This window comes from Electrophorus electricus, chromosome 25, assembly GCF_013358815.1.
Source record: "Electrophorus electricus isolate fEleEle1 chromosome 25, fEleEle1.pri, whole genome shotgun sequence".
NCBI classification, from domain to species: domain Eukaryota; kingdom Metazoa; phylum Chordata; class Actinopteri; order Gymnotiformes; family Gymnotidae; genus Electrophorus; species Electrophorus electricus.
Window position 1 is genome coordinate 6,539,778 of NC_049559.1, and position 144,179 is coordinate 6,683,956.

The following is a 144,179-nucleotide window of genomic DNA, read 5'->3' on the forward strand; positions in this document are numbered from 1 at the left end:
CATTTGAATCGTGTAATAATCATTTTCACTGAATGATGATTATCACTAAATGATAAAACACATTGAAATATAAATCTTTTCAGAGATTAGCATCCAATACCATCATATGCTTTTCAAACAGTAGCAATTGAAAAAGTTTAGAATGCTTAGTGCAATCACCACCAAACTTCACACTTCATAACATCTTCTTGGAGCTCTGCATTAATTCTGCTTGGTGTGAGTCATTCATTCTGACTAAACAGAGCAGGTGCAGGGCATGCACTACTTGGCAGGCATATTATCATATTGTCAGTACAAGCTATTAGAGCTGCAAAGTTCTTAGCTTTTCTATATCATAGTAAAAAACTCAGAAAGTCACCAGCTTTTCATATTAAATGCAACATACCGGTTTGTAAAATTTAAAACGCTTTAACATGTTGCAAAGAGGTTGTTTTGCTAAACCTGCGCAAATCTGACATCCAGATATTTTGAGCACATCAGAATTTTTTTTTACTAAGGTTGGGTCAATCTACAACAGACTTCAGATACTTCTTCACAACAACTTACAGAAGCCCTCCATTAAGTCTGGTTGGTATTAGCCAACATGGTTGGTATTAGTCTTCAAAGGCAGACTGAAGAACCATCTATTCGTGGAATATTTAAATGACAACTGACCCTGCTCTAACAATCTCTAGTACTTAGTGTTTATTACACTTATCATTGTCTAAGATAGACCTTATGTATTTTGTACTTCTAGGCATCAGCAGTGATCCCTGTATTTCTACAGCATTCTAGATCATTGGCACTGGACTCTAACCTGCTGTACTGGCTAGGATGTATTCTATGAGTAAATGACAAAGCACGTTTGTAAGTCGCTCTGGATAAGAGCGTCTGCTAAATGCCGTAAATGTAAACATGATTCAGTGTAACAGTTACTGGAATTTAATGGCAGTGCAAAGCTGTCACTATTTCTCACATGCTCTAACACATAACAGTAGAGCAGCAAAGGGCATTTCTTAGCTTTTTATACCATCACCAAAAACTCACAAAACATCACCAGCTTTTCATATTAGATTCAAAGTGTAAGTGTGTAGATTTAAAGATATCTCGGCATGCTAAGCTTTGTCTCTACGAACAGAAAAGTCAACAAGATAATCTGACCATGAATAAATCAGTATCATTTAGATGTTAAATGTAACCACTTTCAAACACCTATCCTTTCGTTCACTTAGTCCAGTTACGACTAAACTTTACACACTTGTCCACAAGATCAATTTGAAGTAATTAACTAATTCTGCTTTATATAAGTCAATTTGATTCATAGTCAAAATAAACAATAGAACAATAGGGGGTGATGGCAGAACACAGCAAATACATTACTCAAGAAATTAAGTACACAACACAGCGATATAGTCACACTAGTCAGGACATCATGATAAATATTCTGGTGGTAAGCTGATTGGTTATATTGTCATATTATCACTACATCAGTGAACTCAAAGGCAGACAGTGAAGAGGTTGTAGCTCAGAATAAGGGGTAGAGAACTTTATGCCTGCCCCTGCAGTCTGGGTCCAGCCAGTCAAAAGCATGTGAAAGGGGAAAGTCATGCAGCGAGGCTCAACAGCAGAGCCCAGTTGGCCCCTGCAAGAGAGAAAGACAGCATGTATCTGTGTTCCATGCTACAGTGGTGCTTGAAAACAATACTCCACATGTCTTGCAAGTGGCCACCTGGCACAGTGGCTGTACCGTTGCCATCACTTCGATGTAGCTATGTTTGGCACTGGAGGAGAAAGCATTATAGTTGTCTGTGGATCTGCCTCCACAATTACATGATGACTTGACCACGGTGCCCCAGCAATGTTTTGTGCAGGGGCTTGCAGTGTTGCCGCTCAGGCAGCTGCTCCTGGAGAAGCAGAGGATAAAGAGTATGGCCTTCATTTTCTGTGGGGCGAGCACAGTTTGGAGATGCGAAACACACAGCATCAGAGCCTGTTGGTGAATCTCCAGGGTCCGGGCATGCTTTCGGGTCAGAGACACCACGGCTTGTCATGGGTGAAGCTGCCAACAATGGAGGAAAATGCCAGTGCCAGTGCTAGTTGGTGGATCCACAAGAGCCATAGACAGTAACGATGGCGGAGAAGCATCAGTGTTGGTGAGTAATGAGGAGGTTTGCATGACACTGGAAGCAGAAGAGCAGAACAGAAGAGCATAAAGAGTGGCTGTGGGAGCTTCCGCACTGTCATTGTGACATCTTTGCAGTTGTGGAGAAAGACTCCAACATTGGCAATGCTGCACCGATCTGGCTCCATCCCCACTGGCTTCCAATGACTTACAAAGAAGCCGAGGAGCAGAAAATGAATGAGATGGCAGCAGGACTCTTCAAGCAGTCAAACAGCCCCTGGGCAGCACCGGAGGTCTTGGCAAAGAAAAAGGATAACAGCTGGTTCTTCCGTGTGGGCTACTGGCAGTTCGGTGCTGTTACTAATCCCGCCTCGTATCCCGCCTCGGATCAGCGTGCTGGCTCTGCGTGCTTCAACTCACTGGATCTACAGCGTGGATATTGGCAAGTGTCACTCAGTTCAGATGCCAAAGTGAAGACAGTGTTCATACCAGTGGCAGTTCATAGTGATGGCTTTGGGGTTTTAAAATGCCCCATCCATGTTTGAGTGCCCGACGGAGCAGGTGATCAACCACTGTCCCAAAGGATCACTGAATAGTCTACCTAAATGACATACTGCTCCACTTGCCCAGCTTTGATGATGCACTTGCATACCTGGAGCAGGATTTCCAGGCTATTAATCTGAAAACCTCCAACTACATTCCAAAAAATGTAACCTCCAGTGCCGCATGAGCTTCTGGGACATCTTGCGATCGGGGCTGGAGTGGAAATGGATGCAGTGAAGGTGGACACGATGGGGCAGTGGCCCACCCTGCAGAATGTGGGTAAGAAGAACTTCCGCCATTTGGCCTCGTGCTATCAGTGCATCATGCACGAGTTGGCCAATATAGCCACTCCGCTAGACCAACTCATGGTGAAGGGCGCTGTGTTCCAGTGGGACGAAGAGGCTGAGTGCATGCTTGCTCCTCAGCTGTGTGCAGTGCCGGTGCTGGCATTCCCCAGGGTTGGCAATGAGCCAGTTTTCACTTGCCAGTCTATCGGTGATAAAGGCATCGGTGCTCTCCTCGCACAGGTACAGGATAAGACTGGGAAGGTCAATACTGCAGCTGGTGTGACAAGGAGATAGTGGGGTTACGCCATTTCGGGCCATACCTCCGTGGCATCCCCTTCACCCTGTGAACTGAGCATGCTTCACTGACTTATGCAATTTGTAAAATTGAAAAAGTGAAATGGCAGATATATATTCCTTGTGACAAGAGTACTTAAATATGTGTTCAATAAGTTTTTCAAATTCATAATATGAACATTATGATATGGCATGTGATGTGTCCTTTTATACTATATATATATATATATATATATATATATATATATATATATATATATATATATATATATATATATATCAGCATGGTGCTGTAGGACAAAGTTAGGCACTTATGCCTACAACCACCATTATTAGCGAAAGCATATCCAGCTTTTAAGGGAAGGCTACAAAAGAGAAAGACACACTTAAACGTTTCAGATCATCAAACAAATTTAAATATTAGACCAAGATAACACACATAAACACAAAATGCAGTTTTTAAATGAAGGTTTTTATTATTAAGAGGAAAAAAATCCATGGCCCTGTGTAAAAAAGTGATTAAACACCCCCCATTAAACACTTTTTCACACCACTGTATGTATGTAGATGTGTAGATGTGTATGTGCATATGTATATATTTCCATGCACACAAACATATACCTATACATACCTATACATGCCTGGGGAATGAAAACTGTTTAGACCCTCTGGGTGTAGTGTTCCTTTGGAGCTCACAGGAGCAAAAAGAACAAAAAACACAGCAGACGCCATCAATGAATACCAAGAAGGAAAGACCACACAGGTGTGTGCAGCTTGGCAGATTAGCAGGGCTATGTAGGAGAGTGGATGATGATCAGCCTCACCCTCGTCTTACTTTATGATGGTACGACTTGTGAGTCCCACACTGGCAGAACTTGTGTTCTTTTGTGTTCTGATGTGTGCTTGGTGCAGTGTGCTCCATGAGTAAACTAGAAAGGACCAGGAATGTTGTTTGTTGAATGTTGATTATTGATTTGTTGTTTCAATTCTGTACACCAGTATACTGGGTTTTAAATGACAATGCCAATGACTGAGGATATTGTGCAGAATATCTGATATAACTTTAGGGAATTTAATTATATTTTGGATGGACCAAATATAATTTGCATATATCCTCAAAGTTTTCATTCAAAACTATGCAAATTTATTCCTTAATTATTTGTTGGATTTTGCATATACTTTTTTTAAAAAGCAAAAAAACAAAAAGCACTGTTTGGTTTTTGGAGGTGTTGCTTAATATATATATATATACATATATAAATGGCAGTAAGGGCCAGCTTATTGACAAGTTAAAAAAAACAAAAAAACTAAAACTAAAACTAATATTAGCTGGGCACCTCTGCCTTGTTTTCCACAGGTACATTCAGCCCACAGGTACACTCATTCAGTGCTGCACCCAAGAAGATGCTCTGGGTATTGCAGCAGTTCCACTGCATCTGAGCACTTCAAGTGCTTCTGCTAGCACCTCGAGTGCTACTGCAATATATCTTTTTTTTTTTTTTTACCACACAGTATTCTTTTTTTGTCAGTCATGGGGCACAAAGAATAAGATGCAGTGTGCTATTCATTGAATAAATAAGTATCATACAATGACTGAAGAAAACTGAATCCATTTTACTAGGATTCAATCGAACAGTTTGATTGAAAATGCACTGTCAAAGTTAGAGGTCAGTCTGGTCTAGGAAAGTAGATTTACTTTGTTGTTTTCTCATTTTTGCCAATGTGACACATTCCCAAGTAATAGCTTTCCTGAGCAGTAACTGCCAACCATGCAGTTCCCTTTGCTATTAATGAATCATTTGCATTATGCTTTGCCAAACAATCAAGTACAGTGTAAACTGGAACTTATTAAGATATGTTTTCACATGGGTTATAGAACTGAGTTGGCTTCAACTGCATCTATAGCCTTATGCAGGATTTCTTCAGTTAGCCCCTGATGGGTTACATAACACATAAGAAACTGCACACATCACAAAATGCTAACCAGCTACCTCTGCCAGCTTTCTAATTAGCCAACTACAGAGACATTGAGAAATAATGTGTGTGTGTGTCTGTCTGTCTCTCTGTCTGTCTATCTTTGTGAGAGAGAGAGAGAGAGAGAGAGAGAGAGAGAGAGAGAGAGAGAGAGAGACAGACTGACAGATGGACAAACAGAAGATGTACAAGACATATGAACTGAACAACCTCATTTGCTTGCAAATCATATGTGATGCAAATCTAAGGTTGACCAGTGTAGAAAATCACAATCTGCAAACTTCTTCCACAAGCGATTAGAATGCTTTTCTACAGTATTCTATTACTAGTAGTAGTGTTGTCCTTTTGTACAGATTCGGTCCATGTTCTAAAACTTCTGAAAGGCTATTGCTGGTCTCCTCTCCTCCAGTAGAGTGTTGTTCAGAGGGAATTGTATTCTGACTTATGACTAGAATATATTTATCACTTGTTTTGTTGTTAGCCGTGCTACTTAGGAGTCAGTGAAAGTGTAATTTAATCTCTCTAAAGACAGAACTCTTTCCAAAAAGCCTAATTTACATATTAATCCTACTGGAGAATGCAACTTTTTTTTCTACCTAAATGAATAATTCAGTCTTTGTTGTAATTAATATTATATTCAGGCCCAATATACTTCCAGAAGCGTAAAGATATGTTTCTTAGAAAACTGGAGCTCGCCATTATTTGTGGAAGGCACACTTGCCTCAAAACCCAGTTTTCTTGTACTGTTCATCCTCCATTTTCTGAAAGATTTTTTGAGTACAGACTTTGGAGGCCACATGAATCTGTTATCAGATATTTTTGCTTCAATAAATGCAGTCATGGCTTTTGCTTTCATTTGCATTATGGACACAACCTGGACACAGCCATAACAACCTTGTCTGGTGTCGCCTATTCTGTTATTAAACTCCAGCATTATTAAACCAGATTAGTTTCTTCCACCATATTGTTGCAATAAACAAACAAAATAAAAACTTGCACAAGTGAAGAAACTGTATATTCTTCAGCCATGTTTAAATGTGCTTTGCAGGAGATGTCCTGCTCGAGTGTTCCCTCATCAACAGATATGATTGTCTTTACCTTAAGCACTTTGGGTTGATATGACGTTAGGCAGTTAGGGTTTGACATCATGAATCTCTTTGCCTTCAGACAAAACATTAAAAAAAAAACACTGCTGTTTTTGTTACCAACTCACTGTGTGTTGAACAGTTGATGGTTTCACAACTGTAAATACACAACATGCTGCCTTGGAAACATTTGTATTATAGTGCTGTTTTTAACATTTATTTTACATGAGAGACTCACTGAGCACACAAACCATTAGGGGCAGCACTTCAGGCCTTGAAAACAACTCTCCAAGTAAATGTGAAAGCACAGTCATTTATTTCACCTGTTATGTCCACTTCAGGCAGTGCAGACAGAAGTGTATATAGACACAGGGGTTTTGGCCCCAGTGCAGATTCCTTGCTCTGTACATTTCTGAACTTTCCTTGTGTTTGGTGTGATTGAGGAGTGTGGTGATTACGAAAGAGATACATAAGAGGAATTAAAAAACGAACCTGTTTTGTTGGTTTTTATGATTTCCTATTCCACTAAGGTATAAAAAACTTGGAATGATTTTGGAATTCAAAGCTGTGCAGCTAAAGCAAACAATGGATAAATTAAAATATTTATTAAAATAAAATAAGATGTTGCTGATCTAAAGTACATCATGGAGTCCACACCGAATTTGAATTTGAATTTGAAGTCATCTTCAGCTCAGAAACAAATAAAACACAAAATACACACAAATTCACAAGTTGCTGTAGAAAACAGATTATTGTTTCACTGTGACTTGTCATACACCCAGTGACCGATCAATTATGCTGTAGGATCAATGATGTGACATCCCTGGAGGGCAAAGAATTCCCATCCCTTGCAGATTAAGCAAAGGCAACAAAAATGTTCCCATGGAGAAGCACAATGTTCCCATGGAGAAGCACATTGTTTCCATGGAGAAGTGCAAGCAGCTCAAGGCAGTAAAACAGCCATAAAACTATTTTCCTGGACAGGATCCCACTGAGGGAACTTTCCCTACCGCGTTGTGTTATAAACTTGCTTGATCTGGAGGTCTGGTACAAACTGTTATTTGAACTCTGCAGAGTTAAAAGTGAAAAACACTTGCAGAAGAAATGCAATTTCTTTAACAACACTGACATGGAAATTTCACAGGGCATTCATAACATTCTCTGATATGAATCATTCATGTAATATGTTCAATGAATTGTGAAATTCTGCATGAGACAATGAGATGACTTTCAAAGTTATATATAACTTTATATATACACTGCCCGGCCAAAAAAAAGGTCACATACTCTAATATTTCGTTGGACCGCCTTTAGCTTTGATTATGGTATGCATTCGCTGTGGCATCGTTTACACAAGCTTCTGTAATGTCACAACATTTATTTCTGTCCAGAGTTGCATTAATTTTCCTCCTCCAAGATCTTGTATTGATGATGGGAGATTTGGACCACTATGCAAAGTCTTCTCCAGCACATCCCAACGATTCTCAATGGGGTTCAGGTCTGGACTCTGCGGCGGCCAATCCATGTGTGAAAATGATGTCTCTTGCTCCCTGAACCACCCTTTCACAATTTGAGCCCAATGAATCATGGCATTGTCATCTTGGAATATGCCCGTGCCATCAGGGAAGAAAAAATCCATTGATGGAGTTACTTGGTTGCTCAGTATATTCAGGTAGTCAGCTGACCTCATTCTTTGGGCACATAACATTGCTGAACCTAGACCTGACCAACTGCAGCAACCCCATCATAACACTGCCCCCACAGGCTTGTACGGTAGGTATGATGAGTTCATCACTTCAGCCGCTTCTCTTCTTACACTGATGCGCCCATCACTCTGGAACAGGGTAAATCTGAACTCATCAGACCACATGACCTTCTTCCATTGCTCCAGAGTCCAATCTTTATGCTCCCTAGAAAACTGAAACTGTTTTTTGCCGGTTTGCCTCACTGACAAGTGGTTTTCTTAAGGCTACACAGCTGTTTAGTCCCAATCCCTTGAGTTCCCATTGCATTGTGTGTGTGGAAACCCTCTTACTTTCATTATTAAACATAGTCCTGAGTTCTGCTGTTGTTTTTCTGCGAATTGATTTCACCACACGTTTAAGTGATCGCAGATCACAATTATTCAAGATTTTTTTTATGACCACATTCCTTCCTCGAAGATGATGTTTCCCCACTGTCCTTCCACTTTTTAATAATGTGTTGGACAGTTCTTAACCTGTTTTAAGTAGTTTCAGCAATCTCCTTAGATGTTTTCTCTGCTTGATGCATGCCAATAATTCGCCCCTTCTGAAACAGATTAACATCTTTTCCATGACCACAGGTTGTTTAACAAATTAGAAGCTATTCACTGCATCAGTTAGAGTTCAACAACTTGTTGCCATCTGAAACATGATCACCCATGCAGTAATTATCCAATGGGAGGCTCTTACTTATTTGCTTAGTTACATCCAGGTGGTGACCTTTTTTTGGCCAGGCAGTGTATAATATATTACACCTATTACATTCTAACATAAAATGAAGCTTATTGTCCAGTTATAAAAGAACAGGCTCACAGATGGGTGTTTGCCAACAGAGCAATGCTGCTGAAAGGAGAACCTGTCAATGTGGAGAAACAGATGTGACCATGCCAACAGTTAAGAGTAATAATTCACTCAGACTTCCTACAATACATCTATGCAATAGTAAAATGGGAGCGGATTCAAGAATGCACAAAAATGTTCTGAGTGTTAGTGGGTTAAGAGATTAGAGTGCCAGAGCCACCTGGGCAATTTAGAACATAAACAAAGTATAATGGGATATACGCATGAAGCCTAATGAGAAACAGCACACAAAGCCTTACAGGATGTATCACACAAAGCAGTGGTGAGATTTAAAGAGCTTTGGAGGCTTTTTAGCACATACAAAGAGTAGTGAAAATTCAGGGATGCCTTGTACACTTAATATCTATTTAGTTGAAATAACCAATGAAATTCAAATTTTGAAAGAGTATATTAATTCTTCAGATGTCTTTCTTTTTTTATGTAAAAATGGCAAGCCCTCGAGTACCAACAATTAATTAGACACAATATCAGGCATCCACAGCTGACTTTGCAGTCAAAACATCACCTTCTCTTTTATTCCTGCAGATGTCTTTGTTTGTGGTGTCACATTAGTCTTCTGTTAGTAAACCTGAATTTCCCCTCACAAGCCTTTGCTGATATTGACGTTTATATTATTCTACATTAACACATAAGCATCCAGGAAAGTTCAGATTGTCTTGAGGCAGCAACACACCTGCAGCATCTGACAGAGGCTGAAGCTGATTGGCTGTGGTTCCCACACGTCCCCTGATCCTGACTCCATCAATTGCCCTCCAGTCACACCACATGGTTCAACCAATTCAGATCAGCTCCTCAGCTCTGCCTTCCCTGATTACTGATCATTGTCACCTGTTCTCTATCACCAGTCTGCCCAGTTAAATCTATTTCATAACACTTATTGTTTGTGAAGTATTGCCATGGATTATCCCTGCATACCGAGTAGTTTCTGTTTGTCTCGCTGGCTACTGATCCAGTCTACTCCCTGTGTGGTTAGTTTGCCTGCTGGGATCGCTCTCTGGTTTTCATGTATGGATTGTTCTCTGGTTTAGAAACATTCTATTTCTGCCCAGCTCTGTGCTGCTTGTTTTCTGTGGGGATATGCATTTTTAAAGAATAAACTGGTTAATTTGAACTTCATGTACGACCTCCGCTTTCTGCCTAACCTTGCATGTGAAATTACATAGCTGTGTGAAGATGTATGCAGATTTTACAGCCAAAAACAGATTTTCAGGTAAGAAAGTACATATTTTTGGACCAAATCTATATTTTGATTAACATTTAATACTGTTGAAGTTGGAATTATGTAACTTGTATAATAAAGAGCAGTCTCTGAGGTAAAATGAGTAATTTAATCTACGATCACTTCAAACCACCGTTCTGCTACAGTAGGCTAAACAATTGCTGACAGGGATGAGGTTGGTTGTTACACCTTTTTGGGGGGGGGAAGTGTTACTAACCGCATAATAAACTCAATACTTTCTCTATCCTCCTTTTGTCAGCATGCCAAGATGGTGGGTGAGAAACTGATGGGGGTCTGCATGCATCCATACTTGTATCCGCATCGGATGAGGTGAGGCAGGGCAGGACTCTCCCTGTGGCTCTCAGCTACGCTGTAAATGATGGTCCCCCTTGATGTAAACCTAAACTTAAATAACGGATGACTGGCTGACTTTTTAGATTTCTGTCGTTTTGCTACACATAGGAAGAAATGTCTGAATAAGCTTTTCATTGCTGCTGGAGACCTGTCGGGATCATATGATAAAGTAACCAACTCTTATGTGTGTGTATTCAGGTGTTTGGGAATGCATAGTAAACTGATTCAGATGCATATTTTGTAGTGTGGTCTCAATTTTTAATCTTTACTCGGTAGTGTGGCAAATGATGAACTCCTTGTATTTGGCATCAGTTAATGAGTTCTATGTTTTTATAGTATGAGAATTTGGTTCTAACACAAATATTCTGCAAGTTATAGGTGCTGAAACAAAGTATTATAACCATCCTCAGTATCCATTATATAGAAATTAATTATTTAAATTAAGATCATTTAAGCTCATCACTTTGGATGACATTCATTTTATTTTACTATTATAAATGATTTCCTTCATACTGAGTTTAGATGGTGATGGTATACTACATGGCAGAACCTTCAATACTTTTTTCATCACTGTAAATTGTTTTTGGCTACTGGCAGTGCCAATATACTGCAGTACATAATTCTGGTTTAAAAACAAATACATACACAAGAAACTTCCACTTCCAACGTGTAATCCAATTTTCTGTGACCACCAAAATCTTGAAGATAAGTGTTTTGAATATTCAGCGTGATATAGGCTACAGGCTGTTTTGGGGCTCTCACGGTCAGCCTCTCATTTTTCCTGCCGGTCTGTTACAGTATCAGCCTCTGTGACCCTCCACCCTCCTGCTTTCCTCCTGGCAAGTGCAAGGCATCATACTCTGTCACAGCTCCATCAATGGCCCCTGGCTTAATTGCCACTCCTCCACTTTGATCAGTTATCCCTCACACCCACCCACTGCACATCCAACCTGGTAGTGATGAGGCACTGTAATCACAGACTGAACTCACTGTTCCTCTACAATAAATGCTGATTTAGTCACTGTTTGGAGCGTAGGTTAGTGTTCCGAGATCTGTTGTGAGGGCCGAGTACAACTATGGACAATGACGTGCTGCTTTTTGTTTGCATTTTACTCCACTCCCTAGTCAAACAGGCTCTAGCTGCTAACTTCTCCCTCACAATCTCTCTACCAGCTCACAGCTACAATACACAAACATGTTTTCCACTGTCATTCTGTTCTGGAGTGGCATAAGCACCTTCTCTTTGGCAGAAACCTGCAAATCTGATCTATCATACATAAAAGCATATCATCATGAAAGAAATATTCCTTTTATCTGATGTCTGCTTTCCAGATAACTGACTTTTGGTCTTTCAGTACTGCTCTTTAAAGCTATTCTGACTATATATGTGCATTGTAGATTTACGGAGAAGGGGAATAGAAGAGACAAAAAGGGAAAAGACAAGTCTCTATTATACATGACTTTTGTCAAGGATGCTATACTAGTATGCCTGTGTGACAATCACTGTCAGTGGTGCGCACACACCCCACAAAGATTCAGATTCAGCTCACACTCTCTTAAATTTCAACCACCAACAGTCCTCTCAGAAGAAAGGCATGCGACCCATACCTGCTTTATATTCATTTAATTAGTTTGTGGAAATTAATTAGATTATGGGAAGCAGGTATAAATGTGGCAAGAAAGGTACCGACACTCAAACCATATCCATCTGACCTAATGTTATGCTTGTGAAATGTATATACTTCTGGCTCTTCCATTGCCTTGAGTCAGCAAATGCCATAACTTCAAATAACGTACAATCTGGCATTTGTGGAGACATTAACAGCACAATCCAGACAACGAAATGCACACACCTTCACCTTCTGCAATCTTCTTTGTTTGCAGAGGTGATGAAGGACCTCTGCCTGAAACACCCTGTTTCTCTGGAAACATTGCTGCTTCACTATAAATATGCGGTGCAGTTCTATGATATTTATTATATATTGTCACAAAGAATATTTAATCACACATTCACAAGCATGCATCACATATTCTACTGTGGTAATTTGAGTTTAAATCGACAGTGTTTCACAGACTATCAGCAGTAAAAACATCCCGCTCCAGTTAGGTGCACATTTCTATTATTACTGCACAGTCCCGTCACAATCCAAACACGGTTCCAAAACTCTGTAAGTTTTGCACAATCCTGCACAATCAGCATAGTCTCATAAACCAGCCAGCAGCTATTTCCCAGTCTCTCAGATATTGCATCTCACAGTTAAATAAATACACACACCAAAATAAATAAATACAATAAAAAAAAAATCCCACAATTATTCTAAATATAATTTTACAGTCTAAGAGGATACACAGGATTCCTTAGACCTAGCTAATTAAATGTATTTTTATCAAAGCAGGCACAAACAACATTTTTAAATGATTTCAACTGCACCTTGGCACACTGTATCTTCTGGTGTCTTCCAGCAGCTGGTACTCAGAGTGCAGGACAGTGAGTGAGTCTGGCTGTGCACCTATTTTCTGTGCTCCTATTTTCTGTGCTCCTTTGAGCAACGTGCATTCATGGCTGGCCTTGAGAAACCTGGATTCTTTTTTCCTATTCCTTTCATTGTACTCTTTGCTATGGACATAATCTGAGATTTTAACTTAATAGAAAAGCTGATATACCTGGCTTGCATCCCATAATTCATGAAACTCTAAAAAACCAGAATCTGATAAAACAGAACCAGAAATAGAACCTGATAAAAAAAAAATTACTGTGAAAAAGTCTGTGAAAAAAGGACAAGAACCTTTAAAATGTAATTTTAGCACAAAACGCTCCACTTTGACACGCAGCCTCAGCACGAGAAAAAATCCCCTACAGACCAAAATGACTTTCACTTATTAACCATGACCTCAGCCAAAAGATCCAAGAGAGAGCTGGTCTCAGGGCCTGAAGGATGAGATCCACATCCATGTAGGCAGACGTGAAGGTGGAGTCCATCAGCATTTAACCTCACATGCAGGGACGAATGCTAATAAAGACAGTTACAGCAGGAATGCAGCTAAAGATGAAGGTTTTAATGCATTTGAGTTCTCTGGTGTACTCATGTACTGTAGAACTTGAGTCTGATGCTGTGTAATGGAGAACTCTCACTCCTTTAAAGATGTCTTTATGTCTTTATTCACAAAAGTGTCATGATGTTTTGGCCTGCATGACCTTCATCAGATGAAAGAAAAGAAGATTGAGTCTTGCTTTTTGCCTTTTAAAGAGCCCAGAGAGCTGACAACACCTTGCCCACACAGGTAACAGCTACTTGTGATCACATGATGAGAAAGACAACACTTTATGCTGTCTAACAAAGTTCTTGATCCTAGGTAGTACGGATACAGTAGTATATCTGTAACATTTGCTCGAGTACCGAAGGGCGTGGAGCAGGACGCACAGACTTCCTCGACAAGGATGAACATTTAATTGAAACATAAAGACTACGGCACTCACGTGATTTACAAACAATAAACACCACATGGTTAACACGGAACAAATACGATAAACACGGTAACATTTAACACCGACAAAAGAACATTCAACACTAACATTAACACCTGACATCAACAATAACCGACAACACTGCACACGACAAGAGTTTAAATACACAGAAGACTAACACAATACAGGTGTGTGCAGGTGTGGCTACGAAACAGGATCCTCCCACTGCACGTGGCGGGCCAACCACGTAACTCGCGGGAGGCGTACGTTCCGTGACAATATCCTAATTGCTTATGCTTAAAATGTATAGAAAATGGCTATTATGTCCCACAAACTTTGCTTTTGTGACCTGGACTTTTGTGATATTTTGAAATTTACCTATTTCCCGTGAGTGAATTTGTATCTTTTTATTCACATAAAGTCAGCAAAAAACAACAAACAACTGTTCCAAGCTGCTTTCTCCTTTCTAGTGAACTTCTTGGAGAATTCAAGATCTTCTTTGTCTGTGGTCCAGTGAAGTCATTGGTTTTGACTTTTGTTTCAGACAGCTTAGGGAAAAAGTCTTGAGAGTATGAGGGTACTTGAAGGCTACCCACTCCCTAGCTAGAGCTGTGAGAAACATAAGGCCCAATTTGATGTGTAGTGGTGACATCAACACCTTCTAAGAGTACACCAGTGGCTCCCATTTGATGTTGTTCCTCCCCACAGAACTTGGTCTGCTGTTGCTAATCCTGCCTGTGGCAGTGCACCTCGGTGTCCCTGCTGTACCGGAGGCAAAGATAGAAAGGATACCTGGTAATTTGCCTTGGAGACCCATCAGGAATGCTACCATTTTGAAGTCTCAGATGACCTCCCATCCATAGGCTTCACACATCTTAGCACATGCTTCCATAGAGTATTTTTTTTTGCTGGTCTTAAGCAAAATGCCTCTGTTGTATGCTTGCAGTCTTTTATACCATCTCAGAAAATGTAGACGTGGCAAAAAATCTGGGATTAAGGAGCTTGTTATATTACATATATTACGTTTTCTATTACTGGAAAGCTCTAAAAATCTCTTCAAACTTCTAAAAGTTACTCAAAGGTTACTCTATGTTCTGAAAAATAGGTACATTTCAATATATCCTAATACTGAACACAAAGCAAGGTTTATGTGAATAATATCTACTTTCTATACTTTTGGGGCATAAGCAATTAGGAAAGAACACTTACCACCCAGGATCAAAAATAAAATAAATAAGTGTGATTTGTGGAAAGGGTGGAAGGTTAGAATCAGGACCCGCCCACGCAACTGCTCAGAGTCTCTACTTAGGAGACATACTGAGTTTTAGCAAAAAAGACTAATGGTCAGTACATTACTAACAGGAAAATCAGCAGAAACCATTTTAGAGGAACACAGTAAAACAGTAGATTTAAAACCAGATTTAAACAGTAGATTTAAACCCATTGGGGACAGTTTACCAAGCAGGTGTATATAAATATTAATACTATGAATATCACAGTGGATATTAGGACTATAGCAATTTCTTTCAATGCCAAAACAGGGAAATTCAAACAAAGAATGTCCTCTATAAATGGAGTGATCTGCAACTTAACTAGAATGAATCAGAGTGATCTTTAAGAATCTTTAAGAATCTTTAAAAGTGTGAAGCTCTTTTGAGGTTTCACCCACAAAGAGCAACCCACATGTACTGCGAATTATATATATATATATATATATATATATATATATATATATATATATATATATATATATTCAGGTATTTGTAGAACTTCATTAATCATGGCAAGGATCAAATGTTGAAGTTCTAAATGGATTTGGCCTAGGGGAAGTTATTGTTACACAGTAACTTCTTTCAAAAGGTATGTTCCAGTATGTGTGCCATGAATTTTACTTTGCTGAGCCCATGGTTGGGTGACATTTTAAGGAGTGAATCATAGTCATAAATGCTGACATCATGCCCTGCTCACATTCCATGCAATCCTCTCATACCCTGTTAGAAAATTGTAATGGTCTGTGAAACCTACTGCTACAGTTTCATTCATATATGAGTAGGTGTATCCATGCACACCGTGCAAAATAGTGTCAAAGGGAATATAGATATAGAGGATGTGGCTATTGTCTTTGACAGTTGTAGTAGGTGTGCTAAGGACAATGGTGCATTAATTAAAAGTCACATCTGTGTCTATGTGAGGTGGTTGAGCTATAACATAAAGTATCTCAGTACTTAAACTACTAATAGTCATAGCCATTTACTATCATTTACATTTACATTTACTATAATTATACATGAATTTTCCATGGCCAACTGTAATGAATATTTCCAACATGCAATTTTTTAGAGCCTCATGATGGAATAAAGAGATGATCAAATATTCATGCTGGGTCGAGATGTTCACATGTGCTGAGTTTATATGTGGTCACCAAGGTTCCTCACAGGTAGTTTCTCTTCATGACTTTTCACCACCTAATTTATGTGGAACTTACATTCTTTGCCGAGCCCTGCAGAAACTACCGTACAAGATGACAAAAAACTTGGGACATTCCGCAGTTGCAAAGACACCAGTCTTTGCATGCCAGTGAATGTAGAGCTGTCCATGTTATAACATCATTCACTCCATATAACCCAGTGATCATTGAAGCACCTTGGTTTAGTCAGTTATGCACATCTAACAGTGCTAAACTGGTCACTCAGTCAGAACAATCATTGATTAATTGTTTCACTCTTATGTAAGGCCACCTGGTCAGACAAGTGACAATGAAGATGTCTACCTGAATCCTGTCATCTTTTCTGAATGTGTGTGTATGTATGTGAGAGTGTGTGTGTGTGTGTGTGTGTGTGTGTGTGTGTGTGTTTGTGTGTGTGTATTTGTCCTGGATCTAGCGTAATGTTGCTTCATTTAAATTTCTTAACATGAGTTCCTTTTTGTAGTGTATTAAATTCACTAGTGTAGTTGACATTAAAAGCCGTATCAGTGGCATTTTTGATATCTGCTTCAGGCACAAATGTTGTAAGGCTTGCCACAGTTCTCCATGTGAAGCGCCGAATTTCCTCCACAGATATAAATTCTGAATATCTGAGTGTATGACGCATCAGTTCAAAATGACATTTTAAATGATCTGAAATTCCATTTGACAGTGTCTGTAATATTGTAAAATGCTGGGGTAAAGCTGCATGTCTAATTTTAATAAGCTGGGTACATTTGCTATTCTAGATCTAATTAAATGGTAGGACAGCACCAAGTGAGTGTGTGTCTTCTTCCTGTCGCAGTGCACCAGGCACCCAGCCTAAGAGACACACACACACACACACACACACACACACACACACACACACACACACACACACACACACACACACCACACTTCCCCATTCCCAAAGCCCCTAATTATTGATTACCTTCAACTGTCCCTTGTTTGCCTTTTTCTTTCTGCCTATTTAAACCCACAGTCATGCTCGGCCAGAGCTGTGCATCGGTCTTTGCTACTGTGCTCACCTGAGTTTTACTGCTGCGCTGCTGCATCCTAAAATGCCATGAGTTATACTGCCAGTTTCCTTTCAGCTTTTCGCCAGCTCACCGCTGGTGGTGTGCTTCCTTTTGCTAGCTGAGAACAAAGATACTCTAAGCTTCCACTTGCGTCTCATTCCCTCCCTGCTCCCATTACACATCCGAACATCAAATATTAGAAGTTTATCTGAATCCTTTCTTCTTTGAGCGTCTGTGTGTCTGAATGACATAAGCTATTTCATTTTAATTTTCTTAATATTTGTGTTTGATGATTTTTTAGTTAATTAGTTGTTTTGTTTGGTTGGATGTTTTATATTTATTTGTATTTAGCTGTGGACCTACTACCCTAAACATTTTTTTATTCTTTAGCACACTTCTTCTGACAGTTACCAGATGAGGTGGATCAAGCCCATGTGTTTCTTGTATGGATGCTGATTTGTAATGGCAAAACCTGAGTGTATTAGCATCATCTGCTAAATTCTAGTTATACTGCTATAATAGAGTTGCTATTGCTAATGTCTGTCATACTGTGCAATAATGTGAAATGTCTCTTCATTTGTTGAACTGAGCTACAAGGGTATGTTGATCATTCAGTATAGCGACTGAATAAAAACAGATTGCACTACATGGCCAATTTCATATATCTCCATTTTCCACACCCTACAGCTACAGCATTTTCCATTTCAACATTTGGATTTATGAGTGTGTGACAGGGTCAGAAACACCGTGGAAACAGTCTGGTCACACTCGAGTCAGCGCCCAGCCAAGAACACACATGCACTCCAGCACCAAACACGCCTGCTACTCACTTCCCTGTGCCCAGTTACCCACATCTTGATTAATTGCTCACACCTGTTGCTCATCACCTCTTTCCTATTTAACCACACAGGCCTCTTCCACCAGTGCGCTGCAGTGAATAGAATAAATAAATAAAATTGTAGTTCTTTGTCTTTCTCTGTTGTTTGAATGCTTTTTTTTTTTTTTGCTTTGCTTCTCAATAATTCTGCTTGATTCTTTCACTTCACTCCTTGCGTCACAATTCTATCTATATGAACAATGTATTGAATTTCTCTTTTCTCTCTACAAGTCACATATTGTAATTGGAGAGCATAAGGGATTTCCTTTATACATGGACTAGGTCTCCTAATAGGTTTAGGTCTAGGCTTGAGAGCAGCTGAGTCTATAAGAGTATGGCATTGTTTCTTCAAAAATGTTTACGTTTGGATGTGATGGCTTTCATTTCAAGCCACACTTTAACAGTACTGGAACAACTACAGTGAGCTTAAAGGATTATGTTAAAAGTCGTTCCATACCCTGAGTTCCCAAACCTGAGGAACATTAAAGAGGCGCTGGCTGTCTTTCATGCCCCGTGTCTTTGACGTCCTGTGACACAAAGCAGCCACACAAGCTGGAAAGAGCTTTGGAGTAAAAGGTGTGCGGTAGCTCACATCGAGAAAGGCTCTTAACAGAAGCAGTGTGGCCTGCGTAATTCACGTCAGCATGGGAACCGTTCAATGTGTTCCAGTCACTCCTGCTTATTGTTGGCTAATCAGCGCCACTAATAGCACACAGAGACATTGCCGTGTCACTTGTTTGTGCCAGATGTGTAATTCCATGGCATTTATACCGAAGGCACAAAGAAAAGGAGTGAATAAGTCCTTTCTGGTCATTATGTGCTGACTGTGGCAATCATATTGATCTCCCTGAAGGGAAATGGTTTCTGTTGTTTGAGCATGTGGAGGAAAATGGAGATGTGCCAGATGACAAAGCAGTGGAAACAGCAAAATGCATAATTCATGCACTATTCTTCTAGGCTAGCAGTGAAACTTGGTGACTTGCGCTAGCTGACAGCGTAGTTAGCAAGTAGTCCCACTGGATAACACCATCCAAATTTCATAAATGCTGATACAGTTGAACTGGTTTTCTAGGATCTCTTGCTTTGTTTGTGAAACGTTTTTGGGTAAACAAACACGCTGCACACTTTCATGCTGCTCTGGCCTGTGCTCTTATTCTTTGGCTTTACTTGAGGTTTTAAGCAAATAAATAAATAAACGCTATCTATTTAAATTGCAAAAAAGTGGTGCATCTCAAGCAAAGGTAGTTTGCGCACTGCCACTTCCAACTTTTTCTCAGCAACACTGGCCCAGCCTTTTGGCTACATTGCTTTAATTGTTGATGTCATATTTGTCCCCTTAACTCTGCACAATAATCGCACTCCCTTGTTTGTTACTGTTGCTGTAGCAACATACCATTAATCAGATGTGAGATGCTGGGAGCCTCCATATAACATTTTCTTTTGTACTTGTTTAGAGTTCCTGTGATGCGCTAGTGAGTAACAAAGAGGAGGTATTAATAATCTTGTTCACATCGTGATAGCTTACTGAATTTTCTCGGTAAGGAGAGAGAAAAATGTGTTCCTTTTTGTTTTAACTAATGTAATTTAAACATGCTCTTGGGCATAAATGAAGCATCTATGACCCATACGAATAGCCACTGAGAGGGTGTGAAAAGATATTAATGTATATAGCCTGTCCTGGGCAGTGAGGGTTGTTAGATTTTGTCAATCTTGTTTTAAAGGATTATTCTGAAAGTTTTCAAATCAGAGTCAAAGTTCACTCTCAGAGTCTTGCTAATGAGGTGATTTGCATGTCTGAGCTCAATCAAAAATTCAGTTTTGAAGAGGAGCAAAAATGAACAGCATTCCAGACTTCCTAGTAAAGGCCAAATGAATCCGAGCCTGTGTCACGATTACAGTGACTTCTAAAAGGCACATGCCAGCCTAACAGTCAGTGGTTAGATTTTAACTTTAGTTGTGATTATACTGTAGGTTTGCCTCTACACTGACACAGTGCAAAGAACCTGTGTGCTAATCCCCATTCAAGGGGGGTAACTAAAGTCTACTGTCATTCATATATTTAGCAATAAGAAGGCATGTGTTGTCCGGAGTGGGTTTAAAGTGTTAATGGTGCAGCAGAAATGACACTCACTACTGTGGAATCAGACCACCCATTTATAGATTTTTTGTTTGGATGGTTGTTTTTTTGTGGTAAATCTTATTCTTTTTCTCTTTTTCAGCACAGAATTCTTTTTTTTTTTTTCCCCTACCTGTTTCATGCAGTAGCAAGAAAGATACACAACATAGCTGTAATTTTCGTTACCGCAGCTATTACTTTACTGTCCAGTCAATCCTCGTGGTCATTAATAATAGATATAAGAGTGAATTAAGATGTATAGCACTTTTCAAGGAACCCAAGGTCACGTTACAATTAACACACACAGCTTAGACCTACAGTCACATGCCCATGAGAAGCAGCAGCCAGTTGCACACAGCATACTCTCACAGAAACCTCAGCCCCTTGGGGTACTGAATCAGGTGCAGGGAGGGGAGAGAGGACAGCATCCAGGACAGAGCGCCCTCCACTATTGGGCATACAGACACACAATCATTCACACACATTCAGACAACTTTATTAGACATGCTGACAGACAAATCATACAGAACATTGAAACTCTACCCAGATAGGGGCTCAAACCCAAGCGGCAAACATGTTAACCACCAAGCCACTATGCTGCCAGAGGGCATGTAATGATAATGGTAGGCTTTGCTGCGCACTAGGCATTAAACCTTTTACTAATGAGTCATTCAAATAAATCCAATACTTTGGACCTCAAAATATTAGCATAAAGTAAATGTCTTCACTGTGACTGCTAAATCTAAGCGTGCTTCCCACAGTGCAGTGGCTTATTGGAGCCCAAACATCAGAACCATCCTAAATATTAACTGGGCCTGTCCACTGATAGCTAAGTGATGGAAGCCATTGCAGATGACAAGACACCAATATTTTCGATGTCAAAATAAAACTTTCCTGTACCCTGGTGAATGTAAAGGTGTCGGGACTGAGGCTTGCGTCAGCCTGTGTCGGCGTCGTCAATTGCTTTGCGTTTCCCGCTCAGCTCTGCAGACCCACTGGATGATTGATCCATTTCCTCTGCTGTGAGGGTGAGATGAGCTGAGAGCTCTCTCAGCACATCTGACAGCTAGCTGAGGAGTCCCACAGGATCCCAGTCCAGTGACATGTTCAAGTAACTTTACCAATATGCTGCAGCATGCCGATTACAGGGCCGAGCGGGCTAAAACTGCTGACACATCAACACCTTTGTTCGCCCAGGGCAGCTCTGATATAAGACTATTGCTACCAGCTGGACTGGACAGCAGGACAGGTGATGTTATGGTTGAGTGCAAAGTTTACATCCTCTTACTGGATGTAGGAGTAAGACAAAGAAATTTATTGTAATGGATTCAACATTTAATGAAAGTTCAGATTTCACAAATATCCCTTTGGGTCCTTAAAAGTAAGAAATATGATCAAAATGTATACTGCAGGAAAATGATAGTGTCATAAAATCATATCATTTCAAAAGTTTGCATCTCTCTTTTATGATATACTGTAATATTTTCTATGTTCACCCATTGCCTTTGAATTCTCTTCGAGCCTCTTGGGTCTTCACAGGTGTCATTTCAGTTCTTTCTTGCTGGCATGTTTGCTCTAATTCCATCAGCTCTGTAGGCTGTCTTGAACTGCTTTCTTCAAATCCATCCACAGATGTATTACATTCAAACCTAGAGACTGAAGGCCATGGCAAAGTGTCCACCTTCTTTTTAACCCTTCTTTTTTGTTGACTTTGCTTTATGCTTTGGGTCATTTTCATGTTGAGGGATCCATACAAGCTTCCTTTGTAGCTTTTGGTCGGATGGTAGGAGGCTTTACTGGAAAAACTGATGATACTGGCCGGTATTCATTCTTCCTCCAGTTCCTGTTGCAGACATACACCCCCAAAACATCAGTGCTCTGTCATCATATTTACTGTAGGAATGTTTTCTCTTCTAAGGCACGTACCTGTGTGAATTATGACCAAAAAGTTCAGACCACATAATATTGTTCCAAAATTAATCTGGGTTGTTAATGTTTTCTTTAGCATGATGCCTTGTGTCTAGAAGAAAGCAATGATTATCTGTAACATGCCTTCTTCCCAAACATTTCAGTGTACACTTGTGTACACTGTACTTCACTGTGGAGATGTTGACTTTTATTTTATTTACATCTAAGGACTTTTCACATCCCCTGATGTTTGGTTTTGGATTCTTATGGAGCTCTCAAACAACTTTCCTGGTAGTTCAGTTTTCCTGACACTTCCTGGTGGAAATCCCTTCTTTGTAGCCCTCAGCAAACTGCTCCTGAAGACCTACTCACCTGCAAATTTAAACTGCTACTATTTGCTTATATTTATTTAATGTTATTTTAAAAATTAATGGTCTAATAAAAGTAAATGTTTGGATTATTTACAGATAATGTAAGGTGAATGCAAACCTTTGCACTCATCTGTATATACAGGTTATATTTACTGACTTCATACAGAGGTCCTAATCTCATTCAAAGGAGTGTAACTACAATACAAGTCAATATATTGTACTCTCTAAAGAAAACTGAATTTAGCATTCTCTTGTGAACTTTCCATCTAAATAATATGGACTACACCTAGGTGCCAGCAGGTAGTTAAATTTCTAATGTATTTAGTTTGATTAAACTCCTTTTACTGAAAGTCATTTTTGGCGATACCTAACCACTGTCAGAACAAGGCAATAAGTGGGTAGAGAGAAATTGAGAAATATATTTTGCTTACGCTCACTGTAATTTTGAAAATAAAGAAAATCAAAGGTCCTCTGAAGACTGGCTGCATGCATTTATTATACTGATGTGAACCATGAGACAATATGCCATGGAGAAAAACTTCCATACTGTCATTGTTTGAAAATTTGACCATTACTGACCTCTAGTGGCCTCACAGCGTCAACAGCATAGCTGGCAATTACAGTAAAGGATACTGAAGGAGTGGAATTTGGTACTGGTTCAGTTCAGTAATGCGTAGGGCTGGCATTTCAAATACTAAACATATTTCTTTGTAATGTTGATATTTAAATATAACTTCAGTATTCTGAACAACAGGGATTATCAACTATGGTAAATTTGACGTGAACTATAATACATTTAATCAAACAAGGGACTTTACAGGTGTTAATGTTAATATATATATAAAATATAAAAGATATTAAATATAAATGGGATGTTTCAGATAGAGGATTGGTTTTTATAAATTTATTATTTAGACTATAACTAATAATCTGTTAACAAAACTTGGAAACATTTGGAAACAATTGGGATTTAAATACAAAAATCACTTGCCTACTCACAATAAAAAGGTGTAAAATTCATTAGCCCAATTCCTAAAGTGCGGGGAAAGCCTGTCATGGGACATGGAGCAGGGTCTGTCATCTGTTTGTCAGATAAATGAGGGACTGCAGGATGGAATGGACATTTATGGATGTGTGTATGTTTCACAAGGGAGCATTAAACAAGGAATTGTCCGATAAAGAACCCTTGTTCTGAGCCTGCAGCAGCAAGTGCACTGCCAATACCAAGATAACAAGAAAAAATAAATAATGAAGAGGTTTTTGACAACCCTAAAGAGCAAGTAAAAAAGAAATCACCCATGTAAGTTCAAATGTTTTGCATCTCAGCACTTTATTTGTAGATAAACATTTGACATTAATATCATCTGTAAAGTTAGGTTTTTTTTTTCTTGTTCTTGGTTTTCTTGTTATCGTAGGAAATGTGGAAGAGAGTAAACTCTTAAGATCTTTAGAGGGGAGGTCAGTTTTGGGAAAATGACGAGAACAGACCAGTATGGAAGTGGAATCTCTTGCTCCTGCTTCTACAATTGCATTCCCACTTCTGTAGTACAAAACTCTAGTTGATTAAAGACCAAGGAAATGAAGTTGTTGTTCATCTATTTCTTTTATTTATTTTCTCGAATTATTCTTCAATATTTATAATTGCATGTATTAATAGCCTAATGATTAGTTATTTAAAGGTGATTTATCAATTTTGCGAAAGCCTGAACTGGCTGCAAGGGTTCATTGAGCCAGAACAAACATTTGCACCCAGACACGATTGGTATTTTATCCCTTTGAAGTGCAATGTTTGCAATGTTTGCACTTTAAATCATCCAACTCAATGTTTATATTGCAATGATATACAATTGTTTGATAGTGCATTTGATCGTATTAAACTGGTTGAGTGAGAGAAAGAAAGAAGAAATAAATTGTCTTGCTGCTTGAGTGCAAAGAGTAATTATACTGTATACGCTCCATCATATTTAGTCCTGCTGGGTTTGAAATTTTTGTCTCAGGTAAAATGAAAACTGCGTAGACTCAGTTCTCTTCATTTAGGAAGCAATGATTCAGAATAAGCACACAACATGTCACTCATGCACGTTCTACATAAGACCCACATATGCACATCTCCTATGTAGGACATGCACATGCACATCTTCACTGTAGAACTTGCCCACACAAAGGACATAAACACCTTCTACATAGCACCTTTACTTTGGAAGAAATTGGGCACAATATATAAAGAACTCAAGACTTTTAAACTGTAAAAGCTTGTGGCATTAGTGTGTTTATGGAGATGCATGTGGCATTAGTGGTGTTTATGGAGATGCATGTGGCATTAGTGGTGTTTATAGAGATGCAATGCTGTGTATGCACCACACAATATTGGCATCCACATTATATTGGATATGGCCTTCAAAAATGTGTACACATTTAGCTTTGAATTCAAGCAGTTACAATAGAAGACATAAAGCCAAGAATAGAAGGCAGCATCTGCCACATACATTAATATTGCAGCTCTACTCTGCCATAATGTTCTCCCAACCTCACAACCTTGTGGCTTGGGCCAGGCCCAGCCCTGTGGAAGCTGAATCAGCAGGGTATTTTCTGATCACTGTCTGCAACCCACCCTTCCTCACTAACCTCTGCAACGGCAGATGCAAAGAGAAAGCATTGCGAAAGTGGTATGAGATTTTGGTGACTTCACGCTGAAAAAAAAGGCCGGAAAGTTGGATGGTACAAGTTGGTTCAGGCATATTGCCCAAGAAAAGGACACCATACCCAATGCAGACAGACAGGTTAGCGACAATCTGATGTCAGTCTGGTGTTAAAATATTAATGTGTCTTTTTATTTTCTTCAGGCAGACCACAGGACAAGGATGCTAATGATTTTCAGTCCACTAGATGGCAGCAGAGCACCAAGAAGAGTGGATGAATATTATAACTCAATTGAGGCTTGAACGTGACTCACTCCTCAGGAAGACCATAGAGGAGACGCCTAATAGTTTACAAAAACGTTTTAACCCACCCAAAATTTTGAACACGTAGACTATCTTGTCTTAAATATAAAGCATTTTCCATATTTTTTAATTTCTTTATATTGTGCCAGAAGCCTTTCCATATGGGATATTGTAGGCCTGTGTATGTTCTAGAGGTCTACAGAGAGGGTCATTTTGCTGATGCATGGAAACTAACACAAACTATTCTAGAAATTGAAACTACCAGCTTCTTTCTTTTACTTTTCATAAACATTTGGCAACCAACCATAACTGTCTAGATGTGCTGCCACTGCAGAATACAGTATGTGCTTGGCTACATAGACAAAACAACAAATCTCCCTCCAGTTACTTACAGACTGCACTACTACTCTCTATCTTCAAGATTTATATGGACGCTTCTGTAGACACCCTTGATTCAACACTTCTTTTACAATAAATTTTGTGTTTATATGTTTTTAGCAGATGTTTCTCCCCAGCCTTCTAGGGAGTGGGCAAAAACTTTGATCTCAATAAAGTAAGAAAGGAAATGCAAAGGTCACTCCCTCTGTGGTAATTCATAGGGACAGTCCAGCTGTGGTAATTCATAGGGACAGTCCATCTTTGGTAAATTCTATATTTGTCCCACAGTTGTTCCATCTATTCCCATAGGTGATCATTTGGGTTGAACTATGGTGGTTGGGCAGACCACGATATTCAACCCAGATCAGTGTCCATAGAACCTGTACCCAATTCTCAACAATCTTGCCACAACATCTCAGGGCAAAATCTTATTTGGAATGAATGTAATTTAGACATACTTTTTCTACCATGAAGGGATGCAATATCCTCTAGCATGTAAATGTCATGTAAATGTAAATGTTTTAAAAATTGGTGCTAGCATGTGCCCCTGATATCATTATACCACTGTTTAGTGATAACACAGGGCTTACACAGACTTATGTGATTTATCTGTACCCATGTACTCTCATCAGCATGAAACAGCAAGGCCCAGATGTCATAGGTCCAGGCACTGATTTCTCCATGCCCTCAGTGTGCTTGGTTCTTGTTCCTTAGCCCACAGAAGTCACAGTGTGTGAATCCTTTTATGGGTTATCGGTGCTGTCATTTAACTAGCTGTACACCATCTGCTGATCCACATGATTCAGTTTAGCATTAGTTCCCTTTTCCTCTGTGAACTTTTTTCAACCACATGCCCGATCGGGGCAGGATGGATTTTGTTTTTCAAAAAACTCCAGACCCATGAGGGCAAGACAATATTAAGCAGGACTCTGTCAAGCCTAAAACGTGCAGGAGATTTATGGTCCTGGAAAAACTTGAATCAGCAGGCCTAACACCAATCATACATTCGTGTTTAAAGGCACTTGAATTTTTTTTATTTGTACATTCTTCCTAGGAAACATTTCTTAGCAGGCCGAAGTTTCTTTGGCCATTACCCTCCCTTTCGTCCTACTGGAGTAGATTTAATGTTTAGAATCTGTTAGGGATCCCAGGTGACACCTGGATTCATCTGCTGCAACTATTTCCAACCCATTCCTAAATCCTGCCTGGTAAAAGAGCAAAGGAAATGAGTTATTTCATATCAGCAGTCTGTGTTTAAGGCCCAGAACTGCTGAGTCAGATGTCATAAGCTTCACCCTCTTTCTCGTCTATAATGACACTTCTGCAGCTATGTGTCATACAGTGTAATTTTCATTTCAAAACATTTATATATTCTATTACTCAGTATGTTCCTGACTCGTTCATGCCCAGAATGAACCAAAGGATTTTTGACCTGTTGGATACCAGCAGGTGTCCGGCATGACACTTTCTGTAACGTGTATGCTTGTGAAAAGACTCAAGCAGAAGACAAAAAGGACATCTTGTAATATGCTAGGAAAGCGTTTATACGTGGTTATCATAAATACAACCACATCTCATCTCTCAGGGTTGGAGGAATTTCCCTTTCATCTGTCTTCTGTTTCTGTGTCATAGGCATATGAACATGTGTGGTTTGACTACAGTCATTACTTTTTAAAGCATAGGCTATTTCTGCACACATTTTTTGTGACAGTCTGTCCTTTCGAAGCCTAGTTGAAGGCTGGAATGCAAAGGTTTAATGTGGCTTGTCATAGGCAGCTGCCACACCCATGCAATATTTAGGAGAAGTTTTTCCTTGGCTGAACTTACCAGAAGCTTTATTCTGAGTTCTCAATTTTCCTCGGTTCTCTGCCTTGTTGCTTTTGCATAGATAGCTGAGCACGGATTACATGGAATACTAAAAATGAAAATAAATTGTCACGAATGGCCACCGTCCTGGCATCCCTGTATCCGTGGTGTCCCTGTCATGTCTCGGCTCATTTCTCTCGCACCGTTTCTCTTTGGACTATCCCAGTGACTCTGACTTTTGATTTGTCCTTAATAAATCTCACTTTTCTCCACCCTTGTGTCCGCCTCCTTACTGCTCAACATTACATTCATTTTTACTAAGTGTTAAGGTTTTACTATTGATTTGTCTTTTCAACATCATAGTAGAACTCTACTTTTTCAAACTTCTTTCTCATATTTAAAATCTGAGAAATTTCCTGCATACCTTAGTATGCAGTATCCACGTTTTAAGTATGCAGCATTGTCGTTGTGGTGATGTCTACATAGAAGGAATTGTGCTCGGGTGGGGTCAGCCACAGCGCAGCGGTGGGAGTGTCGTCTGTGTTCGGATGCTTTTATTATATTAAGTTGCAATTTTTTTATGAGAACTTTAATTTAGAATATATCTGCAAAAAAAAAAAAAAAAAAAAAAAAAGAATGTGGAAATGTTTCAGAAACTAATTTAAAATCTCCAAGGATTGAAGATTGGCAAAAGTCAAAAAAGAGATATTCAGGTGAAGGGCGTTATAATTTAAATGACATTTACTCATGTGTATAATGGAGCCAAATCTGAACAGCTTGTTTTATCCCATGTTTTCTGACATAGGCAGTGGACAAGAAATTGACTGGGTTGTCGTATTTCAGTTTTTGGATTGGTATGCAGTCCAGATATAAAAATGTATGTGCACAAGCACTGAAAACTCATTTTACATAATATGTCTCCTTTAAATGCGGCAGCAGGTCATTTCAGACAAGACCCAGCAGAACAGTCATGGATCCTGATTGGCGACATCACGACTAATATGAAACATTTTGTAACGGAAGCTTTTTATTGAATACACAAATCACTGGTTCACTTTTAATATGTTTACCTAACAAGAGACAGACACAGCAGAAACGATGACACAACTGCAGCCTAACTGTAATTTGTGAAGATAAAAAAATTTAAAACAATAAAAAATGCCACAAAGCCAGGTTTGTGACTTCTTTCTGTGGTAGAATGTCTAAAGGCATATGAACTGTGAATTTTCCATTTTCTAAAGGACATTTCTGGGTTTTTGAAGGCCTAAACAGTTTAATTATGTTCCATGGTTGACGAGAAGGACGGATGGACTCAGACAATATCGATGCATGAAACGACCTGCCTGATCAATATAAAAAAAAAAGGGTGGACAGTGTGTGGAACGGATCCCTTCATATGCACACGGCTATTTGCAGACACACGTGTATGCTCTGGCCTACAGCTTCCTACTCTTTTACTGCAAATGGTGAACTGAATAAACCATTTACCTTCACATAGTTAAAATATAGGCTAAGTGCTAGAAACATTTCCAAGTATGAATTTGTTTAGTGTTCACATTCTTTACAAATTTCTCTACAGCAACTACATGGAATAAATGTAGAATGTTTTATGGGTTTTCTAAAAGAGCCCTTCACAGTAGGAGAAAATGAGTTTTTATGTAACAGCACATGCTTACATACAGATAGATAGATAGATAGATAGATAGATAGATAGATAGATAGATAGATAGATAGATAGATAGATAGATAGATAGATAGATAGATAGATACATACATACATACTTACATGCATACATGCATATATGCTTGCTTACTTAGTTATTAATCCTGAAGGACATTTCAAATATAGGTTTTTAATGTTTTGGTCCCAGAAATAATCTTTTCCTGTAGTGTTCATCTTGCAACTCACCAGAGGTCAGCTTTCAGCAGGACCAAGCCTGAGCACTCATCCGTTAGGGCAGTGACACCCAGATCTGGTCCTGCTGATCTACTGTTATGTAGAGTTTAGTTCCCACCCTAATCTAGAATACCTGGTCCAGTTAAACAAGTCCTTCAGTAGTTTCTTAATATTAGAGCCAGGTGTATCAGATGAGGGTTGGAACTAAACTCATCAGGACTGAATTTGGCTGCCCGTGTGTCAGGGACTTATTCAAACATCATTGAAGGATTGCAACAGGCCTTTTGGCACATCCAAGTGCATTTTATTTGCAAGCTGCAAAAATAGCCTGTATCAAACTTTTTTCTACTTGGACTGTTTTGTGGGCATGTTACAGCACTATTAAACATTTCCATGTTATATTGGGAATGCAGGGTCCAGTTCCAGGGATAACTGGGAACCTCAAGTTTTCTAACCTTCTGAAACTAACCTAAATCATTTCCTTCCTTAGAATCACAGGCCTTATGTGTATTGCTAAAAAGCAACTCCCTTTTGAAGTAAAGGTCATCCAATGAAATGTAAAAGAAGCACTTTTTTCCTATGTATATTGTCCAAAATGAAAATAGCATTCATGTTGAATCTGGAAAAAGCTCTATAAAATGATGTATACACATAATCTTACTGTCACGGAACACTCGCCTCCCGCGAGTTACGTGGTTGGCCCGCCAGGTGCAGTGGGAGGACCCTGTTTCGTAGCCACACCTGCACACACCTGTATTGTGTTAGTCTTCTGTGTATTTAAACTCTTGTCGTGTGCAGTGTTGTCGGTTATTGTTGATGTCAGGTGTTAATGTTAGTGTTAAATGTTCTTTTGTCGGTGTTAAATGTTACCGTGTTTATCGTATTTGTTCTGTGTTAACCGTGTGGTGTTTATTGTTTGTAAGTCATGTGAGTGCCGTTGCCTTTATGTTTCAATTAAATGTTTGTCCTTGTCGAGGAAGTCTGTGCGTCCTGCTCCACACCCTTCAGTACTCGGGCAATCGATACACTTACACTATGAAAAATATATACAGTATAAATCTAGAATGTAATAAATATAATGTCCAGTATAAGTTACTTACATTTGTCATAACTCTGGCTTTGAAAACATCTTTATGGATTCTATTTACATTGTGGTTATACATTAACATAAGTTACACATTAAAATAATTGTAATTATTTACAGGTGCACACGTTTGCCAGAGCGCAAGACTAATTGCACCTTAAAGTAACAATGGCATATGTCTAGAGAAATGTGGGATATATGGGAGAAAATGTAGCTATGTAGACAGCTATCTGTGATAAAAACGTACCCTATCAGTGGACGGCAGAGCTGCAGAGTGGATGTCTACAATCACCTCTCTGTTAATCTGAGCCCTACTATGACCAACAGCCTATACACTTACTTTAAGGTCTGTGACCTCACACACCCTTATTGGATAAAGCTTCATTACCCTGTTGTAAACGAGAGAATACAGTTATGACATGCTGCCATTTTGATTTTATCACTCTCAATTAAATAATCTCTTTCTATTTTCAGCCAACACTATTGGAGCATTTGCATGAGTATGAAAAGGCCGCAAGAAAGGGCAGGACAAAAACAGCCTACCTGCTTTTCTAAATGCACAGGTAGTATCTCACCTTCTAACTCAGGTACATTTACTGAAACCCAACACAAATAGTTGGTAGGCTGAATTCCAACTGCTCCTGTTTTGCTGTTGTGTCTAGTGGGTCTGGAGAGAAGAACGTGGTCCCATGGAAGGTGGACCGGGAGGAGGTAGCACTATCCCCCTTAACCCAACACATGACATGCCAGATCCAAGACATGACGCACATCTATTCAGATCAGTTCAGAACTTGGCCTACTCTTGCCTGTTCCTGTCATTTAGTCATAAGAGACAATTAAATATGAATGTCTGAGGCCTTTCAGGCTTGGAAATGTAGGTACCACGCTCTATGAGCGCTCTAACAGAAACAAATTTTATACGCTTACATATGTGGGGAGTAAATTAGCCTTTACTCTGCCCTGGAGCTGCAGGTCTCTTGTGCATGACAGGTGAGTGAGGCCTGCTCCCAGCACCAGATGGCAGGTGCTAACCTTCTTTCTCAGTCCTTTTACCCTTCCGTCTCTGTAAAAGAGCATGGAGTGTAAAAATTTTAACTCGTTAAAATGAATCTTATTCTCCGCAAAATAGTAAAAGCCCCCTATGAGGTTCTTGTTAAAATGCTTTTTCTTACCATTATTTAAAACCCACAGATTCAAAACACAAATGATACTGTACCTGAAAGTCAACATATTTATATGAGGTGTCCTAGTGTCAGTTATTGTCTTGTAATCACTATTAGAGATATACGGGTCCCTATTCTCTATCCCCAACACTGCTCAAACTGAAAGGATAATTTCTTGTCCAAGTAGCACATGGCAGGGGTTAAATCCTTATTTACATGGACATCACTTCCATCACCACATATGAGAACACTACAAGGGTGCTTCACTAACAGAAGAAGAGCTTCAGGTCATTCTGAGAAATAGTCAACTTGTATTTTAATTTGCAGATGTCAGGAGTGAACCAGAAGCTCTGATGTGTTGTTGCTCAGTAGGATTTCACAATTTCACAGTTTGTGGGTTGTTTCACAGTTATTTATTTATTATTCACAGTTTGTGGGTTGGTGGGCACTGTAGATACCAAAATGTATGTGTACAAGCACTGAAAAAATTCATTTTACATAATATGTCTCCTTTAAATGCGGCAGCAGGTCACTTTAGACAAGACCCAGCAGAACAGTCATGGATCCTGATTGGCCACATCACGACTAATATGAGACATTTTGTTACTGAAGCTTTTTATTGAAATTTTCATACACGTTATGTTCACTGTGTCTCACATATACACTTTTGATACACAACATTTATACACATTTTTGACATCTGTCTTTTTTTTAAACAAAAAGTAAACCAAAAAGAGGGCAAGATCATAATTGTACAGTGATCATCTGTGGAGATTGGTTTACAGACACTTGTTAAAACAGGATGCAAGTTTATTTGTATAGCACTTTTCATGCAAGTGTTTTGCACTAATAAATCAATAAAAAAAATCAATATACATGATACAGCCTATTGTATGATTAATTGCAATTTCGGGAGCACCAAGAAAACGTTTATTATCTCTACATCACGAGAAAAAATAGTTACGTAATTTTCAGAGCAGCAGTTTCCTTTCGTTTCACCAATGCAGCATGAAGAATCGAAACTCGCCGTATTTGAAAAAACTCTATCCTCTCTAGCTGTTCGGCTCCTTTCAACTCTATTGACTGGAAGACTAGCGGGCGCCCTCTGCTGTTTATATCGGGAATAGGACCAGGCTCTTCATAAATCCACCCTAGATCGGACAGGCTCCCCATAAACCAGCTCGGCTGCCTCTGTCACACCCACATCTCCAGATGTTGTGAAATAAGTAGATCAGTTTGTTAGCTTAAAGCTTCGGGATCATCAAAACGTTTGTTGCGTTTTAACAACGGGGCATTTGGAATCGCTTCCGCGGTTTCAAACAGGGAAGTGAATTTATTAATGCAATTTTATCCGGATGCGCCGTTTACTAGCGTAGGTCGGTAAGTGCCATTAATATTTTCCTGTATCTTAAAAACAGCTATCTCGCTGTTGTTATAGCCTGCTACCAAAATTGTGCGACATCCGCCGTTTTTAGTTGTAGATGAGCTGTACGATGCGATCGATTTTAATTGCTATGAGCTTGCTTGTAGGCCTAACTGGTAATGCAGTGATTTTAAATGGCTACTAGCTTACTATTTCCTTATCGGAATATGGATAATGTGTTTTTGTTTTACTGTAAGATTGCAAAAGTAACGATCGAATAGAATAAATACATTTGTTTTCTTTTTGTTATTTTTAGCCTCTCACCGTCTTCCATCATTTAATAATTCGCAAGTCTTTAACACAGCTTAGTAAACAAAACTGATCTATCTGAAGCTTTCAAAATCTTTTTGCTGTCTACATTAGAGAATAATACCACATTCTTCATTTCCCATTTTTCCCAGTAAGCGAGTTGTTTTCCCGACTGATAAGTCTTCAGAATTTCACCCTTGAACCAAGATTAGGTCGATCTCCTGTTGAAGAGAACAATGAGATACTACATTAAAATGGTAAGTGTGTGTCTAGATTTCTTCACAAAATGTATTAAACAAATACGTTTTCAAATATGCAGTGCTTTCTATTATGCTTAGGTTTGAGAGAGCAAAGGCTGCTGCTTATTGCGTCCACAATGGCAGACCGAGGAAATTTGCTGGAGGTACGTTGTTGAGGCAAATTTTAGATGCCTGTCAACTGAGCCAGCTTCCTGTAGGTTAAAAGTGTGTTAGTACTGTTCATCTTTATGTACAGGATGCTTAGTTTGTCTGCAACAGCTGTTTTATTTGCCTAGGAAGAACAAGCCTTAAGTTACAAAATAAAAATAATTTAAAAAAAGCATAATTATGAATTCTAGGCAGCTAAAAGGAATGTTTTTCTGTGAGTAGTAGAAGTTGGGTGTAAGCAGCTCTTCTTGTGGTAAGACTAGTGAGAAAAACTGGTGATTTTGGAAGGGCTAGAGATATGACAGCTTGTCACAAATACTTTGTTTAATATTTTTAAAAGTGTGTAATGAAAGTAACATTTTTTGGTTGTTATCTTTCAGAATGATGGAGGGGACCTATTGCATACATCTGAACTTCCTGCAGAGATTAAGGACTGGGACAAGAACCACGTGAGAGACTGGATTCTCGGATTAAAAGATGTGGATGATGAATATGCACAGATTCTGTATGATGAGAACATTAATGGGCCTAGTCTTCAACTATTGGAGAAGTCTGATCTCAGAGAAGTAGGCATTTTGCTAGGTCCGGCAAAACTAATCATTCATATGAGGGATGAACTTATTAAACTGAAAGATCATCAGCTACATACACCAGGGAGCTGCTCTGGTAGTTCATGCAAACCATACCCTTTTAATCAGTTTCATGCTGCCTACAGATACAAAGAGAACAACACACTTGATGTAACAGAAACGGGAGCTTTAGACCTCATAGAACCATGCCACGAGTACAAAGCATTTATCAATTTTGAAGGTGTGACAGCCGAGGAAAAGCTGAATAAATATGCCGTGGAAGTCATCAGATTTGCTGCGGCCTGTATGAACAGCCGTACTAATGGCACTGTGCATTTTGGAGTTGGAGATGCCCCAGATTTTACACATGGGCAAATTTTGGGTACCTCTGTTGAAGATAAAGAAGCGTTTGTTAAGAAACAAGCCAATGCAATTGAGGGTCATTTTGAACATAAATTTATTGATGTAGCAAAAAAATGTATTAAACCCCCCAGGTTTATTGAGGTCCTTAAAGCCGATATGACATTTTCAGGAAAATTTGTCATAGAGGTAGATATTGAGCCTTTGTTCTTGATTTGTAAAAACAAATCCTTTCACATTTACAATGCAGACAAAAGGAAATTAAAAAAAACTAAAGGCAAAGAACTCAAGTCTGATGAGAAGGACAGTAGAAAGTTTTTTTACATCAGAGACAGTAGCAGCAGCAAGAATCTGCTTGTCCAAAACCCTTCCACAGCATCCTTGGAGGACTACAACAAATATATTGATAATATGAACATGACGCACCTGGACCAGATGAGAAAAGTCGCTGAGGAGAAGCACCTTGTTACAGTCAGAAATAGTGTGCAGGGTTCTAAGCTCTGTGAGATGTTAACAGGAGGCTCCCAATCATTGGACAAGTCTCATTTTGAGCGATATGTACTGGTCACCAACAAATCACATACAGTTCAAAGAGAATCATTGGCTTTCCTTCTAGACATGAACCTCACGGCTGTTTTGGATTTTGATCCAGAATCGAGTGAGACTGGCTTGAATAAGATGTTTGAGGAGAGAAACACTAATGTTCATCTGCCAAAGGAGTATAAAATTACAGGACCAGTTGAGGACATTGCCAGCAGGCTAAAGCTGACCAGAACGACAAGCTGGGTTTTCTGTAATGGGGGAGTTAAGGAAGAAAAACCTTCGGATGTGGACAATTGGCTAACAGAGAAAGGTTCCTCTATTCGTGATGTAGTGGCCTTTCTTTGCCGAAAAGATGTACTGCCACACAAGAAATTCCTCATTATATTCATGTTGTTAAGTGATGTTACTGACAAAAATGATCCCCTGCTTGAGACCTTCAGTATGTTTTTGCAGGAACTGAATGGAACAGAGCAAATCTTATGCATCTGTGAAAATAAAAGATCATACGCTTATTGGAACGACTTAATTGAGACACGGTACGCAGTTGACATTTCAAAAAGAACTATCTATGAGCTCAGTTTTGCTGAGATTAATGGTACTGTTCTAAGTCTCTGGTCAGAAAATCGCAAATCAAGCAGATTTCTGCCTGCATGTGGGGGTATGGTTCTTTTATCAAAGAAAATGGAAGGCACCATGGATACACTGAGTATTCTGTGTGTAAACCAGTGTGAAGGAGGCAATGAGGACAAGATGCAACTTGAAGAAAGTTTTTACAAGGGAGGGAAAGTGTCCTGGTGGAACTTCTACTTCTCAGAGCAGCCAGGATCAACGCCATTTATCAAACGAGACAAATTTGACTACATTACCGACACTATTATTCCAGACCTGTGCTCCCTCAGACAAGCTTGTGTTTGCTTTAACATACTCCATATCCCTGGCTGTGGGGGAACAACCCTAGCCATGCATGTCTTGTGGACATTGAAAGAGAAATTTCGTTGTGCAGTACTGAAGGACAACATTGTCAATTATGCTGATGTTGCCAAACAGGTAGTTGGCTTGTTGACATATGAAACATCTGAACAGCAAGCGCAGCTTCCTGTTTTGCTTATGGTAGATGACCTTCAAGATATTGATGCAGTAAATGATCTCCAGCAACACATCGAAAAAGCATGTCTGAAGCAAAATATTTCCTACAAGTCTCCACAGGTCATCCTTATGAATTGCATGAGGGCTGAGTCAGGACTGCAGACTGAATCAACCGATGACACAGTTTTCATTGGGAACAAGCTATCCGAGGTGGAGCGAAAACTTTTCGAGAAAAAGCTAGAAGAAATTGAACGGTTCTACAAGAATGCTGAAACATTCTATGGCTTTATGATCCTTAAGAAAGACTTTTCAGCAGAATACATACAGGGTGTTGTGAAAAATACGCTGAAGGGCTTCAACTTTAAAGATAGACATGCTCAACTCTTTGCAGTCCTTGTTCTCTTGGGCTGCTACTGCAAGACTGCAAAGTTGTCAGTCTCTGTATGTGAAGAATTTCTTAGCTTGGCAATAAGGCCACATTCTGGATCATGCAAAGTTGAAGATGAATTTGGGAAGCTTTCTACCCTTTTGACACGTTGCACAGCAGAGTGTAGTGTGGTGTACGATGCTGTGAGAGTGATCCACCCAAGTATGGCAGAACATTGTTTGGCAGAGCTTTCAACTACTTTTCATGTGTTCAAAGCGCATATCACGGACTTCCTGCTCACAACTGATGTGTTTTACACTTGCATTCAGGGGAAGGAAAAACTTATGCAGGATGTTCGCAATATGTTGGTGAGAAGGCATCACTCAGCAGAGAACCCTGCTGCAGACACCCAGTTTTCGCCACTTATCCAAGCAATTGCAAAAGAAAGCCCAGGATTTGAGGAAAATGTCTTGCTTAATGCTGCAAAGCGCTTTGATAAAGATGCAGTAATATTCCAGCTTCTGTCCAGGTACCATTACCTCAAGAAGAAAGACTTTAGAGAAGCAAAAGATTGGGCAAAGAAGGCAAGGGATCTCCAGGGGAATAACTCTTACATTTGTGATACAACTGCACAGGTGATTAAGCATGAGCTAAAAGAAGCCCTCAGCAATGACAAAGGCAATCCAATAAAAGCAGACAAATTAAAAGAATACCTCAAAATGGCTGTATCTGCAACAGAAGCTTTCAGAGACATTCAAGAAATTGCCAGAAAAGAAGTTCAAGTTAGATTTCTAGGGAAAAAAGATTTTAGCCACTACAATACTGCTGGTTGTGTTGGTGAGCTTCAAGTTGCAGTTATGGTGTTGGACATTCTAGAGAGGATCCCGGTTTTTTCTGGAGATGAGCTTCATCGCAGTATTCTTACTCAGGTCCTCTCAGGAAAGATTAAAATACAGGATCTGGCAGCAAATGATCCAAAAATAAACAAGAACACCTCCTATTACCATTTTCTACAGGAGTCTGCGGGAGTTACCGATCTTCTTAACAACCTTAAAGACAACATGAAGAAGCACTTTGATTTTCTTGACAGTTTTTTTGTCAACTTGGGCTCATTTTATTCCACAAAAGATAACCGAGAGTTTAGGACAAGGCAGGAGATCTTCCGCTGCTTTCAACAGTATGTTAATGTCTGTTTGACAGATTCAAGAGAGCTGATGAAAAATAAAGCGCTGACCAACATGTACAAAGTTGAGAAAGCACGGATGTTTTTAGAGAAGAAGAATGCTGACTCCTACAGTGGACTGCTGCAATATCTTTCTAAAGATGTTTCTGCAGCAAGCATTGGCCCAATAATCGAAAAAGTTATTGGTAATTACAATTTGATTTTGAACACCACTGGGCCACAAGATGAGAGGCGCTGCAAAGACACTGTCAATTTCATCTATGCAAATATTGTCCTGAATAAAATTAAGCCTGAGTCAAATGCCTTTCCCTACATGAGCCTTCTTCAACAGCTCTGTGAGATGCTTAGACGTACCATACCTCTCAATGAAAGCTTGGCATTGCATTTCCTTTCAGTTGTGATGTTATGGCCAGAAACCATCCCTATTTATTCAGGTGGGATTATGAGTGATAAGTTGGGCAGTTATGTATCCCAATTGAGAAATTCTTTCTCAAATGAGATGAAACCAATATGTAATGGCAAGAGGGCAAGCATTCATTTTTACTTGGGGAGGAAACCAGGTTACGACCGCCTGATTTCTCAGAAGGAAGTTGATGCATGTGCAGGCTCTGCAGAGACGATTGCAACTCAGTGGCAAAATGAGAAAATATGGAAGAATGAGAAAATCAAAAGCATCCTGCGCAGTGTTACTGGAAGAATTTCTAGAAATGGCATCGTGGCAGACACAGCAAATGAGAATGTGAAAGTTCATGTATCTCCGTTATTTAAAAGTAAATTATGTGGCAAGTTAGATGCCAGAGTGTCATTTTTCATTGGGTTCACCATGAATGGCCCAGTTGCACTTGGCATACAGCCTGTGTCATAGCATGTTTGATTGACAGAAGAGTTGAGCATCTTGATATGGATTTCAAATGGCCCTTGATGGTTAACTAATACATTCTTACTAAATCAAGGATTGAAATATGATTTCACATCTGAATTAGAAATTATTCTGAGATATGTATATTTTTTATTTGTACTGTTTTGTGAATGACAAATATTTACTAGTTGGTAGTTGTTCATTTTTACTTGGAGAAGAAAACATCTTATGATATAGAGATTATGTAACTAAAATGATTTTGTGGAACATGAATTTGATTTTTTTATGTGATACATTTTATGTACTGTTCTTTGACTTGGCTTTTTCATGTCACATTCGTACTTGTGTTTTAATGCTAATTTGACCTATCGGACGTGTTAAATGCAATGAGAGCTACTGCTGCATAATCAGCTGTTGTATAATAGCTGCTACTGTTATTACTGATGATGATAATTTTTGTTGTTCTTGTTTAAAAGCCTGTTTTAACCTGAACACACTTGCAGAGAGTTGTGTATGCCCAGATTGCTGTGGGGGAACCACCTTAAGCCATGCGTGTCTTGTGGACATTGAAAGACAAATTCAGTACTGAAGGACTAAGTTGCCAGTTATGCTTGTTGACATATGAAACATCTGAACAGCAAACGTGACTTATGCTAGATGACTTTCAAGACATTGATGCAGATCTCCAGCAACACATCGAAAAAGAATGTCTATTTGTTGTTGTTGTTCTTGTTTAAAAATGTTGTTTAAAAGCTTGTTTTAACCTTGAATACACTTGCAGAGAGTTCCGAATGCCAAGATAAATGTTTTATTAATACAATGATATTCCATATGTACTGCACTGAATTTTCTATTTTTGAGTTTTGTCTTATTTTATAGTTATCTATTATACTTCTTTTTTATCTACTTCTTTTAAAAATCTTTTTTTTAAATATTCTTCTGTCTAATCAGTCTGCTATTTCTGTCTGTAGTTAATTACTCAAACATTAAAGTTTCCTTATCTTCCTTGTATATGTGCCCTGTCCAAAGAACCACTATTGGGATTTTCTTATGAGAAAAGAATGGCATAAATGAACATGCCAAGTAACACGGGTCAAATGCTTATTTATTTCCTACTGTGTCTGTGTCTGCTTGGCATTAAGAAAAATATTTCTGTAATGCATTATGAAAAATAATTTGTCAGATATAAAATCCACTATTTAAAATTTTGGAACTAAAAGTTTAAATGATGCCTGATTTGATCTCTTCGATAAGAACATTACATATCTGATTGAAAGAAATTCAGTTTGGATGTATTATTTGCAATAGTTCTGTTTTGAAAACAAATAAATATCCTGATCAAAACATGTAAACATATAAACAATTTGATTAACACTGGGTGATCAGTATTGACATGGCTAAAATAACAATTAATTTCTTTGCCATTGTTAAATGTGTAACATATTCCTAGCCAAAGTTAGTTTTGGCCTTTACACTTTTATTAATTTTATTTCCAACCTTAAATGTGAAAATATTTTTATTTTAAAAATTGACCTTAAAGAAGTAGTGTGGTCAGTGTAAGGCTACTCTGCTCCACTAAACTGTATGAAGGCCACTGTTTCAGTGGGAAAAGTGAAATTTTCCCAGGGTGACAGCCCATTTGGTTAGGTGTGTAGTTCCTAAATCCCACCACTAGAGTGTGGCCAAGGTCTTTTGTGCAGGAGTGTTTCATCACTCAAACTAGGGTCTTACAAAATAAGTTTATCCTCTAATCTCTGTTTTAACCTTGTTATTGCTGTCTATGCAAAGAGGGATGATTTTGGATGGACTTGAAAGTCTTGCGCCAGAGTTAATGAAAAGACCACTTTTTTTGTGTGTGTAATTTAGTGAAGAATTAAACATTAGCATTTTTTCCCCTCAAAGATATGTTATAATATGTTTTTGCTTTTATCCATCTGTTCAATCATACCATGCTGCTACCAAGCTATTTCTTTTTAAAGTAGGGAAAAAGAAAAGACACACTGTATAGGCCTGAGATACACAGTGTGTTAGACAGTGCAAATATAAAAGGATGCCCTGTTGAACTCACTCCTCTTCTTGCCTTGCAATCCATTTTTGAATTCTAACCTTTGTGCATGGCTCAGCACACAATGTGCAGATTGTGATTGTGTTTTAATTGAAATGGGAAAATAAAAGATGGTTTCCTCTCAGAATGAGGTAGATTTATGGAGGCTGTCCCACCCACTGGCCCCATGATCCCTCTGATCTGCTTTTCCTTCCTCACCCCGTAACCCTTGGGGTCATTAGGGACCCTAATATGGTCACACTGGCCAGCAGCCGAGCCCATGCTGCTTGATTTTGAGTGAAATTACTATATTTAACACCAACTGAAGCCTGCCAAGTCTGACACACATCTGTTTGAAATTGTTATTTATTATTATTTTATGTTCAAGCCGCCCCACCACCCCCGATGCTGTACAGCATGGTGTTTCTGTTTTCTGCATGTCCCTTTGTGAAATAATAATGAGGCATTTTGAGATTATCCAGGATTATGAAGTTTAGACAAAAAGGACAACAGTGTGAGAGGAATTTGGCAATTTTTAAATTATTATTCTGAGCATATTTGCCTTAACACGTATTAGAGGCACAATAGGTTTGCACATTTATGATCCGAAAGACACATAAGACCTGATAATCTGACCCTTCCCTAAGTAGAAAGGTCATAACTAGCATAGGAACAACTCTGACTTCACAGTCATTTCAGTTATTAATCTTTAATATTGACATCATGAAATATGTGTATTCAGTATCTGAACTATCTGAAATATTTTATTATAAACAATACACCTAAGAAGTTAAAGTTTCATTGCGTATTTCCACCATATCATTCTTTTGTTAAATTTCTGCTCTCTGATGTGCTCAATGCACACTATATGTTAAATGAGCCCTTGGCCATGAGAATAAGGAGAAATGTTCCATTTCTTTTGGATGTAGGTATTCTATGCATCCTTGTCCTGCTCTGTTGGATCAAGTTTAAAGGTAGATTCCTGTTACATCTAACTCTCTTCTTTCAAAGGTTTCTCCCCTCTATGCTTCCCCAGAGACTTTGTTCAAACAATGTTCTTCATGGAGGAAACCCCAGTAAACTGTTTTCTAGATCCTAGCACTAATGAATGTCAACTTGGGGGCTGGATCGATAGACAGGAATCATCCAGTCTATGGACTTAGTTCACGAGCTGACAAGGAAACTGATTGAATTAGATGGACTGCATTATTGGAGGGTGATGTAATGGTCAGAAAATTTAAGGCAACCTTTTGTTGCAGAAGTTCTATTGAAGTTGATATCTCTATTTTGTTCTCACCGACGTGGCATGCTGAATTTGCGATGTGTCTGGCCAATGTGTCTGGCCAACGTTGGGAATTCAGTGTACTACTACCACACACCTGTACAGAGAGATAGCACCATCATTAAATTTTACTTTTAATTGCACACATATACCCAATGTACCTTATCAGGATCACATTTCCCCAAGAATAACTAATCCCTGCCTCCAATTTTGCGTGACAGCAGAGATGTTTTTTCCACATTACAGAAGAGGGTGCTGTGGCAGACTGGTAAGGCCATATGTCTACCTGTCCTGGTTTTCTCCAGAGTTGCTGTATGTTGCAAAGGCCAGCACAAGAGCGACTTCCCACTAGAAATTAATATGATGGGCTCAGGTTTGGGCCTAGAAAATCAAGTATGTGGCGCTTATGAGCAAATTAAGAGGACCTGGGTGAGCAATAGTAATTGTGTAGGTCCCCATTTGCTGTCCGAGAGAAGGAGCCTAGTATCAACATGATACAATGTTAAAGTGGGCAAAAGAGTGTGGGCTGAAACCTCAGCCTGAAAAAAAGCCAAATTATTTCATTTAGATTTCTGTCAAACTGTTTCTCTGTGTTAAACAAACAAACATCAAAATGAAAAAAAAAAACCTTTAATCTGGACATGAATATACATAGTCCATAGCATAAAACCCAAAATAATTTTCAGAAGAGTGGTGTTCTGTAGTATTGAATGTTAAGTAGTTGGAAATATTGATTCACTGCATGATGTCTATATAAATGTTCTTAGTTACTACTTGAAAATACTTTTTTTTTTTTTTACATTACAGTGTTACTTTTTACTTTACATTGTTTTAGTATTTTAAATACCTAAAGCTCAGTGTAACATGAGTACAATGATGTGACGTAAGAGGCTAGATGTAGGTCAGACTTTTTTCCACAGTTCTGGACTTGTGCCGTTGTAATTCTGCATGACAATTCTACGTACGAATCTACATATTTTTCATTTGCTATGTAATCCTGTAAACATTTGTTGAGCCCACCATAAGATCTGCTAATTCAAGTAGTGCATAGCTTGAGATTTTCTGCACATGACTTTCAGGTCACGTTTATTTATGAACACTGAGTGCTGTGCTGTGTGCTTTAGAAAACCAGTGTCTTTTAAGTCTCTTAAGCAGATGGTGGGGCAGTAGGAGGCAGATGCTGCTCTGCATAGGACCAGATCATGAATATTTACTGGTTGATTATTCAATAACACTAATAGTTTTAGACTCAAGAGACAGACCATATCCAGCCATAGAAGTATGTGTTTTGTTATAAAGAGCCCATGGTTTACATTATGTTGTTGATACTGCACATGATGATCTCAATTTTCAGACAAATTATTGAACTTGTTTATTGAAGTTCCTCCTTGATTATGATTAAAGGTTGTAATTATTTTGAATCACTGTTACAGTGGGAGGAATTCTTGGTTGATTTTTAAATATTACCTAAAGCAGACCAAAATATAATCCAGAATATATGTACTGAAAGTGATCCCATTCATATGCAGCTGTTGGGTTACACATTTGACAGTATACATAGTGTCCTGTGTAGAGGTACACTATTGACCTAAACCATGAACATTGTATAAAACCAAAGGAAGGTTTTGATTGTCTTTGTAGGGGTTATGTTAGACTGAGTTTTCCACCCTGAGTAGAAACTACACTAGAAAGGTACTTGGCAGATGGAACAGAGGCCAGGGTTACTTGTAAATGGATTTTAACTTTCTCTATGATCCCTTAGTGTCTGTGCATTTAGGTTCCTGGGTTAGATATGAGTAGAAACAGCTTCAAGACACCACAGGCTATGAGAATCGAATCTGCCTTTAGAAGGAAATCTCAGGGAGATGACAGCATTTAAAACAAGCACGCTGGACTTCAGAGGTTAGTTAATTTTTAATCATATTATGGATTCTCCCTCTGAGCTAATGTCTTTTGGGAAGTCTATATTTTGGATTTTAGATAATCTTTCATAACAGGCAGATGTGATGCAACATGGTCTAATACTGTGAACCAAGGGAGTTTTTATTGGCGGTATTTCTACATCTGTTGTAGAAAAAAAACATGAACAAAAACTAACATTTTCATTCCTGAGAACTTTTCAGGGGGGCTGGCCATCAATGCACAAATGCACAATGTACAAACATTAAGGGCAAATATTTATTAGCAACCTTGCTTAGAAAAAACCCCCAATATGAATTATGATTAATCTCATTTCATTTTCTCTGGTTTGTCCATATCAGGTATAGGGTGAGTAGAGAAGCCCAGGAGCTTCTGTCCTCAGTTGCTTCCTGGGATAGCCCCCTCATGTAATCCTTCCAGCGGGTCCTGGCTCTTCCCTGATGCCTCCTACTTGGCCATGCCTAGTGTACCTCCAGTGGAAGGTTGCCAGGGGACATCCTTATCAGATGCCTGAACCAACTCTACTGGCTCCTCTCAGTGTGGAGGAGCAGCAGTTCTGAACTCGCCCTGGATAGGTAGGCAGTTCATCCAGTCATGGAGAGTAAGCCCACGCCCCACTGAAGAAAGCTTATTTCAGCTGGTGGTATCCACAGTCTAATTCTTTCAGTCATTTCCCAGAGTTCATCCCCATGTGTGAGGGTTGTAATGTAGATCGACTGGTAAACTGAAAGCTTCGCCTTATAGTTCAGCTCTCTCTTCACAAATACAGTTTAGCACAGTCTGCAAATTACTGCAACCATTGCACCTAATCTGCAGTTGATCTCACAGTCCTTCCCATCGCTTCCCATTACATGACCCTGAGATACCCTAACTCCTCCACACGGGGGAGGCTCTCCTCTGAAGGGAGCGTACCATCCTTTTACAGGCGATTCAGTCCTGGAGGTGCTGATATGCACACTTCACACACTCAGCTGCTAACTGCTCAAGTGTGCGCTGAAGGCCTCCGTATGAAGCAGCCATTAGGATGACGTCGTTCGCAAATGGCAGCCATGCAACCTCCCAGTCCCCCTACTAGAGGCTCTTCTGTCCTTCCCTACACCTTGCTATCCTGTCCATGAAAATCACAAACAGGAGCGGAGACAAAGCAAACGCTCAGTGGATTATGATTCATTACCAGGCCTATATCTGGGTCGTAGTACAATCAAAATAACCTAGCCTTGGCCACACTGTGAGTTATTGTAAAGAATAAAGTGGAAAATTAATAGTTCAGTTCTGTATAGTGTGGAAACCTAAACATGATCTTTTTATTTTCTGGTGGCAAAGTTTTGTCTCCTGTTTCTAAAGTGTAATTAAACTGGGGAAAATGCATTCTGGTAATGTGTTTTAAGCACACCCACCATATGTAATACCCAGTAATGTGTAATTCAGCGAGTCAAATGTTCATGTTACTGGTTTTAAAAAATGAAGAAGAAAGAAGTAGTCATAGCAAAATATTCTGATGTGGATGAAAGGTCAACCAAGCCAAGTGCAGTGATATGGTACTGTTGCAATACTAATCGTTTTTCTTTTCCTAGCACTGAAGTCTCAGTCAGTCAAAGAAATGAAACGAAAACAAACAAACAAACAAACAAAAATAACAACTGGATGATCGTGGCATGCTACTCGTCACTAGTATCTCAGCTCTTATCATGGCTGAGTCTCAGACAAAAAAGCTTTTGGATTGTGTTCTCTATAACACTCTTCTTATTTCATGCACATATTCTTATATTGAAATGTTCAGATACTTACACCCATATGACTCCATGTGGCCAGCTTAACAGAAGAGGTAGTTATTACCTGCTATGACAATATCCGTTATAGGTGACTGATCAAAGTGAAGGCTGAGTATTCACCCCTACTACAATGTCACCCTTCATCCTTCATGCTGGGGTGTTCTGTGAGCCAAAGCACCATGCCTTACCCAGAGCTTGCTGGGAAAGGTGGCTGGGTATCCCAGATCCTGACCTAGGTCAAGTCCTTCTGATCGCAAATGCCTGCGCTATAATCAAAAAGTCCCTTTTGATGGAGAGTCTTAACTGGGCTAATCAAGAGGGAAGCCTGGTCAAGTGAATCACTTTATTATGATGACCTGGACTCATGGATCATAGGTCATAGTGAAACACACTATTAATGCCTGGAAGTAGCACTTGACACCCTTGAGTGCTTTCTTCACTTGCTAAGAGATATTTATTAATATATAAGAGAAAATGGTAATCACTACCAAAGCAGTTTTAATCCAAACAAAGTTTTTCTTATACAGCTAAGACAAATGGGTCATAACATCTTTGAGAACTGCTGCTGTATAAGCAGGACACATGATGTACTCAAGACTCAGTAGCCTTCATTATTAGTAATTCAATATTTCTGCAAAATTAACTGGATTATTTAACTGGATACATTTTTTAGCAGTTAAATGATTAAACGATACATCATATATGGTGATAGAAATCTGAACTTAGTTTCATAAAACTAAGTTCATCAATTGTTGGTAAAATGCAAGGATCACCACAATCTAGCAACAAGCATCACTTAACTTATAACTCTTTAAAACAAACCAAACTACAGCATCAACTGACAGCATCACTGACAGCTAATTTAAAGACGTAAAATACACATTTGAAGTGCAGCTTCCCTAACATTACTTTTCTCTACTTTGCACAATAGGATTCTCTTTTATCATTAAAACATCACTCCCTAGTTTACCCTTAGATCTAAGTCTTCTGGTAGCATTCGGGAACTCACAAAGCCTCCTTTGAAAAGGTTTGGGGCTTGTGTAGCTCTTAGATGTTCAGATGATTCCTTTAAAAACAATGACCCATTGTTCACCTCCAGCTGGGTTTTGCAGACTTATTTAGGGATCTCATTCTCAAAACATCATTATCGGGGTGGGGGCAAGGCAAGATTCTGGACAACAGGAGCACAGAGCTGGAATGCTGGCTACTGTCAGTGTCTGGATTTTTCAAGTAAATTTGCACATCTGTTTTTTAATCTGGCAGGTACATAGAAGCTTTATTGATCAAGGGTTTCCAGAAAGTTCCCTTGCATTCATTTTATGTAGATTTGACCATTTTAAAAGAATTTACGAGCATGGAAATTCAAATACTATATATTTGCATGCTGAACAGTTGAGACAATAGGCGTCACTGTTTTCTTACAACCCTGGAGCTGCTTGATTAGATTTCTGGGTGTCCGGCCCTATGGCCAGACTGGTGCTTCCCTCAGCTGTCTGCTGTCCCCCAGAGAGTGGACAGCTGCATGCGTTCTGCCCCCAGGGACATCCTCCTATGTTAACTACAGATGTAAATGTCTTTGCTGCAACTTCACACGTTTGTGACCTCCATGGCACTTGTTGACCTAGTCATCTCTGTACACGTTGTCAAGTTGTAAAGTTAAGATCCGTTCCCTGTGACATTTGTGTAAAAGTTCTTGTCATTTGCTATTATTCAGTCAGTTTTGTTGTTAGTTCTTCTAATATGTCTTACCCTGAGGCTATTTTTCTCGGAGAAAATGTGGAATTCCAGTGGCCCAAGTGATCAGCAGACTCTGAATAAAAGGAATCTTCAGTAAACAGGGTTGTCAGAATAACACCCACCCCCCGGATATCTCTTTCCTTCACCCCCTTCAAGTGTGTTATGTAGTTCCTGCAGGCATTCCCTTAGGTCAATGCTGCCACTATTCCTTCTGAACAGTCTGCTTGCTAACTTTAGAAAATGCTTGCTGTGCATTTTGCTTCTGATCGACCTTTTTCTTTGATATTTCAGAGGGTTTATGGCATCAACAATGCACTTATTATTTTTGTTTGTTTCTTTGCAATGAGGACCTATGCTTTGCTTATTTCTGTGCCACTAATCACTAATTTAACCTGTAACACCAGGCAACATCAATCAATGCATGAAGGCTAACACTTCACTATCATTTCTTTCTTAAAAATATTTTTTTCAACCATTATCCTGAGATAGATTACAGGAACTGTATGCGCAATTGTAAATAAATGACTGAGTAAAGTCCTTGATATTACTAACTGTACATTGTAGTATACATATAAAGAAGATACTAGGCATACCTTCAAAACGGACCTTAAGATTTGTTTCAAAAGTTGTGTTGACCTGCTGCAGTCTTATATACTGTTACGCTACTTACATTTGTTATTATCTAAATTAATTTCCTTACTGAAATATAATATTTTTAGATCAAAATTGGCAAAATGAATATGAAAATGAGTTCATATTGAAATGAAGATCTCTTCCCTTTAATCTTAAAATTTTCATTTTTTTAAAAATTCATCAGGGGATACTTATAAGACAATAGAATGACACCTGCTTTCATTTTGCCAACTAGAAATGCACCATATGGTTCCAAGAGAGAGAGAGAGAGATAAAATATTGAAACTATCCTAGAACAGATGCTTCCAAGTTTCAAGATACTGTATTAAAAATGTACAAAAACTATACAAGCATGTTAAATGGGACACTGGAATACAAAAAAAAACCCTCCTTTAATTCAAACATTCAAAAATCAGTTTGTGTTATCATCTTGTCCTTGGTGTAATTTGTCTTCCCACGCCACCATAGGGTCAAAGACACTCCTTTTTGTAAGCTCATGGGGGTGGTGAACCTGTTAATTAGGGTGTGATCTTTGCTAAGAGCATGTACAGTACTTGCATATTCCTTTAAAGACATCGTAGAGGGAAACGAAGGCCAGCAGCCCTCTGTCAGAGACTCCCTGCTGTCCATTTCAATCAAACAGCCTGACAGGCTGTATCCAAAGATCTACACTTCCTGGAGGGCACTTGGAGAATATATGAGAACATTAAAGAAACTCATCATCTCCTTGGGGTCTAATAAGGATTGTTTTCCAGCAGGTCCTCTTTTAATTAACATAATTTAATGAGCATTGTATATAGTAACTATTAACTAATGAAACTGAAATTAAAACGCAACACAAATATGTATATCTCTATTATGGTAACTACATATGAGATAACATACAACTGGACTGGATTTTAATGCTTGTGTTTTTATTGACTTTTAATTAATAGTTATTACTACTTTCTTTGCAAGGCACTTAGTGAACCATGTTCAATGCACTGCTGAGGAAAGGAAATTCAGATTATTCTAAGATGGCCTGAGACCATTACCCTGATCTTTTTTAAATGCTTCAAAACATATGGCTTCTTGACATGGATATATGCCATCTTGAGGCCTTTAAAGTTCTCAGTCTGATGGTATTTCATATATTATTTCTTGAAATGTAAGCTATTTAAATGCAAGCCTTAGGTAATACTAACCTCAGCTAAATGCCATAAATGTAAATGTACTAAACTGAAATTCCTTAAATCCCTCATATATGTCATATATATATATATATATATATATATATATATATATATATATATATATATATATATATATATATATATATATCAGTGCTTTTTTTTCTTATTAAAAATATATGTACATATTTTGCTCCCCTTAAGACATAAGTGGATGTTGTCACATGTATAATACTATTCCTTTGATGTATACAAAAAGGTAGAAAGATCACCAAGCACAACATATTACATTTCTTCCTAGGTTTTTCCCATCTATAATTCATTGATCCTTAAGCCATCATGTTTAAGAATTTGTTTTCCTCAGCAAGGGCAGTCAACATAGAGCTCATATCACCAATAGCCATGTTGCTGATTCCTGCTGGCACTGAGGTCAGTGTGACAGAGTTCCGTGGGGTGGTGAGCCGTGAGGAATTCTGGGAAAGGCTCTGCAAGAGACCGGGGCTCAATGTGCCAGACATCAGGCTGGAATGGTCTCCATCGTCCAACATGGCATCAAAATCAATTTGAGTATGCTCAACAGTCTGAGAAGTGTCCACTGTGCTGCTGACCTGGTTGACCCCGGGAGATGCCATTGCATGCACTGTGTTACAAGGAGCTTGACTGGCACAGGGTGACATGGGTGAGTTATAGTTTACATTGCTATCCAACATGTGGCTCTCTACCAAATTGCATGCAGTGCTATTGTTTCGATTAGCGAGGTCGGCAGTCCCTGCTGGTCTCTTAGGGCTAGCCTCTGAGGTGTTAAAGCCAGAGCCAGCGCTGGACAGCATGTAGCCACTTTGCTGGGGCATACCTGAACCTGAGTGGTACCTGCTTGGAGGTTTGGGTTCAGTCGGAGGCCTGGGCTGAAACGGAGCTCTGCCCCCATTTTGAAGGGTGATTTGGGGTGATGGGGCATAATTCTGCTGGTTGAAGTTATCCAGGTGTGCATAGGCTGACCTGTAATTTGGCATGTCTTGATTTTGCAGAGCCATACTGTTGCATATTTGGCCTTGGCAGGTGCTCCCTGATGAGGGATTAGGGTTCACTTCCTGCCGACATCCCTGCTGTGCCTTCGGTTGCTCGCTGAGGTTTTGACATGGGTTGACGTAGGACTGTTTGTACTGCTGAATGGAGTTCATCCTCTGAGCATTCCTCTGGGGGTAACCTTGGTGTAGAAGATTCACATTCTGGCTCATCGGTGAGGTCTGTAGATTCGTGTCAAAGCACTGATAAGGCCCAACGAGCTGTTTCTGCTGGATGAGTGCCAGGTTGGCTCTGAGCAGCTGCTGCTTTGGGAGTCTTGCTGTGTTGTCCACAGTACCTGAGCTGACTTCATTCCACTGGACAGGCATGTGGCTCTTGTTCATGCTGGCGGAGGCTAAGAATGGCTGTTGGGGACCTGGGCTGATGTGGCAGGGGGCCGTCGCTTGCTCCGTGTGGCTCAGGTCGGCATCGGCCAAGGCCATGCGCCGTTGCCCGTAAAAGTGCCTCTGCTGCTCGGAGGTTGCTCCGCTCTGGAAGTCCTGCGCCAGAGTGCTGCCATAGGCCATTCCCGCATTCGGGTCAGAGTGCTGGGACCTGAGGTACTGCACCACGTCATCTGGAAGGACCATGTCATCCTCCGCCTGGTCAGCGCCATCGATGGCCAAGTTTTCCATGACGACGTTCTCCGAGATGCTAGGCGGCCTTTGGCTGAATGGATGGCGATGCAACCCACCGTCGGACCAGGTACCGTTCGGCAAGTTAACACTGCGGCGGTCGCCAGCAGGCAGCCGGGAGGGGTTCATGCTGCTCGTGCTGTTGAAGCGCTGGACTCGAGGCATGGAGAACGGATCCAGAGTCGCATGGCGGACGGGGTCACTGGCTCTCCTTGGCAGGTTACTCGGGACTTCATGAGGCATAATACCAGGCGTGCCGTAGGTCGTGTCACTGCAGCGCCGTGAGTTGCCCATGGCTCGGACTTGGAACAAATGTGCCGAGCTCTCCTGGCAGTCGTTGTACAGTGCCATTCTAGTCCTCAGGCTCATGCGGTCCATGTTGGGAAGGGGCGTGGGTGGGGCGCCCCCTGTGGCCGCTGCATATTTTGCTTTCAGGCGGTAGTGCTGGGCCGGGGTGAGGCTGAGCAGGCTGGGGAGGGCAGCCCCACCGCACTGGCTGGCCTCGCTGGACCGGCGAGACAGGTCGGCAGAGATGGGGTCATACGAGTCGGCCGAGCTCACATTGTTGTGACGCCCGCCGAATGGCGAGGCCTCGCTGGAGCGCCGGCTGGAGTAGCAGGGCGAGATTCCCGAGGACCTGCGGCTGAGTGTGTAGGCTGAACTCAGCGTGCTGCTGGTGCTGTCTCTGCGCTCGCACAGCTGGTGCAGCACCGTCACTTCACACAAGGGCAAGTCCACTAAACGCTGGCTGGGCAGGCTGCCACCCAGGGAGCCTGCACACGAACTCTCTAGCAGAGACCCTGAGGGGGAGAAGTAGCAGCATTAGCCTTGAAACTACAAGTCACATAGCAAACAACAGAAGCTGTCTGCTTCCATACTCACCGACAGCCGGTATTGGAGGCAGCTTGGTGTTTTGGACTTGAGGAGTTGCGTTGCTCCATGGGCAGGAGTCTCTCATAGTCTTTAATTTCTCCTTCTTGATGTGCTCGAGCTGCAGAAGGCCTCCCCTGTTCTTACGAAGCTGAAGGCCGACACCTGCTGAGGTCCCTGGAGAACCAGTGGAATCCACCACAGGGGGGTCATCCAGAGCACTCAGGTCCCCCAAACTGCCTCCACTGTGCATGGCCATCTCTACTCCACTGTCATTGTTGGTGGTGCTACCAAGTGGTGATGGCTCGCTGCTACATGAGGACTGCCCACAAGGGCTGGACTGATACATCTAGGAAAGACAAGAAATAATTTGATATTTTTAACAGTCTAATATTTGATGCACAATAAATAAGTCTATTAAGAGTAAAAATATATGGCCACATCTCTATTTTGCTTTCCAGCTGAAAAGTATCCAGTGATTTGAGTTTTGAACAAATCCAAACTAAAAAGCTCTTCTTGATCACAGTATGATTGCTGATGCTTTTTGTTCAGTCGACACACTGTGGCCCCAGCCTCTGAATATTCATTATATAATGGCTTTTATTACTGTGCTACAGATGAAACTGATCCCTTGGCAACAGAGGAACAGAACAGAATATGGTGGAATAAGATGTGTGTCTCTATGTTAGAGACAAAAACAGCTAATGAAGTGAGAAGGACTACACACACAGAGACAAAAATTCAGTGTCAAGCCTCGCTATGCAGCCTAACTGCTTGTTAAATGTAAAACTAAAACATGCAAAAAAACCCCAAAAAGATCATTTTTTTAAATGACTATAACATGATTTTAACCATTTAAAAATGTAATTTGGCCTTAAAATTGTCTTCTTTGTGTTATCATAAAGCTAATGAACCATGACAAATAAACTGTGGTACTGAGATGCTCTGATGTCTGGCATGCAGGAAAAGGCAGGATATAGAATGTGCTCACCTGTGTAAAGCCTGTCCATTAGATTTAAAGCATGTGAGACATTTAAGAGTCATTCAATAAGTGTTAAATTAGCAAAACACCACTGAGGAAATGAAATGGTATTAGTATATTAAAACAGTCTAACAATGAAATCAGACTTAAGTAAGCATACTTCTAAATCTTCTTGCAAGTATTTGTTAATACTGAGCAGAGACTGAATTAGTGCTCTTACCGCTGTGTTCTCAGTCTTAATAGTCTTGACTTGCAGGCGGTCCTCCTCTCCTCTGGGGGTGGTGTTGGCTTCGGCTGACCCCTCGGTTCCTCTCCCAGCGTGCATTGTGCCAGCCTCGTTCTCCCCACTCCCTTTAGGAGGCTGAGGTTTGGCAGGAATATCGGCACGCTGCTTCTTTGTGACGTGTGCGTCTGGCCCATGAACTGTTTTCACGTGCTTCCTGAGAGAGCTCGGGTCTGTGTAGCGTTTCGTGCAACCTGGGATCTTACACACATATGGTTTCTGCAAGAAGGTGGAATTAAAATCACTGTACAGTGAAAGAAGCATCCTTTTTTTTTTCCATGTATGCAGTTCTCATGCAGGTTTTCCGATTCTGTAACTAAATTAGACTGCACGCAATATGAGCTAAATTTAACCTTTACGTAGCACATTCATTCTATTAGCAAAGGTTATTTGACCTCTTCCCGAGATAAAAACGGGAGGGTGTGACGCTGCAAATGTGAGTGACACTACCTCGTTGGAGTGTGTACGGTTCTGGTGCTTGGCCCGATCCGAGGCGTTTGAGAAGGCCTTGTTGCAGCCCTCGTGCTCACACACATACGGCTTTTCTCCCGTGTGGGACCTCAGGTGGGTCTTCAGGTTCTCCAGGCGAGAGTAGGCCTTGGAGCAACCTTCAAACTGGCAGAGAACAGGCAGAGGACCAGCTATTGAAGCAGGATGCCATCACACATGCGCGCACACACACCGCCGGCAGCACTAACACTAGAGCAGCTGTTACAGGTATTTCACCACCTGCTTGATGTATGTCATCAAGGCTTGTTTTTGACTGGTCCTCTTTGGCCATTCAGTTCTTTACTTCATGTTGTATACAGTTACTGCTAGTTTTAACTGATGCTATACACTCAGTTAAAAACAGACCAGTCTAAAAAAGCTGTCATTTAAGTCAACGAAACCTGTTGCTCTCACTACTTGTCTGAGGTATAGTCCGAGGGCACTGGTATGGCTGCATGTTTTAATAAGCACCTGTTCTCTTCAACACACTTTAATTATGCCTTTGTGTTGTCAATCAGCACTCGGAACTCCTCTTTGGAGGCCTGCTTCTAGAAGAATCTCTGGCTACTCACTTAGAGGTGAGGAAGGTTTTACATCCTTGTACGTTTAAACAAATTTAAGATGATTTAAGCCAATGCCACATTCCCTCAATGTTAGATTTAAAAAAAAACTGAGAGCAGGGCCTGGGAATGAGTTGAAACCAGTAGGTGGGATCTAAAATTACACTGGAGAGACTGAGAGTTCTGGGCTAGCTTTCACCTGTGCTGTATCACAGAGCTCCATTTGGAAGACTATAAATAGAAAAGTGTATTAGCTTGCAGTGGGAACATGAGCATGTGTGTGCATGTGTGCATTGGGAGGCACAGCTGAAGGGGCAGGCAGGTTGAAGCCTGCTGAGTAGTGGTATGTTACTCACCGTGCATTTGTGGGGCTTCTCCCCCGTGTGTCGACGCATGTGTACCACAAGCATGTACTGGGCCTTGAAGGGCTTCTGCTCGCGTGAACATTCCACCCACCGGCACACGAACTCCTTCTTCTCCCCATGGATGTGGTCATTGTTGATGTGCTGTAAGGAGAGCAGGGCCCCGTCAGGCCACTGGCCCTCAGCACCCCGAGTGCCGTTTCAAACACGGGACTCGTAGCCGACGGCATGAAACAAAAGCCCCATCCGTCAAAGGAACGCGCGACGATCAATTCATCACATCTGAGCGATAAGGTCTGAGGGGGAAGGTGCTACTTTGTGCTTGCATCAGAGAGGTGGAATCTCTTTTGATAGCACATACGCTTATGAAGGACATTCTGCAAACATGAAGGCACAGAAATTCCATAACAAAATCCATCAGTATCAAATACCGACTTCCCTTGGACACGATTCAAGCAAATGCCGACCTTTGAAAGCATCCTGAAGTTTCGAAGTGATCTGATACATAATGACGTTTCGTGTCAGTTGGATGTCTCGGAGGAGAGCACAGTAAGCTACTGCTCATTCCTGCTGTGTATTCCCTTTGATTTTTTTCTTTCCACTTCCCTTAAAAGTTAAAGAGCTTAATTAAACTGATCCTGAAACCGCGTTTTATGGTGTGTGGGATAAGAAATGCAGGATACAAGGATAACGAAGGTATGTCTTCTCTCAGAGTTGGGAAGTGATCTTCTCCTCTCTGGGTTTTTTTAAGGAGGAGAGTGTGCATGTGCCTAGGAATGCACTTCCAATTTGAATCCTATGCTCCTCTTACCAGAATGAAACCATAATTTGGAGCTATGGGGGAATGACCGCTCAGAGCAAATAAAACCAAACTCCTATGCCATTATTTAACTTTCTCAAGGTGTGTAATTTAGTTTGCATGGAAAAAACACAGATCGAGGCCCTAGGACCTTAGGGCTGTGGAAGGAGATGGTGTAGGCCGTGTTGCTCTGCTCTCTAAACACAATATTTCAAACCCCCCCCTCCTATGCCAATAATTATAACCTTTCCACTTGCTCTGCCTTCCTCTTAATCATCTGATCCGCTTTCTTAGAAATCTAATTATTGCAGGACAATGGCCTGGGCCATTCCAAACAACTGCTCATCTGCAACCACTTGAGACACAATGTGGTTGCACTTTTGCCATTATAACAGCCAGGATGGGTTGTCTAGAAGTCCTATTGCTTACATTACTGATAAAATAAGGCACTTTTTAGAGAAGTAGAGAGACAATGGATTGGTTCAGGCTTGTGCCATACAGGCAGAATTGAATGGGAGCAGAGTCGGAGGCCATAATCTAAGTAGGCTGCTCCATGGCCTGGACTTTCTTGGATCAGAGGCCCGGGCTCCGAGAGGCCAGGCCTGGATGGTGCTGGATTAGCCCTAGGTGCTGGTGTCACAGCGCGAGGCTCAAGCTGTTAATCACCGAGGGGGCCGCTCTCGAATGTCACGGAATGAGAGAGCTACGCCAGAGCTGCTAGAATGACGACGGATTTACTGCCGGGCCTTTGGTGAGGTCAAAGGTCAGAGGCCATACGGAGACACAGGCCACAAGTGTGTGCGAGAAAGCTAGTGTGTGCCCTGTGTGAGCTGAGAAGGCTCCAGTACGACTGCTTGCACCTCCGCGGGTATTGATGTGCTCATTAGCTTCGCACGTGTCAGCAACAGGAAGAGATCAGTTACAACACTGCCTGAATGGGACTTTCACATGCCATTGTATAATGAGGGGAGGCTTTCCAGCATCAGATGTATGGGGTGTTATGTTCCTCATTACTTACTATTGTTTCTTCTCGTAATTTTTTTGTAATACAGTCCACTAGTCCTGAGCCGAATAAATAATACTTCTGCTGATATGAACACAAATCAGATTCTTGCTTTGGGGGAAACTGATCTCCACTCGATCTCATACAAGAGCCCATGTTGTTACGGTCACTCTAGCAATACTCACGTGCACTAGCTCCTGTGCAGTAGTGTCACTCACATGCACTACTGTAGCTCATGTGCAGTAGTGTCACTCGCATGAACTACCTCCTGTGCACTAGCTCCTGTGCACTAGTGTCACTCACGTGCACTAGCTGTTCCTGTGTGTCGAACTCCTTGGTGCAGCCCTCCCAATGGCAGTTGGTCTCATACACGGCCTCGGGCTCCTGCTTGCACTCGTCCTTATCCAACTCTTCTCTCAGCTCCACGTGATCCTGCAGAAAAGAGTTGAATCAGGTTCTGGGAGAACAAGTCTACTGCTGTGCAGAGTGTTTATACAGTCACACACTGATCCAAGACCTGTTGTGTAGTCCATAACCTGACTGCAGAAGCATTAGGGATAACCCTAATGCCAAACTCATTCTTTTTAAACTGTGGGTCTGAACTCCACCATATGCAGGTGTTGATTAAGCACTCTACAAATCCCTAGCCTGTTCCCAGCACTGTTTTCTAACCCGCTGTTCTCTCGGGGTCTGGGAATGTTCAGAATGCTTTTGAGCTCTAATGATTCCTGCATTAAACCTAAATGGTCCAAACCTCCTCTAATGTGGCGAGCAAATGGAATGCTTTACAGCCACATCCGATATCCCCCCCACCCCCTCCACATGCTCATTTCGTTTGATAGCAATTCAAGAAAGCACAGGCTTATTTAGCAGGCGAATGACAGAAAGCAGCGGGATGTACAGCCACGTGGGACCACGCAAAGCAGGGAAGTGATGCCAGGCCACTGGGTGGCAGCTGGACGCGACCGAGAGCTCGTCCTCTGCACTCAGTCCTGCCTGCGCAGTCAGCACACGCGCTCGTCAACTCCCGACCGCCTGCTGATCATCCGCCGCACCGACGCGCCGCGTCACAGCACCACGCTATCGCTGCGCATGTCGGGAGCCCCAGATTTATCAAAAGAAAACAAAGAAGAGAGAGGAGGCGTGAGAGAACTGTGAGTGAGGTGGAGTTTAAAGAGGAGGTGAGAGTTATCGGCAAACAGGAAGCAACACCGAGAGAGAGAGAGCGAGAGAGAGAGAGAGAGAGAGAGAGAGAGAGAGAGAGAGAGAGAGAGAGAGTGTGTAAGAGAGACTTTTTAGAGGACAGTAATGTTTAATTGATTTGTCACAAGCACCAACACTTCCTGGCGTAGTTTACAAGGTTTGAGGGAGGAAATAGCTTATCACAGGTGGAAGTAATTCTCCCTCTGATCACTACTAGAAGAGATATCTGGGAACCCTGGCTAATACAAGCCATAGAAAGCAGCTTGTGAATTTTATTCCAGTACTGTGGTAAAAGCAGTGTTGCCTAAGATACATAAACCTGCAGAGTAACTTTTGGCCCTTGACAAATGTTCAGTACCTGGGAGCAAGGAGAAATAGGGCGCGGTCCGTCCGCTTCCATCTTCACCTTTGACCTCTTGGTGATCATTGGGTTGACGGTGCTGCTGACAGCAGAGTCTCCTCCAGCATTCTGAGAGAGCGACGGATGAGAGGACAGCAAACGGTGAAGGGAAGCAACGAAAGAGGCAGGAAGCATAGTGGGAGGTGGACGGCGCGGCGCTGGCAGTGGCGAGCTCGCCACGGCTGAGGCGCCGGGCTCCAGATCCCTTCACTCACGAGGCGACCCGCCGCACAGACTAAACAGTTTAGACTGGCCCCGTGCGCCTCCGTCACATGGGAGCATGAAAAAGAGAGAAGTTCTAACTGGCAGAGTGCGGCTTCGGGCTTTGATCAGTGGATTAGTCCCTAACACAACGCGCCAGGCTCGCTGAACCCAGAGCTGAGCTGCAGAGACTCAGGGAAAATCAAAGTTTGCAGTCAGGGGCACTTTCCAAATCCCACCCAGCCACTGAAGAACTGCGGAGAGCAATGCTTTCAATAACTCAATAACTCTGACATGGCCCTGCTGAAAAGCAGGGGAAATGTGTTTCTCATCACTGTTAAAGTGCGTGCATGTGTGTGTGTGTGTGTGTGTGTGTGTGTGTGTGTGTGTGTGTGTGTGTGTGTGTGTGCGCGTTTTGGGGTTGTGAAATAGAAAAGGAATGAAAATGGATTTAGTGGGTGTCTGGATATGATGAGAGTGGGTCAGAGATTTGGAGGAAGTTTACATTCTGGGCGGCCATAATGTTTACATGGAAGTGATAGAGGAGGTGGAAGCAACACTTAGATTCTTGGATGATGAACATTACACAGCCCTGGGGGTGGGTCTTAGCCCTCAGATTTCTTTATGGAAAAAACACGTATGAATAAGCAATTCTAAAATTAGTGAACATATGTTACGAATGCCTGAAATCCAAGGAGAAGGAAGGGTTTTTGAAGAAGGTTTTTTTTGGAAAGCTGCCCTAAACTTTCCTGATGCGTTCAACAGTTCTGGTAGTGGCTCGTGCGTGGCTTGCCTCACCTGGCAGACCTCGGTGTTGGGGTTGCTGCTGGTGCTGTGGGTCGCTAGACAGAGCTGCGGCTGGCGGGTGCCGAAGGAGGCCGTGGGCTGGAGCAGGTGGGGCGCGTGGCCCAGCGCGCTGAGTCCTCTCTGCTGCGAAAGCAGCTGCTGGTAAGCCACGGGATGGGAAAAGGTGAAGGATGGACTGAGAGGTGGTAGAGAGGGTTTGGAGTTAGTGCTTCTGATCTGATCTCTGCTTACGCAAGATTTATGAATGACACGTGTGACACTTAGGTCACACGTCTCACGCAGGTAAGGTATGCATAGCTCTGATCCTGAAGGACTTCAGTCCAGCGCATTTTGTTGATTCTACCGCTTTCACACAACTCTAACATGTGCCTGGATTTCACGAAACAGCTGGATTCCAGTCGCTCCAGGAGAAGAGCCGGGCACTCCTGCCTCCTCCAGGCCTGCCTGTACCTGATGGCCCCGACGGACAGGTGGCCATATGAGCTGCTGGCATTGGAACTGGAGCGGGAGTTGTTGATGTAGGCCACCAGGGAGTTGGGCGAAGTGCGGATCATGGTCTGCAGGTCAATGCTGGCGTCCGACATGGGCGAGATGGAGAGCGCCCGCTTGCGGCTGAGCCTGGGTGTCAGCCTGGGACTGGGGAAACGTGACACTAGAGAGGACGCACACACACACACACGTGAACTCTCAGTGGGGGGAGATTTGTTTCACCTACTTTTATCTCCAGGATCGCTCCCACACTCCTGCAAGCTCGGCGTCCTGCTATGAATAATTAATCAGCCCAATCGTTTACAGTAATTACAGTGATACCATCTCACCAGTCCTAAATGAAGGCAATTTAACAACTTCGATTTCAGAGCACAATTAGAGAGTAAAGGCACTGAAAAGGGTCACAAACTACCCCTTCCTGGTGGGCTGATTGTTTTAGAGAAGAAAACATTATCAAACTGATTTGGTATGTTTTCCAGTGGTCTTTTTGTGCTATTATTAATAGCAATATCTCTTTGAATCTTGCAAGGCTGTTTAGTTTTTTCAACTTCAGCTCGGCTCTGAGCCTAAATAGATCGACTCTTATTTTCACGCTTGACTCAATGCACGTACTACTTTTGCACTTACAAAATGTCCAACATCAGACTTTGGTCCTGTTTGAATCCACTATGCTCTGTGTGTATGTGTGTGTGTGTATGTGTGTGTGTGAGTGTGTGTGTGTGTGTGTGTATGTGTGTGTGTGTGTGTGTGTGTGTGTGTGTGTGTGTGCAGGGAGAGAATGGCTACAAGCAGAAGCAGGAGGCTGTTCCATACTTCAGGAAGCTCGAGACGATTCAGCAGCAACACAGGCCCATCACTCATTCACCAAGACAAACATCCAGAGACTTCCAGCCTCTGCTGCTGATGGCTTGATTACTGCCATCCACTTTCTCTTTATTGTAGAGACTCAACCCCTGTACTTTGCAACATGGAATCCAAGTGTCCGTTCTATTATTTAAAATCATTTTCATGTAACATAGACACACATGAGACAGTGTCAGTGACTTCCAAACAACAACAACAACAACAAAACTGCATCAAAGCTACCCAACTGTGGAGAACTGTATGGAATATTTATGAAAGAGCTGTCAAAGACCAAAAATGAACCTCTGGAAGCCTCCTTGGCACAGCTTCTAAATAAAGGTGTCACGTATAATTAGTGCTGTTGTCGCTTCACATCACGTGCACGGGACTTTGCCTTTCTGCCACAGAAGGCGGAGCTCAATATCATCCAAATTAGGGCATCTTTACCAACACACTCATCCATTCCTGCTCACCTCTCTGCTGCCACGTGGGTGTGTGTGCTGGCCACAAAATGCCACCCATTTCCTCCGCCAAAGGTGGGGGGGGGGGGGGCAGAAGCCCGGCTGGCCCGCCCAAGGTCACGGAAGGGCCGTAGGCTCGGCCGTGGCCTGCTCTTTAGAGGCAACGTGGCTCTAATTTAGGGTTGACTGGATCCCTGCGAAAGCACAAAAGCAGATGTGCGGAGCCGCGAGCCTTTGGGGCTGCCCGGCGCGGCCCGAGGGGAACCCCGCGGGGCCTTGATGGTAGTGGGGAGGGTGGTGTGGGGATGCCGATGCTGGAGAAGGGACCGGGTGGAGGGCGGCTCTAATTGGGTAGCCGGCCTGATGTATGGCTTTAAAATTACAGGCGCACTCTGCGTGTTTACAAAAGCGGAGGCAATTACTGCAGGCATCTGCAGTGCTGCTTTTACCCGGACGCCTTTGTGGAGGTTCAGAATAATGTAATCAGTGGGTGTTAATCGTCTGTCCGGCCCCTCGGCTTCCAGCTGATGCCCAGTGTTCTGGCCCTGGCACGGAGTTATTTACTCACCCCTGCTGCCCTTTACCTTCATCCATTACAGCAGGCTTTCGGGCGTCTGCCCCGCCGCCCGTTGGCAGGCTGTAACGAAGAGCTGCAGGCTGCAAGTATCCGGGGGTCAGAGGCAGAAGGAAAAGCCTGTCGCCACAGTGGATAATGCTATTGCTATTTTATGTTTTCGGGGTTTGTAGCTCGGGCGATTCTAGCTGGGCTAGCCCTCGTGGTTCCTAGTCACTGAACTGGAGTTGAGTGGCATCCATGCCCAGCAGAAGAGCTCAGTGCTGCCTGAGCTTTTGCCAGTGAGGCCAGTGTTACACCACTGGCTGCAGGACTGGTTATTCCTGGGAAGTCCAAATAATGGGATGTCTGAGGACTTAATTAGCCAAGCACTGCTTTTCAGCATTCTGAATCTCATTCCAGTCAAGTTTGTGTCTTTATAAGTAGAGTATGTAAATGCAAACATAAATGAGCGTGCACATGTGTGTGCAAGTTTGTGTGTGTGTGTGTGTGTGTGTGTGAGCGCCAGCGTTGGTGTGCCACTGTGCTGACGAGACCTCCATCCTTTACACTTGATGTCCCCCTCTGCAGCTGGACACAAGGCATTTGCTTTGGCAGGTGCTTATGGGAGCTTGAGCGCTTCCCCACTGGCTTCGCCACACAAACAAGTCCACCATGACCCTGCTTCTCTCATTTCCATCTCCCCGAGCGCTCCCCTTCAAAGCGCCTGAACCAGACATGGCACGCGAGAGCTGCTTCCTCCGCTTCGGGCCAGAGCAGGGCCACGGTTCGTGATGGGCCTTGATTTATTTATTTATGCGTGCATCCATCCATGCATGAGGACTTTGGGGCCAGTGCTTCCAGAGCCAGGTATTCAAAGGCACGGAGTGAGATCACCCGTGACACAGCACGCAGGATAGATCTACTGTAAGTACACATCAAGGGCCCGTGGAGCACCGTGGCTAAACAGAAGTGGCCCTGTACAGGGCCAGCACGGTTGGAAATGGGGCTGTCACTCTTAGTACTACCCATGCTATTGCTTTGCGTGCCGTCCTGCCAGACACTGTGATTAACATGTTAAGTGCATGTCATTGGCATGTACACACAATTGGCATGGACAAGCTTTTGGCACTGGAGCGTTTAAGCAAGATGGCGTCCTCTTGGCCGACACTACCTCCTATCATTGTTTACAGACGTTTTTATTTAGTTTTTTTACATGCAGCAGCCATGGTATATTTGAGGGTTGCAACCAATGGAAAGAGCTTGCAATGTATGCACTAGCTAGGTCTCAACTAGTAATAAATAAATGATGTAACCAGTGTGTATTTTATGCTTTAATTAATAAAGGATTTTGCTGGTAATTGTTTGAACATTCTGTTCACTTAGAAGGTAGGATAGACAAAAATGTGAAAGAAAAATAAAACATGCTACCTGGCTACATGCTTAAAGTGTTATTTCGGTCTCAGATGGTTGGTTTTGCACCCTAAATCTAGTCTTGGTTTGGATTTTGGTCACAAGGAGTGGGGTTCCTGACAACTGTGGTCTTAGCTACACATGACACAGAGCGGGTCTGTCTTCCTGGCGTGAAACAAAGAATGGTGCTGAAATAGCAATGCTGACATAAAGAAAACATCGACTTGAAAGGAAAATCAGAGCCGTTTTGTCTAGTTTACTCTGAGACCTACTTCTAATCCACTCATCTTAGCATGCCAGTTAATGTTCCATTTGAGCCCGACTGTGCGTTAATGTGGCAGGCTGTCTGAGAATTTTACACTGCTGCACATGTTGGCCCTAATGACAGCGTGCAGATTTTTCCGTGCGCACGCTTCTCACTTGTACAAAAACACTCACCATTTACAGGAAAGCCCAAGCACAAACCCTCTCCTATCCTGGCCGATACTCAAACAAGGATCATCAAAAGTGAGAGAAGTGCTCTGAGTTCACCGAGTCCTCGCTCTTGTGGTGGGTCCGTTGAATTTATTAGTACATAAATTGATTTTTAAATATGCATATGAATTTCACCGGTCTCCTGTTCCAAGACAAACGGCGGGTTGCGCTATGCATATTTATCAGTCCCACTAAAGGGGCTCCATTATTCTGGGGTCTGCCCGCCGAGACGTTAGTTGGCGTGCTCGCTCAATGAGGGCCCTGTGTCTGTGGACCAGAGGAGAGAGCCCCGGACCAGCGAATGCCGGGAGCGAGACCACATCAATCCGGCCAGCAGTGGAGGCCAAAGACGCGGGCGCGAGGAGTAGAAAGCACTGCGCTGTACTGGTGCTTGTGGGTGTTTGTACAAACCAGCCCCACTCCGCAGATCGGGCCATGCGGCCCGGCGTAGTCACACCCAAAGGCCCAGGCTTCATGCTGTCGCATTACACCATTCCAAGTGAATGCAACATTGTTCTGAGGTCAGAGCCTCCAGGCATCTTCTTGACAATGCTGCCCCGTCTAGCGGCGTGCCAAAAAGCAGTCGGGATCTTAAAAGATCAGGCATTCTCACAGCTACAGAACATGACTAATTGGATCATGTTACAAAGCACCAGGAGGGTGCAGTGTACCTGCCATAACAGTGCTTCAGAAACAAAGAGCAGAGATGAAAACCATGCCATAGCCTGCAGTACCCCCTCTGCAAAATAGCCCTCTCATGCTCACGCACTCCATTTAAGGATATGGTGGATGTGTAAGGATGTTACTTATAATAACATAGCACACCTGTTGCACAGTCTCAATTAGAGGTCCCAAAAGGAACAGCTCATAAATTGAGCAGAGTGTGTTCATGTTTATAGACGGTTTTCACCACAAGTCATGTTTTATACACATGTAAGAAAACATGCACTTCCTTTTGAAGTGGCAACCTTGTGGAGCATCCTGTAACTCAAATCATAACTCACATTTTTAGACTTCTTTTGTATCAACATTACATCCTCCCTTCCCAGAGTAGAGTGCAAGCAGCCACTAGCATCCAGGTCATTTTATTATGAGATATGGGATATGATTTCAGTATTTTTGAACTCATCTAAATCTGAACCAATGCCCTATAAAACAGAATTTGAATTTTAAAACTATTAAGACAAGGAAGTTGGTCAAAGTATGTTAAATTCTTTAACTGATGCAGTTTTTTTTTTTTTTCGGTAAAACATGGAACATGTTTAATATAAAATTTAAGTGCAAAACACCTTTCTAATTTAAATAGAAATTACTTTTGGAACTGGATAATTCTTGCTTTGACTCTTGCATGATGGTGGATTTGTGACATGCTGTGAACAGACTAATGGTAAAGGTCACAGGCGTAAGGCCTACTCACTGTCCACGGGGCTGATGTAGTCAGGCAGATGAGCAGCAACTGTGGCAGCTGCCCCTGTTTGCATCAGCAGCTCTCCGTAGGGGCTGCGGTGACTGGCCATCAGGTGATAGTAGTCGGCCGGGCTGGTCCCGGGCGGCGGGGCGGGGAGGCCGAACAGCCCTCGTTCTTTCAGCTGCTCGTGGGTCACTGTACACAGCGATGCAAGACAGGACCCAGGAGTGTTAGTGTATCTCCTAAACCTCAGGCATCTGAGCAGCTTAAGTAGAGAAGACAGCCAGGACAAAAGAGCACGCTTAACCCATTTAGGCCCATGTGTAGGCCCTCTCCTTCGCTACACAAATGTCCCCACAAATGTACAACGCTCTCCACTACACATATAAGAGGAACCCCTTAAGCACCTCTGTAACATTGATGTAAGATGTGTTAACAGCTGCACATAGTAAACCACAATCTAAAGGTGTCAGGGCCAATCAGCTTAAGAGATGAATCTGGTTTTCTTTCTGGCTGGGTCGGATAACCTTTTGTGCCTCCCCTGTTTCCTCTCGCCCGTCCTGTGCGCTGAAGGGACACGTCTGTGCTGTTCAGAGAGCAGCGGCTCTCGCCCCTTCTTTTCACTCGCAGTCGTGGGGCCATTTATGCCACGTTTGGTCCATCAAGGACAATTAGGCTGCAGCGCGGCAAAAGAGAACAGGCGTGTGTTTGTGTTGGACCTGTGGCGGGACAAGGCCGTTTATTTTTTCCATGCTTGCCGGGGTCACGGGGCGCCGCCTCTTTGCCGGGGTGAAGGGGGGTGTGGCCGAGTCTGCCCTGCTGGAGCCCTCGGGGATGGCAGTCTGTTCAGCCAGTCAGCGGCACGTCCCGTTGGGCCTCTCAACAGTCTGATCCACACGTCTCAATCCAGTACATGGCTGGCGATATTTGAGGGCCTGCTACTGTGAAGAGGCTAACAAGATTTCTGGCTTTCTTGGCCTCTTGGGAATGTGCTGAATATGGCTTGAGATAACAGAAAAGACTACGAGCGAAAACCATGATGACATTTCACATTTCCACTTGTCAGAAATCTGATTTATTGCGACTGAATCTTTCAAAGGAGAGCATTCTGAGCTTTTGTATTCTTTACAGGAAAAAAGAAGGTGAGAGGCAACTGCTTTTTCTGCTCACTCAAGCTTAATTCTCACCATTTTCTTTGCGTTCTCATCATTTAATCAGTGATGCGATCTTTTCCGCATTTCTTATTTAAGTGTAAAGGCGCAGAGCTATTACTGCCAGCAGACTGTAGAAAGTGATTTATCTTTAATTCAGGCCTGCTCGTCCCAACCTGTTATTCTAGCACGGCTGGGAGAATGGGGCTATCAGGAAGGGAGTTAAATTTGGGGAAATTCTTTTTTGGTTGTGTTTTCTTTGCCCATTTCCATGGTTTCATTCTCTTTTCCACATGCCATATAAGAGCAGGTTTTCAGAATGTTTTAAGTTTCAAAGCGTATTTGACATAGGATTAATTGCCACAACAGAAGAGATAAGCCTTTATGTAAACCTCCACACGGCAGAGTGGTGTCACACTCTTTATAGTGTCTGTGTGTGAAAGGGAGGAAGTATTTGTGCCGAGTGCTCCGTAACCACAGCTTGCTGCCTCAGTCTCGTTCCCTGATGCGTGGTCATGCAGTGTAAACTCAAACGCCATTAAGTCTCCACACTTAGGGGCAGCGCACCATAACTTCACCATGATGGGTCGAGTTTATAGTGTTGGCTGTTTTCAAACCATGAGTGCTTTCAGTTAAACAGTGTATGTGTGTGTGGGTGTGTGTTTGTGTGTGTGTGTGTGTGTATCTGTTTGGTTGGGGGGTGTGGCTCACCATCAGGTGGGCTCAGGCCTCGCGCGGCAGAAAGGACAGACAGCGTGGGGCTGGTGTGGACGGAGCGCAGGTAGTGCTCCATGTGGGGGCTCACGTAAGGGTGCGATGGGCTGAACTGGGACTCGGCTGCAGCTGCAGCATGGGGGGACAGCCGGTACAGAGGGATATCTGAGATGACTGGGCTTCCAGCTAATCCAGCAGGCCTGCAAAGGGAAGCAGTCAGAGTCAGGATCAGAGTCACTATATGCTTGGACAACTACGAGACAGGTTCATTTTGCCTGTGCAATATGTGGAGAGTCCCTTTGCCAATAGTTTAGTAAATGCTTCAAGATAAACCTGAGGCAGAGTAATAACCAAAGAACAGTATTTCTTTAAACTTTATTTAGCTCATGTAAAACCCTGCACTGTAAAACTGCTGATAGACCCCTTACCTCCCTTACCAATTATCTATCATTTTACATTTTAAGTATAATGACAAAGGACTTTCCATCAGCTAAGTCCATACACATTGAGATCTGAGCACTGCTTTTAAATGAATCAGTCATGAATAGATGTGGAACTGGACATTTTTTTTTTTACTTCACCCACACTAGCTATTATACCCTACGACAGGTTCCTCCTTTTCCATGCCTTGGGCAGTGAGCATGTTGAGACTGAGATAAATGTAATGCATTGGTGTAAGTGGCGATGTCTGGGTGCAATGTATTTCTTACACAGACACACATGTCTACAGAGGTGTGTTGAGGCTGTTTATTAAGTCCACACCTTCTCACTGCCAACCTTTGCCCATCTTTGCTTGTAGAACGGGGCGGAAGTTCACTGATAACCTGAGAGCTGAGGCAGGAGTATAAGTGTGTCATCCCCTGGCAGGTAACTGGGCCTTCTGCCCACCCATGGAAGGCCATGCAGGAAGCAGAGTGTAACTGTAACACTTCCTGAAGGTAGCTCTATTCCCGTGTCTGATCTTTTCTCACGCATGGTCTTTTGAAGAGCGGTATCTACACATCTGACAGACTATGCTAGTCTAATTAGACTTTGGTAGTGTTTATGGTTGGGATAACACCTGGAGGAATGACAAAACAAACATCCTCCCTGGAGGTCAGAGGGTCTAGCATGACCCCATGACCAGGGCTGCATGTTTTCATTTCTGATTTGTGTGGCTGATTATGCCTGAACATATTAACTGCCATTCTATACCCTCTCAGGACAGGCCTGGACCGAGATCTCATCTGAAACTGCACAAGTTGAAGTCGACTGGCATGCAGTGCAATCAGATCTTGTGTGGACATAAATCTGGCCACAGTCTGCAAGCAACAACATTAATTTGCCACCCTCCCTTCAGGACATGTTTCCCATTAATGTCCTAATCCTAGTGCTAAATAACATAGCCTGTGCGTACCACTGATACGGCAGGTGTACTCTCCTCACCAACACCTGTATGTTGCAAATTCTACTTAAAGCAAACTTGGAAAAACAAGAACAAAAATTAAGAGTTTCTCTTGCTACATGACCTGAGATTAGATCTGGCCTGTGAGTTGCCATGACTGAAGTCCCAGTCCTGTAATGCAGGTCTGACTGTTTTCACATAACTGCAACTATAAGGCCCCGCTCAACAATCAATATAAGTAGCAGGCCTTTCTTGAGTATGGCAATAACAGTAGCTTTGCCATCAACAATATACCCACTAAAACATGAAACACGTGTTTACTGTACCCTTTTCAGTAAACTCAGCACTTTAGAGTAAACTCGGCACCAGGCTTGCGACAGTGTCAGCCTGGCCTGAGTGGGACTTTTGCAGCAGACATGTCAGACAATGTTAACTAAAGCGGCCCAGACTGAATTCTCACGCTCCATTTGTTACCTGTCACTTTCCAGGCTAAAAGGAAACAACCATGTTAATGAGTGCAGGCGTGAGGTCTCTAACGCTATACTTTCATTCACGGAGAAAACAGGACGACATCACTCAGACAAAAAAGGAGAGTCATGGTAAGAGGAATAGTCGCTCATAAATCCACTGACTCGCTGAGATGTTTCAGTATGTTGGTTTTCCTGATTTTGCTTATTTTTGTCTGATTTTGAATTGAACGTCTGGGGAAGAAAAAGGAAGATAGCTTAATTAAGGCATCATCTGTTTAAATATATTCTGTTATGTTTAGTGCATAACTCTCCTCTGATAGCAGTTTATGTGGATGCAGGAGGCGATTTAGGCCTTCCTAACAAGAGCTGTTAGTAAGGGGGCTCAGTCCAGGTCTGCAGTGCAGCTACCTGAAAGGTGTGTGTCAGATGCATTATGTTTGGCACAGGCAGGATTCATCTCAGTCACTCACTTATGCCTCCTGTGTGTGTGGAGGCTAACCGGCGCTCGGGCTGAGGACGGCTCCATTTCCAGTAAACGCCTGCAGACTACCAGGCTTGTGCATGCGCCAACTTTCTGCCATCAGCCCCTTTGAAAGGGTGGCCATAAAGACGGCTCTGTTCTGGGGGAGCTGAGAGAAAACAGACGGTCCATACACAAAACACCCACCCCCCCTCTGCCTGCCAGGCAGGGCTGGGGTGGGGGGAGATTTGTTCACAGCATTAATGTTCAGCTCCAATAACGCTGTAATTTTACAAACCGGCCCCACAGCACACATTGCTAACAGTGGGGCATTTCCCCCCTTTTCGATCTTAATCACTGAACCACAGTCTCCCTGACCGCCTCTCCAAAGAAACCATAGTGGTGCAGGTGGCAGGATCGGCATGGCCTGGCCGGCATCCTGGGGTTTTGAGTGAGGTGGGGTTGGTTGTCTGTTTGGTTTAGGTACCCCAAATCAATCAGCCGCAAAAAATAATTCGCAAATCTGACGTTTTAAATAAGATGACGTATTAAAAACAAAAATGATTATCTGGTTTCCAAATCAACACATATATTTTCACATTCACACAGAAGGCCTGCAGGCAAAGCATAATCAGTAGATGGGGATGGATGATTAATGTTCAACGCAAATGCCTGGGATGTTTTTCATCTGACCTTGCATAACACAAACTGCAATTAGGCTACATAGTTAACCTGGAAATTTTTCATTCTTTTACTAGCTTCAGTTATCACACTTATTTCAACATCCATGTGAAAACTGGCAGACAAAATGACAAACAGTGCTAGATTTAAACACGTCAAGAGAAGACAAGTCTGACCACAGCAACTATTTGAGCACTTTTAAACTCTGGGTTCCCATATGCCATATTTTAAATCATTTGCCAACCCTTCAGAAAATGACACCATAACCTGTTAACACTAAATAAATCAGGAAAACTGCACGGTGCCTGTTTGAGTCCTGCATAATAAGCCATAATTTAGAGTCAGGCCCACTGGAGGCGAGGTATAGGAGGCCCTTCTGACAGACGCAATAACTGAAATCATGTTGTTCCACCCTCTTTCTGACAAGATGTTACTTGACCGACTTAAAGAGACCTTAGTCATGGACAAGCTATGCAGTGGAGCATTCTCAGAGTTGACACCTAAAGATCCTAAGAAGGTTTCATCACAATGCCATGGGTGGCTCATGTCAGTGTAACTCAAATGAAAGGCAGTTTTGTTTCACTATCACATAATCTGCATTTCAGGAAGGAGGGATGGAGAGTTCCTGCATTTGCACCCTTGCTTTGAGCCCTCCTGCATTACTGTAGGCCACTGCTCTGGCAGACATACACTCTATTTACCCGCTTAAACCCTTAGCGATTTCCCTTTATTGTAGTACCCATTTGAGCAAAGCTTTAGCTATTAAAGCTTTCAATAAATATTATGCAAAAAAATAGTCATTCACATGAAACTGAGAAATACACTGGCTTCATTTTGGCAGACAAGGTCCTACAGATTGGCAGACTGGGGAATCCCTTAAATTGTTCCATAATCCTGCCTTTCATCCCAAACCGTCACCCACTCATCCTCCCCATGCAAAAGAGCCAGTGATTCCGCACCACAGCGTTCGAGGTGCCTTGTGGCCTTCGACCTCAGCAGACTACTCACGTTACTCTAAGCACACTGCAGCCTATTGCCAAACCTTCAGGGCGACAAACAATATTTGTGCCAGATTTAAGTCATTATTTACCCTTTTAATAGCAAGTGCAGTATATAGTCAGACTTTTGTGGTTTATTGTGGATATACACTAGGATTATTAGAGGAATTATGGGCTTGTATAAGGTTTATTTACATTTACTGGATGACTTCTTCTGGCCATACACTTTATTGGTCTCTGCCCATTTTGTTTTTTATATTTGTCAACAATAACAGGTGTAATAATAATCAATAATAATAAGTTCAATATATATAGTGCCTTTCACACACCTAGGGACAATTTACATTGGGAGGGAAAAAAAAAACCCAACAACAATGGCATAAAAACACAACATCAACCTAAGATGGGATAGAGAGCTAAAGGGGTGTCCATGCTCGTTTGTTAGCACAGAAGACTGTTATGACCAGTAACTTACCACAGAATACCTTGAAAAAATGTCCATGCTAAAATGTCAATAAATGAATAAAAGAAATTAATAAATGAGAAAAGAATGAACGAGTAAATAAATAGATAAATGCAGTCCCTGAGACAGATGGAAGGGAGACTGTGTTTTCCTCATTCACTGTTATTGAGGTTCTGGTAACTGAAAGCTGTATTTTTGATACTAATTACCACGTTTACATATTGGCACACATAACTTGCAATTTGTCAGGCCTGTTTTGCAAAAGCTCTGGTGATACACAAAAACTGTCTGGAGGCTTCTTCTCTTCGGAAGATGCTTCCATTCTTTGGGGTGCTTAAAATGTCCTTTATAAGATTACAGAACATCCTTTATAAAAATGTTCACTTACCGTCACCAACAATACAGCTGTTGTCAAAAAGCTCACCAATTCAGCTTATATAAACAGGAAAAGCAACCTTGATTGGACTCTGTGTAGTGAACAGAGGAACTACATTACAGCGGCTTGAACAAGGTGTCCTACAGATGCTGCCAAATCATTGTCACCCTTAAGTCGCAGTGTGAGAATATTCCAGCAGGGCTCATCCCTCATACAGGACCAAACCCCACTGCAGGCTGTTTGGGTGATGGCTTTGACAAAACGGCCAGCCTCTCATTATGTTACATGCAAACAGCAATGGAGAGGAAGTATACAGGGCAGACATGCTTAGCGGTCAAGGCCTGGACCCATGGCACTCGAGTTTGAGTAGATAACAAAACACCGGCCCCACCAACCAGTGACAGTGTGCTTAATTTGCCGTGCAACATACGTTGTAATTAGGTGAATTTGGTGCAGGTGGAAAGAAAAAAGACAGTTACATCAAGGTCTTGATGAATTAGGGGGCCTCTGTCAAGAGCAAGTCACATTAATCAAGGCAGGAAGAGGAGAGACGGTGCTCCTCTTTTGGCTCTTCTACACTCAGTGATAAATAGCTCTGCTGCTGCTAGACATGCATCACATATCACCATCAAATCTGTGAATGTAAATGAGTATGCACAGTTCTATTGATTGCCATTGCACTTCTCTTTGTGAGCTTTGCGAGAGATAAAGTAGAGTGGGTTAATTACAATGGTTGAAAATTTGAATCAGCTGGCCAGAGCCTTTTAATTGTAGCATTTATATGCATGGTAAGTTTGACTTACCAAGTGTTCACGTCATAGCTCCAAGCTGCCTTTGAATTGATGCAAGGTCAAGGTAACAGATCCAACGCTAGAGAGAGGAGGATTCCTACCGGGTTCAATCTCGTGAGCTCACCCTCACACCATTGCTTCTCGTGCACTTCGTATCAAGAGGCGTTTGGTGCTGAGTGTCTGTGTGTGTGTGTGTCTGTGTGTACCTGACCGCTCATACTAAAAGCCCCACAAATGGAAAGAGGATGTCAATTGGCAAGGCTCCTTTGATTCAGTGCAAGCCAGAACTGCAAAGCTGTCTGACACAATGAAATAACATGTGAGGAAGAGATAGTAGAACTGGGTAGAAATGTTAACATTCTGTCAGCTCTGTACCAAACAGGCTATCCTCTATTGCATTTTGCTCCATGCTCTATGTGGAAGCTCTCCTTTCAGGCACTGAGTGAAGCAGGGAGATCTCCTGGCCTGAACGTGAGGTGCTGCCCTTGTCCTGTGTCTTGGCCATCTCGGAGTATGTGTTGGCTCAGCCATTACCAGGGCAGCTTTAATCTGGCTCCTGTGGCATCAGAGATAGTTAAAAATTCCCTGCAGATAGAAGGATTTTGGGGTTCAAAGATGTAGTTGACTTACCCATGCATGGTATGAAGAGGGTGTGGCTCATAATGGTATCTGCCCTCGTGGTGACGCATGTCAATGGGGATCGGCGTGTGAAAGGTCGGGAAGAGAGGAGGTGCTGTGGAGTCAAAGAGGAGAGAAAGAGAGAGAGAGAGAGAGAGAGAGAGAGAGAGAGAGACGGAGAGAGAGAGAGAGAGAGAGAGAGAGAGAGAGAGGAACATGGAGGAAAAAAGGAGACATCAAATAAGTCAGGTGTTCAGATAAAAAATTTTCAAAGAAAGAAAAAGGCTACAACACTGCTCACATGAATTTCTGGAGGCAGCAAGGCACTTGTGCAAGATATTGGCACTATCACACAGGAGAAGTGGGATAAATAAATAATCAAAGTAATTCTGTGAGATCCTACATCTTCAACATAAGACATTCTGAACTGGGTTTTTGACAAAGACCTGCAAGGGCCCTCTTTGAACTGAAGTGTGAGTACAGAGCGAATCAAGGCAGAAGCACTGTCAAAACACAAACTAACATGACAGCACAGGTACAAAAAAAAGAAAAAAAAAACAAAACAAGTTCCCAGTTAACTCATCTATTTCCAGGCCGCATGGAAGCATGCTTGTGTCCAGACACTGAGGCAGCAAGTCAGAGACGGTAAACAATGACGCACTTATTCTCCGGGACACATGAGAGCATATATACAACAACTCAGCATAACTGCAGAATGGGACCACAAACTAAGGATGAGCAAACACTCACAATAAACACAGATATAGAAAACAGACCATGTGCTCTGTGGTGCTTCCTTTGACCGAAAAGCCAGTGCCTAAAGAAAGTTGTAGGCATGAATGCACCCTACTGCATGGGGCTCACATTGGGCAGGCTCCTGACTCACATTCACATTCATTTGGTGTCACATGCATCAGGCATGACCTGAGAGCAGAGCGTATGAGGGGGAGGAGGCTTGCGATCATTATCTCTACCTGAGAGGACCTCGGGGGTAGTGTGGAGATAGGGTGGACTGTAGGCCTCTCACTGGGGCCGCTTTGGGAGGAGGTCTCTATGAGTCAGCATGCCAGGCCCATCACTCTTGGATGACTCTGAAGCACACGCGGCTTCACTCATAGACTGCTAAAAGCCAAAGGGGTCATCCTTAAAAGGCTTCAAACCCTCTGTGTGATGAGCTCTGGTTCTTGAAATCATGAAGGCATCTGAGAGCACTGGCTATGAGAGCGAGTCCTTAAATGGAGCACTAAGCCTTTGGGTCAAAGCATTTTGTTAGAGATGCTCCTCTCGCCCAACAAGCTCAATTAACTAATAGCTGAGTTAATTGCCTGAGAGACATTAAAAACAAATCTGTGGATAAAAAAGTTACAGCTTTGTAGAAAAAGGGTACAGTATAACAGATAGTGTATGGATTACAGATGTTGCAGTTATCTGTGTTGCACATAGGCATCTGCAATCTCTATGACATCGGTCCTGGAAAAATGATCAATGTTTGTGTTGTGCAACATTAATGGAAAATGCAACTGCCAGTAAAGCAGGATAACATCGTTATTATGCAGCATCTGTAGAATATATGAGGATGGCGTCTTAAAAACTGTTCCTCATCAAGCCAGGGGACCTTCAGGAAAAAGTGACCAAATTTTCTCAGGTTCTGGTCATCTGTACTTTTCTCCTCCTCTGCCATTAAGTTAGCTTCTCTGTCCTTAGTGACTTGGAAGAAAGACAAAGAGGGAGGAGAGAGAGAGAGAGAGGTTTCTTCAGACCACTTCAGGATAATGAGCCTCTCTTTAAGGGTGTGTGGGAGAGGGGAGTGTGTGCATGCATAACCCCTTCATTCGCACCATGGCCAAGTCCGTCTGTGGCATGCCGGCGTGAGAGCTGGACGTGTTTAGCAAGGGGGAGGTGGCCTTCTGGGATGTTTGTGCTATTAAGAATGATGGAGGCTGGTACTGGAGAGAGCATGAGGGATCATATCTGGCTCCAGCCTGCATGGCTGCTTAACACCACAATCATTTATTCCTAAAAGTTATTTCAATTCATTCTGAACCTCCATTAAGTAATCCGCTAAAGGATTTCATTAAACCACTTCAGAGCACAGGATTGGCCATGTAGTTTCCAGTGGGAGTTTTGTTTAGCTCAAGGGGTTGACTCACTGCTACAAATACCATAAAGACACAAAAAGCACAGAGATAACAGGCTTGTTTGCCTGCAACACGATGCAACAAACACGATCCGAGTGGACAGTTATCCACACTAACGCAGAGCCCCCACGAGAGAAGGCATGTTGGTGGAGCTTCAGTGTAAGTATTGGCTGAGTAGGCTTACTCCATCACCCTGACAGCTCTATTGTTCTTAGTCAAAGAGGGGCGCCAAAGGCAAAAGCCCCAGAGAGCTCACAGGTGCAGTCTCATGGCTGGAGTAGCCCCAGTCCCCATGGTGTGGAACCTCTCAGCTACTGGTACAGACAGACAGACTTTATTAGCATTAGTGGTTGCTGCTAGACCACACTTGGCTGTCTGATGAGAAATCTTCCTACAAATTTGTCAGCATTTTGTATATTATTTGTATATTATTTCACGTAAGTGTTGTGGAGATTTAACAAGAGCAGATTATTTGATTGCAAAGGATGGGGTCAGGGCTTTGATCAGTGAGAGAGTGCTTTATGTTGATATCTACACTGTACTAGTACAATATATATTTTGTCAGACGTTGTTTAATTTAAGTTAGAAAAATAAAACCTGCATCACACCCCAATATTATTATCTCCAGCATACAAAACATCCTGAAAGGACCTGGTGAGAACCAGCCACTGTTTTTGTAGGAGGATTAAGCTAGGATTGAATCTCCTTTTTAAAGACAATGCCAGGTGTCAGACGCTAACGACAGGCCGCTCCAAATCTCAAAGCTCAGGAGAAACATTCACTTTTCATGTCCGAGTGAAGCCGAGAGCAGGGCAGCTTTGCAGTGAGAGCGACTCATCCTCAGAGGAAGCACTGAAGAACAATAATAATATCCTGAGAGGCCAGGCAACGACTGTGTAATTACTGCAGCTTTTCAGTCCTGCTCAGGAACAACGAGGGAGTGAGCAGGAGGGAGTCAACTCCGACAGGAAATTCCAACAGCATAACTGGCAAGGGGCCTAACTACACAGTGCCATGCCATCCGCTACAGGTCCCCAAGCTGCCTTGAACCCTGGGAAGCCACGAGCCAAGTGGTAGCCTCCAAAACTTGAGCCGCTCCCGGTAGAGTGCAGTCTGTTTCTTCGTTCTCTTCAGCAACATAAGCCTTTCCCCCACTTGCCAACTGATACACATCAACTTGCAACAGTCTGCAATTTGTAAGAAGCCAAAGGAGTTTTGGGTTTTCTGGTGATCGAGCACCTAGGAGACATACACACTATATAACATCTCTGTTTAGTCTGCACTGATGTTTTTCCCACCCCCAAGGTGTTAGTTATGGCGGCAGAAGGATTAGAGGTTTAGGGCAGTGCATGGAAACAGCTTCCAGGTATGAAAGGAAATACTGAGTGAATGGCTTTTCATTTAACACTGATAGAACTGTGTAAAATATATATACTTAATACTGATAATGAGTTTTTTTTTTTTTTTGTCAAGCTAAGAGCATTAACTCATAGTGCTACACTAACTCTGTATAGGTGACACTATAGGTATATAGGTGTCCCTGAATTCTCCTGAATTCTATTAATCTATCAGTGTAAATGTAAACCTATGTTTCTTAACTTTACAGTTGCAGATGAACACATAGCCAGAACAGGACAACTGAAATTGCTAGAAATACTCCAAAAGAAACCAAAGCAATAAAAACTCACCCACGCAGTATATGATTTATATCACAGAAATGGGTGGAATTCTTTGTTCACCTAATAAAGCAATACAACATGAAGCCCAGTCAGACTGCTAAATTGTGAAACTCTCACGTGATTTACCTATTGTTAATGAACACTGGATAGTTTAGCTCCAGCCCAGGCATTTGTTTACAGGACCTTGTCATAAATACAGTAGCTCCAGATGTGGAGGATCCTCCGCAGGCCCTGTGAGCCTTTCCTGTTAATGTTTACAGAGCTGGGCTCGGCTGACTTCTCTCTGGCAACCTGAAGTCGTGTCAAACAACTGGCCTGATTCATCCATAATTTCCAGCAAGCTGTTGGCCCTCATCATGCAGTAGAGACCTGAGTGAGAATTATTAGCCCCCACTGTGCCCAGAGACTAGTGCAGAACTTCAAGCAGGGAACAAAAGTTATCAGTGATGGGCATCCCTGGCCTAAGGTCACTTGCTAATAAGGCCAATGCATCACTGCAAACCGGCATGCAATACAAGTCTATGGCAGTGTTTGTAACTAGACTTAGATGTGATGCTCTTGCACATTTTACCATGTTAGCATGCTATTGGCGTAATTGTGGTGCTAACAAGATGATAAGGGTTCGCTCTAAGACTAATTGCACATAAGGCTAATCACACACCTGTCGGTGCCCTAATTTATCACCAGAATGCTTAAAAGCACTTTTATACTCATGGGTCTTGTAAGATTAAATAATTACTTCTGCACAAAAAGGTCCATTATCATCAGAGTTTGAGAAATAATAACAAGCTTGGCATTTAATTATGAGCAAAAGCTATATGAAAGGAAGCTAGTCATTAAGATGGTGTGAATTAAAACAGGTTTACCAAAGCCCCTCACATCTATCACTCTTTAGTGTCCCACTGGAACTAATTTCTTGGTTGCCAATGAAATTTATGGTGTTCAAAATGGCACTTACACATCCTCTGGTAAACATTTATGCTCTTTGTGAATTGCTGTTTTTTTTTTTTTTGTTTTTTTTTTTATCTTTTGGAATTCCACAGGCATCAACATTCTGCACAATAAGAAAATCCAACAAAGAGCACTGGTTTATAAATGATAAAGGGCTCCCAACTTGGATCCAACTCAAAACTGGGCTTCCCATTTCCAAGTCCACAAACGTAAAATTAGAACACAAGAACATCCTGTCCTGCTCTTTTGCCTGTTTGCTGGCACAATGAATGTCCAAACATCCCTGCATTCTTGTGACAATCAGGTCTGCCTCAGCACTCATGGGTCACTTGCAGGTTTTTTACAGCACACAGGCAAAAGAGCAGGGGAAGTGGCTATGCAGGAAGTGCTCTCTTAGACAGATAAAAACATGAGTGGGAGTCCATCCATCTGAGGGAATCCCAGCTGGAACTCGACCTGTGCTGAGATCTCTCCATGCAGGGCTTCTTCATGGAAAGAAAACACATAGAGCAAGAGTGTAAGAGAAAGGGTCTAAATTCTGTGATAAGATACAGTCAGATCAATGGTCCATTTACATAAAACAGACATCTAACCATCTAGGCTCTGGCTCCAACATCTATGGAATTTGAGGGAAATATTTGCTGTTAAAGCCCAAACTATAAACAGCTGGAGAGGCACAAAATAATTTGTTTCGTGGTTCCATTCCAACATTCAAGAATGTAGAGAACAATCTGTAAAGCTAGGGTGCACATCTCTTGTCTTTTCTCACTCTCTCACTCTCTTTCATTCTTCATTTTCCACTTATGCCTTCATAAGCTTCCAGACACATACTGTCTTTATCTGAACTATTCATAAAGCCAGTTCTCAGCTATTATCCTTCTGCATCTTTTTATTGGTCTACTATGCACAGATGCAGTTTTTCTTGACTTCCAGGGTCCAGGAATATAAACAAGGCAAAACACTTAGTCCCGGACTTCCATGTATAACATCCATTATGTGGGGCTTTGGGTCAGTAAGGCCTTGTTTCAATGCCACTGACAACAAGACCTCCCTCATTAAAATGCTTCCTCATTGTGACTGTGTCACTCCCCATGGCTGCAACTTCTCTTCACCACCATATTCTCTTGGCTCTTGCACTTGGCTCAGCATAGTTTTTGTTGGCTTCACCATCGGCACCCTTCATATTTCAAAGAAGCTACAATTCCAACTACCATAACAACAGCAACAGAAATGCTTTTCTTTGAAGAACAGCATGTTGGCCTGAGCTTGCTGCCTCACACAGACTCTTTGGAAATGTATGATGATTTATTAGGGTTTTTATTTTTAAAGCATTTACAATGCAGTGCACAGCGGTCATATCCAGTACCACTGGACACATAGATAATGGAGCATTCTAAGGAAACGCTCCTCAGCTCTTGTTTTCCAAAGGAAGAGAAGATTAGGCTTTTAATTAGTACTTCCAAAGGGAAGGCTCAATTTATGGGATAGCAACAGGGAGGAGGGGGAAGGGATTGCGAGAATGCCCAACAGTCTGGCATGGGGGCCCCCTGTTACTGAGGGGACAGGGGGATGGGAGGCAGATCTTTCGCTCCAACAATAGGCGTACATTCCGCTTTTACGGTGATTCACAAGACACTGGAGGAGGGCCCATAACGGGCTCTGGCTCACAAACCCTGCATGACCCATGAGTAAGGGGTCATAGAGGTAATGACTACATCAAATGAATCCAGTCCCCATGCAACAATGCTGGTCCTATTCAAGAAAAAAAAAAAAGGATAAACAGCCTCAGTCAGGACCAGTGAGAGGGGCAGCAGTTCGAGCTAAAGCCTGAAGAGGGAAGGGACCACACTCGACAATGGCATGAATTAAACTGCAAACTCCAGGAGCTGGCAGGCAAACAAGCACTGAGACTGTGGTTTTCTTCTCTGGAGTGGAGTGGCAATGCAGCAGTGCCAGTGCTTCAGCAGAGGGTCTCCAAAACAAGCGACGCTGTCCTTCCACGTGCCACTCAAATGACTCGCTAAAGATTCATGAGGAAAGCGTGGGACAGATCATCACCCACTTACTAGGACCTTGGAATACATCCTAATGCCTTTGTTGCTAAGTGGACAATTTTTCTTTTTGTTTGTTTGTTTGCTGGTTGTCAAAGAAACCAGGTGACAAAAGTTTTTTTGGGGAAAAAATCTGCACTGACCCAGTGAGAAGTCCCTCACAGCTGTTGTCGCATATTTTAGGACACAACATTGTTTCTTAAGGTGGAATAAGCCTGTACGAGCTGTTGTCAGACCACTGTGGTTTACCATAAATCATCGTCGACATCGCGTTCCCATGGTTCTGTGGGAAAACTGGTCCTATTTCAGGAACCCACCTGTTTATTCTTTTAGGCCCTCTGTCTTTGTTTAAGAATACATCCTACTAAGATTTCAATCAGTTAGGCTTCATCTCTGACCTGACTTCCACATATCTTTGTTGTCCAAGGCCTGTACATCTTGTAGGTGATGAAAATCTGCTTTCAGTAGCTGAGCATAAGCTTTGAAACTTCATATGCAATTTACAGTTTATTGGATGAAGAAACTTTACTTTTTGCTAACTTTCCTTTGAAATCAAATAATTTAGCTACATTTGTCCGAATCTCAATGGTTTGGCCAAAAACATGAATAAGAATGGCAGAAAAAGTTATGAGTGGCACGTTATTTCAATGTATCTAAGTAAACGAGAAGTGTTTTGACGGCTACTGAGACTGAGGTCACCCCAGGTGATTACTATAGCCTGCAGAGTGCGTGTGTGTGAGTGTGTGTGTGTGTGTGTGTGTGTGTGTGTGTGTGTGTGTGTGTGTGTGTGTGTGTGTGTGTGTGTGTGTGTGTGTGTGTGTGTGTGTGTGTGGGAGGGGGCACCGAGAGAAATCGCTACTCCCCAAAGGCCTCTGAAACCACATTCTGTTTGGGGACTTTCTGACAGTTTGCAACTGCAGTGTTTACCTGGCTGTGATACAAGTATGAAAGTAAATAAACAACGTGCTATGGGTAACACATGCACCTTTCTTCAGCTGCCCACCAGTGCACAGGTCAGAATCTGCAGCAATGGGGTTGTTAGTGTACCTGCTCCTGCTGATTCAAATCCTCATGTGTAAGGCCCAACAAAGCTCCATACCAACATATGCACTACTTCATTGTGAGGGATTTAGGTTTGTTCAAGCTCAGACAAGTCAGGAATCAGTACCCTATGATTTTAGGTCATACAACACTGCCTGTTTTCTAGATACTTTGGTGACTAGAGGATATTACATTTAGAGGGCTTTTTAGAGATAGTAGTTTAAACTAATTTGATAAATGCTTACACAATAATTGCAATTGCAATGTAATTGCAATGTATATGTTTCTCATATCGCGTGTGCTTTCTGCTCAGTAATATGTGCTTAAAGGGCTAGCATTAAAGCCCACACTAAAGCTTCTTGTACTTGGAATCAAACTAAGGGTGTAAAAGTCAATTCTAAGTCCACGACGTTTTTGTTCACACACTTGTTTAAGTCCTCTTTGGAGCTCTTGTAAATATTGTCCGAGGAGCAGAAGCATGCTTCTGTGTGGTGCTCGGAGTGCACTCTGCGTAGGGCAATATTTATCTTAGCCCAGGCGGCCAGAGGAGGGACAGGGGGATAGGTAAACACTTCAGAGGGGTCTGAGATGGTCCCCTGACACTTCACTGAAAAGCACCAGTGACCGACCTCCGATTCAACAGCGCTCACTGGAGATCTGACAAAGACAAGCCAGCACAGCACTGTTTGATGACACATACAGGAGAAGTGACCAGAGGTGCAGGGGTCAAGAAGGAAATGCTATACTATGCTATAAATTACAATATGACAATATTACAAGTAGTGAATACTAATGGTAGTGAATACTGTACAGCTTAATGTTGCAAAGTTAGGAAATATATTAATAGCAACCTCGATGCATAATTCATAATTGAAAAGGTTATTGTAGTATTTTTGTAAATATTAGATTCATAAATTTACTTAGGCATATAGAATTATATATACCTACCCTAGTTTTCTTTCCAAATTATTACTTGTACTCTGAGAATGACTAATCATGAGTAACTCTGAAAACTGTCATCTTAATGTTATCATGCTTAACCCCCCCCCCCTTTAGCTGTAAAACAGCCCTCTCAAGAGTGCCCACCTGTCAGAAAGTCAGTTCTCATCATATATGTTCATTGCAATGACAATGAAACAAAATTAGTATCGAAAATTGTCAGCAATTATAGGGGCAGTGAGAGTGAAGGTGAGAAACATAAAAGCTGTGTATCAGGGAACATCTGAAAGAGGTGGCAGAGAAGAGCCCCACTGCCTGAATGGCTGCTGGTTGACAGTGAGGAAGGGCTCTACAATGAGTTCTGTCTCAGCTAAGAGGAGGGTCATTAACACAAATAATAGAGAGACCTGTCACTTTAGACACCTTAATTTGCTAATTAGGCCATTAATGACAGGCAAACTCACTCTAAAGAGAAAGGACTGTACAAGAGAGAAAAAACTTTTCAGTGTGTGTCCTCAGCTTGCAAAATGGGTGGTATATTTTGACCTAATGGCGTCTGCTGAAGCATTTGAGTCGAGTCATGTAACCAGGGTCTGTAGGCCTTTTCTCGAGCTCAGCCTAAGCTTGAGAAAGCTAAGTGAACAGGTATTACTAGCAAACTAAGATCAGGACGTGGATATGTCTCAGTCCAGTAAACGATCAAGGTATGCTGAGCAAATGAATTAAAACGCAATGAGAACGGACCGATGTCTCAATATGTTCCTTGCAAAATAGGTTAAATAGTACCCAAAAATATTTTCTTAGCCACAGTGGTATTGTAATACATAGCCACACAAGTCGGTGCTGTTAAGCTCCATTTTAAATCAGGAGCTTGTCATTAGGCCCACATGTAAATCACTACCAGGACTCTCTTAATGAGACGTTTGGATGACTATCAAAGAGGGTTCTAGGTTTTATGTTTCCTATAAATACATTGTGAGAGGCTGTGTTACTGATGCTGAGAAGCAACATACAAAAAAAAGCTAAAACATTTTCGCTGTACGTTTAGGCTGTGTTACGAATGCCGCATAGAGTAAGGCCAACCCAGCATGGATCTAAATGCTACCAGACCGATGGGTGAGATAAACCGCATACAATAACAGACCTCAAATGTAAATTAGAGTTCATCTAAACGCAAAGTTCAACAAACATCTGGCCTCTTTACCTCTGTGATAGGACCAGCATGGAGGAGAGTGAGGCAAAGTCTAGCAGGAATCTGATTAAAAAGCCTTTCACCCTTACCTCAAAGCAATCTCAAAGCACACTGAAGTTTAACCGTCGCCATTGCTTGATGACGGTACACGTGTACCACAGATGTGTCCAGATCCACAGTTTATTCTTCTCTTCGGTAATGGGTATCACATGGTGCCCCTATTTCATTCTCTTGCTTCTCCACTGAACAAGCTAGTGCAAAACACAATGCCGACGAAGCTGTTTTAGACGAAGTAAAAGGTCTGACGTGGTGGGCGTGCATTTATTTGGTTATAATAGAAGGCCATCAACTTTTATATCATATGTCTACACATTCAACAGCCTGGGTAATGATGGATCTCACTGTGCATCAGTATTGGTCTGAACGCATGACAGTATGCTGAAGCGAATAGATATCAGACAGTAAAAGACTCTTTAGCTGCACTTTAAGAAATACAAAGGCCGGCAGTCATACGCCGTAAGTGACATTCCTCTTTAAGCACTCTGGCCACCAGCAGCTGTCAGCGCATGAATGCAGAAATTAATCCTGTCTGCTGCTATGAGATGCTGCTGTACTTTTTCACAGTCAATTCTGATTCATCTGACAGCTCAGCGCTGGACAGCCAACGCTGCTCTGCCACTTTAAAGCATCCTAAAATGATTGTATGGTCTTGTTTGCTGTCATGTTGCTGTCATGTGAAAAAGCAAAGAAATGAACAGCGCTTCAAGCAGGTAGAACATGTGGACAGGGATTTTAATTAGAACATGCACTCCTTCACACAGGGGACTCATTTATTTAGAACAGGAGACAAATTGTAAGTGTTTTCTTGCTCGGCTGCTCATACCCTTCCATGCACTCTTCTGTCAAGTGTGAAAGTCAGTTTTGAAACCTTCAGTGACTGGCTCACCACAAGGCATACAGTAGCTGTTTAGCAAAATGGTTCAATGTTTAAACTTTTAAAAGCTTTAGTGTGTGCTGTGGTGAATATCACAGGATCTGTCACACATGTAGCACCAATGAAAATGAAGAGTGACAGGGCGATGTTTTTTTCTCTCCTGTTTGACTACATTTTCATTAGGATTTACATGCTCTGTCCCAGCGCTTCTGACAAGCTGCTATGTCAAATTTGCTTGAGGTGTCAAACCTGAACTACAAAAACATAGAAAAACACAAGGACTATTTAGGGCAAAACTATGCGCTCACTGTAATAACATTCCAAAGTCTTACTCCGACACAGATTTTCCATAGGTGCCGCGCATATGCTGTGACAACAGTAAATCTATTCCTGTGCTTTGTAAAAAATAACTGAACAAATGACCCTTGGGGGTTCCCTTAAGTTCTCTGCAGTTATGTGAATGCTCTAAGGCAGCTGGGATTGACAAAAGTGGGAACAAAACAAAACAAAACAAAAAAAACCCCAAAACAAAACACCAGAATATCCCTAAAGTTGTTTATATAAGATCTTTTGATAATTTGTTTTATTTTTATAATTACAAAAAAAGAAAAATGAGTAAGGGTGCCTGATAGCATTTCCTTGGGTTGCAAAGTTAAATTCCATGGGAATATTCTTTGCCACTTTAAACCAATAAGAACTCCCACAGAAATCCATCTGTCAACATAAAGGATGACAAAATCATAACAGTGGAAGCAGATCTCTGTCTGGCTACCCCGGAAAGGCTCAAGGGACACTACATACAGCATCAGCGCTACCAAATCATATAAGACAAAGCATATTTGCTCCCAGATCCAACTTTACAATTTGGGCTGATCAAGCACGACTTCTCAGTCAACTGCTTCCCTCCTTCCTGTGTAACCTGCGGCCGCTGGGCAAATGCAGTAAGTGACTGACCGAGGTTCGCTTAGTGACACGGCAACATCGCAAACTTGGTGGGGAGGGCTGCTTGCATCCACAGCCTTACGCTGAGTGTTTGTGGCACGGTGGTGGGTAGTGTGGGAGAGGTTCTGTGTGTTTTTCCCCCTTCTGCCTACTCTTGGCAGGCCTGCCACAGCTTCCCCAGGCCCTGACGTCTCCCTGTCTCTGGCAGTAGGGTGAGGCTCGCCTGACAGTAGAAAATGTCACCTGGAGCTAATTGGCTGCTGCCCAGACACCTCCAGCTAATGAATATGCACAGAGCTCGTACCGAACCGCAGGAAAACAGAGGGAAACAGCAAAGGAAATTTAGGTGAAAAGAGACTAATTTACTCGTTTAATTTAGAATTAGTTCTGTCAAGGGTAAAAGCAGCTTAAATTGCTCACTAACTGTTAGCCGACCTTGAATTTTCCCATGTGCATAGTAAACTTCAAGAATAGAACAAAGATCTTAACCACCTCCACTGTTAGAAAAAGAACTTTTTAATAAAAAGTTTCTTATTTACACTTGACCACTGCAGTTGTCTGTATCCTCTTCCTTCTCACTTGTTTTTCCCAGTTTGGTCTTGTACCTGAAGCACCTAAAGCTTAAAGCGTTAAAATGAATGATCTAATGCCTGGGTGTGTCTGAAGGCCCCAGTGTCTCTGGGCTTCTCCACACCCAACCACTGAGCAATGCAGTGTTTCTTCAGCTGCGGAACATTAGCACTGTGGTGAGTTCATGGCTGGCTGCAGTCTCACTGCTAGCTGCAGAGACCTGGCTTTTCTTCATTTTGTTGAACTTCCTTAGTAACTGAGTAGGTATAAAGTTGTATTAAAACCGTTAAATAAAAAATCTAAATTAATTAAACACTATAATCAAATTAAACACTATAATCAAATAATTGCTAGTTTTGCTAAAATTGCAAAGACTAACATAAATGAATTAATAAACACTACATTCAAATAATTTTTATACAGTTGTAATAAAACCAAAAAGCATACAAATTAAATTAATTAATTACACCAACAAACCAAAAAGGGAAACAATTAATCTAAGTTTTGTAAAGGAGCTACTGTACATAAGGATAAGATCGGGTTGATGTTTTGCGGCAGGCCTAGGTGGAAATTGTCTGGGGATATGAGAACAGTGAAAATGAAATAGCTTGTTACACACACTAAACACTCAAGCTCCCCACATGAAGGAATTAAATTGTTGTTTCTTTAGAGCTGAAAGAAATGTTTGCATTTCTAAATATAAACATTCACCCCCTCCCTTCCTCTTAAGTGTTCTACGTGTTTCGTGGGAATTCCAGTGCAAGCATGATCCTTTCATGCAACACAACTGTGTTGAATAAGCAGGATTTGGAAGGGATTTCATTCTAAGGGCTTGAACCATCCCTGTGTCAAAGCTAACACTTGGGAAAGTATAGCATGCACAAAAACAATGAATATACATGCATGCGAACTTTTGCAAGCATGCATTTCAAGTCCAATCGAGCAGCTCACAATGTCCAAAGGCCTGTGTCCACGCTTAGAATTCTGCTGTATCTGGATCCCGCGTGTTTGTGATGATGTGTACGTGGCTCCCTGCCACAGCATGCCATGACCATGACCTGTTTATTCCGCCGGTTTCATGCCATCGTTTGAGTCACAGATGAGATAAGATCCCCCTCTGGAGCATGCTTAACTGGCAGCCTCCTGGAGGGAGCAGGAGCGGGCTGAACGTGAGGGCTCAGAACAAGTCCGAATCTGCTAGTGCTGCACGATGACCTTGCTTCTCTTTGAAGCCCAAGCCAAGAATGCAGAGTTTACATTGTGGGAAATTACCTGGGCTGTGAAACAGGGCTAGAACTCATCCAGAGAGTTTAAGTTCACACTGGTTTGTACTATGACAATTTGGACTGACCTTGAACCTACACTCTAGAGTCCTCTAAACTACAAAGAAAGGGGCATTCTCAAGGTTTTTATATGTAAATGTTGTCCCAAAAAGTGTGCTCAAATGTGTGATTTATTTTCCATATATTCCATAATGCTACTTCCCCCACCCCTTTTAAGTCATCCATTCATGGAGAAAGTTGTTAAAAGACTGGTGGAGATTTCATCCTTTTGCCAAGACTATGAACCAGCTTTGACAGAAGGCAAATGAATACGGAAACTTTCCATTTCCCATGTAAAACATTTCTGAGTTTCCAAAGGAGTCCATCTCTGGCAGGATTACACTGTTGACCATGGGCCACACAGAAAGAAAAGAACACGCAGCAGATAGGATACTGTAGAGCCTGTGGCCTATGTTACTCAACCTTTCACACACACACACACACACACACACACACACAAACGCACTGAAGTTTTATTAGTTTATCTAATTTTTTTTACCAGGGTGTGATCAGCAACACCTGAAAAAAGGACTGCCCTTGTTATATTCAAAGCAAACCACATCAGGCCCGTCCGAAGCATGCACCTGAAAGGTTCAACCTGCTTCTGTCAGTAAACGCTTGTGGGGTTTTTTTTCCTTAAACCATAGCAGCCATATTGCTCACTTCTGCTAGGGCTGAAATTAAAGGGCGTATCAGGGGAAGAGTTCTAAAATCAGTCGTAAATCTCTGCGGACAGAACGCCAAACTATACCAAACGCTCCTCTGTGCAAACAAATCTCAATTTCACTTGGGCTTTGACCTCACCTCCATGAAAAATAAGCCCTAATTTGCCACAACCACAATCCACTACTAAGCACAAAACACAGATCTCGCAGTCCAGGTCACTTCACCACGCCATGTCATGCGTGTTGTACGGGAAAACTGTGAGCTCGTGCCGTCGCAGTGCGCTCCACTAGCGCTCACTATTTGGCTGAATGGAGAAGAAGAGACACCCCCTAGCCACCTTCACTCCAGGGTGGCTGTTAGTCCACCAGTGGTTGGAGGATTCCTCTGTTTGTTATCCCTCGGTTCGCTACATTTACACAGTCAACCCCTGAAGCTTATTTTGCTGGTCACACAGTTTACTATAGCCTGTCTGGGCCGGGCCCTTGGAACATGGCCAGTAATGACTGTTGCTGTCAGGCCCCCCTTCGCAACACGAGGCCACTATGACAGTCTATGGGAAAATGGGCAAATTCCTGGAAAATCGTGTATTTTGGGAAGTGTCTGCTCCATGACCCCCTCATCAGGGCCTACATCTATGTCACTTTAACCTTATCGTCACAGTTTCTGTGTTCCCCTATGTTCTTTGCCATTTGTAATCTTTGCCAGTTACAGAGAGCTCTGTCCCCTCAACAGCTGTATGTATGTATGCAGTGAATGAAAAGGACAATTAAATAACACTTTTAAATACTTTAAATCTATTTTTACTGTATTTTTAAATTTTATTTAAAATGCAATAGATGAATGATAATTCAATATATGACTAATTTAATATGTTAATGATACTGTTTAAAATTTATACTAAAATAGTGCGAGGTTGCATATTTTTTCTGATAGGGGAATTAAAGTACAAAATGAAAGGAGGACAAAGGTATGTTCAGCCTCTGTGTATATATGGACTGTGACGTTCCTCATTCTTCAGGAAGTTCCTCAACACATCAACATTCCGATGCATAATGATGCACGTGCACGAGATTCACAAACAGACAATTGCTTCCTGGGGGCTTCAATTGGCACCACGGGCTTTTGAAGCGCTGTTAGTGCTGTTTCACCTGCAGGTGTTAACAGCTGGCGTTTTGGAATGTTCCTGAGACTAGGCTGGTTGATAGGTGTGCTAATTACTAATAGCCAGAATAACAATGCTAATAATACCACAATTGAGTCAGCTTCCCTAAAATGAACACAGTAATAATTTTTTTAAAGCACACTCTTTTTGATCTTAACACAGCGTAGCCTTGCCAGCACATGGCTGGCCTTTAATTAATGCAAATAGTCAGTAAAAGGGAGATTGTTAAGCATGTTGTCAATTGCTTGGCTTAATGTTGTTAAAACAGTAAAATAAAAGCCCCATCTATTTAAAAAATGCTTTGCATCACTGAGGCATCAGAAATCTTCTTGTGGTCTAAAAATACCAAAATGGTGATGGAAACCAAATGGCTTTGCAATACAGACTGTGGAGCAGAATATACTGAGCAAACTCGAGTAAGCTATGCCATCTTTGTCTTCTGGATTCCGTGGTGGACATATTGCTCTGGAGTGTATATTGTCCTTGCCTGTGCACTTAGGATGCCTAGATGGCTTCAGACATGTTCTTGCTGTCACGCTTAACTGCTCTGCTGACCTGGCCCGGGGCTCAGCTGTGGGTGGAGGCTGGCTCTGTGTTTTCATTACGGTTAGCGCAGATGTGTCTGAACACTAGAGACATCACATCTCACACTGGCTCGCCTGAACCTTGGCCTGAGGAAGTAGCCTGTTGACACAAGTTCACATTTACAGCTCTCTTTGCATTCTTCCTTCTCTTTTTAGACCCTCCAGTTATTTATTGTTCCAAGCTCCTGCCACAAGTACCTATAGACTGTGGGGCTGAGCCATAACCAAAGATCAGATGCCGTGGTGCACGAGGCCTCGACGCTGGAGTGAGCAGGAAAAAAAAACAAAAAAAAAACAAAGCCACAGGACACCCGGGGAGAGCAGCATTCGGTGCTGGCGAATCTGCACCAGGAAACGAAAACAGGAAGGAAACACCTCCGCGTCTGACACCGGGATTAAGCTGTGCATGCTGGGAACGGCATGCCTTTCAAAAGGAGCGGAAAGGCAAAAGAAGCGGGAGAAGCAAAGAGGGAATAAGAGGGGGAGCTGGCTAATCCTTTAAAGCATCCATATATCGCTCCCGACTCCTCTCCCACCGCTTGTAAATGGCTTGGAATGTAACATGTTGTCTTTGGAGCCCATGTGCACAGACTCCTCTAGACTGGGGAGATTTATGTGTGCAGACATTGCCTAAAGCTCTCTCTTTTTGACTTTTAACTAGAGGCTTTGAAGCCAGAGCAGCGCCTTCTAGCATTAAAGTGTTGCCTTGTATCTCTGTCAGTCCTAAAATGTGCAGTGATATGTCTGAATATTATTACAATGCAGTGCCAATAGCATTAAAATGGGTCTTTCTTCTACCCTGTAATCATGGAACCTCTTTCTTACACCCTTTTTAGTAGAATTTCTTAAAAGCTCTACATTATTCCTCAGAAGTTACAAGTTAACAGTATAAATATATTATTCATTATTTCCCTCATTTTAATCTTTGAAATATGCCCGATATTTTTAAGTGCCAACATCAAAATGATGAAGAAAAACCTCTAAAACCCATGTGGCTTAAGTCAAGTTAACTCTGAGAAATGTGCTGGACTTCTCTAGCCAGCCTCATCCTCTATCTAGGCCATGACTTCAACTTCCTTAAACTGCTAACGAAAGCACTGCAACTTTTCTGGCTTCCTATTCAAATTCTAATGGCTTCCTAGTATTAACACCCCAAACAACCAATCATAGTCTAAAACATACACACAGACAGACACACACACACACACACACACACACACACACACACACACACACACACACACACACACACACACACACACACACACACACACACACACACACACACATATCAAGACATTGCCCTGCTCTCCTTTACCATATCTAATCTGTAAATCGCCCTTCAGGGCTGGCCAGTACCCCAAGTGAAATTTAAGATGAGTTGGGGGGGGGGGGTCTTGGAAAGCCATCAAGTTAACTGTTTATAAAAAGCCACATGAATTAATCTCCTCACAAATCCCCTTAGCCTAGTTATTCACTGGGCCACCACTAGTGAAAGACGTTTCCACATGGATTTAAAAGTTAGACTGCACAGGGAGTCAACAGCACAAGTAAAAGTCAAGCAGTGGGCCCTTTCAGATGCACTAACCCAGCACCACATCAGTTTAATAGTTGCCACAAAGGTTTTTCTGCAAGCGTTCTTTAAGGCCTGTTCTCTCTAAAACATTTGGTAATTAAATTAGACACATTCTTGAGTCACATTACCTTTTAGCAGACACACAGAGCTAAGCAAAAAAAAGTACATTTAAAAATAAGAATATTTCCCACTCTGTAAGTATATCTGTGTCTTGTTGAGGAAAGCCATCAGTTCCAGATAACGGGCAGCTATATACTCCTGACAGGAAGAGAAAACTGCACTGAGTCAATAGGCCTTCCTGTAATCTGCCTGAAAGCCTTCTCAGGTATCGGCCATTAGCAGAGGCTTTATTGATACACATAGACCACTGAATATAGTTATTTCTGACTCTTTTAAGCCAATACCAAGATGAAACAATTATGATTTATACTGTACCATGGCATTTCTGGTGAGTGTTTGACAGGATTATTCTCAAGCCCTATTAATAATTTGTTCTAAATTAATTGATCAATTTCTTCAACACAAAATCAAGTCATCATAACAGTTTCATGTGGAACTCTAGAGAAAAAAAATGCTACTGAAAGTGTCCTTTTACATTCGTTGTTAAAAGTCCAACGCGAGCTTCAGAATGGCAAGTTTTTAGCAGAAAGGTGACGCTGATCTGCACTTTGGCTGCTAAAACTAACCTGTGAAAGATCCCTATTCTCTGAGTGCTTTTCACAGGACCAAGAGCCCACAGTGGCGGAAGGGCCTCATTTAGAGAAAGAGAAAGAGAAGAGGGGGAAACCCAGAGCATAAATCCCTTTCTCAGGAAGATTAGTGGCTGTCCCTTTAGAGTGGGCTATGGACGGAGCGGCTTTTTTAAGCCACATTTTTCTCTGCCAGTGGCCTGACCCCGAGCGCATTCCCCCTGGTCCCCTGGGCCACCTGCCGCATGGCTGAGCAGAATACTCCTGCCCTGCCCACCCCCCGCCTCACACTCTGATGTTCACCCATGAGAGATAAATAATGTGTCCTTACTACCGGCTCAAAGTACTACAGGAGAAAACCAATGAGGATTGCCATCCTACCAAACAGTCTGTATCTCTCACTTCAATATGTTCAAAATTCAGCCGCGAGAATTGTCCTACATGTTAGAAAATTAAACTTATCATTGTTATTTACTTTCTCTGTGTGACTGCTGAGCCTGTGTATCTCTGTGTAATTCCTGATCCTGTGCTACTTTTGCAAATTGGTCAGATTTCCCATCCATTGTTCTTCTTGAACGATTGCCCAAAGGATCATTGCACTATGGTCTGTCACTGCAATCTGGCTAAACATGACGTCAGAAATTCTGGTGCTGCGATACAAAAGTCCTTCTTTGAAACAGACACTTTTTTCAAAACCTTTAACTGTGTACCTTGTACTTAATATGAATACATTACACCCTAAGCAACAGTTGAGTGGCTTCTACTAAACCAACACAAATGGCAAAAAAGCATTATAAATCTTTAAGATGGAGCACTTCTTTGCTTTAAGTGTGTATAAGACAGATGTGGACTGCCAATAGAATTAGAGATGCTCATCTAAATTCATTTACAAGTCACCTCTGACCGCCATTCAGTTCCAGGCAAGGCTCCATTCAATGTAGAAAGATCTCATGGTTCTATCTAATCCAGATTACCTAACTGTGTTGATTAACACTGTGATATAACACTTTGGGTAGGAATAGCTAATCTATTTTTTATAGCTGAGACTGATCAGACTACATAAATGAGAGAAGCACAAGTTAACAAAGACAAACTTTTTGTCCCATAAAAATATCTTTATGTATTATTGCATGCTGAATCCAAATATGTTTTCAGAATTTATTTATCATCCATAATGTTTTGTTCCCATATATTCATATATCAATATGTATAGTATGTAAATGCGGTACCAAGGAAAGTGGAGCTCCTCTGTACTGGCAGAATATTGCTGGATACTGAGGATGTTTCTGAGGCCAAATACAGGTGAAAATCTTACATGTGACATTTTAGAAGTATGTCTGTACACATTTAAGCAGATTTAACAGCCCCAGTCACTTTAAAACCACGCATGATAAAACAATTCAATAAATAGATTCAAATTCAGTATAAAAACTTCTAAGTTCACCTATTTTAATGTGTGGTACAAAAATATTAACATTTTGCTGCCAAGTGTTAAGGAACGCTCCTCTTGTGTCTCAAAATATAGACAATGCAAGTGAATGACAATAAGCATTCTGGCTATCAAATTCAACTACAGAAGAATCAGCCTAATCAGCCTACTGAAGGATCAAACACAGTGAACTCTAAAATAACAAAATGTTATATCTGTGCTGTGCTGTCTTGTCTCACTTTCTGGAACAACACACACGCACACACACACAGACACACACACTCACACACACACACACACACACACACACACACACACACACACACACACATATAAAATACTGTTTTATGTTTATAATCTTGATCACAATTACTCTACCACTAATAAATGTATGATCAAAGAATGATCACTAATTAACTTGAGTGTGTGTGTGTGTGTGTGTGTGTGTGTGTGTGTGTGTGTCCTATTTGAAAAATATCAAAAATTACCATTCTGATTCATTATAATAGTTTCCTTTTATCGTCTTGTCATCAATGCCCCATTACACAACAATACCATGCTAACCATGGTGCATTCTATTATCATATCACTGGTTACTCTCGCCAAGCAAGATGGTTAAAGTGAGTGAGGACTGCAAGTTCCAACAGTCATATATATGTTATGTATGACATTCATACTCCAGAGCTTTGAATTTGCCTTGTAGTGAGAACCTGCCCCAGTGAACATCTTCACCATCCAAAAATGTGAAAACCAGTCTCTTGCATGACATTTTTAATTGATGTTACTCTGTTAAAACTATTTAATTTACTGTTTGTGTGAAACACTGTCCAGTGTTTGAATTCAGTATACATCTGGGGTAATCATCAGAAAATCTTTTCTCAATATTGACTTTTGAGAGCCTTGCAGACCAATGCCTTTTTTTACCACTTTCTTTAAACAATTAATGATCACTGCTTTCTCATGGCAGGCCACCAAGCCCTTCATTAATTAAACAGTAAAATGCCACAATATGAAAAGGCCATTAGCATTTCAAAGGTCTTTCACCATCCCCATGTCTGGAAGAGGACTCTGATGGACAGTGCGGACCAGTGCTCCACCAGCTGCTTTAAGTAATTTATAACGTTTATACTCTGGAGGTAAGAACAAGGTCTTTCAACCTCGTTAGTCTGGGTTTTCATCACATATTCACTGACATCTTTTAAACATGTGCTGCCTCTACACACTGCCTTATTCTCTTTTTGCACCACAGAGTCAACAAGTGCTAAATGAATGGACCTTTTGGAAGGCCTGCCAACTCGAATGTGCGTCTTCGAACTCTTCAATTAAAATGGCTTCCTCAGCGGTAACAAGTTACAACTTATGTTCAAACTTATGTGAAAGTCTTCTGCAGAACTGTCTTTTTTTATGAGATTTTAAGGCTACTTTACATAGAAGTGCCATAGGACTGCTTCCATTAAAATTGATCTCTGTCCTTGAAGTCACCTCTAAAGCATGTGATCATCTCCTATTTGATATTTCACACATGGGTCTTGCTCACCTGAAGATGAAAATCATCTGACGCATATGATTTAGGAGAGCGCTCTCTCTTAATATTGATGGGGACCCGTTAGGAGTTGCAAGCAAAGTGGAAGCAAATCGTTTTGGAGTGCAAGTCTGTACCTCGTGTTACTGCAGTGGGTGACAGCTTCTTGGGCAGCTCAGAGAAGCTGCTGGCATCCAAGCCTGAACCCTCACACCCCTTCTTCTCAGGGGTGGCTGGAGTTGTGGTTTCCATGATGGCGCTCTTCGAGAGCCTGCATAGAACAAGGAAAAGAAAATGTGTGAGAGCGTGAAAATTAGAAAGTGACAAAGCTGCATAACTGGCTGCACACTAACAGCACCACATCCTGACAAGAGTTTTTATTTCAAAGACATAAAGAAAAGGCAAGAGATGGGGAAGAAAAGAGAAAGAATACTGTGGTCAGCGTCCTTCCTTTTATAATGCCGTGTAAAGGTGGATGAAAATAAACAAAAACAATAAAACACACTAAACAACCAGAGGGAAGTATGTGGTCTCTTAATGATCATCATTATTCCACAATCAGCCCCATCCTTTATACTCCCATAATACCAGTTGTTTCAGTGCGTTTAAGAAACCTCCTGCCTACACCCAAAGCTGAAGGAAGTGTAGCTCAGCGATTACAGAACTGAGCGTACAAAGAGCGTGCTCTCCTGTATCTCCGTCAGTGCACTCAGACACCATACTCTGAGAGCGGTCGTGGCAGCATGCCACTTATTTAACTTTGTGGAACCTACAAGATTATCCTTGGTGCAGTGCAAACAAGTGGCGAGAGGTTGGGAGGGGGTGGACTGAAAGGAAGTCCCTCTTTTGGGACCTCTCAGGCACTGACTGAGGCTATCCACAATGTTTGCACTTTAGCTGATGAACAAGACTGCTAAGAGTGGCTAAAGAACAGATGATGTCGGCGGTTTAATTGGCCTGACCCTCCGCAGGCTAATATCACAGCCCTCCACTGAACTTTTCATTTCATAAATGAACATCAATGTTACTCACAAAAAGAAATAACTACTAAAGCTGTTTGTGTTCGATTAGTGCTAGATGGATAAAATACAGTGAAAATTATGATGTGGATTTGATCCTCAAGGTTATAAAATGAATAAAACACATGATGTTCAGTTTTATTCGAGCCCCAGAGGTTGGTTGGATGCTGGTGTCTGTAGTGCCTACTGCAGACAGTACGGCAATAATGTAATCACAAATCAAAGTGCGAAGACTTTGCACCTGTTGGCAAGCCTTGACACTTTACTGTCCAAATTGGACGGCACATGAGAAGAGCCGTTTACCTTTGTAGCTGTTGGACCTGAACTATCCTGTGTAAATGTTTTTATAGTTAAAGGCAATATAATGGCAATTAGCACTTGAACTATCTAAAATAATTTTCAGAGTCATTTTTTTGTTTGCCAAAGCTTTCAGTATTGATTCTAGGTAGACAAAGATACCACAGATGTATTGTCCCAATCTGTTAAACATATATGAACTAGTAATTTGGAAGTTTGGTAACAAAACATCCTGTATTTCTGTGGTATTGTACTGTGATGAGCTTGTTGAGCTTGTGGCTTGTGATTGCCCCATTTTGGAAGCCTTCTAAGAGTCATGTTGAAACCTGTATGTTAGTGGTCTACAAGGTTTAAGAATCCATTTGTTACTAAACAAAGCATTGCATGAGTTTATGCAATGTTAAATCAAAATATATTTTTTCTTATGGTCAGCATGCTGCAAAAGGAATGCTGACTGTATTCATCATCCCCCTTGCCGCTGCCAGTAGAAGATCTCACTGCCAAGGTAAGCCGATTAAAGGTGGGCTGTTGAGCTTGGATGGCATCTGTTTCACTTCTACTAAGCCAAGAGTGCCCGTTTGCCATTCTGTCTCATTGTCCCCTTTTTTAGCTTTTCCTTTGTAGATGCAACTTAGCAACTTTGATTTCAAAAGGCACCTTAGCTCCTGATAACATAATGCTCTTGCTGTGTGTTTCTCTGTGATCTTTCTGTAGTCACCGAGTGGCTCTTGACCAGTGATAACAATTTGTACATTTGTCAACCATCCATATAAAGAAAGCTATCCAAGTAAATTGGACCCTTGCAATGCAATGTTGTTCTTGTTCCATGTGATTAACACAATCGTTAAGTGAGAGACAATGTTCAAAGACAACGCCCAAATTCCAACATGCCCACATTCCTACAAACCTGGCATCAGAAACCAGAAATGACAGAAGCACGGCCCACTCTGGAAAAGCACCCCTGCGAGCATTTCATGCAAACCTGTGGGCTTCTTGCACCCAACAGGGGATGCCAACAACACACGCAGCCTTCGCCGCTACTCTGCAAAGAATCAGCCTGCAACGGATCCCATTGACAGGGCTGTAGGATCTGATGGGATGGTACAGGTGTCAGGAACCAAGTGGACAGGTGGTGGCGAGGGTGAGAGAACAACCAGAGAGTGCCTCTTTCATTCTGGTTGGCTGCTCTGACAAGTGCAGCATGTGAAAAGGATCAGAACCTCGAGTCCACGTGATGGTGGGTGAAGAGAGTACGCAGGCCTGGGGGCTAATCCACAGCATCCCGCTGCTCTTGGTCTCCGTCTGGTGCCGAGCCCGACGGCATGGCCCTGGCTGTCGGATAAATGCCCGCTTTCTGGCTAGATGTATTTAATTTCAGAATACAGCCATCTTTAATCCTTTTTTTTTGGCACATATGCTAAAAAGAAAGACATTATCAATAAGGTTTAGAACGAGTCCCTAGATTCCACCCATCTTTCCTCTTATATTTCCCCTGCTGGTATCTTCAAAAGAAAAGACAAGCAGTTTAATCAACAAGCTCTTCATTATCTGCTTGCTTGTAGCTTTTAAAATATTTCCTTTTTCATTTTACGTAACTGCAGTAATTCTGCTGAAAAACAGTAATTATGTGGGAACACGAAGTGTCAAATTTGTATTTTTCCCTTTTCAAAGAAACTCACAGAGAATGAAATTTGGGGATATGAATTTGTGATGGACAGCTTTGACTGGTTCCTTTTGTGCCTGTAATTGCTTTGAAAGAAAGCAACAGGTATGAAGTAGACCTTTCTACTCACAGCCCTAGATGAGCACAAATAAACCCAGAAACATAGCATGCAGCCTCTCCCTTTCCCCAATATATGCAGTTTCAGGCAATTAAAAAAAATATATTACATTCAATTGCTTGACCAGTATTCAGTTGTGTTGACTATGTGTCTAAGTTTAAAAGTACATGACTTATTATAATACTAAATGCAGCATGAGGCACTGCAGGGTCCTTTTATCATGAGTTAAATGACAGGGATAATCAACATAAAGTAAGAGTGCAAAGGAAATCTGAGACCACTCCAGCATTCTTGGCAGTTGGATGGAATGAACGTTTGCCTTAGAGCCGCCTACCATTCTGATGGCTTCCGGCTTTCGCCAGTCTCCAGTAGAATGCAAACACACATGAAAGCGACCCTCCCAATTTGAGATGTTCGGTTTCCTGACACTTCCTCAGCCCCCATGCACTGGCACAGGAGGATATGGAGGATATGGAGATAGTGGTCCACCACTTGGAGATAGTGGCCCACCATATTTCTCCCACTGAGTCAGTGACCCCAACAAGCAGGTCAAGGGAACTGAAGTTTCCTCTCTCTACCCATCCTTAGACAAAGGCAATTCTTTGTTAAAGCTGAATCATGAGAAAAGCCCACTGGATCGAGTAAATACAGTTACTATTGTCTACCTGTATCAAATATTCCATTCCAATGACACTTTTTTCCACTAGTGCAAACACCTTTCATTTAATTAGACTCTATTTTATGGAATTTGTAACCACTCACCTTTTCCAATTTACTTTAATAAAAGCCTTCTTGTGTATTTCAGGGCTTTGTGTATATAAACTGAATCTAGGTCATTATGGAAAAAAAATGTCATAACATTTTAATGGATTTGTTTTATTTGTGTTTTTTTATTTGTAGGTAATCAGATAGTGACAACCTCTTGCACAGTTCACAAAATTGTTTTATAACACAATACTGAGAAGAATTAGTCAATCAACATGACCATTTCAAGCCACTTCCAAAAAAGGGGGAAATTCCGACTGTTCTTCTGAGACAAGGCCTAACCACTGTGGCTGGTCCACCAATGTGGTCTTCCTCTTGTCAGTTACAGCAACATGAAAACCTTTAATTTAATCCACTTTTTACTAACCAGAATTTTCCCTTGAGGACATGCAGTATATTACTGTTTCTGTCTTCGCAACAGTATATCAAAATAATGGTTGAGTAGAACTATATTTTCTGCCATTCCAGAACTCATAGTCAGGCCTTGTCCTTGAGGAGAGATACTAAATTTACTGTGGAATTAGAGATTTCAATTTAGCTTTACCCTCCCATTGCTGTTTGCTCAGCTAACTTCAGCACTAGCATTTTCAGTTTAGCTCCACTTAGAAGTTGAAGTTTAGAACCATTCACAAGAGTCAATGTTGCAGGTGTTTTCCTTGACCTAGACAGCAGATCTGCTACCTGAGATCACATTTTCCTGTGGAGCCCTGTTAAGGTAGATATGAATAGTTATTGAAGCCAGATGTGCTAAACACCATCAGCACATCACTAATATACAAGCATGCTTTGATGAGTTGGCTTCAGTCAATAATATTCCTGACCTCCAGGAAAAATGTCAATATACGAAGTCCAAAGGATGAGACTCACATCCCCCATCGAACTCTCAGTAAATGCAATATCCTGTGGATAATCTCTCTCTCCTCCTGCAATCTAAACCAGATGTTGACTTCACAACCTATACACAGACATGAGGAGTCCCTCTCTAATATCAGACCCTCTGCACTGGCTGCATGAGAAATGCCGTGGTGTACATTTGTGGTGCTAATTAAATCATTATGGGGTGGTACTACAAGCCTTTACAATTTTCAGTTGCACTGAAAAGTGTTTGGAAAGGAGGTATGGCCCGCTGAGATGACACTCTGCGAGAGACACAGCTGTTGCTTGTCACCTCACTGAGTTCATGGAAGAATTTGTTTCCTCTCAACACCATTTGCTGGAGACGCTGAAGCCCAACAGTGCTGTTAACACTCTGTTACCACAGCCTCAGCTGTTAGCGCACTCATCCTCCACAGACTCCACAGAGGGCAAGGTCCCTTATTCAAGCCATAATTACATCTCAGGAATTATAGCTATTGGGCATTTATACAACAAACACAATGTATGGTATGTGGGAAGGTACTATAGGTCTTTCTAGGTATAATGTGCAAAAGCAATTACTTAACATTATGAATGCCCACCACAAAACCAACATAGTTGGGATTACAGTGGTAGGGACAGATCCTTTTTTTTAAATTCACATGCTGGCGTAGTAATCTGTGTCATAGTAATCCATGGTGTAGTAACACGTGTCATAGCAACCCGTAGTGTAGTAATCTGTGTCATAGTAATCCAGGGTGTAGTAACACGTGTCATAGTAACCCGTAGTGTAGTAACCTGTGTCATAGTAATCCATGGTGTAGTAACACGTGTCATAGTAACCCGTAGTGTAGTAACCTGTGTCCTAGTAACCCATGGTGTAGTAACACGTGTCATAGTAACCCGTAGTGTAGTAACCTGTGTCATAGTAATCCATGGTGTAGTAACACGTGTCATAGTAACCCGTAGTGTAGTAACCTGTGTCATAGTAATCCATGGTGTAGTAACACGTGTCATAGTAACCCGTAGTGTAGTAACCTGTGTCCTAGTAATCCATGGTGTAGTAACACGTGTCATAGTAACCCGTAGTGTAGTAATCTGTGTCCTAGTAATCCATGGTGTAGTAACACGTGTCATAGTAACCCGTAGTGTAGTAACCTGTGTCCTAGTAATCCATGGTGTAGTAACACGTGTCATAGTAACCCGTAGTGTAGTAACCTGTGTCCTAGTAATCCATGGTGTAGTAACACGTGTCATAGTAACCCGTAGTGTAGTAATCTGTGTCATAGTAATCCATGGTGTAGTAACACGTGTCATAGTAACCCATGGTCTTGTAACCCGTGGTGTAGTAACCCGTGTCATAGAAATGCATGATGTAGTAACCCGTTATAATAATCTGTGTCATAGTAACCCATAGTGTAGTAACCCTTCCATGTTTTTGTTCTCACAATTAACCTGAATATAGCAACTAAAATGAATAAAACATTAATTTTATGTATTACTTGCTGTCATTGTATGTATTCTGCCTCTTAGTTTGACTCAAGAAGAGAGTGATGAGCTTTAGGAAATTAGCTTTAAGTTGCACCTAATCAATTAGCTAATGTTGTAGTTGTAGTTAGCTACTCAGTTTGCTGATGTAGTTGCAGTTATCATCAAGACTGAGATTTACTTGAGCAAGCAATCATCAAGACTGAGATTTGCATAAGCAAACACAGAGGTAAATTGTTGACAAATCTTCAAAAACAAAGCTCCCATTTGTATTTTTAACCAAAGGACCTAAAGCATAAAGCAAGTTCTTCAACATCACTCACCAATTTGCCACGTTCAAAGCATCAGATTCCATTCTCTCAGAAGTCTCTCTCAGAAGATTTCTAAACACTCTAGCCATGGGTGAGTGTATTTTACCACTCAGTGTGAGACATCCATCTGTGTCTCAGTTTGTTGTCTGAGTTGTGAGTCAGCGTCGTGTCAGCTGTGGAGAGGGGCCATGCTGTCTGATGCAGAGTGTGTGGGGGGCCAGGAGGAGACCAGCTGCTTGACACCCCAACACCTATGCATTCTCAGATCTGATCGAAGCTGGTGGCCAGTTCCCTACCCTGCAGTGACAATGCAACAACTAAAGTTTTTTAACTTCCCCTCCCAGTGGTCAACAAGTAGTGCTCCTCCTGATCCCGAGCATGGCTCTTGTGCCTCTCTAAGAGGACCTGCCTATGTAGCCATGCACAGCGGACAGGCCTACATTTCTGTTGCGGGGGGGGGGGGGGGCTGGGTGACGTTGACAGGAATGGAGGTGACCCTAATCCTGCTGCGTGTAATGAGTTGGTTCCTCAGTAAGCGGGCTCAGCCTGGCTGAGGCCCAGTGCGGCGGTCAGTGAGAGGCCAGGCATGGGAGTGCACGTGTGCACATGTGTGCGTGCGGCAGGGAGCGGGGCGGGTCGATTGCTAAAGAGGACCACATGGCCTCTTCTCGCTAGACATGTCCCACCCGTCTTCCAGTCGGCTGGAGCGGAGTCTGTGGCCTGGCAGGGCTTCAGCAACCACCCCCACCACCCCCAACCCTCCCCCAGGCTGGGCTCACTCATCCTATGGAGAATAATAGGGAGATCCATCCGCCTACTCCATTCCTGGCAAGCCCGATCAGGATCTATGGGAGGCGGGAGGTCGTCCGATAAATTAAAACTCACTCACATGGGCCTCACTGCTTCCAACAATCCCATCTTGGAAGCCTGAACACAAGACGTCCCTGATGAAGGCTTCACAGGGCTGCCTGTGGGTTCTCTGTGGTTCAGAAATGGCTTCTGCATCCGATTAACACTCACAACAAACACTTGGAACACTAGACTATTGTTTGAGTCAATGTCAGTGACAGAGAAAACAGAATGAATTCTCTGAAGATGACACCAGTTACGATGATGCCGTCACTAATGGCCACTGTCAAGCGGTTGGCCCTGCTTTAACAGTGGTTCATCCAGTTGTATTCACACTTCAGAAATGAGCAGGACATAAAAGCTTGTCCTCAGACAGGCAACACACATGATACTGTACAGTATTTTTGATTAATCAGAGGCTGGCAAAGTCCAATTTTATTCTTGTTTGTTTTTTTCCGTGTTGTTTTTTTCAGTGTCCACTGCACCTCCAGTTATCCCATCATCCCTGCTCCCGGTGAGTCAGACACTAAGCGGTCACCATGTCCATGCACTAGCTTATTCAAAAGGTGGACCACCAATGATTAACTGCCAGCATGACTGTTCTCATGGCCTAAAGCTGCTCTGTTGAGCCACACGCTGTGGAACCACCAGCTGTCTCTACATGTTCTCCCTTGCTTAGAAAGACATATAATTTTGGTAACATGTAGTGTTTGCTCTTGGTCAAGTAATGAAATAAACTGGAGTCCATCCTCTGCAAGCTTTGCTCTGAATCACAGGTGGATGTGGGACTTGGGAAAGGCTAGCAATGCTCTGGGGAGTCATTGCCCAGTTCACACAAATCATGTATATCTTTGCGTCAACAGCCTTTGTATGATAATTTCATTTTTATGATGGAAGACCAAAATATATAAGAGAGAGAAAAAGCAAAAACAGGTCAAAATAGACTTTTAAGCCAAAGGGTGCATTTAAGAAGAAATATCGTGTCATTTTATTTATCAAATGGGACGAAAGGTTCTTACTAGTTCATCCCCCCCCCCAAAAAAAAATGTTGAGAATGTTTGTGAAGAAACGTGCCATCTTACCATTCCTGACAAACAGTTCACTCAGACATAAATTTTACACACATTAACAAGAAATGTTTTCATGATTTCATGATGTCATTTCTTATGTGTTATGGGAAAGGACTACCATTTCAGTCTTAAAATAAATGCCCCTTTTTCACCACTTCTGTTGATGCAATGGTGCCGTGTAACGGGGCATATTTTCTTAGGCCTGGGATAGTTTCAGAGTAATGAGGTCAATCAATCAAATGTTCAGCCCTGTGCACATTACTCCCATGCACTTTTTAGTGGTTTATTAAAGTCTCATTGAAGCCATTTCTTACACAGATGAGTGTGTGGTTTCATTGGTTTCTTTGATGATAGGCCCAGAGTGAACAATGCTGGTGCTTAACAATGCCCTAGTAGCTGCACAAGAGGCATGAAGAATCCTATCCACACTCAAAAACGGATGTGATGTGGTCTTAATTAACCCCAGACACTCATGTGAGACTGCTGCACATGTCTGGAGGGGACCCCAGCACCAGTTGCTAAAAAGGCAGGGATTGTCCTATGCCCTAAAGCCAGAACTGGGGAGCAAAAACTAAAAAAAAAAAAAAAAATACACTCTTTGAGAGGGTCCATGAATGTAAGCAGTTAGCACTTGTCCTGTCTCTGTCTTCTCACTCCTCTGTGGCCTCATCTGCAGCTGAACTCACCACAAGGAACGCTGCATATTTGTGCCAAACATAGCTGTCTTTCACATTGTTTCTTGTCCCCATCAATCCACTTGCAGACACAAGTGTACTTCAGCAAACCCTCACAGTTCTCCAAGGTCTTGTCTGGCACAAACATTGTCCAAGGCACAAGGAAGATTCCAGTTATGCTGAACTCATTGGCTGTCCACATAATTACACTCTTTCCTTGCAGTAAAAAGGCCTCTACCATCTCCAGTGTACATTAAAGACAGGAAGACAATCTCTGTTCGACAAATAACCCTTTAGTGTGCTACCTGATACAATGTCTCTCAAAAGCCAGTCTGTAATCACTGGTTTTCATTCAAGCTCTAAAATATTAACTGCTAATGTGTCCCATAATAGTGTCTGTCATTAATCAAACTAAGGTCATTTTAATTGAATGCTTGAAAGAGTGATCGTTCAAACCATTATTAATGAGAATTATTTCAGACATATTAAGACATCTTGGTTTTTTTTTACGACCAGAAGATTGTGCTGAAGCTTGCCTGGCACATCCTTTCTCAGTTTTATTTATTAATTTGTTTGTTTATTTATTTATACATAGTGCCGTCTGCCTCAACTCTTTTGCAAACATGGTAGCAGTTAGGAGAGGCTAGTGCAGGACATCGTGTGGGTGACTCACAGTTCTTGTTTACTGACAGCATACATGAAGAAATGAGTAATGTAAAAAACCATTGACGCAAGGACATCATGCCTCCACCATTGCAGCTCTTTGTCTTTTTACTGCTGTGTAGTTTTCAGGTATCGTTTAGCAGAATAAGCATTTCTGCCCTAACTCACTGAGAACTGCTGCTGAGCTGTCAGTTGTGGTCTCTGCACTTTCTCTACCAAAGAATCATATTCATATTTGTTTTATAAGGTCCCCCTTTTCCAGTGTTTATTAAATTGTGCATACCACAGAGAGCGAGCGAGAGAGAGAGAGAGAGAGAGAGAGAGAGAGCGAGAGAGAGAGAGAGAGAGAGAGAGAGAGGAAGGAGAGAGAGAGTGATGCCCAGAAAAGCAGGCCTCATAAATGAAAGTGATGCAGGAATCCCGTGTTTCAGAGGCTGACGATCAGAGCCCAATATGGCCTGAATAGCCCATCATTTCTTTGCACCCTTTCACTCATTCTGCCTCTGACTGTTGGAACTCCTCATTCCACACAATGGCAAATTCACTAAGACCTTTCTTCTTATGCTAATGGACTCAACTGGGCATCACATTAAATTTAACACAGACACAACACACACACACACACAGTACACACGCACACACACAATACACACGCAAACACACACACACACACACACACACACACACACACACACACACACACATTGTTACTTTTTTTTTTTAAGCACATACTATAATTCAACAGACCTCAGTCTATGGTAACTATTAAACCACCACACAAACTGCTGATAGGTTTCATTAGTCAACTGCAAACCTAGATAAACAGTAAACAAAGTTTTTCCTGTAGAAGGTTTACATGTTTATATATTGTTATATAGTTTATATATTGGGAGTTCTAATGGCAGAGCACACCACCTTACGCCCACTAGTGTAGCAGAATATTACAGAGAGTGCTATAAAGTCATTCAGTTTGAATTATGTTTGAAAACAAACATAATTCATAGTTCAAAGTTCATATCAAATTGCCTGTACAAAGCTACAAGAACTACAGGGAGAGTAAACATTACAAAAGCTATTTTGCATATGAAACTATTTGAGAGTATGATGATAACTAATAATAAATGTTTCCAGAAGGGCACCCATTATATCTGTTTTGTTTGAAGCTGAATAGTTTGGGTCTGTTTGAGCTAATTGTGTATTTGAACAGATCGAAATCAATGTAAAAATGATGTAACTGTGAATGTATAGAGAAGCATTAAATTATCTGCCCACACTCACAAAGGATAGATAGATAGATAGATAGATAGATAGATAGATAGATAGATAGATAGATAGATAGATAGATAGATAGATAGATAGATAGATAGATAGATAGATAGATAGATAGATAGATAGATAGATAGATAGAGAGAGAGAGAGAGAGAGAGAGAGAAAGTTACAGTTATCTTGCTCTGTGTCCGTTTATGAGAAATTAACTTGCCAAACGTACCAAAATTAACTGTTGTTAAATGTCACCAGAAATAAGGCTTGTTTGTTTCTTTAGTTATTAAAAATATATACAAAGTGCAAGGTATTTAGCATGATGCGGAACCACGGAACTCAGGGATGGTCCAAAACTCTCAAACATGATCATCTTTTCATACCTAACTAGTGCTGTACCCAGTGTTACAAACTAGCCAAAAAGTCTTGCTAAACTGACTAATGTTCGACAGAATGAATAAACTAAAGCATGTAGATTCATTAAAGTTCCTTTACCTCTCCGATGTTAACGAACTTCAGGCTTGTAGATTCTGTCACTCGATTCACGTCCAAAGTTTATGCACACGCTTCAGAAAACTTAACGTTCATCAAAACATTCTCGCTTGCGGCCAGCAGTGAAAATCCATGATTGTTTTTAAGCAGGATCACGCAGATTTTGCAAATACAAATGCGATTTTCAAATCGATCTTTATGTCAACGTTATCATTCATTGTTGCGGTATAGCGCCCGACGTGCATCTTTTAAACTTCTGCAGTCCATGATCGCATTAATCGCGCAACTTCAAAACAAATAGCCAATAGTGTAAAAGTGCCTTATTTTACTTTCTGTTCACAAGGCAGTTAATGCATTAAAAACTTCGCAGAGACTAGCAGCCGTTGTGATGTGCAATAGGAGATCTTAGTTGATTTGTTTTCAATCTGTTCTCTCCTCCCCGTATCTCCAGCTCTCTCACTCCATCTCACACTCTTCTAGTTCAGCTCGGCCACTTGCTTCACCAGATGGGCCGGGTTTACTCCAGCAACAGTATCTAAAGATATCTTTATCTAAAGATAAACTTGTACGGCATCTTTTTAGATATTACTGTAAACGAATGTGATTGCTTATAAATTCACTTACCTGTTACAAGCTGTTAATTTATTTTACTGTGACAATAAGTGCAGTAATTAACAATAAAGAGTTTTTTTTCTTATCCTTTTCATCACACTGTATTATCAATTCCTCTGTAGCTTTAGAGATACTAATCAGGTCCATGGTACGCACGAACAACTTCGTGAAAGGTTTATTGCTAAATTTATTAAGCCTTAAATGTATTAAATTAGGCAAATATAAGCCCACACTGTAGACAGTCAGTGGGTATACGCGTCTGGGACAGTAGTGTTTGTCTGTATTAAATAGTTTTTTTTCACTCAGATTGTCTTAGTTTAACTGGACATTATTGCTTGTAGCCTAGATACATGATCTGTAATATCAAAAAGGCATTTAGGAAGCAAATGCATTTGTCTACTATCAGCAGATGAAAAAAACTTTCACTGAACACTGATTGATCTTCACATCATCCAGTGATTTTAGAAGCACTTAAAAACCTCTAATTTCTGTGAATTTTGTAAGTTACAATGACATCTAGAGGACAAAAATATATTTAAAACGTCATACATCTTGAAGGTATTAATTACATCACTTTTCAGAAAGAAACTCTTGAATTTATGAGGCAAATGATAAATCTGTTCGAAAATGAAGACAAAATAATCCTATTTGGAAAAAAATTAAACCAATCTTTTAAATTTATTGCTGTATACAAAGAATTTAAACACTTCAAAACAATTTCATCTATATCTGTTCAGGTTGGCAGTTACAGTTAACATAGATATATTTCAAAAATATAAATGATTTCCTGCTCAAAATGAGATTGCGTTATATTTCAAGTTTTTCAAATCTTTGCCCAAATGCAAAGCTTTGATGCTTTGACTGTTCCATTGGCTAGTGTGTAAAAGGTGTTCTTTGTAGAGATGCTTTAAAGAGCTGTTCTGTATCTACTCCTCTCTCTCTCTTGCTGCTGAGTGTAGCCTACCATACATTTCCCTTAGGCCATCCATTGAGGGGATAGCCTATGTCATCCCCAAATGCTTCTTTCAAACACACTCCTGATTCCCAATGCTGCTGTCAAGGCAGCAGGAGCTCCTAATTTTCTGAACTTCTGCGTCATTTGGATAGGCTCCAGAAAGTGCAATTATGCCATTATTCCCAACATTTCTCTGGTCAGTACTACGCCAAGCTCACTGTCACAGTGGTACTGCAATTATTGCTGGGCATGACCTGGTCAGGCTTTGAGGTGGATAGGGTGGCACTTGCTTGAGCTGTCCACAGCTCTGCCTGTGCAGTGAATGATGGTTTGTACACAGGCTGCTCACCTTGCTCCTGTGCCAACAGGGTCTAAGGCAGGAATGTTAATGAGCATGTTGGTCTCTTGCATGGTTGGGAAGAAAGAAGGAAAACTAATTCTCCTACTGCGAATGTTGCGTGAGCATGCTAGGTATGGTGTGGAAATAAGCAGGAAAAAAGACTTGTTATATATTTTTCCATATGATATCCTAAATGCAAAAACAATATATTCCACATACCCTAAAAACCCAGTGTTAGAATATCTTATATAAGGTACACACCAGATATGTTTCTTTATGTATATTTTAAAATCATTTCTGTGGTCATGAGTTAGGAGTTATGTTAAGCTTTCAATTTCTCCAGCTGCTGCTTAAACACTGAATTTAAAATCAGATGCTGTAAAAGTCAAAAGCACACTTATTCACACCTAATCTTTAAATCTGACATGAATTGCTCTGAACAATATCCCAAATTTATTGGATTTAGAGTCTCAGTCTTGCACAACAAGTTCTAGATTTGTCTTTAAATGTTTCGCAGATATTGTAAATCTTAAATAGAAGTGCTCTGTTGTTCCTCAAATGCACATATGCATGTATAATTACTCTCTGCAGCTTACTTTAGTCAATGGGCTCCTTATTCTTATTCTTGCTATGTCAAGTAACTTCATCTTGATGACTCTGATACCCCTTTTGGAGACAATGGTTGCCTTGTCTTCAACGAATCTTCACTGAGCTCTGCTTGATGGATCACCTCTCCATTCTTTTTCATCATGCCTTAGATCAAGGAAGCAATGCTGTGTCAGTGTATATATATATATATATATAAAGCAGCATTTTAGACATAGAATATTTTACCTTATGTTACCTCACATGCTTCATTCTGTTTTCTTGCAGAAATGATGAGCTATAATGACTAGGATTTGAGGTAGCACTCAAATTATTGAAATATTTCTGTGATCATTTGAAAAAAAAATGGGATACATTCTGATTGTGTCTGATTGAGTGTAAATTCGTATGTAAAATCAAATGTAAAAAATACCTGCAAGCAAGAAACAGAAACTAAAAATACAAAGGCAAATGAATGCAGATAATAAACGGAATTTAATTTAAGTAAATAATCTGATGACAATAAGATATGTAAATAAGGCAAAAACAGTAGCAATATATTAAAATGGATATAAAAGTGAAAAGTAAGATTGAATAAGGAAAACAGGGAAATTAGAAGCTTTGTCTGATACATGCAATGGAAAACAAACTGCACAATGGTACTCTAACTACCTGTAAGAGATTACCTGGATATGGAGCCAGAAAGATCAACGAGCAAATGAAGTAAACATCTCCATCTAGTGGCAGATTAGAGAACATCCATGACTCTTCTGCATTGTTCACTTTTGCTCAGTTCATGAACAGATGGCTGAAATTGGAGCTGTATTTATAACATTTGAAAGGTAGGCTAATAGGTAGGCTAACACGCACACAGACACACATTATATATATATATATATATATATATATATATATATATATATATATATATATATATATATATATATATATAGAGAGAGAGAGAGAGAGAGAGGGAGAGAGAGAGAGAGAGAGAGAGAGAGAGAGATTCAAAATTGTATTTCCAGAGAAGCAGCATGTTTTGAATATCAGCTGTGCAAGCAGTGTTTCTGAATTCGTAGGAGGAGGAGCCAGTTTATATATGAAACAGTAGATGTTTAAATCAAAATATTCATTCCATGTGGTTCTAAAGTTGCAAGCATGTAGATCATTTCTTTTCCTTTGAGATTCCTTATTTAATTTCTGCTTTAGCAACAATGGGCAATGCAAACAGATATGTCATGAATGCAGTGTCCATTAGTATTAAAATGCCTTGCCACTGGAAACTACAAATCCTGAACTCTGATGGTCTGAAGGTGTTCAACAAAACAATCAGCAAGCCTTCTCTTGGTTTCTCCAATAAAGTGTTTAAGTATATTATCAGCTACTGTTTTATTTGTAGGATGATAAATCAGCACCAAGGAAACTCTTGTGATCTTAAGAGTAGATTGTGTATAGCTCAATTCATCTACTCTCTGGTAAAACATGAGCACTGGCCTACATTAACACTTCAGAATCCTGCAGGACAATGCATCCTTTTTAAAGGATGCTGCATCCCTTTTTAAGGATCCTCCACTAATCTCTTACGCACGAAACAAAAACATCAAAGACATGCTTGTGAGATAAATGATCATTCAAATAATGGTTGTGGTACTGTGGCCTGCAACCGCTCTAGATGTACTACATATAAAATTATTAACACAGCTACTAAAATAACTGGGAAAAAAGGATCAGTTGGATCAATCATTCCTCATAATGCATCACTGCAGAAGTTTGTCTACTGTATTAATTGAAAGAGGTGTAATCAACCTTATATTGGAGAAACCATGAGGAACCTTGCTGATCGGTTTGTTGAGCACCTTCAGAATATATATACGTACTTCACTACAATTTTTTAATATCTCTTACTATAGTACACAGCAGATAACTATCAGGACTCTTCCTCAGATTTATATAAATCTGAAGAATATTCCAGGTGAAAACTAAAATGAGGGTTGAAAATGTGTAAAGTACAGTTCAACTCAAGAAGTTCAGCTCAAACTGAGTTAAAACATGTTTTGGCGATATGAAAAAATGAAATGCTACAACAGCAGCAAGCCCAATAAAAGAGGTGAAGTGCATGAATGAACTATGGATGAGGAGAAGGCCTTCATCCATGGTCACAGATCAGCGCTTCTTTACTTAGCACTCAGACGTCGTGAAACAAAGTCTCCTGCCAGAACTGGAGATGGATGAAATAAAAGGGATCTGTCACACCCAGGTAGAATGTCTGCAACTGAGAAAGAATGGTTAGATTGCAATTGGCATCCAGGACTACCAGAATATCACGTGAATATGTTCTGCTGCCCAGCTGTGAACATGCAGAAAATCATGACCATCATCAAGATGACTACTGTCAGCCACTGCTGTAGGATTCCCTTGCTTAGTGGCAAGTTACTGTTACATTCTAGCAGGTATGAATGGAGTAATAAGCTCAATACCAACAAGTAGTCTAACTGAAAAGAACAAACTGCTGCAATAGTCAGGCTTCAGACTGTCATCTACAGAATTCAAGCCATAGGCCACCCACTGTTCCCCTAGGAAACAAAGGCTGCAATCCAAGACAAAGACATTTTGGACGGAAGCAAGCAAAGTAATAGAGCTCCAGAACAGTATCAAAGATTGAGCCTGGCTATAGAAGAAATACAATAGGCAGTCCATAAGTGAGGCTGTACAAAGGTTTACAGCACAGGCTTCTAGATTGCTGAGGTACACAAAAGAAGCAGCAGACAAAAGAGTAAATTCCCACTTCACCAATTAATCATCCAAAGTGTACTCTCAGTTACAGAACAACAGAACCCTAAATGTATCTCCACCCAGAGCTGAAACAGAGCAGTACTGGAAAAGCATAAGGGAGAACTCACATAACACCAGTATGCAGTGGTTAAGAGATCTCAAAGCAGAGCATAGTCTCCCAGATCAGGGACAAGTCAGCATTATAACAGAAGGTGACCAAGAGCAGGGCAGAAACATGAAGAACTGAGCGGACCGTGGCCCTGATATGCCCACTGGCTAAAGAAACTAACAGCTCTGCATGGCCAACTATTAGAACAAATGAATACCAGCTTCCATCTGGGCTGGCAAACAGAACGCAGGACAGTGATGGTCATTAAGGAACCCAGCAAGGACCAAACACCATGCAACTACAGTCCAATAGCCTTCCTATCCACAGCATGGAAGCTCCTGTCAGGAATCCTAGCCACCAAGCTGAATAAACATATGTGCAAGTACATGAGCACTGCTCATAAGGAAATTGGTAGCAACACCAGAGGCTCAAAGCACCACCTACTGACTGATAGAGCTGTCCACTAGGATTCAGAGACCTGACAGACCAACTAAAGCATTTCCTGAATTGACTACAAGAAAGCATATGACTCAATGACACACACCCAGATACTCAAAAGTCTAGCCCTGTATAATGTCATTAAGACCATAAGAACCTTCATCCGGAACTCAGTGGAACACTCGAGCCAACTCAAAGACAATTGCCCAGGTGACTATAAAGTGTGATATATATCAAGAAGATTCACTTTTGTCACTGGTGTTCTGCATAAGACTCTCAGCCAGGTCATTAATAAAATGGAACGGAAGTACCATCAGCCACCTCCTGTACATGGATGACATCAAGCTGTACACAGAGACAGAAAAGGACATTGATACACTGATCAGGCTCTACAGCAAGGATATAGTAATGTCATACAGGCTGGTGAAGTGTGGTTGGCTGAAAGTAAAAAGAGGAAAAATGATCAGTACAGAGGGAATTAAACTTCCACAAGGCCGCATAAAAGGCCTAGAAGACAGCTACAAATACCTGGGGATTCTCCAATCACATGGGAACCATTAGTCAGAAATGAAAAGGACAGTATCATCCAAATACCTCCATAGGGTAAGGCAGGTCCTCAAGAGTCCTTGAATGGGAACAAGCCATAAACACGTGTGACCTGCCAGTCACCACATACCCTGCAGGCACAGTAAGCTGGCCAAGAGAAGAACAGGAAGCTGCAGACGTCAAGACAAGAAAACTCCTCACAATGCATGGGGCACTCCACCCAAGATCCAACATTCAAAGGCTGTAAACCAGCCAGAAGGAGGGGGGAAGGGACTTACAAAGTGTTAAATCCTCTGTCTGGGATGAGACAGGAAACATCCATGAATATGTACAAGCAATGGCCCCAAAGGATGAGCTGAAGAGGGCGTTCCTGAGTGAGGTAGGAATGTGCTTACCATGGAAAAAGAGGAGGTGCCATGGCCCTTTCCACGGAACGTATGACTGCCAGATAGGTTGCAGACATAAGACAATCATACCAATTGATTGGCTGGAAAATGTAGGATTCAAGGATAGCACAGAGGTGCTAATCATAGTAACACAAGATCAAGATCACTAAGCTAATTGAAGTAGTGTTGTTTGACACCAGAGAAGACCCAAGATGCAGATTGTGCAGAGGATCCTCTGAGATAATCCAGCACCTAAGTAGCAGGATGCAAGATCCTGGCAGGGAAAGCATACAATGAGAAACAACCAAATAGCAGGGATCATTTACAGGAACATAAGCAAGGCAGATAAGTTAGACACCTCCAAGTCCAACAGGAGGAACCACAAAGTGGTGGAGAACAACAAGACAAAGATCCTGTGAGACATTCAGGTCCAGACAAATAAATGAGTAGTGACAAACCAAGCAGACACCATGTTAATACTGTGATAGTAGAAAGATGCAGTAAACAGCAGCACTAATAGATGTGGCAGTCCCATGTGATGGAAACAAAGGACGTCCCAAAGGGAGGAATATGAGAAGTCGGAAAAATATCAGGGACTGAAAAAGAAATAGAATGTAGAAGGTTAACTTGGGGCACTTGGGGCTGTGACCCCTAAGCTGGAGGAGTGGCTCCAACAGATTGCAGGAATGACAACATCCATCAGTACAGAAGAGCACAATCCTAGGAACAGCAGAAATACTGCTGAAAGGCACTGTAGAAAGGCCACATATCTAACTGTAACATAACTATTGCATTTCCAAGTAATGAATTTCCAAAATGAAACAGTTAGTGAAGGATTTTTCTTAGGGCTTTTAGGGTTTTTAAAATGTCTGCACATATCCTATTTAAAATATTTAGTGCCATAATTCAGCTTTAACAGAATGTGAAGTGATGCCATTGCCATAGTAAAAGAGAATTAAAGCCTAAAAGTGAACATTATCAGCCGTTTGAAATTCACAACTGGTCACAGTTTTGTGAAGGTTAAATAATTCGCATGAGCACACAGCATCATGAGCATGTTTTTGACATGCCACAGGATATATCTACAGTTAGGCACATTGTAAAACTGCTGTGGAGCAGAGCAAGCAGTGGCAGATGTGGATCATAAACTCAAAGAATCCTAAAGCAAAGATTCCTAAAGCGGTTTTCAGGCTTTTAATAATAATAATAATAATAATAATAATAATCAAATCCTAAACTGAGTTATCAGTAAAAGGATCAGGGATAGTTCTAACAATCTATGAATCGCTATGCATGATAGCATATCAAGAAATAGGCTTTCAAGAAATTGACTATGGAAACTTATTGTGCCTTTGTTGAAGAAACTTGCCTACACATACTCAGAGGTGGTGGCCTTGATTTTTTATGGGAATCAGGCCATAGATGCATGTTGAGGTCAAGACAGGATGGTGCATTATTCTGCATGAAAGAGTCCCTTTGTGCCTGGACTTCCCATTGAAACTTAAATGAGCCCCCATCTTTTTACAGTACAGTTGATGGTATCTCAAAGGATGTCTTGATTTGTCATGCTAAAGTTTCCATGAAACCAGTGGAAGTATTTATTTATTTTTTTGCCCATTTAGGAGGGAGCTGATTATGCCAGTTTGTCATGGGAAGGTTTATTGTTTCGGGCAGTGCCACCCGTTTTAAACATGGGCTTATTAAGAGATGTGGTTCCTGATTTCTCACTTAGTGGCCTCAGTTTAGAACCAGAAGTATGTTGGAGGTCCTTTGGATAAGGGGCTCTATTTCTACAACTTCATTTTAAAGAAACATTTGAAACATTTTAATTAGTGACCAATTTCTTCTCACTGCTGATTTTTAATACTAGTTTGAGCAACTGGGAAAAGATGGTGTAACATTTAGATGGTTCACAGCCAGTGAGTGACTGATGTCTGACATGCAAATAGGAAATATGACTGTGCGCCTGCTGTTTGAACCCAGATTGCATCACAGAGTTTACAGCAATCAGGCCACACTCGTCTGTGACTCATAAAGCACTTCTTATCCTCACTCTGCCATGTCGTACTAACAGTGGCTGTGACAGAGCATGAGCCTTGACCATAAAGTCCTCCCTGCTAATGACAAACTTACGCTCCCTGAGAAACTGACCAGAGACCTCGGAAGCAGTGTGGTGACCTAAAAAAGATGCCTGTGGTTTTCCCGTAAAGTACCGCATTGTGGTTGATTTGGGGTTTGATGCTTTTTTAAATAAAAACAACAACAACAACAACGATAGAAGTGGTTTATTGCTGTTATTTCAGGGTGAATGAAAAGAGGGAGATGTTCAAGGACACAGTGTCTTTGGTGCTACTGGTGGTAGGGTTATGCATGCTGAAACATCAGATGGAAAAGTTGGACACTAGATGGTAGCAATTAGCTGTTTTTGCATGTCATATCGAAAACAGCATTTTCTGTCTGTCTCTGAGTTCTATCTTTCAGAAGTTTCTTGCAAAACATTTTTGTATGTATAAATGTAATTATGAACACATTTCCAATATATCCAAGGTCACTGTACATTTTTATTTACAAAAGACATTACTTCATTATTTAGACAACTGAATAGATATAGCAGATTCTAAACATTAAACTTACACAAGTAGAAGATTGAATGGTTAAACCATTTATAGAAAGTTTTTTTTTCTTTGCAACATTATTTTGATTTAATTAGAAAACTTAATGATACAGTCAGTTTTATTTTTTTGAGACCTCTGAATACTCATCAGAATACCTCAGCAAACAGAGGAAAAACAATTACTTAATTACACCAATCTTCACAAGCTTATACTACTGAAATCTTCATCAGGTATCTTAAAGTATTGTTAATAATAAATAAATACATGACAGGGTAAATACATGACTCTTACTTTGCCAACATGTTATATATAAGGTCATTTGAATCTGTCCACTTTAGTTTTCCACTTTATTTATTTATTTTACTATATTCTTCCTGTATTGTACTAATAGCTCAAGACCATTGAAAATCCTTATCTTTAACTACAGTTTAATATCTATTCGAGTGTTGATATTGATGCTTGTCAATATATGATGAAATTTGCATGGCCGTGAAGTAAAAATATGGTGTATATATGGTGTAATTATCTGAGCGCATGGTATAGGCATATGGATGAGGAACCTCTCCTTGTGTGATCTTGACTATTTTCCCAGATGACAAGTCTCAGTCTCCCTTTACACACCCGTTCCTAGTTATTTATGGGTGTGACTGTCTGCTTCAACACATTCACACACACTTGGCTCAGCATTAGAGTGTGACCTTGTTAAAGAGCTGACACCAAGAAAAATCACCAGGCAACTTGACCATTGCATTTCAGAAAAACTTTGAAGTTGGTTAAAAAGTGTCTCGTTGCGAGCGCTTCGTGCCCACAGTCCATCCTAAGATGTTTGCGACTTGTAGCACAGTTTCCTCTGTGCTCTGGATTATATGGCTTCCTTTTTTTTCAGTTGTGCAGAAAGCTCTTTAGCTTGAAAGGTTTTGACCTCTGACCCTTGCTCCTGCATGCACCATGCACTTCCCCTTGGTCACATATGGTGCAACATCTCTTGACCGATGCTACTCAAGACTATGAGAACAGACTTGCGTTCTGCTCCGTTAAAGGATCGGTACACCATTTTCAAAGGTTTCTTCCCCTTCGTTTATACTCACTAGCTTCTCATTGGTTGTAAGTTCAGTGTGGTGATATTTAAGCCTCCAAAAAAATGTGATAAATCTTTGTAAGCATTGAAAAGTCACAGAAAACCAGTGCAAGCCACGCTTGCACTGGTAATGGCTCTGTCAACCATTACTGGCTTTGTGTGGATGTTTAGAAATGGTCAGGAAGCATCACAGCAACTGCACATAGTTCCAAAAGTCTAATGTGATATTATGAACTACTGTTATTCAAAACAGGGTAAAATAAAGAGAAATACTGTGAGTGAGTTCCCCATGTTTGGGAAAGAAGATTTATCTGGATTTCTGAAGGTTTAAACCAGCACTGGAATGTATCCTAGAAAAACAGTAAAGCAGCAGTATGCCCCACAATATGAAGGTATTGCTATGGTTTATGCACAGTTCTGAAAGCTGGGAAGCAAAAAATGTAATGAGCTGTGGCGTGTAAAGCTGAAAACATTGTTTGAAATGAGAAATGAGAAACTATCACAGTACATGGATCACTGCTTTATACTGAACTTTTAAAAGTCCATAAAATGAATGTGCAGTAAAGAATCACTGAGCTCTGTGATCATTCATTATGGAACTAGAATTATTACATGACTTTTATTATGAACTACAAAATTGACAAGAGATGCCTGCCTTCTGCTGGGGATACACTATGTGTAGTGTGAGATCATACACAGACACAATCATAATATGCTATCACCATAGAGCCACCAGTTCACTCGCATCAGCTAGTGTTTATTTCTTTATTGCATTCTCATCAGTTTTCCTTTTTTTGTCATTCCTGTTTTAAGCATTTTTTCTCTTTTTGGTCGAATTTTCTTTTCTTTTTTTTTTTTTTTAACGCATGGTGCCTTTTCGGGAATAGTGCAGCAGCTTTGCATATTTACCGAATGTAATGAGTACAAACAGCCCCCCACCCTTTCCCCCTGGCATTCCAATGGTGCTGTGGTTGTTAACAGGTGGTTTGGCCAGCTGTTTGTGCTCAAATATACCACAAAAAGACCCTTTGGTCAGGTTTCGTCCATTGATGTATCCTGTTGTTTTCTGCCTAAAATCTGCTTGGAATTAACTTATTTTAACTGGACATTTACATCCATCTTGATAAAGGTCTTTAGGGGACCAACTTCTCGAAAACCTTGTGCAAGTTTACCACACGCTCAGATGGGACCTGTAAAAAGTGATACCTCCATTAATCTGGTTATCTGGATGGTTTTGCAAACTGTGTTCAAGGCTTGCATAGCCATAATGCTTCAAAATAATTTAATTTAATTTGTATAATATACATTTGTATTATTACATTTATATATTTTACATTTATATTTGTATAAATTATATACAATGAAGTAGAAGAAGAAGAATATATGCATATTGAATTTCTGCATTGTCTAACTGTTATACAGTTGTCTGATTGGACATCTTTGCACTTGCAGTGTCTCATTTCTCATTATGTTTTATTTCTGTCGTATATTCATTGTGGGGCAGTGACGATGTGAGTGGTTAGAGATATTTTTGAACTTCTCTTTCCGCTTCAGATGCTCTGATAAAGGGCCGTGCCTTCGTCTGACACTGACATGACATGGCGTTTGACATGACTCTCTGAATACTATCTGACTTGGTTCAAACAGAGTCAAGCATGAGTGACCACAGGTTAGGGCTTCATCTTGATATGTGCTGGGCTGCGGATATGCATCACTCATTCTGGGCATAAAGAAACGAAGGTCTCCTGGCACTGGCCATGTCAAGGGGCCAAAGCACATCAGTGCATCGTGGTTCTCTATGTAAAGAACAATAAGGGCATGATGGGAAGTGGCATACAAAATCCTAGCTCATTTGTAATTCTGCATAACATAATTGTCCACAATGGAAAAGCCGTAATTTTCCTATTCAAATCCTTTCTTTACTAGGTTTCTCTAAATAGGATGAAAAGTGTGCCCTACAAGGGCCATGTCTTCTGGTCTGTAACCAAATGACTTTAGGTCTTTGTGGAAACCCTTGCAAATGATAGATTTTGTCTGCTGGTCTTAAAGAGGTCCAGAGGCTGTGATTCTGCTGTGATTACTAACACTGGTTCTTCAAGCTTTTTGCATTCAGTTTAAACTACAAAGGCTTGCACATGACTTTAGGGGCTGATGTTGACTGCAGTGGGAGATTTGGCAGGCAGGGGAAGACAGGGTAAGAGGTCAGTGGGTTCCCCTTCTCTCTTTTGTTAGCCTCCATGGCCTTACGGTTAAGAGAATGAGCTAGCCATCCATTGCTTTCTCCAGCTCTGCTGCTTTCAGGCTGCTTTGATGCTGTGTTGTTAGATGATGGGGGATGGGGGAGATTTTCCTCTTTGACAGGTGAGCTTGATGAAGCTCAAAGTCCCTGAAATCGTGTTCAAAGACCTTTATGTTTTGGACATGTAACAATACAAGGAAAATCATTCACAAAAACAAAGACACAAACAAAAAAAAAACCCTTGTGGTGACATTATATCTCATTACCATTTCTATGTGATGTTACTTATAGTGATGTTTAACTGCATTTGAAATAATACGTTTTGTTTTTTAATGGTCCCCTGAACAAATCACCATGTGTTAATGACTACCCTGTCAGTGGGTAGGTGTCTTCTCATGTTACTAACCCTCATGCATGCATGCATGGTGTTGGGGCATTGTGGAGAAATGGGCATTTGACCAATAATTCAAACAAAAGACTCACTGTGCACCTGGGGCAACTGAATTAGAAAGAGGGTCATATAGTTAGCTTGATTGAAAAAGAGAAAAATAGAGAGAGAGAGAGAGAGAGAGAGAGAGAGAGAGAGAGAGAATGAGAGAGAAGAGAAAGAGAGAGAGACGTGGTTTTTGTTGGTGATTTACAAAATACACATTTATTGTCTGTTTCAGAGACCAGATTCATAGAATGCGCTGAAACTCTAAACAGATTCTAAACATCTTTGTCCCACAAGTCACCAAATTGCTTGTGTCTGGTTTCACCAACTTATTGTTTTTATTTCATTGGTGTGCAAAATCAGGCCTGATTATATACTGTGGCCCTGTACTTGAACACATACATCTTTTAATAACCTAAAGAATAACCTGATGGAAATTAAACAAACATAAGGGGCAACCTAATTTTAGGCTGAATACCTGCAGCATACCTGCTGCAAACACGAGCCGTAAACTGGATGGAGAGTGACCTAAAGCCTGTTGCCATCGCTGTTTCACCTTACCAGCATCTCCCATTCATCTTGTCACTGTGGGCCACCTTTAATCATAACAGAGGATGTGCAGTTTGTTTTCTGTCAGGCTTTCTAACTATAATCAGGTCATATTAAGTCTGCTGTGCCACAGGTAAGTTAGATGCTAGGTGTTGAACGAGTAGAGTGAAAAACTAGACTTGTTAAACAAGTCGAGTGGCATTAAATAACCTTTCATTTGTTTGGAAAATTAAGGGATACAAGGATCAATGAAGACAGGACATGTACGTTATTGCTAGCCTGGCAGTGCCAAAAGCTCAAGGCCTAGAACATGCATTGTCTGCATTGTCGACCAAGGCCATACAGTGTGCTATGGCCATTAGTTTAATCACAGGGAATGTAATGCAATCCTATGAAAAATTATACTGAAATCTAGATCCAGTGTTTTCCAGGGCCCCTTCCATGCTCACATAAGTTAATGTTGAGTGAGGCAGTAACCACATCCAGCCCTCTTTCTTCAACAATAGATTAATATCACTGAAAGCAAAAGCCTCCATTAAAACCACACATCATGAGCCAGATAATGACCTGGTATCTGCACCAAAGGCATACTGCAGCAGGAGTTAACCAGGATATGTGTTTATGGAACACATGGTTACACCTCTTTTTGTTTTATTGATCAATCGATTGATTCATCGGTTGATTGGTTGGTTGGGTGTTAATTCAGACTTGTTGAGAAGGAATTGTTCAAGGAAATGTTAGACATGTTTTCACTGCAGTGTAAGGCAAGTCATATTAGGTCTAGCTACTGACAGATTTCATTTGTTTCAGAAAAAAATGGTTACTGTGGATGATGTATCATAGAGTTATAAAGACAAATAATCATATATAATCTTCCAAACTGTGTTTTATCAACAATCAAAAATGTTTAAGTGGAATAAAGTGATGTTCATCAATGTACCAGTATATGTTCAAACCTTTTTTTTCTGGTTTTAGAACACTGTTCTAACATTCCTTATTTAAAACGCTCCAAACGAGCATATGACAAATTCTTGTTCGCTCTGTTTTCTCTGGTTGAGAACAGACATTACCTAAACATTTACTTTTTCCAAAGGCAAACCTTGCTCAGTTTTTATAGCCTGAGATTTTCTGTCCCCACGTTTGTCTAATGCATTTAATTGGCATGTCAAGTCACATGGGAACATTTCATTAGTTTTAAATGTCAAACTTGCAGACTACTGATGGGAGTATGACAGCTTTATTTGTAAACTGGAGAGGTTATTGGAGAACTGCCAACGGCTGGCTATCTATTAGCTGTATTGTTGATAATAGGTTAACACTAAGGTATTTTTCCACAGAGTTACAGCCATTTCCATTGGCTGTGCCTTCCCCCTTGGGGTGAACGCAAATTAGCACGTAGCTTTCTACATTTCTATTTACACTCTAGCTGCTTTTGTGGTACGCTAGGGCAAAAGGTCTGTGCATGACAAAGCAGTGCTCCACCTATACCCAATATGGCATGTATTTTCCTAACAACCCTATTGTGACCCCCCCCTGCTCACGCCATATCAATAACACCGGCATTACAAGCCCTTTGTTCTGAAGGTGAGATATGATGGGCAACATTTTTCAGATTTCAAAGCAATGTGATTTCCCGGGAGAGGGGAATCCAGCTAGGGTGCATTACCTCCCTTGAGGATGGACAGTATCGCTTTCAGCCACGAACCCTTGTGAAGCCATTGATTTGAGGCGGCCCATCAGGGACTGCATCGTGCTGGCTGGTGTGGCTTATTGTTGCTCTGATTTTGCTTTCTATTTGTTGATGCCTCAAGGTGTCCCATGAGGGCAGGACAGTGTGTACCTTACGAGACATCGGGAACAACAGCGAATTCGTGTTCCCTGTAGAGAACTTAGCCTTATGCACCATTCAGACTGTGCAGTGCACTAGGACGGTAAGCATTTCACAGAAGAACAACTTTCTAACCTCATTTCCCCACAAGCGTAACATTCTAAGGTTTGCCTAAGACATTCTTAGCCTCAGTAGATACATGTTCTGTAATCAGTTCAAGTATAAATAGGACAAAATGAATGTCCAACCAACACACAAGGCCTTCAATGCTCACCTTATGGCTGAGAGTATCATTCATTTTGATGCAGGCCGACCAGTCGGCTGTCTCTCTTTCAGCTAAACTCAGGATTTTTTTTTCTTCTGCATATGGTCACAATAGTGGACCTGTCATCTAATGCCTCCCTCTTTCACAATTCCTGTTTCCCACAGGTCTCTCTGGAGTGTCCATATGGTGTTCGTTTACTAAGCCAAGCGAAGGATACTGGAAAAAGGCGGGGTGATAATGGAAGTTTGACACAGGAGTGCCTGGAGCGAAGGGAATGTAATTTCAGGAATTGCTCCTTTAACTGCTGAATTATAACCAAACTGTGGTGCCTCCAGGGCACTGCCCTTAGTAGCCCGCCGATCACCTTGTTCCGGGGCTCCGTCTCTCTGATGCTGGGCAACCCGTGGAGCAGTGAAGTGGGTGCATGATGCCTGTGCCCTGGCTGGGCGTAAGCCCTGCTTCTTTAAGAGGTGTGTGCTCAGGTGAGCCTGGCCTCACGCTTGTTTGTTTTGGTTAGGCATGTGGGCGACACGCTTGCATGGGATTCGTCCAAATGACACATAAGTAGTATTAAGTTGAGAGGCAGGATTATGTAGGAACAGTCATTAGGGGACAGGCTGTGTGGAGTGACCTCTGGCTGCATCCAGTTAAGCATCAGTTTGAACTTAATACTTTGAACTGACTGTTCAGGAGTGTCCTACTTATTGTTTATATTCAGTATAAGAGTGGCTTTCCTCCACTGTATCATTTGTTTTCTTTCCATGCAGTTCCTCCTACACCTGCTCATAAATCTGAACAGACATCACTGTTCCATGTCATAATTTGGACTGTGTGTACCATTAAATATTTAGAAAGATGAAAATACTGCAGTGTTTGAACATTTTGTGTTTGTAAATGTACGAAAATGAGATGTGTTAATTAAGACATGCCCTTTTGTCCATTTCAAAGAATATCTAGGAATGCAAACATAGACTAATATTAATATTGCTTGCAAGGCCGCTTGTAGCTATAAAAAACTGTAAAGCCATACCTGTAAACTTTGTAACTATAACTTTAAAGCTGTGATGTAATCATCATTGTAAATGTAAGTACTTGTCTTGTCATCCTCTAGATAATTATCAAGGCCTAACAATATGTCAGGGGTCTGTAAAGTCATCGCAGTCCCGACCGAGCGATTTGACTTGAGTGACAGACCTGAATGACTGCTGGTGGGGTGTACCAAATGCCATCTGCCTGTCTCACTAGCTGGCCCGAACCAACCTGACACAGTCCTTTGCCATTGGTCCATTCCCAGTAGTCAGCAGGAACCAATGTCTAAGGGCCAATAGGGCATAATGAGCTGTGCTACAGTCTCAGTAAGTCAATGAGAGAACTGCAAAACAGGATAATTCCACAGGAATTAAAATACGAATTAAATTTTAAGATGCAATGCCCCTGAACCTGTGGATCATGTAACAAAGTTTGTGGATGGCTCACATAATAAGGAATCAAGAGAAGTCTGTTCTTGAGAAGATGACAAGGTAAGAGGCTATTATACATGATATACTGTATTTCTTAAGATTTATATTAAAAGCCTACTAGGCATTCTGGTGGTTTTGCTTTTTATGGCATATGGCAGTTAGCAGGCTTGCTGTTGTTCCCTATTTTGTTTCTTTCATTTTTTTCCCTTCCGGGAAGCGAAGGAGTGTGTTTAGGCAGAGAGTGAATATAGTTCTAATTTCTGCAATCAGCATGTCATGCCCCTGAAATAAAAGAAAACACTGTACAAACATGCTTGGTGTCAGAAACTCATTATAGCAAAGGGGCTGTTTCTAATACAGCTGAGGGGAGTTGTAAATCATTCAAGCCCCTGAGGTAGAGTGCACAGCCCAGCCCAGCAGTTGTGTTTGCCTGCTCCACGCGTTTATGTGCCGCTCCTCTAATTCTCCACTATCAGGCTTCCTGCCGAGCCACCACAGCAAACGACCATAAATGCAGGCGGACCCTGGTGACATGCCCTGCCTTTGGACAAGCATACATGTGCATGACACGCATGTGAAGGCCTACCACGCATGCTGGCAAATGTCCTTCAACAGTCCATGATCCAGCTCATGAACGCTTGCTTTAGCAAACAGAATCTCGCCTCTTTCTTCACCACTTGGGCGACAAGCATACGAGTGCACCAGAGCCTGATATCAGTTACAACCGTCCTGGGGGGAAAACGTCATAAGATGGCACACGAGTGTTCGTCAACCACACCTCTTATCTTAAGGAAACAATGCAAGCCCTGAAAAGGGCTAACACACAGAGGAAGAATTGTGGCTTTGTACAAGGGTACGAATGCCTGCTTTCTCGCTCACATGAAATGGCGCTGTGGATGACCACCGCCCCCCACCCCCCCCGGGCCTTCTGTGCCTGTTTTTGCATGAGGTAAATGCCTCCCTTTCAGACTTGTTAAGCAGCCCAGTTAACATTGGTGGAGGCTGTTTAAACAACATTAAACAGGGGATTAAGTTGGATTTGGCCCAACAGACCTGAGCTCTGTTTTCCCTCTGAGTGGGCTCACACACACCGGACTGGCACGCCGTGCAGGTTGACATGGCTTAAACAGTGGCTGGGTCAGGAGGACTCCATCAGGTCAGCCCAACACATGTGGCAAGCTAACGCTGTGTTCAGCCAGGTCACCCAGCATGGAGCACTGCACATGGATGTCCCACGATGGAAGTCCCACGACATCCTGAATACCCCTACAACCTCATTACTGAAGGACACAGTGTGAGACTGCGGGAACTGATTATCTAATCTCTTTATGATGCATTTGCCACTTTCTTTATAGATAACACGTCAGAATATTATATCACTATAATAGGATTTATTCATAGGAGGAAATATTGACAGTATCTTAGATAAATCAGCATCATGCTAAAACGTCATATAATGAGCATTCATATTCTTACAAAGGTACTATCACAGGTAAAAAAAAAAAAAAAAAAAAAGGGCTCACACTTCTAACCCTTTATACAACACTGTACAATACCTTGCCCTTGTATTTCTGTCCTTGTGCAAACCTTCCTTTACCATTGCTAATATTTAGCTGTGCCAATGCATTTAAATCCATCCAGTACATAAAGAGCATTTTTAATCTTCTGGTACATAAACATATTTCAAAGTCACTTAAAAAATTGTCCCTGAAATATGAGAAAAAAACCTGTTTCTGGTTCAAAAAAACAAAACAAAACAAAACAAAAAAGCGCAAGGCGAGCAAGTGAGGCTCAGATGAATGTGAAGTTTTTTGGGAAAGAAGTCTCTTTGTCTAAATTCTCCTAGGCGTAAGTAAACTCTGATGCCCCAGAATCCTTTCAGATGTCCTTGATAAATCTCTCTGGTTTTGGGGTATGGGCAGCACCTTTAAATGAATGTTTAAGTACACAATGCATGTTTCTTATTATGAAGCCATTTACCACAGAGGAGTGGCTGCTGCCAGTCAGGCCTTATCCTGGCCCTTAAGGGAAATCCTACCACATTAACTCCACGGTTTCACAGTCAAATTATATCATAGCAAAATGTTACTCAAGAGCTCCATATGACAGGAATCCACCCTAGCTTTGGACTAATTTGACAAATTGTGATTGTATAACAATGAAGTGTGCACCACATTGTGTGATTTTGAACTCTACTTTTTAGCACACTATAACCTGGATTTTCAACTTATGACACTTAACAGCACTTAGAATCGTATGGTAAGCCCTCAGAGGTTTTGCTTGTGTTTTCTTGTCGTTATGGTAGTCTTTATGTATCTGTGCATATACACCCAATAATGTTCTTGATGTGCTCAACACCTTTTAGGTGTGAAGCACCTCGCGGGCCTGGCCTGTAGCTCACTCACTCACACACATTTAGTAATCTAAGCATTCAAGGAGGCGGTATTAGATCTCAAGTAGGGTGCTTCACCTCACTGACTATGTGTGTCCTTTATTTATTCATGAATAAAAGCATTCTTTGGTACTCTGCAACTGTGGGCTGCCAGGTTATTTGTTATTGTTTGGCTTCTCAGTGTATTGCTGCTCCTTTAAAATGTACAAACAAATTTGATTTTCATATTCGTATCCCCCTTCTCCTGACCTGTTATAATTTGTCAAATCTTTCCTAATATGTAGTTGCTAAAATGCAGGAGACCACTTCAGAAATACAAATACTAGCTCAAGATTTAACTCGAGGACATTTGTTAAGGCTCATGTGTTTGAACTAATAATTTAATGATGCACATCTGGACATGAAACTACTATCAGAAAACTGTCCATATACTTCTGATCTCCCCTAAAATTGACTGTGCATACCAGGATTGCATTTCAAGTTCCAGCATGGTTCATTCTATATGGATGTATGTTCCCATGATAGGTGCTGGTTAGCACTTTAACTTCACATTCATCACTCTGTTTCAGATCCAGGCTGCTAGAGTGCACCACAACAACAGGAACTGAATCCCTGTCCAAGCACTTACAAACTGAACCATGTGACGGTAACACAGATTCATAGAATTAAACTGGCTACACTTGGAAATGGATGTGTGTCATTATGGATCCAAACCTTTATGTTCAGGTATGTTAGCCATATAGCCGTCAACGATCTTAAATTCACTGTCTCTGTCTTATCATGCTATGAGCATAGGCACTTTGTTGTTGTTGTTCATTAGCTATACATTGAATTGGCTGAGCAAATTAGAAGGACTTTTTCGAAGGTATTTCAAAATTCAGCCCACATTGAGTTTCGTGTAATCATAACAGTTGGGATCTCAGATATTTCAGCCTTCTGTTCTCATCAGTGAAATTATGGCAGCAACAGCCTGTGTTTTGTACCTCATTCTGCTTCCAGCAGGATTTTAAAACACATATTAAGTAGCCTGATTCTCCCATCAGGAAGAAGGATGCAGCCTTTTAGAGTGTTGTGACTGAGAGGGAGATGGTAAAAGGTAATCTCTCCTGGTGACCGTAAAGTGATTTAGATAAGACTTGATCTGTCTGGCACAGTGCTTCACTGGACTGTACCGGAAAGTGATTTAGATGAGACTAGATCTGTCTGGTACAGCGCTTCACTGGACTGTACTGGAAAAAGATTTAGATGAGACTAGATCTGTCTGGTACAGCACTTCACTGGACTGTACTGGAAAAAGATTTAGATGAGACTAGATCTGTCTGGTACAGCACTTCACTGGACTGCTTAAAACTCAGCTTCTCTAAGATGGGGCTACCCTCACTGTGTAAGGCCTTCATACCTATCTGTTCCTCTTTGTTGTTTCCAAGATCCATGACATTGTCAGTGTGATTATCATATTCACTGTAGTCCTGGCTGAAAACATATTAACTAATGTGTTCTTACCTGGCTATCTGCATTTTATGCTCAAAGATTTTACAGCCTTCAGTACAAATATAGATCTTAGAATTCCTTTTATAAAGTTCCTTTTATAAAGTTGTTTCTTAATAGCACATGAATTGCATGCTCTAACCCACATAGCTGAAAAGTTCCTAAACCATATTGTTAGTGGTCTTATACCCATTAAAGGATACATTTATAGTTAAAATGTTCAACTACTGCAAAGTACTTAATATCAGTTGATTTGCTCTGGTTTCTGTTTTTCTATTTGAATATTTTCAGAAACATTTAAAATCAGGAGGAGTTCATTTTCACATCTTTACTACCACTTTTACAATGTCATGGTAAAAAAATGAATATTATACTGTGGAAACTCACCCCCGCTAGCAGTACTCCTGTTATGTAAGCTTACTACCAACATCCAAAGATTCTGATTTATTGATCAAAATAATCAATGTTATAAGAATATATGGCACACTATGAATCTAGATGTTGATCTGGAGCTGAGGGGGCTGCTTGTGTGGTGGTGCTGAATGAAGTGGAACAGGGCACAGACGAGCAGGCACAGGACTGGTGTGGACAGCTGGGCTGTCTGAGCCCCTTTAGTCGGCTGCTAAATTGGTTTAAGAGGCGCTAATAAAGCTGATTATCTCCCAGCTTCCAAGTCCCACTAACCCTGACACCCAGACAGCTGGGACCCTTGGAAGCCACCTCAACCCCAGCCCACCCCTTAAAAACTCTCTCTCTCTCTCTCTCTCTCTCTCTCTCTCTCTCTCTCTCTCTCTCTCTCTCTCCCCTTTTCTTTTTCCCTCTTCTCCTTGATGTGTGCAGCTGGCGTGAAGCTTTCACAGAAGCTTCACACACTCCTCAACGTGTTATGCCATGCTGTCACCATGCTGTGCATGTGTGTTTTTAAACGTGTGTGTGGGTGGGTTGGTGAGCGAGTTTGTGTGTGTTTCTTGTGTCTTTTAATACATGTGTTCTTATAGCCTAACTACAGTATGATGATAATGCATGTTAAAGCATTTGAAAATAACAGAATGAGTTTTATGATTTTGACAGTGTTAAAGCTAATTCAGTCATTCTGCTGTCTTGTTGTCGACAAAATATTCATAGAATTCATTTTAGTATGTAGTTGCATTAAAGTACAAAAGAAAATATTGTTTACAAAATGGTTGATTCATTTTGACATGTTATACTTCAGTGGAGTGTGAATGTTCTGAACTATTGTTAATAAGCGTTACATATTATGACTGCCAGTTAGCCGATTTGTGAGTGTTGGGAACGTGAGTGTCGTCTCCCTCTGCTGTCATCGGCCTTATGGCCACAAGCTGGGATGCACTTTTGTTCTGCTTTCCAAAGGCCCTTTTCACAAACAACATTCGAGTGTTTGGATCCAGAGCAGCTTAAGTGACTTTTTCTCAGCAAAAAAACAAACAAACAAACAAACAAAAAAGCCAGATATTCATATCAAATTAAAGTTCTTTCTCCTGCCAAAATGACAGACATGGATGATAAGCCAATATTGAGCTTATTATTATAACTTAAAAGACCTAACAGTAGACATCAAAGATGGATCTAGAAGGTTATAATTGCCTGTTGACAGCCCAGATGACAAATATAGTGTATTCTTGTTAAAGTGGCATGAAAGAACAAGCCATATGAGGTAAACAGGGCACAAGTCATTCTCTCTAAAATTTGTTAAAATCCGGACAGTAGAGAGAGCATTAAATGGCTTCAGTACATGAAATAGGACCCATTAGCAATTCAGTTTAACTTTCTGTCACAATGTTTAAAAAGCTTTTATTGCACCCAAAATACATAGGATCAGCTCAGACAAAAAAAAAAAAAAGCCCTTGTATCATCTCCACGTAAATCATTCATATATGTGGAGTTCTGCAAGACTTTGCAAGTTAAAGAATTTAAGGGCTATCCGTTGCCAATCATATTCTAGCCAAAATAAGTAAACTTGCAAAGTTATTTATAGGGAGGTTAGTAACTGCTGAATTAAAATATTAAGTTACATCATATGTTTAAGCATGCCTAAAAGCGATATGATCAGGGCATAACTGTCACATCATCACCAAATTAGGCAAATACAGTCTCAGATAACAGGCAGAGGCTGATCCTGTGTGTTAGGACATTTAATGGCCTGGTAAAGATCAGTTGATTTTTTACATTTTTTTTTTTTTAAATGACCAGACGTAGCTGTGTATAACCATAAAATCAAATAGATATGTATTGTTTTTGTGTGGCTATAAATTAATAATAAATATACAAAATCAATCCTATTTATTATTAATAATAAATGAATATTTAAATTACCCTCTTATTTATTCTTTTACACCCATGCATGAAACTTGTTATGATTTTGCTTCAGGTCATCTGGAAGAGATGACATTAGAAGTGACTTTAGCTTCCTCCTTTACTTTCAATTTCTCCTTCATATTTTAAAACACACATCTGTCTCTTCATACCTCACTTAATACTTCACTTCAGGGACATTTTCTACAAATTCTGAATCCTTATGAACAGATATCTGACTCACTAATCCAATACCTGGAGAGCTGTGAGTGAAAGAAACAGCACATCACCCTATAAACACACCACTCGACTGTGAAAAACTAATGGAAGTACTAGGAAAAGGTAAGATTATGCAGTATATAATTTAGAAAATATATGTTTATTATTATCTAGCAAAGGAATTTTAAATATTATATCTTTTCTTTAGTGTTTTGGCAATGTGGGGAAAAGCCAAGCTGTTAGAGTAACTGAGAGGGGGTGGTTGGGTTAGAACTGGGATCAGCTGGATTGTCTCCCAAATTGATCTTAACAGAAGGGGAACTGCCTTAGAGCAGGAAACAACATCAAAGCCTTGGATATTTCTCAACCATTTGGAGACTGCACCGCAATTGCAATGTTCCTTTGTGTAACGCCCGGTCTTTACACTGGAATGTGGGATAGTTCACTGCCCTGCTCAGCGAGTTCTGCCTATCCACAAACATATTTGTACTTTTTGATCAGATTTTGTACTCACCTTAGAAACAAAGACATTCCCTGGTTTTTAATCATAGGTGACATTTTCTTTTTTTGGGGATGTGTTGGAGATGATCTCTAAATTGGTAGGGCATAATATCTAGAGATTATATAACAGAACAGAGGTTCTGATCTACACACCTCAGGGCATGCTTGGTACCTAAAAGTGCTACTATATATGACACTTTAGAACTTGTTGAAATATTATCATAAATCATATGTCATAAAATAAATTAAAAGATAAATCAAAGGACATCACCAAACCCAAACAGAATAGATGTTCAAAGGTTAAGCAGAAAAATATTGTTATTTATATGTGTATCCTACAAAGACAGCACAAAACCCTTTTTTTTCCTTCTAAACGTAACGTGTAATGAGGGTATAATGCTATTATTACATATTATAAATGATACTGCCTACTTTTCAATAATAGCGTTTGTGTATGTGTACATCTTGTACGGTCTTAAACACAAAAACTGTTGGGAGCACTAGGGGCTCAGCTAGCCATTGTCAAACTTGTCTTTCACTGTCTGTTCATATGTTCAGAGGTAAAGATCCCTCGAACCTGTCCTCCTGTCAGTACTGCTGTGGGCTGGGTTTGAGTCTGTGACCTCCCCCGCCATTGATTTCTAGTCAAAACAGTGGCACAACATGTAGGCGTGCCGCGTCCCCCTGGGCCTGGGGCCCGAGGCCCTCGAATGGTGTGTGGTGGTGGCAGAGGCTGTCACGAAGCACACAGGACTGGCTGAGTCATGCCTGCAGGAGCACCGGCTGTGAGCTAGCCATGCACGGTGGGCCTCAGCATCGGTACCCAGAGCACACACTCACACGCAGCAAGCGCAAATGGCCTGGGAGCTGTTAAATATTTAATGTCTGGCACCATTCTCACATGTCAAAAAAAAAAAAAAAAAGAGAAACGAACAAAATTTTACTGAGGCAAGTGCAGCCCTGTGAAAGCAAACAATGTAGGGCCTCTGAGCTTCTGCTACTAATGCCTTGACAGCAGTTTAGCTCCTGTGCACCTAGGCACATGGATACAAGACTGGGTTGTGTACAAAAAGAAGGCACTTTGGTGTCCAGGGAAAAGAGCAGTCTGTAGTCATGAAGAAAAGCACTACAGACAAGTCCAAATAAATAATTCAGCTTAATTCAGGTTAAAATGGCCTGTGGTTCCTTACTGTGGGATTCAGAATGCAAGGGTTCTCACGTATGACAAGGAGCTGTGTATGCTTTTTGTTTTCTTCTGCTGCAGTTTGAAGAGTGGGTGTACTATGTTTCTTCTGGTTTAGAGTGTACTACCCAGGCCATGTGTTGGAATTGTAAAATATTATACTGGCATTTCCAAGGAGAAAGGATGACTGAGGGTACATTGTTGCCAAATGTATCAGGGGGCTGTGAAAAACAGGGGTTTTGGATCAGTCCCCACAAACCTATAAAAAGGTCTAACCTGGTTTTATTTAAAAGCAATAGAAAATCTGCTTACACAAACACCTTTTATTTGAAGCTACCAGACTAGAAACAGTGCCCTTATGAATATACAAAAAATATATTTTTCCACACTTGAAAGGACTAAATCTACTTGGGAAAACAAATTGCATGGTTCTAAATGTAATCTTTACTCTGCTGCATCAAATAAAAACTAAAGGCTTCTGTTTATTACTTGAACTATAAAAGTGAAGCTTCTTAAACCCAACAAAGTTCAGAAGGACATGAGCCCACAGTTCTGCTTGTAAAATGTGGGAATATTTGTCACATGCTCTACAAAGTGGCATGTCATTGGTGTCTGTATTATTTTTACAGATTTTTCTGTAATGTTCTATTTTTGTGTATTGTTTGTGTCTCTGTTTGCATGTGGGTATCTATGTGTGTGCATTTGTTTGTGTGTGTGTGTGTGTGTGTGTGTGCATTTATGTGTGTGTCGCTTGTCTCATTTGTAGTGAGAGCTGCTAACATCTGGGAAGGCCCTACACAGTGTTTACCTCACAGAGAATATGTATCATGTAACTTTTAAAAAACATATTTGAGAAACAGTGAATTTAACCCTTTGTCTGACCACCTATAGATGAAACATTTTCACATACATTGTTTCAAGACAACACAACTTGTAAATTACTTCCAAAGGTGGTTTATTTAGTAATAGTTACTGAAACAACCAAACAAACAAAAAAAGTGTGTGCTAGATGGATTAACTGATGACAGGAGTTTTTAAGGTCAACATTGTAATCTATGTCAAATGTCATGCCTCTGCTCATATAATTTTTATGAAACCAGCACAGCCAGAACAGTTTAGTCTCTACAATGATCAGCCACCACAGCTCAGAGATGTAATTTGATGCTGACACATCTGGAGCATGTCAGAAAGTAAGTGTGTGTGTGTGTGTGTGTGTGTTTCTGTGTGTGTGTGTGTGTGTGTGTTTCTGTGTGTGTGTGTGTGTGTGTGTGTGTGTGTGTGTGTGTGTGTGTGTGTGTGTGTGTGTGTGTGTGTACTGAAACTCAAAATTGGCACTCAGTACTGGTAAGAGATACTCTGTCACCAAGCTATGGAATATTTTTAGCCTTACAGATCACTGATACTTTGACCCTTCAACATTTCTATTAATCTTAGATTTTGTTGACACATAAAGGCATATTTTTGTAAATGATAAGCAACATTAATGTATTCTTATTACACAGACATCAAATTCTTTAATAATGAATAAATATTCAGCAAATTATATATAAAAATGTATTAATTGCAATAGCATATTTTTTTTCCCCGCTTGTTGCATCTCTATAGGTGCTCCATGCATGAATACACTGATAGTATACATACCGAGAATATCAGATATCCACATTGTGCTTTGTTTGATAGCTTTGAAATTCCCCCTGATAAAAATGTAAACGTTTGTCCTATCTCTAATTATCTTGTGGCTATGACTCAGTCCATTTCACAAACACTGCTTTGTTTGTCATTGCCAAAGAATATGAACATAATCTGCCTTCCAAAACCAGCCCGCACTATCAGACATGATGTTAACGCCAAGTTACTGCACTCATGTGTTAGCTTGCTTCGTTCCTCTTGTCAGCTCACAAAACACCTTCATGATGAAGGCATTGTTTCATCTTCATTAAAGAAAAAGACAAGAAAGGTAAGATGGTGATTGTGTCTACATCTGAGTACAAGGAAAGGTTTACAATGAACTGGAATGCCTGTGATGGAGTAGAAATATGTTGCATTGTTTGCAGTATCATTGCCCTTTTTTCTGTATGTGCCTCTGTCAATGCCAAAGAATTTGGATATTGCAGAGACAATAACTTTTATCTTAGCCAGTGTTAGTGTAACAGTAGTGTGTTGATGCTGCAGTTTGCAGAAAAGAATCCCCTCACAGACCTTCTGCTTCTCACTGAAGCTCTCGAGCTGATTCGTAATGTATGAGACTACTCTGAGATACACATCAGCAGTTTTGGTCACAGTTTACTTTTTAATTATTATGAATGGCTCAGAAGTAACTTAAAAAGTTGGCTATCCAAGCCGAACTCCTTGAAATATACAAATATATAACCACTAGTCTGGTAGAAAATAAATTATAAAAAATATGCCCACAGACCAAACTGACTGAGGAAAGATACATTCATCGCTCTGACTTGCAGTGATAGGTTCAAAAAGAGAATTTGACTGGCTGGTTCTTTTTTTTTTGGGCTGTGGGGTTTCACATGCTGAGAAGCATAAGTGGGCTAATAAGTGCTGATGTTTTCAAGGTTGCCGACCTCGGGATAACTTGGCAAAGGCAGGAATTGGATCTACACCCTCTAGATAACTTCCAATGAGTCTATTGAGGAGATCAAGGTGACATGAAGTCCCTTGTGACTCCAGACCTGATATATTATATTGATATATAGCTAGGGTCACAAAATATAAGCATAATATAGAGTTAGACCTCACTGTCAATGTGTAGCTCATCTTTTGTAGATTACTGATCTTCTATTTGGTTCCATTTTCTCCATGATAAGGTCCAGTAACTGCATGGAAATACAAATTACAGCTGAAGTTATCCAATTCAAATGGGTCTGCAAATGATTAAGCAATCAAAAAACTTCTGAAAGAGGAAGCTAGCCTATTAATCTGAATTATATAGAGAGATCACGTTTCGTCATTTCATTTTTGCCGTTAAGAAACCTAAGTGAGTTGATGAGTGCTGAAGTGTTCCATGTGGTTCTGATGAACATGTGTTTATTCCCAGTGGTAGTGAATTTCATATTTAACTTTGATGGCCCTAATTGGAGTCAGAAATGTAGGTTACAAGTGGGTATTCTGGTACATTGCCAGTACCAAATTGACTTCTCTCTTTATGGAAACTGTGTAGGGAACAGAATCAAGATTCCAAAAGAAAAAAAAATAGGATTTGTGTCTCTGTTGGTTAGTGAGAGAGCTTTGGTTTACTGAAAGGCAGCAGGATATCCGTTGGTATCAGGAAGGACACAGCTAATCAAGAAAACCACAGGCCTCTTAAGTGGGCTGTCCTGTCCACAGTGCCCTTTTAGACTAAATTGAATCCTATCTGATGGAGTCAAAGGCTACTAATCGGGACTTAGTCTTCCTTATTCAGCACGAATAAATTCAAGACTTCCCCTAAATGATTTATCAGAGATAAGGTTTTAATAGCTTAATGTTGCGGCAATTAATCTCATAAGAGCCTCCCAACCTTTCACTCCAACTAAGCATGGTGTACTGCTGTGCTGGGGTCCCAGACTAAATTAATCCTTCAAGCGTTTGTATGCTGCATGTGTGTGTAGGATTCCCAGTATGTAATTTCAATTATATCTCATTGGGAACCTTATGTGACTGAAATCGCTATATGCATTAGATAAAATCTTTTAAAATTTCAAAATTTGTTACTGTTAACCATTAGATTAGAATCAAAATATGATATTCATCCAAAACAGGGAAATAGGTTGAATATATCAATTATAATATAAAATACTAGATTTAGTAGCAAGGTAACATTTAATGAATAGATGATCTGCATTATTTATTTTATGCATTCTTTGTTAGTTTGTTGAGTGACTCTAGGAGGTCATTTGATCAATTTAACATGCTCACTGCATGTTTTCACGATAATTTCTTTCTGTTGATGCAAAGAGAACATCTCGCATACAAAATGGCAATATTTGAGATGAAGAGTATTTTTAGACCCTAACCTATTTGTACTAGCTAAGGATACATTTTCTGTGCAGGCCCCAAAGCACTTTTGTAAGTCGCTCTGGATAAGGGGGTCTGCTAAGTACCATAAATGTAAATGATGGGCGTGATGCATAGTGATGCGGGAATGCGGGTCCTTGTTGTCTTTCCATTTGATTAAGAACGTGGCTTGGCCAAACGTGTCCTTGGGGACCCGCAGCTATGAGTGGTACCACTGGGATCTGAATGTCAGTCCGTGTCTGCACTACTATGTACTGCTTTCTTCTAAGCGTCCTTGACGAGAATAAGGGCTTAAAGTGTGACAGCAATGGGCGAGCTACTTTAAAAATATAGGTAGCTAAGCTGCAACATTTGGCAGACACTCTTATCCAGAGTGACATATTTGTCAGTGTGATAGATGATATCTGTTCTCTTGAAAAGTGAACCCATGGCCTTGGTGCTACTAGCACCTCACTCTACCTGCTCAACCAGCTTAGCTATGTTTCATACTTCTGAGAAATGTAGTTAGCTATGTTACACTAATGCTGCATCCCTGATTGATGTCATCTTTTCAGCTAGTACTAGGTAGTCTTGTTAGCAGGCAGTAACCATCTGACTCATTTGTCCTGTTTTCAAACAAACAAATAGAAGCAGCAACATACCTCAGTGGAGTGAAAGTATGCATGTGCGGAAAATGAAATGTAGCATGTGGTGTTGCCACTTTGGTACTTGTACCAATAAAATTAAAGTGCTTACCAGGTACTTGCTGTGCCAATATCACTGGAAGGCCTAAGTTAACTTTGCTGCATTTACATTTGCTGCATTTACCAGTGATACTAACCACCTATGCTGACCCAGGTATGATGTGATACCCTGAGAGATCAACAAAGTTGAAGCAAATTTATCCCTTAAAATATTTTTTTTTCCTGGATTGAAATCACTCAGAGGGGAGGGCAAGGGGTTGTCAGGTGAGGATTAGTGGTACAATGTAATTCACAAAGAACTGGAAAAAGCCCCAGATCCAAAGGCCCCCTTCAACTGCACCCATTATCCTATTTTCAGCCACAATACAAATATTGCAAGGCATAGTGTAGGAAGAAAACGCATGGAAATATTCACAGTAACATTTCTGTGTACATGCTTCACTCTTAGCTAGCTGCTTACTTGCAGCTTGAGTTGTACTTGAAATCTTTTTTTTTGTCTCCAGGTATTTTTTCAGTGTTTTGTTTTGTTTTGTTTTTTTCAAAAAAATGGTTGTCATGTAAACTAAGCATTCTAAGTAATGTTTCTAGTCTCCCAGACTAAGAACTTCTATAAAGGTATAAGGCTTACACTGCATGAATTGTCAATCAACAAAGAAACAAGGGGAAATTCCATATAAGCTGGTGGAAGATGTGTGCTGTAGGTAGACATCTGTACTGGGTACGATTTTCATTTGGAAAAACCAACCTTCTGCCTTCACGTGTCCCTTGCAGTGGAACCCTTGCCATTCCCACCTGGGGAGAAAATAATATCCATATTAGTGTTCTTTCCAAAGGCATTGGCCAACAGATGGTTTTTTACATCCCTCCTTGTTTGCCTTAGAGCATGGACATGTGTTTGCAAGATTCTTCCCTATAAAAGTCCCAAATATCCTGCTATTGTGCGTCAAAGATGCATTTATAAACATGGCTGTGTTTAACCTGTCTCCAAATGAATTTTCAAAGGAGATGCATTACATAATTACTGAGGCAGGACTGCTGCTAAAATATTTATTGGCCAATAAATATAGTGGAATTTTTACATGCAGGACATTTGGACAGTTAATAGGAAGATGCAATCATCCTTATAATGCAATCAAAAAAAATCAGCAGGCTGATATGTGTACTTTTGTGCCTACAATTAAATCAGTCTATATAGTCTACAAATGGTCTTATCAACATTGCAGGAACACTGGCTTCAGTGTTTGTAGGCAAATCTTTAGTGATGTTGATGGAATAGGCCTTTTTTCCGACCTTATGACGTACACTTTTCACTGTGGTGTATTCCACTCCTTATTCATATCCCCTTCCCTTGCACCAAACCTGCTATACTTGTGCAACGCAGGATGCAAAAAACAATTTCTAAAAAACCAGCGTTATAAAGCTTAAAGAATATTGCAAGGCTAGATGGGACAGTATCCAAAAAATAATATGCTCTGTTTTTAAAGTACACTAGCTACAGCTATAACATTTGAAACTCCAGGGTTACTATTTAGTTATTAATCTTAAAGCACACTATTTTGTAATGGCTGTGAACTATTCAGTAACTACACTGAAACTATCAACAGGTATGTTGTACTAGGAATTCAGATTGATAGTGTAGATTGATAGTGTGTCTTTGAAGCTTATGGTGTTAAAGACAAAGATTAACCCCTCCCTAAACAATGAAACAATACCTGCTTTCACCCCAAAACTGAAAAGCACCCTTGATATCATGCTGCCCAGTGATTGTGAGCAAACAATATTCATTACTGAGGTACTGAGGCAGAGGAGACGTATTTGAGGTCATCATTCCATAGCCAATTACTGACCCACACATGGTCAGAAAATCCTCCCCTGCACACTTTTCCACTGCTCTGGGGTTGAGAAAGGCGGCTCTGTGAAGGCTCACTTAGAAAAACAAATGCACAGTGACGGACACAGGGCACTCCAAGCCAGAGCTCATGTTCAAATTTGGCTGGCTTGAGCCATTCTCAAATATGACGCCGCAAACCCTTGCAAATAATGCTTTTGTATTTTTGTTAGCAGGACAAAACTGCAGTTTTCACAGACATTGTCATGGGCTTAGTCATTGAATTTGTGTCAGCTAAACTGGCCTCCGTGATTACACGGTCCCTCTAAAACATGCTCCTGTATCTCAGTGGGGCTCTTCTGCTCAAAGATGGTCATTTTAGTGGCTCAAACTCTGCAAGTAGGGTGCTTATTTGGCTAAGATGCTTACTTAACTAAAGAAGTGTTATTTGTTAAAACTTGTCTAAGGAATGCTGCCATGATTTTAGTGTTTGTCACGTTTCTGACCAGCTCCTGTTTGTAATTCTGCATGGAATTCAACGAATGGCACGACAACACCAGCACGTCACGTGTGACACTGTGTGCAAGTGACAGGATGATTCATGTACCAGACTTAATATTCGGGAGTGCTGGAGGCACTTGCAGAGATAAATTTTCTTTTGACTTTTTTGCTAAAGTAACGTACTTTGGTTTTATACATCATAGAAGTCTGAAAAAAAAGTTCAATCTGTACATGTATGGCATCCCAGTGTATGTTGAATTCAAACTCAGCCTCACCTTCTACCTAGTGAGGTATTGATTAGGTGTACACCCTAACCAAATCTTATTTAATGAGCAATTTGAAAGACTGGTGGAGAGCATGCCAAGATGCATGAAAGCTTTATTTGTAATTTATGAGAAATGTTGCCAGTAGTTTATGGAATCAAACAAAAATGTTCATTCAAACATACCTATAAATAGTAAAACCAAAGAAACTGATCATTTGCAGTGGTCTCTTAATATTTTCCAGAACTGTATATGTGTATCTAAGCAACGTGTTTATTGTCACACTGTTCAGAGCGTGGGTTTGAATGATGTGTTTTTGTGTGTGTCTTTGTGAATGCAGAAGGAATGATCTCTGAGCGTATTCATAGACATTGTGGTGAAATGAAACCAGACTCTTGCACTCTCTGAATGTCACACGATGGCTGCAAAGCCATCAGCCACAGATATAATGCGATATAATAAGATCCAGTGTGAAGGCCCTGCAGGTGCTTTCTACCCCTTAATTCCCACACCTGGAAGGGTACCAAAGGGCATGGACACCTTACACGCTTATTCACCACCATGGCGCGCTGTCCCCGCCCTCTCTATAGGATCCACTGTCCCACCAGCAGGCTGACAAAGACATTATCACTATCTATTCAACCCAGGGTGGGACGTGGTAGTCATAAAAGCTCCTGTCATTTTGATGGCAGTTATCATAGAAAACGTCTTTATGAAACCAAGAAAAAGACACTACAAGTCTTCTATTCTTTGTGCTCAAATACAGCTCTTTATGAGCAAAGTGAGAGAGATTAGAATGATTTATTTATAAAAAAAAAATATTCTATTTAGGTCAGAGTCCACTTTTCATTTATCTTCTTTCGAGCCAATGGAAACTGCACATCATAACAGATAACGTAACACTTAATACAACTTTCCAAATATAGGCTTCAGAGAAATTGGTGTAAAAGGTGTCCCACTTATGTAAATAATGTCTCTTATTTTATTTTAGAGACAAAGTAGTTTAAATATCATTTTTCTCAGGTCTGGTGTTTGATAAGTTAAAACTGAAGTTTGGAGTTTGGAGGAACAGGGACAGCGGAGGAGGAAAGACTGAAGAAGAGTTCAGATGCATACAGCCATCCTGAGAGTTGGAGGTGTAGCTAGGGTCTCAGTGGGTGGTACTGAATAGAGGCCTCCCCTGTCAGCCAAGACTCATTACTGCACCATGACACACTCCCATCCTCTAGGCACCGTTTTGGAAATGACTGAAAACATACTCGTTAAGGTGACCTTTAAGCTCGTTAAGGTGACCTTTTAGCACGGGGTGTGTGCTAGGAGGCATACAAACATCTTTTCTGGGAAAGTCTCATTGAATCTGGTGACTTGAAGTACTGTACAGAGCTGCGTCCAAAACCACATTCTAACATATAAATGGGATGTCAAGTGCCCCGTTCAGATTTTTTGTCAACTTACATCATTTAACCTCACAAGGCCTCAAATGCCACACTGAGTCAACTAGTGTCCGAAATGTTCCCAAGCTATTTGTTCATGGATTTGGAAATGCACATACTTTATATATGTATATATATAGTGATTTTGAGACAGCTCAAAAATATATTGCAAATATTGCAAAGTAAAATTTTGCAATGTAACAACCTTTGTTTTTTTTTAACCAAGCTGTAAAAAAATGTCCCTGAGGCTGCCTGATTCTGGTGACTTTTCTGTGTCCTGAGATAACCTTAGGTTCTGCTCTGCATAAATGAGTGAGCTGATGGCATGCAGTCATTACGTACCCCCCAGGCTGCGCTTGTGACCGGAGCTGGTTCGACAGGCACCGCTGCATCCACTGTCCTCTTATTCATGTCCAGTGGCCAAGAACATCGCTTTGGGTCTAAGGAAGTCACAAGCCAATTCGTTTGCTCCTTTCACTGCCATCGACAATGTAACGTCATTCATTTGTAAGCCCAGTTCCTAGACCATGTGGTGATGAGATGCTCTGCAAAACAAAGGAAGTCAGTTAAGGGATCACCTTATAGTTAGTCTCCCGGAATAGTTCCATAGCGTAGTCAAATATTCAGGCTAACATAGTTAAATGGAAAAAAGTATGGTTGTAATTTCACCAATGAATTGCTATTCCAGCATGTTGGTGTGAACCCTGGGTCTGGTTCTCCAGTTATTTAATTGGCTGTTTTTTTGGGTACCATAGTTCAAGTTATACACCCATTATAAACATGTCTCTCAATTAGATCTTCTAGTTACACATGTGTCCTTGTGCAACCTCCAGCGCTTTGTACAATAAAATCATTCAGCCTAGGATTCCGTAATTTGTTTTGGCACATTAAAGGAAAACAGAGAACGGAAACGTGATTTTGTCCCAGATTTGTTGGCTCCTTTATTGAATGCCCCAAAGGAATTGCTTGAATGAAATTATTTGTATTGCAGTTCGTTCCACTTCACCCTTGTGAAAATCTTTGGAGCAGGAAATATGACTACTTTATTTCGCACTCTTTCCAAGAGTGCAATAAATTCAAGTGAACTTGAATTTGTTAAATACTGAGGGTTTCCCCTAAATAACAAACTCTGATTTCCTCAGCAGTATGCATACAGACACCCTGTCTTATTTTAGAAACCCTGGAACTTGATTTATTGGTGTAAGGCAGAGGTGCTCTCTTTTTGAAGAGAAAATAACCCATGAATATAGCCCTTGGTTGTTGAACTTCACTGCACTGTGCTTCAGGTTTTACACGGTACTGAAATAAACTTTGTTATGCCATAAAACAGCCTGTAACTGTGACATGGAAGAAGGACGTAAGTGCTAAATCGAGCACTGTCTAAGAGTAATGCACATATTGTCATCACTAAAGTGGTCCATAGTCAAAGATCCAGATCAAACTGAAACAAAACCAGAAAACAGACACAAACTAAACAATGGAGAAGAGGAAAAAACAAAAGACTAGGCTAAAACATAGGGAAGATAACAACACAGATACAACGATGGAAAGCATGGAATCTAGGAGGGGGTGTACAAAAACTGACAACTAAAGCAAGATAAAGAGGGGTATAAATACACAGGATTATTAAAAGAAAATGAGACAGGTGGACACAAATCATTAGAGAAGCCAGGGACAAAACCAAAACATGAGTAAAAAGAAAGCCACATATGAGACCATGAAAGAATTCCCCCCCCCCCCCCCCCCCCCCCAAAGCATGTCTCCTGAAGTGCAGCCAGCAGAGGAACTGGCAGGATATAGTCATCAAAGGGGAGCGCTGGAGACAGGCATCATACAGGTGGAGCACGACCAGGGGTAGGAACCAGAAATGGAGCCAGGTCAAGAGCCAGGGCAGGGGTCAGGCCAGGGACAGTAACAAGACCTGGGAAGGGGACAGACAGGAGCCAGGCGTGAAACATGAGCAGAAACAAGGGCAGGGGAATGAACAGGACCTGGGAAGGGGAGCATGAACTGAGATGGGAGCATAGATGGGAGGAGGAGGGTCCACAAATGCTAGAGGTGGGTCTAGGGGACTGTAGGATGGCAGGCAATTGCAGAAGACCAGGACATATGCAAAGGTGGCAGGTGGTCAAGAGTGGCCTTCTTCTCTCCAGGCACCTGGACTGCCTATACACAGAACACCAGGGCAGTGGCCCTAGGAAGTAGGGCATGGGGTGTCCTTAATGCTGGAGAAGGGAGCCAGGGAAGCATCTTCCACTCCATGGAAAGGGCAGCATCTGTCAGGCTGGATACAGGGGACACATGAATAGAACAGGCATTGAGATCCCTGGATAGTCCCTGAAGCCAACAGGCTTCTCCATGCAGTGGTCACATGAAGATTGGCTGGTTACTACAGAGCTAGACTCAGAAGCACCCAGTCTTCCCCCAAAAAAGCCATGAAAGTCCTCCCATCTGGGAAATATAACACCTAACATGGCCAGGACTAGAAGCAGCAGGGCAGAAAGGGCCAGGACCACAGGCTGGGACTGGGGGAAGTGGCATTGGAGTTTGAGTAGTTCTCCACCCCTAGTAGAGGATCAAAGTGATCCAGCAAAAAGACCAAAAAGCCATACCAGGGTTCTGCCATTTCATTTACCCTGCATGGTTTCTGCCCTTTCTCCAGCCTCCCCGATGAGTGCTTCCTTAATCAAAGATAGACAAACGTTTCGTGTCATTAGTTACTCTTTAAACTAGTACCAGCACCAAAGAAATAACTCAGTGCACCCACCTGTGCCGGGGTGATTACAATACGGATACAACAACTGAAACCATAGACCCTAGGAAAGGGTGTATAAAAGCAATGACAGACAACTAAAGCAGGACAAAGAGGGGTATAAATACACAGGATGATTAAGGGAAAATCAGACAGGTAGGCGCAAGGTCGAAGGTACACAAATCATCAGAGAAAGTGGGGGAAAAACAAAACACAAATCAAAACAAGACCACATGATGTGTGGCACCCTGAGAACAATGCTGCCAAAGGAGAAGACCATGACTAACATAAAGTGTGCACACATTTAGCACTTTAATTAAATATAATGCTTTATTCATATTAATATTTTAGAGTTCCCAAGCAAGATGTGACTCCTCAGTTTGACCTTCCCTGCAATTGATGTGTAATTGTGACTTTGTAATTGTTGAAGAAAATCTGTTATGACCATAAAACAATGAAACCCTTTCTTTCTGTTTTCATGGCATCCTGTCTTTCAGCTTCAAAACCACTCATGTCTCTTTATGATTAGGTCAGTGTAATAGAATTTCGAAGAACAATTTTTAGTACATTTTTCCTTTTAACATGTGAAAGAACATCAGCAGTGCTGACACGTGAGAAACCTGAAACATTTGAAACCTTGAGACAGGTTAATCTAAGCAGTGTTTAGTCTTTCACACTAAGGCTTTTTAGAAAAGTAAAAATAACCTGATACAGTGCTTTGTTTTTCTAGCGAGTGTCTGCGCCCCACATTCACTTTTTTTCTGAGAAGGCCCCAGTAATGCATTATCACTGGCAAAGACCAATTTTCAACCACATATCTTGTCTGAAGATACAAAGTGGGTATCACTCCATGGGAATGCACCATCTTGGCTCTGTTCCCAGTGTCTCATGCGTCACACTGAATGTCTGATACCCTGATACCTACAGTACCACTTGACTGGGACAGTACAATGTTCAGTACAGTACACAGGACAGTAGGCATAATTGCTGCATATAGAGAATTAGTATGAAGAGCTACAGTATGTGTTTCATGGGATGTAAATGAGTGTAACATAAAATATGGGGCATTTGTTTAATGGTTGAAGGTGTTCAAAAAAGTTGCCTATCTGCTATAGGATGTGCATGACCTTATATGCATGAAGTCATTCTGCTGTGACAGAAAATTAATCAGTTCATGCAATGAAAGTCTTTTCTTTTCTTTTCTTTTCTTTTCTTTTCTTTTCTTTTCTTTTCTTTTCTTCGTGTGTGTGTGTGTGTGTGTGTGTGTGTGTGTGTGTGTGTGTGTGTGTGTGTCTGTCTGTGCATGCATAGAGAGATTTTCATGACTTGAAATGGTTTTCTATCTCATTGCACTAAATATACTTCATGGTGTACATACTATTTTGCTCATATTGTAGGACTACTCATTGAGATTCACCAAGCACAGATTAAAAAAATAGTTTAGCTGTGTATGTAAGCTTAAATTTTCTGCTTAAATGAGTATGCATGTTTGACAATTGCTTGGGCATGTCCTGCATGCTTGCTGTGGTTT

At 41.2% G+C, this 144,179-nt stretch overlaps 2 protein-coding genes across 3 annotated transcripts; one reads left to right on the top strand and one right to left on the bottom strand.

The window, feature by feature from the left end:
* Positions 1-33,129: 33,129 nt before the first annotated feature.
* LOC113567608 (sterile alpha motif domain-containing protein 9-like) lies at positions 33,130-40,087 on the top strand. Its single transcript, XM_026995689.2, has 4 exons — positions 33,130-33,334; positions 33,779-33,883; positions 33,965-34,029; positions 34,414-40,087. Exons 3-4 carry the CDS (start codon positions 34,003-34,005, stop codon positions 39,004-39,006), a joined length of 4,620 nt encoding a protein of 1,539 aa, XP_026851490.2. The 5' UTR covers positions 33,130-33,334; positions 33,779-33,883; positions 33,965-34,002; the 3' UTR covers positions 39,007-40,087.
* A 9,627-nt stretch (positions 40,088-49,714) lies between these two features.
* Positions 49,715-106,328, bottom strand: gli2a (GLI family zinc finger 2a). 2 transcript variants are annotated; one of them, XM_027033122.2, is made up of 14 exons: positions 105,878-106,328; positions 94,488-94,621; positions 72,976-73,078; positions 66,720-66,922; positions 64,867-65,052; positions 59,667-59,868; positions 59,208-59,391; positions 58,167-58,277; positions 56,909-57,037; positions 54,798-54,947; positions 53,843-54,007; positions 53,330-53,611; positions 52,140-52,476; positions 49,715-52,057 (listed from the first exon to the last, which is right to left on the bottom strand). In XM_027033122.2, the coding sequence occupies exons 2-14, from the start codon at positions 94,600-94,602 to the stop codon at positions 49,887-49,889; spliced, it is 4,338 nt and encodes a 1,445-aa protein (XP_026888923.2). In that variant the 5' UTR covers positions 94,603-94,621; positions 105,878-106,328; the 3' UTR covers positions 49,715-49,886. The 2 variants fall into 2 exon arrangements, with proteins under 2 accessions (XP_026888923.2, XP_026888929.2); XM_027033128.2 differs by lacking the exons at positions 72,976-73,078; positions 94,488-94,621; positions 105,878-106,328 and adding an exon at positions 69,047-69,281.
* Between the last annotated feature and the right edge of the window lie 37,851 nt (positions 106,329-144,179).

Bases quoted from the DNA above. Each gene is read 5' to 3' on its own strand.
- gli2a (XM_027033122.2), bottom strand. From the start codon at position 94,602: ATGGAAACCACAACTCCAGCCACCCCTGAGAAGAAGGGGTGTGAGGGT. The intron at 66,923-72,975 runs GTAAGTCAACTA...TTCCCTTTGCAG, and splicing joins CCTCTTCATACCATGCATGG to GCCTGCTGGATTAGCTGGAA. The intron at 52,058-52,139 runs GTGAGTATGGAA...TCTCCCCCTCAG, and splicing joins GCCTCCAATACCGGCTGTCG to GGTCTCTGCTAGAGAGTTCG.
- LOC113567608 (XM_026995689.2), top strand. From the start codon at position 34,003: ATGGCAGACCGAGGAAATTTGCTGGAG. The intron at 34,030-34,413 runs GTACGTTGTTGA...GTTATCTTTCAG, and splicing joins ACCGAGGAAATTTGCTGGAG to AATGATGGAGGGGACCTATT.